Source organism: Vipera berus, assembly GCF_964194415.1.
Source record: "Vipera berus genome assembly, chromosome: 3".
Lineage (NCBI taxonomy): Eukaryota > Metazoa > Chordata > Lepidosauria > Squamata > Viperidae > Vipera > Vipera berus.
This window is the reverse complement of record NC_138204.1, coordinates 147,517,489-147,646,378: the sequence shown is the minus strand read 5'-3', so window position 1 is coordinate 147,646,378 and position 128,890 is coordinate 147,517,489. Positions and strand designations below refer to the sequence as shown.

The 128,890-nt window shown below is 42.0% G+C and overlaps 1 protein-coding gene across 6 annotated transcripts; it reads left to right on the top strand.

The window, feature by feature from the left end:
- Nucleotides 1-66,614: 66,614 nt before the first annotated feature.
- TFAP2A (transcription factor AP-2 alpha) lies at nucleotides 66,615-93,615 on the top strand. 6 transcript variants are annotated; one of them, XM_081324214.1, is made up of 8 exons: nucleotides 71,618-71,683; nucleotides 75,879-75,905; nucleotides 77,237-77,671; nucleotides 80,990-81,041; nucleotides 83,557-83,788; nucleotides 85,524-85,642; nucleotides 89,282-89,423; nucleotides 91,518-93,615. In XM_081324214.1, the coding sequence occupies exons 1-8, from the start codon at nucleotides 71,633-71,635 to the stop codon at nucleotides 91,804-91,806; spliced, it is 1,347 nt and encodes a 448-aa protein (XP_081180340.1). In that variant the 5' UTR covers nucleotides 71,618-71,632; the 3' UTR covers nucleotides 91,807-93,615. The 6 variants fall into 6 exon arrangements, 5 of the variants coding, with proteins under 5 accessions (XP_081180339.1, XP_081180338.1, XP_081180340.1 ...); XR_014025982.1 differs by lacking the exon at nucleotides 71,618-71,683 and adding an exon at nucleotides 74,216-74,606 and having other exon boundaries at nucleotides 89,282-89,568; nucleotides 91,518-91,751; XM_081324210.1 differs by lacking the exon at nucleotides 71,618-71,683 and adding an exon at nucleotides 74,216-74,606 and having other exon boundaries at nucleotides 91,518-93,613.
- Nucleotides 93,616-128,890: the final 35,275 nt, after the last annotated feature.

Sequence of the window (128,890 nt, the reverse complement as noted above, 5' to 3'; positions counted from 1 at the left end):
GAAGGTGTGAGGGGCGCCGCTCCCCAGTAAGGAAGAAGATGCAATGGAGGTGGGTGGGTGGGTGGGGAGGAAAGTAAGTAAGTAAGTAAAAAATAAATAATTAAATAAATAAACAAACAAACAAACAAACAAACAAACAAACAAACAAACAAACAAACAAATAAATGGCTCTGCCCACGGGCGGAGATGCACACCTGAGATGGACTTAATTCGGCGACTAATAAAAAAAACTTGAAAAAAAGAACTGAAGCCGGAATGGGATTAAACATGCTTTGGGTATAAGCAGGGCTTTTTTTCTCATAGAACGCTCAGAACGGACTTCCGGCACCTTTTTGGGATGGAACCTTGTAGGGTAGGCAAGGTAGGTTCTATGACCTGTGTGTGTGAGTTCCGGCACCTTTTTCTTTTACAAAAAAAGCACTGCCTAGGGGTGTATTGGGACTACAACTGGGAGTTCTGGGGATTGCCCCAAAGCATCTAGAGGCCATTATGCACAGGATTATTGATGTAGTGGAGAAATTTATTGGGTGAATTTGCAAGGAAGGAATGATAGGAACAGGAGTAATTAATTAATAATTAATTAATAATGGAGCTGGACTTAATTGTACTCACATAGTTCACGTTGCTTTGTATTAGTTTATCCTGTTGTGTAAACACAATGGTATAAGTAAAAAGGCTTTGGCAGGCTGAGCAAATGAATAAAACCGGCTAAGAAAAGGTCACATCAAATAGACACAGCTCAGTTAGCCAGCAAAGCTTAAGGTAACTCTCTACAGGTTGTATGTAATAATATATAGGCTACAGATAATCATCTAGAGATAAGCAAGCCTTAAAAGAATATCTCTGAAATTGAGGCTGGGTTGGCAGATCCTGCGCATGGGATCGTAACAGGAGAAACAATTTAAGGATTAAAGTAGCATTGGAGGAAACTGACATAATCAGTTGGATTTCTTACCTTATTTCTAAGATTAAGGACCTGGCCGCTGATTTGAATGCAAAAAAGACATTGAATGGGATCACAGGTTAACACTCCTAGGGATTTGCTGAAGCCTAGATATATTTTGGCCCTGTTTGTGGGTTCAACAAAATTATAAGACAATCATGTGAGCTGGAGAAGATTAAATGGGCGGTGAGAGACAGTTTTCCCCAGATTTTGCATGGCTGTCCTGCAGTGAAAAAAATGAATTTAAGCCACTGGCAGAAAAGCCTATACAGGATGAGATTCTTTTACAATGATTTCCTTTCAAGAGAATTATTGTCATGTCAAAAGGGTGAAAACTTACTTCAACTTCAGTGTGTTCACGCTTAAACAAAGGGTGAAGGAAGGAATTTAATTTGTCCTTCAATTTGTGGAAAGGGTTTCTGAGCAAAGGAAGTTATATTGAGAGCATTAACTCTTTTTGAGTCTTTAGATTTAGAGGTAAGGAGGGAGTTGGATTAATGGGGGGGGGAGAACCAATAATAATCTAGGTTAAACTATAGCTAAGGCTCAGTGGGTTAGGACGCTGAGCTTGTCGATCAGAAGGTCGGCACTTTGGCGGGTCGAATCCCGAGTGCCGCATAACGGAGTGAGCGCCTGTTACTCGTCCCAGCTTCTGCCAACCTAGCAGTTCGAAAGCATGTAAAAATGCAAGTAGAAAAATAGGGACCACTACGGTGGGAAGGTAACAGCGTTCCATGTGCCTTTGGCGTCTAGTCATGCCGCCCACATGACCACGGAGATGTCCTCGGACAAGCGCTGGCTCTTCGGCTTTGAAACGGATATGAGCACCAGCCCCTAGAGTCGGAAACGACTAGCACGCATGTGTGGGAGAACCTTTACCTTTACCTTTAAGGAACTATAGAAATTAATATTGGGAGCTTACTGACTGAGAGAGTGAAAAGGAATCTCAGTAGGTCATTCCTTCCCTCACTTTAGATCATGAAGAGGACCCTGTATGATTTCTTTCACGTTGGTCTAAATGGGATTGGAGGGTAGGCAAGTTGGATATGAAGGTATGGCATAGGGAAGGGATGCAATAAGGAAGGCAGGTGATTTTCAAAGGGTAAAGGGAGAATGAATGCAGGAAAAAAAAATCACTAATGTTGTATAGGTTGTTCAACACATAAGGGGATATAAAGCTGGAGAAACTGTCTAGAATGTTTAAAGGGACCTCAAACATTGACTGAAAATGTGGACAACATGAAGAGACATTGTATCATGCTTGATGGCTGTGTCAAAAAGTAAAAAAATATATTGGATTCAGTTCCATACAGAGGATTTTAAAGATTAATATTCCACCTTTTTATTTTAGGGCGAATGGGTAAATAGTTAGAAAAAAGTAATTAACTAATCTCACCTTGGCGAGGGAGAGGCTTGCTTTGGATGGTGGAGGGTTGGGCAGTCATAACAGAAAAAAAAATGTTCAACCTTCCCCCAGCCTAAATTTGAAAGAAGGGATGGGCAAGAGGTAAGAGCTGGTCCTTCCCATTGATTCCCCAGCCTTAGGGTTCTCAAACCTGGAATCTGCAGCTGGACTGAGACTCTGATTCCTAGAATTCCACCCTGCTCATAAACACCACCCAAAAAGGGATGAGCTTCAGTTCTTCTAGGGGGGAACACTGAATTAGCAAAAGTGATGGGTACACCTACCAATGGATTCAGAGGACAGGGCTGGCTTCACCTCCCATTCAGAGTGCACGTAAACTGAAGGACTATTCCATTAGCCATCTACCCTCTTATTTGCTTCTCTCTCCAGAGACATGAAGAAATGGGAGGCAAGCAAGAGGCTGCCATATCTTTCACATGGGGGGGCGGGCGGGCAACCAACCAAACAAGGCTAACTAGAGAAAGAGACACAGCAGCCTATAGGCTTGCCTGGAGGCCAGGGAGTCTTCTGAATAAATGGTAGAGACACCACTAACTCTTAGTTGTCTGACATCTCTTCAAAAGAAAGCGGACATAACTTTCTCAAATATTACTTCACTTCAGTGCAAAATATGCCCAGTTGAAAAAATATGCCAAAAGAGGATTTGTTTGGAATAACAGAGGGTAGGAGTGGAGAACACAGCTGAGGAAATGATGCAATGACTATGAAATCTGGGTTTTCCTAGCATAGCACTGAGCAGTAATGCTAGGTATCTTATTCATTTGCCCCACCACTTCCTTATTCTTTTAGTAGTCACAGATTGAGCCATAGTCCTTGGCTTATGATCACTCATTCAGTGATCGGTCAGCAGTACACACAATGATCATAAAGCACTCTAGTGTAAACCATTGGGACTGTACATCAAAGAGACTTGTCACCTCTGAAAGATAAGCTATGGCATGTCACCCTCAAGTAGCAGATCTGTGTATAAACAATGCTGGTATAAACAGAAGTTCAGAAGTTCAGAATTAATAAACTATTATCAGTATTAATAGCCTTGAGCAAGGCTAATTTCCTTTGAACGCTAACTAAATTATCACAACTACTGGTAGCAAATTCCACAGTTTAATTATAAATTGTGTTAAAGAAGTTAAGAAAATATGCAGAGCTGAATTCTTTTCAACTCCTTGAATGGTAGTGAACATAAAAGAATAATCCAGCTGACAGTCCCTTAGGTGCTTTTGAAAAGGCAACTGGACTTTCTTGGGGGATTTTTTCTTGAAAACTTTTCAATTCTCATCCAAGAAGCTTTTTTAGTTCTGAAGAAACGTTTTCAAGAACCCCCCCCCCAAGAAAATCCAGTTGCCTTTTGAAAAACACCATTGGGACAACCAGGACCTGGGTGATTGAGAATCTCCATAGAGTCTAGACAAATCCAGATAATGGATAAATAGATGAATGGATGGCTGGATAAACAGAAGCCAGAGTCCCTTTGCATAATTTCTTTTCAATGATTCATCGGGTGGGAAAGAATAAAAAAAATCATTTCATAGAGTCACAAATCTGCTTGCATTTGATTTCGGTGGATGATTTCAAGTACTAATGCTATGAGAGGGGGAGAAAATTAACCATGTTATCTACCTTTTATTGCTTTATCCTTTTCTGTTCAAAGCTAAACCACCCTAATGGGTATAATCTGCTCTTACCTAAGGTTTTCCTGCTGTCTAATTATTTTGTTTGCTCTCATTTGCAGTTTTTCCTATATAATGGCTTTTGAAAAAATGCCCTGATTGGAACTGTATACAGTACTCTATATATGGTGTCACAACAGAATTATATGCTAGCAATTTTCTCTTCAATTTCCTTCCTAATGATATCAAGCATGACATTTGCCTATTTTTAATAGCAGCTGCACACTGACTTTTTCACTGAACTACAGTATGTCACCTGCTGTGCAGAGTTGTCTGCAATATCCAATGCTTCCATCAAAATGACAAAAGTAACCTTGCATAATCCCAATGCAAACTCTTGTCTCCCCTAATTGGTCTTCTCATGGGTAGCGATTCTCTTTAGCTACAGCTGACTTATCTCTGAAAGCTGTTATTCATTACCTGGCCATCTATGTATAGTTAAGGAATCCTATAGTTAAGGAAATGAATGTGAATTGATACAGGTAGTCCTCGACTTACAATAGTTACAATGGCACTGAAAAAAGTGATTTATGACCATTTTTCACACCATTCAGACATCTCCTTGGTCATATGATCAAAATTTCAGATGCTTGACAATTGACTCATATTTATGACGGCTGCAGTGTTCCAGAGGCGTGAGATCATCTTTTGTAACCTTCTGACAAGCAAAGTCAATGGAGAAGCCAGATTTGCTTTAAAACCACGTTATTAACTTAACAGTGCTTATGATTCACTTAATAATTGCAGCAAGAAAGGTTGTAAAATGGGACAAAACTCACTTAACAAATTGTAGTCATAAGTCAAGGATTACCTGTATTTATTACCATAGATACAGTACCAAAGATACAGATCTTTATCCACTTATCTTAAGTCTTGGCCTGACATTCATATTTAATATCTGTAATGTATCCAGAAGGGAATACTTATGAAGTCAATATGTACTCAGAAAGGGTTTAAGCATGGATGTAATTATTTTAGAATATAATAATTTTAATATGAATTCTATGCCTTAATCAAGCCAATTTTCTGCCCTTCCCAACTTGCAGCCTCAATACTCCCATCCTGCTATATCTGGATAATGAAGCAATTATTTCCTATATTTCGATTGGCTTGCTTGCTTGCTTGATCATGTGGCACTGAATTGGTGTTGACTGTTAGTGACAATATAGATCAATTTTCTCCATGGTGATCTTCTTCCTAATCTGGTTTTTCAGGTCTCCAAGAGTGCACCTGTCACTGTTGTGACTGAGTTCATCCATCTTGTTGCTGGTCATTGTCTTTTTCCTTTTACCTTTCCCAGCATTAGAGCTTTTTCCAGAGAGACCACATTCCACAAAATGCGTCTGAAAGAAGATAATTTGAGCCTGGTCATTTGTGCCTCAAAGTTGATGATCCATTGGTTTATTTTCTAGCTGTCTGCTTCTACATCAAATTTCAAAAGCGTCAATATTCTTTCTATTTTTACAACATTTTTAATTAATTTTTAATGTAATAAAATATACAAAACCAGCAGGAACTAAGAAGGAAAATAAGAGATATGCAAAGCAGAAATTAAAAAAGGAAAGAAAATATGATTGTGTCTTCTGCTCCTTTTTTTTTCTATCAAGCAATTTCATCTTAAACTTTTTCCCAATCCCCAAATACTCTTTTTATTTTATTTCTTCAAAATCTATCAGCTGTCTTTAAGAGAGACATATGAGCTATAATCCAACACTACAGAGACAGCAGGCTAGTGGTTCAATTAAAAAGTAAAAAAAATGTATCTGTCAAAAGATAAAACCACAAAAATAGATAATTCACAGAAATAAATTGAAATAGTTTTTCACCATATGTGGATCTGGGAGGGCCATACTGAATCTGTTAAGCAAAGAAAAACAAAATTCTTCAATGTTTATTAATAGGTTATTTTCTCTAAAAGGAGAATTGATCCTGTGACTTTAAGGCTCTTGAGCAGGGGTCTTCAAACTTGGCAACTTTCAGACTTGTGGACTTCAACTCCCAGAATTCCTCAGCCAGCCAGGGTTGGCTGAGGAATTCTGGGAATTGAAATCCATAAATCTTAAAGTTACCAAGTTTGAAGACCACTGCTCTTGAGTAAACTCTCCAGCCCAAATTCACTATTGGCCCCATATAAAGAAATAGAGAGGAAATTGAGACAACGCAGGTTAAATTTCTAAGGGCTACCCTTGCCATATTTAGATGGGTATTGGATGCAGTGGTTAGATTTGAGATTGAGAGGGCTAAAATACTATGTCCAGGGAGGACCTGGACATAGGGATCAGTTATTGGCTTAAGATCCAGTTCTTTTCATTCAGGTTTAATCTCATTTGCTTTGGCAAATACTCAAGAAAAAAGTTTCTTGAAAAAATGATAACAAGATTTAAAACAATACAAATATTAGTTCTGTCATCTTCACCAACTATTCCTCCGTGGTGGGTATTCCATTTTTTTTCAACCAACAATTTCATTTTATTCAAAAGTTTAAACTACAAAATCTAAATAGAGACAAAACAAAACAAAAACATTAAAAATATGAACTTTTTTTTTTAAAAATCAAAGGACAAAAAAACATATTATCCCTCCCCCTTGACAAGTCTGTTGATAGAATAAGAGCTTCCACCCTTGCAAAGCAGGTCCAGAATTTATAAGCTTGGACATCTATTTGCAACCCAACTGTCATACATTACGTTTATGAAAGGAAAAATAGTTAAACAAGTTAAACAACAGCAAAGTTAATGTTCAAAGTACTCTGTTAACAGTCCATTATTGTAATTCACTCATAGAAAATCTATAATGGTTTCTCATTTACTACAAATCACCCGGATCGTTATCCAGGGTCAAATACCTTCCTTAGGTTCTTAAAAGTGTAACCTTTCAATTGACAACCTCCCCAATAATTGCATTTCATAAGTCTCTTTTGTAAATGTCTGTCCAACAACCATTGTTGAATAATTCTCCTTGGCAACACAATGTTCCTCTTGCCAAGAAAGTCCAGTCCGTCCTGCGTCATATCCATTATCTCAGAATTTCCTACATTCCTATTCCTTTCCAACTTTTCTGGCAGATCTATACCTTTCAGATCAAGCACTTTCTTCCTCACTTGTGACAGCAACTAATCAGGTTCCAATTCCTCAAAGTGGAAACTGGATCCCTCTGTTGTTTCCTGCTATTGAACGTCATCTTGAGTTTGCAAAACTGTTAACTGACCTGTCAAATTCTTTTATTTATATTTGAAATAAAACCTGTAATTGGAGAGCATTCTTTTTTCAGTTGCCTCACCCCCCCCCCCAAAAAAAAATCCTATTTCCTTATAGAGGCATGAGAAACACTTTGCTGTCTATTCAAGGATAAGGGAGACAGATATGTCATAACAGCTTCTACAGTAAAAGTTTTCCCCCTCCTTCCTCCCCAGGTTAAAAAAAAAGGGGAATTCTCCTATCAAAAAAATTAAAGAGAAAATATAAAGACTCTTTTTTAAAAAAAAAAGAAAAAAGAAAAACCTAAAAAGAGCAAAAATTACAGTATAATTCTGTGTAAATGTAAGTCCCACTGCAACGTTCTTTATGGCTAAGTTTGCAGTTGGACAGTGGACAGTGAAAGAACAGGGGAAAAAATTGTAAAAGTCCAGCAAGGGTTTACCGTATTTTCCGGCGTATAAGATGACTTTTTAACCCATGAAAATCGTCTCAAAAGTTGGGGGTCGTCTTATACACCGGGTCGTCTTATACGCTGGAAAATACGGTAATAAAATAGATCAGAAGTCAACTAGTCATAAATCAAGAAATTGTAAAGCTTCATAAAGTGCAATTAAAACCCAGGATTGCTTTAGAAAAATGAGCAGCTGAAGGGAAAAGGGGGCATCCAGACCCCCTCATTTTTGTCAGTGCATGATCCTTTGAAGGTCACCTTGGGTCCTTCCTCCTATCCCCTTCAAAAAACAGGGAGCAAAGCCACCAAATAACCTTGACTTATGACCACCATAGGGATTTCCAAATTCTTCTTAAGGAGACCTTGGAGTCCTAGTGGACGATCACTTGACTATGAGCCAGCTGTGTGCAGCAGGAGTCAAAAAAGCTAATACAATCCTGGGTTGTATAAACAGAGGCATAGAATCAAGATCACGCGAAGTATTAGTACCGCTTTATAAAACCCTAGTAAGACCACACCTGGAATACCGCAACGAATTTTGGTCACCGTAATACAAAAAAGATGTTGAAACCTTGGAAAAAGTTCAGAGAAGAGCAACTAAGATGACCAAAGGCCTGGAGACTAAAACATATGAAGAATGGCTACAGGACTTGGGTTTGGCTAGTGTCTAAAGAAAAGAAGACATAGGGGTGACATGATAGCAGTAAGCCAGTCTTTGAGGGGCTGCCACAAAGAAGAGGGGGTCAAATTATTCTCCAAAGCACCAGAGGGCAGAACAAGGAACATTGGTTGGAAGCTGATCAAAGAGAGAAGCAACCTAGAATTAAGGAGAAACTTCCTGAGAGTGAGAACAATTAACCAGTGGAACAGCTTGCCTCCAGAAATTGTGGGCACTCCATCACTGGAGGTTTTAAAGAAGAGACTGGACAGTCGCTTGTCTGAGATGGTATAGGTCAGGGGTAGGCAACCTTGGCTCTTTTATGACTCGTGGATTTCAACTCCCAGAATTCCTGAGCTCAGGAATTCTGGGAGTTGAAGTCCACGAGTCATAAAAGAGCCAAGGTTGCCTACCCCTGGTATAGATTCTCCTGCTTGAGCGGGGGAGGAGGGGAAAACCACCAAGGTCCCTTCCAGCTCTATTCTATTCTCAAGTGTGTTTATTAAGTGAGGCGTTATGTGACTGCATCTGATTTTACAATCTGATTTTATGGCCATGAAATGAGATATCACCTGATTGCTATTTGCAACCTTTCGTACCTCTTTACTTTGTTTGTCAGAAGTGCCTGGCAAGGTGTGAAATGAAAATCACAGGACCTTGGGATGCTGCAATCATTGTAAATGCTTACCCATTGCTAAGTGCCAAAATCACACTTATATGACTTCATGGACACTCCAATGGTTGTAAGTGCAAGGATTGCCTATAAATCCTTTCACCATTGTGGTAATTTCAAACAGTAGCTAAGCAAATATTCATAAGTCAAAGACTATCAGTAGTCATGTTTCTTAACAAATATATCTAACAGCATGTACTCTGGTGTGGTAGTTGCTACTTCCTAAAGTAGCTGGTGTTTGGGTTCATTGTTTAACTTAGTTGCGCCTTCTGGCCCCATGCTAGCTTGGCGTAATGTAGCCTTGTTGTTTGGCTTGCCATAATGGAGGCATCTTAGCTGATCTGCTTATCATATTGATGTTAACCTGTACCAGTTTGTGATTATCATCATCTTAATAAGCCAAGTGTGGATAACCTTAATTAGTGTTTTTGTGATATAGCTAGTAGCATTGCTGTTGGTTTGGATATGCCTTACATCCAAATCTGTGATGGAAGAAGTTAAAAAGTACACTATTTGAGCATTTGGGACCCAGATATAAACCCACATAATTGACAATTGAGAAGTTGTCTTCCAGGATAAAGCTCAGAAAAAACTGGTTCTATCAGTCTGCAACTGCCAAGGACCCATGCCTTTGTGATAACCATTTCTCTGTATGCCTTTGTGAACTTTTGAAAACATATGCTTTGACACAAGAACAAATATTTTACTTCCGTGAAACTATTTCCCCACAATATCTCCTTTTTTCTGGGATTTGCTCCAGTGCTTTTGCAAGTAGCAGCATCTAGCTGATCTTGGCAGATCTTAAAAGCAAAATTGAACCACAGCCCTGGTTGGTACTTGAATAGGGGACTGCTTGGAAATTCTATAGGTAAAGAGGGAAGTGTGTGTGTGTGGGGGGGGGGGGCAAAAATCCCAACAGAATGCAAAGCTGGTAGATGAAGCTCAACATCCAAAAACAGCTGCAAAGAGAAGTTGTTTATAACAAAGGCATGGTCCTTGGCAGGCTGGCAGAACCAGTGTTCTCAGATGGCCTCTGGAATTTAGCTGGCTATACTTTGTGTTCCACGTTAACGTTTCCTCATCTGATGGTTTCACCTTGTGTCCCTTAGGCTCAGGCAACTTGCCCGTTGACAATATGGGTTGGGATGAGAGAGGTTGAGGAATGTGCATTTGAATTTTATATATGAAAAAGAAAAAAACACCCACCTTAATTTTGTGTCACCTAAGATAGGGTAGTTGAAACTCAAATTCTTTGGCCACCTAATGAGATGGAAGGACTCACTGGAGAAGTGCCTAATGCTGGGAAGGTTGAGGGCAAGAGAAGAAGGGGTCGACAGAGAATGAGGTAGCTGGTTGGAGTCACTGAAGCAGTAGGCGTGAGCCTAAATGGACTCCAGAAGATGGCAGAGGACAGGAAGGCCTGGAGGAACGTTGTCCATGGGGTCACGATGGTTTGGACACGATTTTGCAGCTAACAAAAAAAAAAGATAGTGTAGAGTGAACCTGACAGGCTTGCAAGTTTTTCTTATTTTAGAAACACTAAAGAGCATTCCTGAATCCATTTTGCCTACTTCCTGACTTTTCCTATTTTGAAGGGCTCACAGAAAGAGTTCATGCTATAATGGGCAATCACTAGGAAACCCAGGGTTGTCTAGAACAGAGGTCCCCAAACCTTTGGGCACCAGGGACTGGTTCCATGGAGAAAAGTTTTTCCGCAGACTGGAGAGTGCATGGGTTTGTGTGCTGCTGGCATCATACTGATGAGGCTTTGCTTGTTTGTGCGACCCAGTTCCTGGCATGCCGTGGTCCGGTACTGGTCCACAGACCGGGGGTTGGAGAACCCTGGTCTAGCAACCATCCAGAGTAAAGCAATCCCAGGTTCCTGGAAAAAAAATGACACGGATATGATGTCAGTAAAAGTTGAACTCATCCAAAAGAAAAGTCAGGATAGGAGGCACAACATAACGGAATGTAATAATGATGCCACTGTCAACCAAACGTTCAGCTTGAAATGTTCCTGTGGAAAAGTTCCTTCTTCACTGCCTTCTGAAGGATGCCCAGAGGAGATACCAATCATATCTTTGTGGGAACCCTGTTCCACAGGGTGGGGTCCACCATACAAAAACCTTGCTTTTGAGTCCCTGCCTCTCTCTCTCATCCCAGGAATGTGGGGGTGCTCTAAACCTCTATGGCAGACATGTCAAACGCGCGACGTCATATGACATCACGCGACGTATCAGAACCTTTTCCCATTGCCGGCAATGGGATGGGCGCGGTTTCTCTGTGACGCTCCGGCCTGCGGGCTGGCAGTTTGACACCCCTGCTCTATGGGATAAAACTTCACAACTAGTAGGTTCCATAATGAGGAAGCAACATTTAGACATCTAGAAGTAAAGCTATATATGGATTTCAAAGGTGAGTGAATGATTTCCTGGCTATGTCCTTTATTTCGAAATCTAGATGTACTGTACCGATAAGTCTAGGAGAACTGTCAAATGGAGACTCTCTTCTACAACCTCTTCTTTCTTTCTGGCAGAAATAAAAATCCAAATTATTTTTGAATAAACAGGACAAATACCATTCTCACTATGATTTGCCCTCAGCCTGTTATTTCTGTTCTCAGATACCAGGTCCAAACTCTGAGAGCGTAACCCAGGATGGAGGTTTTCAACTAGGCATCATCAGGGTATATTTGATACCTGATTCTGCACTGGTGTATAAGCTCTGTCCATCTAAACCTCAGAAGAGAGCTGAATTCTGTGGCACCTTCTCCCACTAACCAGCTGGAATTACCTGCTTAGGAAGGAACAGAACTAGTGCAGAACAATGTTCCTTACTCCCAACCCTTGAATATGGTCCAGAAGGTCCATGCTTTATTATACTAATTTCTCCTGGGAGGTTAACAAAGGCTGAATCTTGACTGGAAGGAGTCTAGACTCTAGATAATGGCTTTCCTTTGGAACATGCTATCATTGGAACCTTACCACTTTGTCAACAGTTTTCCCTAAGAAGGATGTTTTATTTATTTATTTATTGTCAAAAACAGTAGATCCAGTGAGGGCTTATTCAACGGAGGCCAAATCCTACTTCTTTCAAGGTTTCTGTGTGAACATCTATTCCAGAGGTCTTCAAACTTTGCCCTTTTATGACTCATGAACTTCAACTCCCAAAATTCCTCAGCCAGGCATGCTGGCTGAGGGATTTTGGGAGTTGAAGTCCACAAGTCATAAAAGGGCCACGTTTGAAGACCACTGATCTATCCCAAAGAGGCATTCACCATCTATAGTACTCCACCAGCCCAGCTACTGACTCACACTACTCCTGGAGACCCAGAAGCAAATCACAAATGAGGAAGCTCAAACCAGAGAGTACCGTATCTTACCTGCTTGATAGGAGCAACCTTATTCAGTGCTCAACTATAATGTCTGTTAGATGGTTTTGGTCCAGTCACACTGTCTCATCTACAGTGATCATTATGTATATTTGTACCCAGACAGTTTTGGCTTTTTTACAAGTCCACCGGGCATGATAAAATAACCCTTTATTTCCAACATAAGTTTGAAGTATCTTTATAGCTTTTAGACTTTTTTTTTCTCAAATCACATACCAATGGTACAGCATTTTATAAAAAATCCCTTTTAAGTTATAACATAATGTAAATTTAAACCCTTTAACAGCCTATTTGCTCACAGTTCCATCAGTATATTGTGTTTAAAGTTCTAGCCCATTTTATCATACAGTCTTTCACTCTTCTTTTGTTTCAAATTTCAGCAACAATCTATACATTTTATCAATTACTTCCTCATCCTTTGTACTGTGGGAAGTCAGCTCCCCAGAGAAGGAAATATTAAAAGGGCAGAATATATTTCCCTAAAGGATTTTAAAAGCAGAAACCAACCCTGCCCCCAAGCCTCTCTGTCCCAAGCACAAACCAAGTCTGCAGGAATGCAGATGTGATACTCTTGTCAGGAAACTGGGATTAGGAAGAAAGATCTCTAGAGTCAACATCGGTCACAGCCCCAGGGAAGCAGGGGACATAATAGGACATACCCACAACCATCAAGAATCCTAGAGGGGCACACCCAGGCTCAGGACAGAATACATGACAAAGGAAATACAAAGCTTGAAACAGGAAATAACTCCAAACAATAGAGTCCAGGGGGCATAAAAACTCAGTACCCACATGTGGTCACCCTCTTTTTTCTGTTGGATCCATCTTTCTGTCTGGCTTTCCTCTGCAATAAACTACAACCTTCTTCCCATAGCAGTTGCCATGTTTATTCCCCGCTTGGAGGAATCATGATGAAGACTTTTCTTCCAACAGTACATAGTTCAAATTCAAATTCAGTCTTTCTGCTCAGTTTCAAATGTCCTATTAACTACCTTAAATCTTACCCTAATTCACTGTGCATATGAAAACCATTGAAAACTAAATCTCTGTGCAGCCAGTCACTCTTTTAATTTGTTCTTTTTTTTTTTATTGAAAAGTTTTAAAAATACAGTTTTCCTTTAAAAAAACCCCTTCCCCCTCCCTCCTCCCCTCCCTACCTCCCCCCTTCCCCCCCCTCCCCCCCTCCCTCCTCCCCCCCCACCTCCCCCTAACCCCCCTCCCCCCCCCCGGACTTCCCAGAGCTAAATACAAGGTATATATATATAAAAAAGCAATCATAAACAACCATATACTAACAACTATAAATTCTAAAATCCCTCACTCTCTAACTTATATAGGATCAAACAAAACTTAGCATTATTAAATATATATAGAAGACAAAATAAAAAAGAAAAAAGAAAACGAAAGAAGACTTATTCAAATGCTAGATAAAACTTCTTGACCCTATACTTATTCTGGATAAACTCAATCCATTTTCTCCATTCCATAATATAATGTTCTTGCGAGTAATCTTTCAAATAGGCCGAAATCTTCGCCATCTCTGCCAAGTCGGAAACCTTTAAAATCCACTCTTGTATAGTCGGCAGTTCCTCTTTCTTCCAATATTGACCTATCAAAAGTCTTGCTGCCGTAACTAAATTCAACATCAACTTAGAGTCCACAACTGTAGCGTCAACAATTATTCCCAACAAAAAAAATTGCGGACAAAACTTTATCCTCCGTTTAAAAATCTTCTGCATATTCCACCAGACTTTTATCCAAAAAGCCTTGACCTTTTTACATGTCCACCATATGTGAAAATATGTTGCCTCTTCATCACCACACCTCCAACATTTAGGCTGATAATTCGGATACATACTTGCAAGCTTTTTAGGATCTAGATGCCATCTATAAAACATTTTGTAAAAGTTCTCTCTTAAACTTTGAGCTTGAGTGAATTTTACATTCCTCACCCAGATCTTTTCCCACGTGTCCATTGTAATAACTTCCTGAATGTTTTGGGCCCATTTTATCATACAATCCTTAACAAGCTCTGTTTCTGAATCGATCTCTATCAATGCAAGATATATCCGTTTAATATGTGCTGGTCCTTGATTTCTAATTTGCTTTATCAAATTTTCATCAGTCGTTGCAAATCCATTTTTTTGGTCTTCTTTCCACCTGGCCTGTAACTGAATATATTGAAACCAAGTCTGAACAACCTTCTCTTCTCGCAAGAAACTATATGATTTCAAGCACCAAATATTCCTTTCCAAACTTAAAATTTCCTTGTAAGTAGTCTCATCATGTTTGAAACCAGCATGTATATTTTCTATTGCGTGTTTTGGGATTGCCCACAATGGTATCTTGCTGCTTAACTTATGTCTATACTTCTTCCAAACTCTCAGCAATGCCTGTCTTAAAATATGCATCCTAAACACAGTATCTACCTTCTTATCATACACCAAATATGCATGCCAGCCAAACAACAGATCATGGCCCTCAAGATTTAATAACCTCGATTGTGTCAAATTAATCCAATCACTTATTCCTACTAGTGCAGCAGCTTCATAATATAATTTAAAATTAGGCATTTTAAGGCCACCTCTCTCACGAGTATCCTGCATAATCTTAAGTTTAACTCGTGGCTTTTTCCCTGCCCACACAAATTTATTGATACCACGCTGCCATTCCTCCAAGTTAGAGTCTTTCTTAAGAATCGGTATCATTTGAAATAAGAATAAAAATTTGGGCAGGACATTCATTTTCACTGCTGCAATCCGTCCCAACAAAGACAATTGCAATTTTTCCCAACTCTCCAGTTCTTTTTGAATTTTCCCCCATAACTTTTCATAATTATTTTTATATAGCTTTGTATTAGAGGGCGACAAAATCACCCCCAAATATTTAACCCTTTTAACAATCTCAAATCCAGTTAATCCTTCTAGGAGAGCCTTCTGCGAAACTGTCATATTTCTAGCCAAAATTTTAGTTTTCTGTATATTTACTTTAAATCCAGAAACCTTCCCATATTGTGTTATTATCTCCATCAGGTCCACAACAGAGTTCTCTGGCTGGGTCACTGTAACAACCAGATCATCTGCAAATGCTCTCAATCTGTAATCCTGATCTCCAACTTGTATCCCCTTAATTTTTTCCGAATTCCGAATCTTAACCAATAATATCTCTAATGTTAATATAAATAACAAGGGCGATAGCGGACAGCCTTGCCTTGTGCCCTTCTCAATATTACATACTGTTGTCAAACTATTGTTAACTATAATTCGGGCAGTTTGTTTTTGGTATAATGCCCTAATCGGTTGTAAAAATTTTTCCCCAAAATCCATTTTGTCTAAAACTTTCAACAAAAATTGCCAGTTCAATTGATCAAAAGCCTTTTCAGCATCTAAAAAGATTAGCGCAGCAGAGATCTGGTTGTGCCTTTCCAAAAACTCTAACACATCAACTATATGTCTCACATTAGTTTTCATTTGTCTTCCACTAATAAACCCCGTTTGGTCCCCATGAATCACCTGTTGCAGAACCCTCATCAGTCTATTAGCCAAAACCTTAGCAAATATCTTATAATCTGTATTTAAAAGCGATATCGGTCTGTAATTTTTAACTAAAGTAGCATCCTGGTCTTCCTTCGGAATCAAAGAGATAAAAGCTGTTCTCCAAGACGGGGGCACCTTTCCCCCCCTCTGGATTGTCTGGAACAGTTCCTTTAACGGTTTTATCATCTCTAATTGTAAGTTTTTATAATAGGCCGCAGTCAAGCCATCAGTGCCTGGTGCTTTATCCACCTTCAGTTCCTTAATAGCTGTAAAAATTTCTTCTTCTGTAATCAGTTGGTTAATCCCCTCTTTTTGTACTTGCGTAAGAACCGGGATGCTAGCCTTCTCCAAATACGTATCAATATCTTTTGCATTAATGTCCTCTTTAGTATATAATTTCGAATAAAAATCCACAAAGGCATCCTTAATAAGATTCTGTTGATACACAACCCTTCCTTTATGCTCAATCTTATCTATATTAGATGCCCTTTGTTTTTTCCTCAGTCTATAAGCCAACCATCTGCCTGGCTTATTAGCATTGCAAAAAGTATTATGCCTAGCAAACCGCAGATTGGTCGCCACTTGATCAGCCATTAATTTATCAAATTGTCCTCGTAACAGTCTAATAGCCTCCTTGATCTTCACCTCCTCTGGGTTCAAAATCAAAGCCTTTTCTTTTTCCTTTATTTCATTCTCCAGTTCTTTCCTTCTAGTTTCCACTGCACGTCTATGTCTATTATTCATATATATCAACACCCCTCTCATATAGGCCTTGCTAGCATCCCAAACCATATCCATAGAGGTACCCTTATTCATATTCATCTCAAAAAAATCCTTCATCCGCTGTTTGCATTCTTCCACATTTCTCTGATTTCTAAACAAATTCTCATTTACGCGCCATGAGCGTCTATCTCCTCTTTCCTTATCAATCTCCAACCACACTGGACTGTGATCAGAGATAATTCTTGCGCAGATTTTCACCTTTTTAGTTCTCAAAAGAAGATCATTAGTCAACAAAATAAAATCAATCCTCGAAAAAGATTGGTGTCTATCAGAATAAAATGTATAATCCTTCTCCCGCAAATGTCTCTCACGCCAAATATCTCGCAATTCCAGGTCATCCTTCATTTCAAAAAAAGATTTAGGCAGTCTAGCGTGACTTGGAATGCGTTTAAAGGCTCCAGCCTTATCCAACTGTACATCCATAACTCCATTCCAGTCCCCCATAAAAATAAAGGATTTATAATCCAACTGGGTAAGCTTTGTATGAAGTAAACTAAAAAAGTCAGCTTGTTGTTGATTTGGAGCATATAATCCAACTAAAAGCGTCTTTTTACCTTCAAACAACAGCTCGATCATAACATATCTTCCATGCTTATCTGCTTCAATTAGGTCCGCTGTTAAGGCACTTTTAACATAAACAACCACTCCATTTTTCTTATTCTCTGCAGAAGCAACAAATTGCGTACCCAGCCTCGAGTTCAATAAATACTTTTGATCCAAAACTCTAATATGCGTTTCTTGCAGGCATATAACATCTATCTTAAATTGTTTTAAATATTGAAAAACTTTCTTCCTCTTCTGCGGTGAGTTTAGTCCATTAACATTCCAGGTTAAAAATTTAGTTGCCATGTATATCCTCGAGAAGCTCTTGGACCACAGCTTTGATAGGACTGGTTACTTTAGGCCGTGCTCCTCCCACAGCTTGGCTATGAATGCGATGTGAAGAATCTGAAGACTTTTGCTGATCTTGTTCTTTTATTTTCTTTGCTCGTTTTAAAGCAGCACGCGTCACTCTTTGCTCTCTAGGATCATCCAAAGAGATTGTAGCTTGATCTCCTCCAGCACCATTTTCCTCTGTTTCCTCCTCTTGTTGTTCTTCTTCTCCAGATCCCTTTCCAGCTTCCAGGAGCGTTAATGGGGTTGCTTTTAAGACATTATTGTAGAAATCACGTGCTTGTTTCACAGTAATCAGCCTATACCTTTTACCTTCATACATCACCATCAGCCCCTCTGGAATCTCCCATCTGAACCTTATATCTCTTTGCTTGAGCTCTTGCACAAGAAATGTATAGTCCTTTCTTCCCCTTAAAATCCTTGGAGGAATTTCTTTTAAAACCAAGACTTCTTGTTCAGCAATCACAACCTTAGCATCATAGGCAGCTTGTATAACTTGATCTCTAATTTCTCTTTTTGCAAAATAAACCACCACATCTCTAGGCAACTTTCTCTGTCTGGCAATCCATGAATTCACCCGAAACACTTTATCCATAGCTGCTCTTATTTCAGATGCTGGCTGGTTCAATACCCCTTCGAGAGCCTCAGAGATCAGCTGCTTTAAATCTTCTTTAACATTCTCTTTTAAGCCTCTAATTCTGACAGCAAACTGCATCTGGTAATATTGGGCATGGCTTAACTCCCTTTCCAACTTGCCTCTTTCAATTTCATTCTCCCGTGCTTTTACTTCTAGTATAGCATTCCTTTGAGCCAAATCATCCACTTTTTCATCTAAATCTTCCACACATTCCGCCACTTTATGCACTGAAGTCAAAATGTCTACCTTCATCACGCTGTACTTCTGTTCCATCCTCTCTTCCATTCTTTCCTCAAATTTCTCCAATTTCTCCTCCATCTGTGCAAATTTATCAGCAATTGATTGATTAATTGATTCCAAAAGTACCTGGGCATGTTTATCCAAGGCATCTCGCAAATCCTTCGATGTCAGCACTTCAGGAGGGTGCAATGCCTGTAGTGATGATTGTTGCACCGGCGAGGATCCTCCACTCCGAAGAGTTTTAGAGGGAGGTTTAGCCGCCATCTTTTAATCCTCAATTATGACGCACTTTCAATTAAAGTTTAAAAAGTCCAACAAGTTAGAGAGTACAGTAAAATAGTCCTCTTCACCTTTTCCTCTTGTACCGCTCTGCCTGCTCCTTTAAATCATAGTCCTTTCTTCAGGCAGGGATGGTTCGCAGACGCCTGGCTCTGCTCCAGGAAGCTCGGAGCAGAGACGACGGCCAGCTGGGAGCAACCCAGGCTTCGGGGGAGTTCGATCCTTCAGCCGCCCAAGCTCGAAGCTCAGGCGGCCTCGGAGAACTCTACCCCTACCTGGGGCCTCACCCCCTCCTCTTCTCCCGAGGAGGGGGCTTCAATTTCGCCCGAACAGCTGATCGGCGCTGTTTCGGGCGAAAAAACAAACAGCTGAGCCGCGGGCAGCCAGGGGAGGCTGTCTTCAGCGCCGCGCCGCCAGCGGAAGTCCCTTTTAATTTGTTCTTATATTCTCTATTTTCCTGTTCTAACAACTCTTTATAAGTTAATCATTTTTCTTTACTTACTGTTTCTTTCTTGTAAAATGCTTTTTGTGCTGAGACCCGTTTTCAGGTACAGTCTGGGTTTATATCTGTTCCATAATCTTAATATGGCGCTTCTAATATAATTATTCTTCAAATCTACATTAGCCTTAACTTTATCATACCTTAGCTATCCAAACCTCAGCTCATGCTCTTTTAATTCTAACATTCTCTTTATTTCTCAACTAAGACACCCTTTTACCCAGACTAAGCAGCAGGCTGCAGAATATAGTTTCAAATCAGGCAGTCTCAATCCTCCTCGTCCCTTTGCATCTTCAAGTATTTTATATTTAACTCTTGTTTTTCCCCCTCTGCCATAAAAACATGAACGTTTCTTTCTGCCAATGTTTGAATGGTGTATTGGTTAACATTCATGTTTATTACAGAGGTTTTCACAGCAATGACGATTGCAATTTCTTAACATGTCCTTCTTGAATTCATTCTGCGTCTTAACATTTTATTCTGATATAACATATAGTTCAGGTTAATCTCGTCTCATCTATTAGCCATATTTTTTTTTGCCTAATAGAGGTAGTCCTTGACTTATGAGCATAACTGAGCCCAAAATTTATGTTGCTAAGCAAGACAGTTGTTAAGTGAGTTTGGGTCCATTTTATGACCATTCTTGCCAAGTATGAGTCAAGCTGAATTTTTTTTTAATTGAAAAGTTTTACAGTACATTTTTAAATACAAAACCCCTCCCAACCCCCTCCCCTCTCCCCTCTCCCCAAACCTCCCAACTCTCCCCTCTCCTCCCCCCCCTCCCCGACTTCCCAGAGCTAAATACAGGGTATAAAAATACAAACAAACATAATCTACAATATGCAAACAACAATAAAATATTAAATTCTATCGCACTTTAACTCTTAATAAAATAACTACAAGCTATTTATATATCATATAAATCCACTACTTATTCAAATGCTAAGTGAAACTTTTTAGTCCCATATTTACTCTGGATATAATCAATCCATCTTCTCCACTCCACAGTATATCTCTGTTGCGATTGGTCTTTCAAGTACGCTGAAATCTTTGCCATTTCCGCCAAATTGGAAACTTTTAAAGTCCATTCTTCTATAGTCGGCAGTTGAGTCAAGCTGAATTTTGATCACATGACCACAGGGATGCTACAAGGGTTGTAAGTGTGAAAAATTGTCACAAGTCTCTTTTTTCAGTGCCTTTGTAACTTTGAATGGACACTAAACAAGCAGTAATAAGTCAAGGATTGCCTGAAGGGATGAAAGTAAGGTGTAATTTCCAGGACCATCTCATTAGCGCCATCATAACTGAGAAAGATGTAAATTAAGGCTGCATATTGGTGCCATTACTTTTCAGTTTTTATATTTCATCTCTTCAACACAGACTTTCAACGCCCAAAACTAGCTGGAAGATACATCTCTATTTTTACACTATACAGACAATGCAGCAATACTCTCAAAGCCCCTATTGGTCTTAAAGAAGCACTGAGAGCATGAGCAAAGTATTGTAAAGAATACTGTACAAGCTAGAGGTCAACTGTAAAGAAAAGCAAAACCATGGCATTTGCCATAAGGCCTCAAAATCACTCCTGGAGGATAGCTGGCCATAAGATTGAGCAGCTCCCCTGTTTCAGATATCTGGGGGTAGTCCTACATTCTTCTAACAGCAGGAGCCCCCATGGTGACTACCTTGTTAAAAATGCTCAGAGAAGCTCATCTGCCATCCTCAAATTCCTCAAGATAAGAGGTAGTTACTACATTCCTGCAGCACTCAAATTATTTGAAGCCAAGTCAATAGCCCAATTCTTTTATGGTGCCCACCAGGCCCACTTCACTAACTCTGCATTACTGGAACTTGCTCAGTCCAAATTCCCAAGATTGGCCCGTCAAATCCCAACATATGTCTTAAATGCCACCTTGAGTTTAGAAATAGGCCTCATACAATTAGATGCTAGACTGTGGGGAACCATATTTAATTACCGGCTAAGACCAGTGCTTTTTTTGTAAAAGAAAAAGGTGCCGGAATTCACACGTCATACCTTGCCTACCCTACAAGGTTCCATCCAAAAAAGGTGCCGGAACTCCGTTCTGAGCGTTCTATGAGAAAAAAAGCCCTGTCTAAGACTATTCTATTTCCCTCTTGGCCTTGTCCCACAAACTATGAGGGATGATTTTGACTGCGACAACTAAAATCTCATCCTTGGGATTCTCTCCAGGTTTTCTATTTAATGTGGGATATGATCAGGCCAAAGCTCATTAAATAACATGTAAAAAACACAGAAAGCCAATTGGACCTAGCCAAACTTTGATTGACAATGAAGTAAGTAATCATTAAAGGGCTTTTACTTTGGCACATGGTCATGCCTTCTTCTTAGCTGTGCTTGAAAACCAGTTCAGGAAGATCCTTAGCCAGAGAGGCAATGCCCCTGAGACCTGGAGATGTAGAAGCAACGGAACATGTGTTTCCCCAGTGCCCATGTAAATAAATAAGGATGAATGTATGTGTCCCAAAGATTCACTGAACTTCAGCATTCACTGAACTTCATTGAACATTGAACAGCTTCCTTGAACCTGACCGAACACACATATTCCCTCCCCTTTCCCAGATAACATGATTGCTGATCATGCTGATAAAGAGATTATGAGAGATCTTTGGTACTCAACCTTTAGTATATTGTTCTTAACTGGAAATGTTTCTTCTTAAATAAATAACGGTTCTTTCTCGTTCTTTCTCCCCGTGCCGTTACCTTGTTGTAGCACAGCTCAGCATTCGATTGCTCTCTAACATTGAAAAGAAACAAGTAGAGGAATTTGGAGTTTGCTGTTTTTATAGTTCATGGAGCACCTCGCCCACCCATTTATTCTATTTCTATGTATTTATTTAAAAGACTTGTATGGCCACATGTCTTAAAAACCTTTGGGTGACCTGCATGAGCTTTAAACCCAATAACTATAAAACATAATAATAAAACAATAAAAATAATCTGGTATATTAATAGTCATGTGGGATGCACCCCAGCCAGATCCAAACATTCCATTCTACCTATTCTATTCTATTCTATCCCAGCATCTGGGGGGAAAAACCAGGTCTTGCTGATCATGCTGATAAAGAGATTATGAGAGACCTTTAGTACTCAACCTTTAGTATATTGTTCTTAACTGGAAATGTTTCTTCTTAAATAAATAACGGTTCTTTCTCGTTCTTTCTCCCTGTGCCGTTACCTTGTAGTCTTGATGGTCTTCTGAAAAGGTAGGCCCTGCCTGTTGTCTTGATGGTCTTCTGAAAAGATAGGCCCTGCCAAACTGCTGGGAGGTGGGGAGGGTATTCCATAAGGTCAACATTGAGTCTCATGGAACAATACTGAGGCCTTATCTAATCTGGTTGGCTGGGCAGGTATTCTTAGGGAAAGGTGGTCCCACAAATAACCAGGTCCCATGCCAGGTAGGGCTTCAAAGCATCCAGGGGAAAACTGGGAGCCACTGCAGCTCAAGCAACAGAGATGCAATGTGGTGAACCTAAGAATACTCAATACTCTGCATACTGCTGCATTCTGGACCAATCGTAGCTTCTGAGTGGACTTCAAGGACAGCCTCATGTAAAGCATAGTGCAGTAATCCAAACAGAAAGTGACTAAGGCATAAGTGATCATTAGCAATGCCTCCTGGTCCCCCCCAAAAAAGTGCAATAGGTGCACAAGATGGATCTGTGCAAAGGCCTTCCTAGCCATGAAAGCCATCTGCTAATCAAGCAGGAGCTATGAGTCCAGGACTGAAGAAGCTTCTTGGAGAAGCAAAATGTCTTCAAGGAAAAAACAACAACCCAAGAAAGTCCAATTGCCTTTTGAAAAAGCACCTTTGGTACAATTATGATCTTGAGAATCTCCATAGACATGAGTCCTAAATTGCACACCAGCTCAGTCTGGGGAAATGTGTCACTGTCTAGAGTCAAAGATGACCAATCACCAGACCCTGGTGGAGGGGATGGGGCAAAACCACAGAGCCACTTCATCTTGCTATGGTTGAGGTAAATTTGGTTCCTCTCTTTCGAGACCTGCACAGCCTTCAGACGTGGTCAGCATCAGGGGTCTTCAAACTTGGCAACTTTGAGACTTGTGGACTTCAACTCCCAGAATCCCTCAGCCAGCCAGGGATGGCTGAGGGATTCTGGGAGTTGAAGTCCATAAGTCTTACTGTTGCCAAGTTTGAAGACCACTGCTATAGCATCACCTGCTCTGGTAGGGGTGGAGATATATATCTGGGTATCATTACCATACTGATGATACCGCACCTTGCATCATCAGATGACCTCACCCAGCAGTTTCATGTAGATCAGGGGTGTCAAACTCGCAACGTCACATGACATGTCACGACGTATCGTGACTTTCCCCCCATTGCCGGCAATAGGGTGGGCGCAGTTTCGGCGTGATGCATCCAGCCCGCGGGCCGGCAGTTTGACACCCCTGATGTAGATGTTAAGAAGCATAGGTATAACTCCTTTGCCACCTTTCCTGCCCTTTCAAGAAGGCAGCCCAAAAACTCTTGTCAGGTTTGAGTTCCGGAGCCCAGAACAATAATACTAGAAAATAATAATTTAAAAAATCCTTATAAACTAAACTAAGGATGCTTGTTTGACTGACCCATCCAAAAAGACCTTCAAGAGAAAAGACACATTAAATCTTTCAAGCAAAGGATAAAGTTTTGTCCGCAACTTTTTTTGTTGGGTATAATTACAGATGTTACGGTTGTGGACACTAAGCTGATGTTGAATTTAATTACGGCAGCAAGACTCTTAATAGGCCAATATTGGAAGAAAGAGGAACTGCCGACTATAGAAGAATGGACTTTAAAGGTTTCTGACCTGGCAGAGATGGCAAAGATCTCGGCTTATTTGAAAGATCACTCGCAAGAACGTTATATTATGGAGTGGAGAAAATGGATTGAGTATATCCAGAACAAATATGGGACTAAAAAGTTTCATGTAGCATTTGAATAAGTCTTCCTTTCTTTTTTTTTATATTTAATATTAATAGTGTTTGTAGTTATCCTATACGAGCTAGAGAGTGATAGATTTTAGAGTTTATGGTTGTTAGCATATGGATGTTCATGATTGCTTTTTTGTTTTTATATCTTGTACTTAGCTCTGGGAAGTCGGGGGGGGGAGGGGGGAGGGGTAGGGAGGGATGGGTAGGGGAGGGGGAGGGGGGATTGTTAAAGATAAAATGTATGTTAAAACTTTTCAATAAAAAAAAAAATCTTGTGGGCGATTGGTATTTGGACTTCCTTTACCCAAAACCAAACACTGGCAAGATTGAGAAAGATTAATTAATCAATTAACTGTAATGTAAGGGCCGTTTTGCACTGTTCTCTTCCCGTAAGCTTATACACAGGAGGAAAAACTGCTTTGAGCTGGATTATTTGTGCAATCAGACAATAACCGTTTTGTGTGATTCTGGCTGCTGATCAAGGAAGAGCTAAGAAAACATCAGTCTAGTCTTTTTCATCAGATGCGATACAGGCAGTCCTGGACTTACCACATTTCATTTAATGGCTGTACAAAGTCACCACGGCACTGAAAAAAGTGACTGAACACCATTTTTCACACTTATAACTATTGCAGCATCCCCCATGGTCACGTGATCAAAATTCAGATGCTTGGCAACTGGTTCCTACTTACGACCGTTGCCGTGCCCCAAGGTCATGCCATCCCCTTTTGCGACCTTCTGACAAGCAAAGTCAACGGGGAGGCCAGATTCGCTTAACAACCGGGGTTGCTAACTTATCAGCTGCAGTGATTCACTGAACGACTGTGGCAAGAAAGGTTGTGAAATGGGACAAAGCTCACTTAACAAATGTCTCACCTAACAAGAGAAATTTGGGGCTCAGTTGTGGCCATTAAAAAAAAAATGTGGCCGCTAGTGGGGAACAAGAAGGCTGTTCGTGGGAGAGCAAAGTTACAGAATGATTCAATTGGATTCAAATTTCTACCTGGCAGTCCTGACTCTCCTCAATCTGACCAATGAACTCTTGTAATTCAAAACCCTTGGCATCTTGCAATGTAGGGTGGGGAACTTATTTTCTTTGTGCACTTCCTCTCTAGGCCTACTATATTATCTATGTGATGAAAGATTCAAAGTGACTTTCCTCGAAGCTAAAAGCACCTTTTGTTATGTACTGAGCTCTTGTGAAACACCTACAAGTCTACAAGTCTTTTGTGCTGCAATCCGTTATCTCCAGGCTGCAATGGCTGATTCAACCCTATTGGCTGCCACCTAGGGGCTAGACTATATATTGCGGCTAGTTGCAGACAATTCCCCAGTACAGTTCCAGCACGAAATAAACAGTGAGTTATCCTGTACTCTGTTCCGCGTCTTCATTCCTGCACCAAAGAACCCACTATTTAACACCTTTTATTGCTGCAATTTAATTCACAGTTATCTCAAGCTTCTGAAAGGTCAGATAAGGAAATGAAAAATCAGAGTTTTGCTGTTGCAACAGGGCTCCACTTGACATACAGCTGGTGGCAAGGGCTTACAATTGCTTTTCCCAGCCTAGATTTCTTAGGTTTCATCTCCTATAATCTTCTGCTAGCCTGGAATCAGCTGGAAGGCTGCAGATTCAGCCTTCCCATTGCTGCTTCCTCTCCTTCTAAAATCCCTCATCTTAGCCCAAAACACAAGTCTTTATTTTTGAAAAAGAGGAGGAACCTTCACAACAGCAGAGATGGTCCATAGCTTCTCCTCCTTCTTAGCGTGTTTATGATTGGAAGTCAGTATGGGAGCCTGTTAGGGTGTTAACAGGCTAAGGAAAATTGATTCAAGTCCATACATGGCCAAATCCTTTTGTTGAATGGCTTCAGCCCAGTCACTGGCTCTTAGCCAGCACAGCTACTATTAGTATTGTACTGTTGATACTACAATAGGGATGCGGTGGCTCAGTGGGTTAGGACGCTGAGCTTGTCGATCAGAAGGTCAGCAGTTTGGCGGGTCGAATCCCGAGTGCCGCGTAACAGAGTGAACGCCTGTTACTCGTCCCAGCTTCTGACAACCTAGCAGTTCGAAAGCAGGTAAAAATGCAAGTGGGAAAATAGGGACCACTACGGTGGGAAGGTAACAGCGTTCCGTGCGCCTTTGGTGTCTAGTCATGCCGGCCACATCACCACGGAGACGTCCTCGGACAAGCGCTGGCTCTTTGGCTTTGAAACGGAGATGAGCACCGGCCCCTAGAGTCGGAAACAACTAGCACACATGTGCGGGGGAACCTTTACCTTTACCTTTTATTGATACTGCAATTACACAAAAACTGCTTGCATATGAAAAAAGAAAAGTGCACACAGAGATTTAACAGATGAGGGCTTTCCATTTCTAACAGCCATCACAGGGTTTATAGGCTTTTGAATTAAATATGAATGGACTTTGATTTTAAAAATGACAGGCAATTTTAGAAGCCCTGTTTGCTTCTATGCTTCTATTCCTATGAACTATGGTGCTGGAGACGACTCCTGCGAGTCCCTTGGACTGCAAGGCGATCAAACCGGTCAGTCCTAGAGGAGATCAATCCTGACTGCTCTTTGTAAGGCCAGATCCTGAAGTTGAAACTCAAATACTTTGGCCACCTAATGAGAAGGAAGGACTCACTGGAGAAGAGCCTAATGCTGGGAAAGATTGAGGGCAATAGAAGAAGGGGACGACAGAGAATGAGGTGGCTGGATGGAGTCACTGAAGCAGTAGGCCTGAGCTTAAATGGACTCCAGAACATGGTAGAGGACAGGAAGGCCTGGAGGAATGTTGTCTATGGGGTCATGATGGGTTGGACACGACTTTGCAGCTAACAACAATAAATCTATTCATATCAATACCAAACTGGATAGGGAGGAAGGATAAATCTGAAGGCAAGCATCAAAAGGGAAAACGTATCGACAAATGATCTTGCTGCCTTAAGCACGATTACACGGAAGTGAGCTCCCCTGAGCTTGTGCCTAAAAGCTGACTGCATGACCTCTGTGACAGGGATGGGCAATGTTGAGGGGTTTGCAACTAATCTCCCTATATATTCTGTGGAAAGCTGCAGTGTAATGATGTCACTGTAAAAGGTGGAGTTTTAAATGGCTTTATTTTTCACGAATGAAGGTGAATCCACATGTCCCAGGATAATGTTGCAAGATCCAATTTGGATCAGTCAGCCACCAGGATTAGAGATTTACTCTTCCAAGCTTTTGGACTTGTGCTGGAGCTCATCTTCAGGGAACCTCTCTCTAGCGGAGTGTGTGCTTTGGGCTATTTTGTGTGTGTTATTTGTATGATGCCTGGTTGTGTGTGGCTTTTTAGATGTTGCTGTGTTGATGGCCAGCTATTAAGTTGTTGCCTATTGTTTCCATGTGCTGTCATCAAGCCCTCGCTTCCTAAGTATCTGATAAGCTGGTGGTAAAGTGTTGGTGTCCTTGCTATAATTTGCGGTTTTTAGGCTTTCATCTTGTCTGTTGACACACACATCTAACAGTGGTAGTTGTCTGTCTGTTTCTTCCTCCGTGGTATGAAAGTCTTTCAGTGCATTTCTTCTGATGACTGCCAACATTGTCATCCATGTTGCAGCATCAAACTGTAGGTGTGTATTAAGTGTGGTTTTATTTCTATTGGTGTTTAGTTAGAATGGAAATGGGAGGCCATCAATATTTGCATGGGGAAAACACCACAGACATCCACAGACAAGCATGACCTTGTCCATCAATGAGGAAATTTGGGGCAGGTGTTGATGATATTTCAAAATTATCTGTTAGCAATCCAACCCAAGTAGATCGGATTAAAGAAGCATTGTGGAAAGGAACAGAAAATATGTTAATCCATTTGTCTATAAGCAATATAATGAAAGATTAACTGTGCTGTTTTCTTTTTTTTCCTTTTCTTTTTTCGCTGCACTTTAAGACATACATACACACACACACACACACACACACATTGTTTAAACCTAGTGCTAAACATCAGGAGGTCAGAAAGATGAGGATGGCTCTGCTGTTTATCACATTATTGCATCTGTTTCAAAACTGTGTTCTCCAATATAAAAAATGTTCCCACAAGCAAAGCATACCTTTAGTGCACGGGTGTCAAACCCGTGACATCATGTGACGTGTCACGACGTATCTCGACTTTTTTCCCACTGCCAGCAACGGTGTGGGCATGGTTTTGGTGTGACGTATCTGGCCTGCGGGCCGGCAGTTTGACACCCCTGCTTTAGTGAATGCTGGCTTCTGATCATTCATTTACGGCCAATTCATAGACAAATAAATCCTAACAATAAATCTTTAATTACAGGAACTATCATAGAGCCCTGCTGACTTAGTGGTTAGAATGCAGTACTGCAGGCTAACTCACTGCTCACTTCAGGAGTTCGATTCTGACCGGCTCAAGGTTGACTCAACCTTCCATCTTTCCGAGGTTGGCAAAATAAAGACCCAGATTGTTGGGGGAAATAGGATGACTATGTAAACTGCTTGGAGAGGGCTGTAAAGCACTACGAAGCGGTATATAAGTCTAAATGCTATTGCTATCAAAATGGTAGATTGAATTACATACATAAGGAGCTTGCACTTACAGCTTGCTCCCTCATACTAAGTTTCTTCTACTAGTAAAAATGGCTAAAAGCTAATCCAGAGGATGTTATTTAACATTTGATAGTTAGTAGCTGTGGATCAGGAACTTTCACTCATTTGTCTTTTAGAAAGCCCAAGTCAATAGCTAACATTAAACTGTGGCTTATGAGCAGACAAGGAATAAACAGGAAGTTGTATGGTCTTCTGGAACATTGAGGGACATGTCCAAGGTTACTGGTAAGTGTGATCAAGAGAAATTTGGCATGCCCAGAAAAAAGCAACATGTACCTTAAATCCCATCTACTGTTACGTTAAGTTTTAAGACCTTTTCTAGTCTTAAAAGACACAATGTTTGCTTAACTTACTGAAGATAATAGCAGCTGGAGATAGCGCCATTGGAACAGAGGCATGTGGGATATCTACCTTAGAGGTTGTGTACCCCACAACAAGCAATGCACAAAGGGAACTAAAGGTAGTCCTCAACTTACGACAATAGGAATTGGAAAATTCATCTTAAGTAATGCGTTCATTAAGTGAGGCATCACATGACTGCATCTGATGTTATGATCTTTTAGGCCATGGCCGTTAAGCAAAATCCATGTGGGTTGTTAAGTGAGATATCATGCGATTGCTATTTGCAACCTTCCCCACTGACTTTGCTTATCAGACGTCGGCTGGGAAAATATGAAATGGCAGTCACATGATCTTGGGATGCTGTAACCATTGTAAACAGTTGCCAAATGACCAAATCACAATCATGTGACTGCATGGATGCTGCAATGGTCATAACTGTGAGAACTGGTGGTAAATCACTTTTTCCCCGCACCATGGTGACTTGTAACAGTTGCTAAGCAAATGGTTGTAAGTCAAAGACTACTTGTAGTTATGTTTGCTAACATATATATCAAACAGCATTTACTAGCGCTTAGCTTTATCCTAAAAAAAGTGCAAATTTTACAAATATGGTTTTCTGAGGATGGAAATATGGGTATATGCTACAGCCAAGATAGCTGGTATTTGAGCTATGATAGCTTGGCATAATTTGGCTTTGTAGTTTGGCTTGCTATATTGGAGATATCTTGGCTGACTTGTTTATCATACTGATGTCAACCTGTACCAGTATGTGATTAAGTATTGTCATCTCAATACGTCAAGTGTGTTTAACCTTAATCAGTGTTTTTATGGTATAGTTAGCAATGCTGTTGCTTTGGCTATGCCTTACATGCAAAAAAACCTGTGTTTGGAAGAAGCTTAAAAAGTTCACTGTTTGAGCATTCGGGACCCAGATATAAACCCAGTTTGACAGATGAGAAGCTGACTTCCAGGATAAAGCTCAGAAAAAACTGGTTCTGTCAATTTTCACAGGCCTTTGGGATAAACGCTTCTCCTTGTACCTTTGTGACCTTTTCAAAACATATGCTTTGACATAAAAAACCAAATATTTTACTTTCTGTGAAAGTATTTTCCCACTATATCTCCTTTTTCTGGGATTTGCTCCAGTGCCAAGCCTTTGTTTTTTCAAGTAGCGACACCTAGCTGATCTTGGCAGATCTTAAAAGTGAAGTTGAACCACAGCCCTGCTTCGCACTTGAATAGGGAACTGCTTGGAAATTCTAGGATTATAGGTAAAGAGGAAAGTGTATGTGTGTGTGTGTGTGTGTGGGGAATCCCAACAGAATGCAAAACTGGGGTTTGTGTGTGAGATAAAGCTTAACAGCCAAAGTATCTGGATAGTCCTGGATGGCCTCACAGACATGAGCTGTTCCTATTTTGTGTTCCACATTAACCTTTCCTCATTTGATAGTTTCAAGTGGTGTCCCTTATGCTCAGACAACCTGTCCACTAATAAAGGAGAATATTTGTAGCCTAGGATTGAAACGAGGGGTCAGTGCCGCACTGGTAATGTTACCTAGTTTGGGTGATGAAACGTCTGCAAGAAAACACCCAAACTCAGAGAGTGCCAAGGACCCCTGAACTTGACCATTGATAATATGGGCTGGGATGAGAGGAATTGGATGTTTAGGTGTGAAAAAGAAATAGCCCCACCTTAATTTTGTTTGGGACAAGATGAAGTAGGAAGAAACTCTGACAGGCTTTTAAGATTCTTTCATGTTTTGCCTCTTCTCCTCACTTTTCTTTTGGATGAGTTAAAGGCAATGAACTCTGCCATCTGCCGCTTCCAAAGCCATGGGCCGAACTGGGCCAGCCCATGGACTGGATGTGGCCCTTGAACTGTAAAATGCCCAGGTCTCTCCTTTTTCCTTCCGACTTTCACAACATCGCCCATCTTCTCTAAAGACCTAGGTCTTCCCATAATGTGTTCAAAGTATGATAATTTGGCCCTGGCCATTTGTGCCTTGAACTGGATGATCCATTTGTTTATTTTCTTTCTGTCCATAGAGTCTTCTCCAACACCAAATTTCAAACAGACCGATACTTTTTCTATCTTGCTTCCTCCCTCTACTTAAAAAGGGGATCAGTCCAGTTTTTACATAACCTTCAAACCGCACATTTTATAGAACCTAACTTGCTTTCTCACAAATGAAGAAGCGTAAGCTCGGAAGAGTAAATCTCTGGTCCCAAATTCAAACTTTCACTGTTTATATTGTGGCTCGTCCGAAAGTTTTGGGCAAAGCCTAGCCATATATAATTGTTGCAGCAAACAAAACAAAACAAAAGGAAGCCAAGCAAATCACCTCTTAAAATCAGACTTATTTATTTTGGCATATGAGCCAAGCAAGCAACAAAACTGCAAAATACAGTTGGGCCATATGCTTCCTTAGCACCTGATACTTGGCACTGTTTTATGCCTAGCCTGTACATTAGCAGTCTCTACCTAGTGGTGACATAAGGGAAAATATAACTCTGTTAATGGATATATTTAGCCATTTCTGTTTTTAATGCATTCTTAGCCAGCGCTGCCATCTAGAGAAGAGTTTAGCTACCACTTCTGAGCTGCACCATATGACCTCTGGATGGCAGCAAAGAGCTATGTCTTCTGCATTTCTTTGATGCTATCTGCCAGTGTAGACATGGTGGATACCAGTACATCAAAGAAATATAGAAGACATGAGCTCTTTGCTGCCATCCAGCATAGACATGATTGACAGCATCAAAAAAAAGACCCAGCAAGAGCTCCTCCATAACAGACAAAGAAAAGAACAACAAATGAAGCCACACTGTCATTCCATACATTGCAGGAATATCTGAAATTCTCAGGAGGATTTTCAACCAACACAACACGCTTACACTCTGTAAACCCAAAAAATACACTCACACTGAAGTTTCTCCACCCCAAAGATAAAACACCCAGACACAAACTGAGCAATGTGATATATGCAGTACAACTGCAGTGAGACATGTGCAGATCTGCACATTGGAGAAACAAAACAACCACTTCACAAACACATGGCACAACATAGAAGAACAAACCCATCAAGACAAGATTCAGCAGTCCATCTGCATTTGAAAGACAAAGGTCATTCTTTTGAAGATAGCAAAGTCCACATGCTGGACAGAGAGGGGCATTGGTTTGAAAGAGGGGTCAAAGAGGCTATCTACATTAAAATTCAACAGCCCTCTCTCAACAGAGGGGGAGGGATATAACACCACCTATCTCACCAAAGCATCTTTTCAGCAGTTTCAAGAAGTTTCCATACCCATTTGCACTATTCAGGTAACCCTGAGAGCACAGACCTCCAAATGGCCTTAAGGACTCTCAGAGAGAGTACTAACAATCAATGGAAGGAATATAAATCCTTCCATTGTCTACCATTCAGTCAGAACTGAAGAAGCTTCTTGGATGAGAAGCGAAACATCTTCATTGATATCTGTATTGATTTAAGCAGTGGAGTAATGTCAGATGTGCACACCAAACATTCAAGGAAGGTATAGGATTTGGCATATTTGTGTTAGGTGTGCATGAAAAGGTAGATATGCATGTACCACTGTGTCTAAGCTATAATCTCTACTTGTATATATTGAAGGACTGGGGAGAAGTGCCCAGGAGTTGGGATAGCTGCTGCTGGGAATGGATTTCTCCTTTTCCAATTTTGAAGTCATCAAACTCAAGTTAAAGGACAAAATGAGGACCCAGATTGTTGGGGGCAATAAGCTGACTTTGTAATAATGCCGCTTTGGGGGGGGGGGCTGAAAGCCCTAATAAGCAGGCATATACATAGAATGAAGGCTATTGCTAAGCACTTTGATTTGTGCTTTAGATTGTAAGCCGCCCTGAGTCTTCGGAGAAGGGCGGGATATAAATGGGATTAAAATAAAAATAAAATCAATGCAGTTACAGAAAGCAAAATAGTTTCCTTTGCAAAATAAAATAAATATTTTAAAAAACCATCTCTCGGCAAAAGGATGTAATGAGAATAAAGCAAACGAAATGAGCAAGTGAAGTATACTATTAAAAGTTTTAGAAATATGTTTTAGCCAAAGAGGGCCGAACTGGAGAAATAAACATTGGTAAAATTAATATTAAAACTAACAATGTAAATGCTTTAAAAAAGCAACACTAGCGGGACTCTGCTTGAGGAAAAAAGGGAGAAAAGATTTACTGGAAGACAATCATGCAGAAAAACTGAAAACATTTCTTCATCTCTACTGTTTCCATTTCCCAGTTCTTCCAAAGATAAGAGGTTATTTTTTTCTATAAAGTTTTTTTAAAAGACAAGCTTGATTACATTTGCAATTTCAAATACATGATATCTCAAAAGAAATAATTTCAGCTCTCAAGTTGAGCCAGCACTGTGGGATCAGAGAGGTCTGGAATTAGTTTTGAACTGGCACAGTTTTTGTTTTCCCTGGCGCCTTTGTGTTATTCTGCATACAGGTAGATGTCAATTTACCACCAGTCTAACACAACTTCCCCAATGTTACTTACCACCTGGATTTGAAGTTTTGACAGCTTCCCACCTCCACAATCATGGGATTGCATTTAGAAACTGGTCCATATTTACAACTATCTTCCACATCCCACATTCACATAACTGCAATTTGCAATGTTTTTTTTAATTGGAAACTGGTGTTTATTTCCATTTTTCAGCAACCCTCCCAAACATTGTGGACAAAGAATTTTCGGCTGCTTGAAAAAAGGTAGTAAAATCAGCCGTGGTGACTTGCTTAATGACCAATGTGACTTGCAACTGTAGTTTCAGCCTAACTATGGTCACAAGTCAAGGACTACCTGTATTTCATTCCTTTTAATCTATTCTCTCAAGTCTTGCGTTGATTGCCATGTTCATATTAGATATTGTGACATACTTCACAGCCACTTAAACCAAAAAAATCCTGTGATGTTAGCTAAGCCTGGTTGCAGCTTTATCCAAAGAGATCTCAAAGGTCCTGGGATGTTTCTCTCTCTTTCTCTCTCTGTCTCTCTGTCTCTCTCCCTCCCCCCCCCTCTCTCTGTTATTGTGTGTGTGTGTGTGTATGTGTTGCTGAGAAAGTAAGTTGGATGAATGTGTTCATCAGAACCATGCTTCTTTTCAGGAGAGAGCATCTAATGAGCAAAATCACAGAAAGGCTGTTGTAATCTGGGCCTAAATTATACATTTAAAACAAAATCTCAAGACCCAACATTCTTACTGAATTTAAGGGAAATGGTTGCTATTCTGACAAGGACACTTCTCCTCCGACTTAACACACTGGTCTACATAAGCTTGCCAGCCTATGGAGGCAGCAGATATCTCCATCACAGTTCCCCATCCATGCAGTTCCCCTATGCATTGCACATGTTGGTGAGCTGAAGTTACCAGTAGGCTGAAAAATCATCATCAGTGATGGATGCAACAGCATGCAGAGGGCCATTGGTCGCCCACTACTGTAATAGATACGGAGCGCGGACTACGTTCAAAAGCTAAGAACCTCCTGAATATGAAATGGGGATATATGGAGAATGCTGCTATATTCTGGCCTATTTGTGGGCTTCCCAGAAGCCCCAAGCTGCTAAGTGAGAAAAGATATGCTGGCCTTGATGGCCCCTTTGGTTTGCTCCACCAGGGCCTTCTTACGTTCCTATGCTTTGAAGGAAATACCAGATCTATTTCAAATATTACACATAGCCATACATTCTTTTATTTTACCTGCCTTTCAACAGTTGCTTCATTTTTTTTATGCCTTCTAGTCAATTGAATCCCGGTGACTGCCTGGATATAAAGGTAAAGGTAAAGTTTCCCCCGCACATGCGTGCTAGTCGTTTCCGACTCTAGTGGCCGGTGCTCATCTCCGTTTCAAAGCCGAAGAGCCAGCGCTTGTCCGAGGACGTCTCCGTGGTCATGTGGCCGGCATGACTAGACGCCAAAGGCGCACGGAACGCTGTTACCTTCCCACCGTAGTGGTCCCTATTTTTCTACTTGCATTTTTACGTGCTTTCGAACTGCTAGGTTGGCAGAAGCTGGGACGAGTAACAGGCGCTCACTCTGTTACGCGGCACTCGGGATTCGACCCGCCAAACTGCCGACCTTCCTATCGACAAGCTCAGCGTCCTAACCCACTGAGCCACCGCGTCCCTGCCTGGATATAGTCCCTGCCATTTTCTTGGCAACATTTTTCAGGAAGTGATTTGCCATTGCCTCCTTCCTAGGGCTGAGAGCTTGTGACTAGGCCAAGATCACCCAGCTGGCTTTGTGGCTAAGGTGGGACTAGAACACGCAGTCTCCCACTTTTTAGCCTGGCACTCTGACCATTATACAAGAGTGTTGGTACACCCCGTGGTTATTTAACCAGGGTATTAGTTGTAGGTTGTAGTTTTCCTCCGGTTAAATGTGCATTTGCCTCTTGAATTGGTTTTTAGAATACAACTGCTGCTATGTCTGCCTAAGTAGAGGTGTAATTCAAAGTTCTTCCTAAATCACAGAAAACTGCTTCAAAGCAGTCGTAACATAACCAGATTGTTCCATTTGATACGACGTATATTGCAAATGAAAGAAGGATGTGGAAAAACTGTGATATTATAGCTACCAACAGATGGTGGTATCGGCTCACCATTCAGAAAGAACCAAGCCAGTAGGATTAGACGTTGCTTAGGAACAACTGGAAAACACAGCAACTGTGCAGGAGAAAGGCCAGCTACATTTTGAAGGAAAAAAAAAATCATGATTTGCCATTCTGGTAATTGGGTGGAGGGTATTAAAATATTGAACCAAAAACTGAGAGGATGCAGATTTAAATCACTCCTCAGGTGTAATGTCTGTTAGATTATTTTGGTCCAGCCGTGTTCTCTCATTTAAACTATTTTTACAATAGTGTTATGTTTCACGGCTATGGAATGTAGAAGCAGGAAGAAGTAGATCTTTCATGGGAGTGTTCTTGGCCCCAGGAGCCATATAACATGCTTCCATAGTTGGATGTAACATGTACTCTGATTTATTTATTTATTTATTTATTTTAATTTAATTTAATTTTTATACCGCCCTTCTCCCGAAGGACTCAGGGCGGTGTACAGGGCAATACAATAAAATACAATATATAAAAATTAAAAAAATATTAAATACAACGGCCCAATTCAATAAATTAATACAATAGCGTTAAAATACCCCTAAACCCATCAGACCAGACCGGCTTGTTCAAATAAATATGTTTTTAGGTCACGTCGGAAGGAGCGAAGGTCGGGAGCTAACCGGAGTTCCACCGGTAAATGGTTCCAAAGGTCTGGCGCGCCCACAGAGAACGCCCTCCCCCTGGGGGCCGCCAGTCGACACTCTTTGACCGACGGCACCCTAAGGTGGCCCTCTCTGTGGGAGCGCACTGGACGAAGGGAAGTTGATGCCGGCAGCAGGTGCTCCCGTAAGTAACCTGGACCCATGCCATTTAGGGCTTTATAGGTCATAACCAACACCTTGAATCTTACCCGGAGGGCAACCAGAAGCCAATGCAGCTCACGGAGTAGAGGTGTTACATGGGAGTATCGGGAAGCCCCCACCACCACTCGCGCGGCTGCATTCTGCACCAGCTGGAGCCTCCGAGTAGTCCTCAAGGGCAGCCCCATGTAGAGAGCATTGCAGTAGTCCAAACAGGAGGTCACGAGTGCATGAGTGACTGTGCGCAAGGCATCCCGGTCTAGATAGGGCCGCAACTGACGCACTCGGCGAACCTGGGCGAAGGCCCCCCTAGTCACAGCTCCTATATGATCATCCAAGGAGAGCTGTGAATCTAGGAGGACACCCAAGTTGCGAGCCCTATCTACGGGGGGTAATATCTCACCCCCCATAATTAACGATGGAATATTCTGAATTTCTCGAGACGCCGGCACACACAGCCACTCAGTCTTGTCAGGGTTGAGCCGAAGCCTGTTCCTCCCCATCCAGACCCGGACCGCCTCCAGGCAACGGGACATCACGGAGAGGGCATCACTGGGGTGGTCCGTCTCCCACCAGGGTATATAGGAACATCCCACAAATATTACTAAAGATGCCTATGGATCATTTGTTCCCATTTATGTTGCATCACAGTGCAGGATTTGGTCTGTCCCAGGGGTAGGCAAACTTGGCTCTTTTATGACTCATGGACTTCAATCCCCAGAATTCCTGAGCTAGCATGGCTCAGCTTGGAAACCTCTCCTTTTCTTCTCAGCATGGCTGGCTCAGGAATTCTGGGAGTTGAAGTCCACGAGTCATAAAAGAGCCAAGGTTGCCTACCCCTGGGACTCTATCCTGACCTATATGGGACTGGAACTTTCATTGCTAAGTGAGATAGTTGCTAAGTGGGTCACACCCAATTTTACCCACTTTCCTTTTTTCTTTTTGCCATTGTTGTTAAGCAAATCACTATGGTTGTTCAGGGAATCCGGTGGTTATTAAAAATCAAATCTGGCTTCCCCGATTGGCTATGATGGTTGGAAGCTGGCTGGGAAGTTTGCAGATGGCAATCAGGTGACCCTGAGACGCTGCAACCATTTAAGTACCTGCCGGTTGCCAAATGTCCAAATTCTGATCACCTGACTTAGGAGTGGTGGTGGTGGGGAGACTATGACTGTCTTGAGGGTGAAAATTGGTCGTACTTTACTTTTCCAGCACTGTTGTAACATCCAACGGTCATCCAATGAATAACTGTAAGTTGAGGACTAGCTGTAAATGAAATACTTTGGAAATGAGGAATACTGAACCTGAATAATAACCTTAGAAGTTTTGATCTACTTCAGAGCTTATTCTACAGTTTTTCTCACCTGACTTCCCATATTGATGGGCAGAGGTAGGTTTTGAGGGCTGTTACCTTGGATCAGTAACTCAAACTTGCATCGCTAAATCCTAATCTATCTTCTGCTTGTCCCTGCTGGAAATGGAAACACAAAACCACAGAAATCTTTGGCAACAGTGTTATTTTAATGGGGCACATTCACAGTGTAAAAGAATGGCTAATAAGATTACTTTCTAGTTATTAGTTATGATATATGATAAAGAGATGCCAAAGATTGTAAATCCAGATGGCGGATGCTAGACAAGCACGAATTCTGCTTTATAAATTACACATGGCAATCCCTTCTGGTTTGTGATGATAGGAAGAAAATCGCCATTAAAAACAGTTTTTCTGACCCTTTTGTAGCCTTAAGCAGGACTAGCCACATGAGGGCACCAAAGGCTTGGAAAAAGAAGCCTCTGTTCTTTTTTTTTCAGGAAGTTCATCAATGTTAATTTCTTCCCTACTAGACATAGAAATACATTACAAATCTAAGCAGGTAGCCTTAGAAGAGATCACTGCTAATTAAGTTGTTACCACAAATAACGAAACTTATCTTCATGTAATGGCAACTGGACTTATATTTTTCTTGGTTTGAGACATTTTTCTGCCCATCTAAGCAGTTTTTTCAGTCTAAACAAGTTGGTTAGGGGAATCTCAGTAGGCAGAGTGTCATTGAAAGGTGCCAATTCCCAAACATTCGTAGCGGTATTCCCCAAAGTTTGTGGCAATATATCAAGGAATTGCTGCTGGCTGGCAAACAATTATTCCCTGTTTCAGAGTCAAATGACCGTGTCCTGCTTCATGATACTCCATTCCAACTAGTCTCACGTGTGGATCTCCAGACTGAAAAGAACAATTATTCATCATTCTTTGGTCATTGTTTTGAGCATTTTTCCAGTTTTTTTTTACTTTTCCTAGGGCAGGGGATGCAGCTAAACCAGACCTTGGAGCTAAAGATGATGTTGAAAAGTCTTAGATGACATCCCTAAACTTCATACAGAAATTATATGCAATTTTTAAAAGGGGAAATTCTTAAATACTTGGTGGGAATTTGTATAGTAAATTGAATATAAATCAGCTGAATTTATGTGTAAATTCAAAGTTAGTTTTGTCTTTGCAGTGTTCCTCTTTTTTGGGGGGGGGTTGAGTACAACTTTAGGGGTTCCAACCAAGGCATGCCATTCAGAGAACATATTTTGTCCTAAATATGAGAAAAGTTTTTTTGTTGAAAACATTTATATTTGGTTTCCCTTTTTTTAAAAAAAAATGGCACGACATGGATATGAGAAGTGTCCAAAAACTATTTCTAAGCATACATTTGATCCAAATTCTTATTTGAGCTGAATCTGTTCCAGTGATCAATTTGGGAAAAGGCATGTTCTGAATTCTGAATTAAGAAAAAAGAAATCAAGATGCACACCAAATTATCTAATCAATTTGGATACACTGGATTCAGCTCAAAGATTTGGTGATTAATTTGAAACAGTGATTTGCCTTCAAGTTGAACATTTGAATAGAATCTCCTTATTGTAGATCTTCTTACCTCAGGGTATTTTTCCCCCTTCCTTTTAGTATTTAGTCAATATCTGCAAATATAGCGATTCACTTGTGTATAGAGGATACTCACTTCCTAGCAGAAGTAAAGATACTTAGCTCTAAACAATGGGAAAAAAAGGAAAAATACATTAGTGGTTTGCTTCTCAGTGAAGAATACACTCGGCTTCTGATGCAAAAATAGCACAATATTTACAGTGACCATATTTTCCTGAAAAAAAACCTAAAAAGAGGGCAGTTCAGAAAGAGGATTTTTTAAAAAAGGATGAAAAAAATTATTAAAATTTACAGGTTGTCCTCGAGTTATGACCACAGTTGGGAGCAAAATTTATGTGGCTAAGTGAGATATTTTAAGTAAGTTTTGCCCCATTTTACAACCTTTTTTTCATAGTTGTTAAGTGAATCATTGCAGTTGTTAAGTTTGTAACACGGTTGTTAAGTGAATCTGGCTTCCTCATTGACTTTGTTTGTCAGAAGGTCGCAAAAAGGACCCCAGGATACTGCAACCGTTATAAATAAATGTCAGTTGCCAAGTGTCCGAATTTTGATCATGGGAATACTGTAATGGTCATAAGTGTGAAAAATGGTCCTACGTCATTTTTTTCAGTGACATTGTAACTTTGAAGAGTCAGTGAATGAACTGTTGTAAGTTGAGGACTACCTGTATTACTTTCTTTTAGAAAGGATAACTCAAGAGAAAAACCAAGAAAAAGTTTACAAAAGTTTAAAAAATACATATTTTAATAAAAAAACATCTAAAATCAAACAGCATATGCAAATTTGTTTAAAGGGGAGAATTTCGTATTTTCACAGGAATGTGAGTGGCATCGTTATCAGTAAATGAGGATGACAGGTGGTATAGAAACATGAAATCAATCAATAAATCAATAAATTCAATGAACAAAATAAAGGACCATAGTGAAGTTTTGAAAAATAAATAAATCTAAAGAGCTGCTCTTTATAATAAAGGAAGTATGGTCACTGTAAGTATACCAGGCAAAGATTTTCTTTTAGTAAGAATATGTAAATCCCCAGCCTCATATTCATTTTTAACATTAGCTTTTCTTGCTCCTTCTGGATGAGCAAGTATTTCCCAAAGGTGGATTGATATAAATAATTGTCTATGTCTCTATTTATTTGAGATTTTAGAGACACATGTTGCAAATAGGATAAGACTGAAGATATGAACAATATATTCTAATAACAACAAATATTTGAATATAATGTAATTTCAAAATTTAAATCAGATCCTAAATAAACCAATTATGGCTGATGCATTGATTTTCCTTTCCATTTGTTTCCGAATTAATTTTCTTCTGAATAAGGAAGCTTTGTTATTCTGTACAACTGACATGTGAGCGTAATATAAATTGGAAAGTTGCAAATCTGAAATGAGATTTAACTTTTTAAAAATTCTTTCGCTGTGCCTTTCCAAACTTTGTACTGTGAGCTTTCTCTGCCCACCAATGCAATTCACTTTCCGCAAGGACGCAAACAAATTTAAAAGAGGATGGGGGTAAGGAAAAAAACAAAAACCCAAAACCCTTAGACATTTAAACTGGAGCATTTTTAAACCCAGTACTTTTTAATTTGCACATGATCCTTTTGGATGATTACCCCAGAAATTTTGTTTATCAGTATGACCATATTTAAAAAACAAACAAGCATCATATTACATATATAAACATTTAGACAAAATAATTTCTGCTTTCTCTGGGTATATCAATCACCCTTTCCTGTCCTTTCCTTAGGTTTCTAGCTCAGGTTTCTGACTTTCTAAGCCTTCCTCCTCCCATATGTTCCCAACCTATTTCCATCACCCACAGATTTTACCTTCTTCATTCCCACCTCCTTCCTACAGTGCCCTCCTTGCCTGTTTTTTCCCCTGCTCTTTGTGGCTGATAGATCTACTATCAGTGGTCCTTCTGTTCCAACTAGATCAAAGCCCTGCTACCACCAGTCACAGTAAAAACGGGTGTGTGCAGCCACGTCTTACCAGGAAAATCAAACAGGTGATAGAATTGTAGAATTGCCGCTGGATTTGGACATGAATAAAGGTAAAGGTAAAGGTTCCCCTGCACATGCGTGCTAGTCGTTTCCAACTCTAGGGGCCGGTGCTCATCTCCGTTTCAAAGCCAAAGAGGATGTCCGAGGATGTCTCCGTGGTGATGTGGCCGGCATGACTATACGCCAAAGGCGCACGGAACGCTGTTACCTTCCCACCGTAGTGGTCCCTATTTTTCCACTTGCACTTTTACCTGCTTTCGAACTGCTAGGTTGGCAGAAGCTGGGACGAGTAACAGGCGCTCACTCTGTTACGCAGCACTTGGGATTCAACCCGCCAAACTGCCAACCTTCTGATCGACAAGCTCAGCGTCCTAACCCACTGAGCTACCGCGTCCCCTGGACATGAATAAGATCAACCTATTCTCCAAAGCATCTGAAGGCAGAACAAGAAGCAATGGATGGAAACTCATCAAGGAGAAAACCAACCTAGAACTAAAGAGGAATTTCCTGACAGAATAATTAATCAGTGGAACAGCTTGGCTCCAGAAGTTGTGGGTGCTCCAACACTGGAGGTTTTTAAGAAGAGATTGGACCACCTTTTGTGTGAAATGGTATAGAGTTTGTTGCTTGAGCAGGGGGATGGACTAGAAGACCTCCAAAGTCCCTGTTATTTTGTGATGGTTATGGATGTAGACCCATATTGAGTCTCTAACGGACTGTGTGTCTCTTTAAGTACTCAGCTGCTGCCAAGACATTTGACTTTTTGGTTTATTTTCAGATATATACATGTATCAAGAAAAATCTTTAAAAACTGATCTTGAAAACAGAATTAACTGCAGCTGTTGCCATATGGAATATATTACAGAACAGTGCCATGCAAGTTGCCTGTATCTTTCAAGACTTTTCTTAATGGAGAACAGTATTATTGTAATCTTCAGTTGTCAGCTTCTAATAATGTTAACTAAAGGAAGGAAGGAACCATGGTTCGGTATTAAAACTGTGTTCATGATATTCTGTCTAGATAACCAAGAAGCTAGTTTTACATACTGTATATGTTTAAATCTATTAATATATTAGGAATTTCTCCTGCACAAGCATTCATAAGAACAAGGCCCCTGCAAAATGCTTGTGCATCTTCATTTCTTTCCACAACGCCTCTGCAGGAAGAATCTGAGTGACTCACACCCCCAGTCAATGCAGCTCAGAATCTACAACACATTTTAACAAGGCAAAAAGATCCATGGATGGTAACAGAAGAGATGTGAAGATCCCTGATCCCAGGGAGTGATCCCTCTGAGATCAGAGCTGCCTGTATCTCTCTACCATTCCAATTTCCTTCTTTCTTTTTCTCCCTGTTTCCGTTGCAGACAGAACTTCTGTTTTGTTGTGTTGCCATGGCAAAATAGGGGCATATTTTTCAGCCAGCTCAGTAACTGGAATTTCTTCAGGAATACTTACTAGACAGCAGGATAAGTTAAGGGTTTGCATGGCCGTGTAGCAGAAACGATTCCATTTCCAATCTCTTGGCACCAAATCCTTATCCCTTGCACATTTCATTCTGTCTTTTCATTTGTAGAGTTGTTGTTGTTGTTGTTAGTTGTGAAGTCGTGTCCGACCCATCGCGACCCTATGGACAATGTTCCTCCAGGCCTTCCTGTCCTCTACCATCTTCTGGAGTCCATCTAGGCTCACGCCTACTGCTTCAGTGACTCCATCCAGCCACCTCATTCTCTGTCGTCCCCTTCTTCTCTTGCCCTCAATCTTTCCCAGCATTAGGCTCTTCTCCAGTGAGTCCTTCCTTCTCATTAGGTGGCCAAAGTATTTGAGTTTTAGCTTCAGGATCTGGCCTTCTAAAGAGCAGTCAGGGTTGATCTCCTCTAGGACTAACCGGTTTGATCGCCTTGCAGTCCAAGGAACTCGCAGGAGTCTTCTCCAGCACCAGAGTTCAAAGGCTTCAATTCTTTGGCGCTCAGCCTTTCTTATGGTCCAGCTTTCACTGCCATACATTGCAACTGGGAAGACCATAGCCTTGACTATACGCACTTTTGTTGACAGGATGATGTCTCTGCTTTTTAGTGTGCTGTCTAGATTTGCCATGGCTTTCCTCCCAAGGAGCAAGCGTCTTTTAATTTCTTGGCTACAGTCCCCATCTGCAGTGATCTTGGAGCCCAGGAAAATAAAATCTGTCACTACCTCCATTTCTTCCCCATCGATTTGCCAGGAATTGAGAGGGCCAGATGCCATGATCTTGGTTTTCTTAATGTTTAGTTTCAACCCAAGTTTTGCACTCTCCTTCTTCACCCGCAACAAGAGGCTCTTTAGTTCTTCTTCACTTTCTGCCATTAGAGTGGTATCATCTGCATATCTTAGGTTGTTGATGTTTCTTCCGGCAATCTTAATTCCAACTTTTGATTCATCTAGCCCTGCCTTTCTCATGATGTGCTCTGCATATAAGTTAAATAGGCAAGGCGACAGTATACAGAGTGTAGAGTGCTTCACCATAAACCTTCCTGTGCAATTTAATGGCACTCCGAGCGGCTGTTCTGTACCAGCCTGCTACCGGCCCTGCAGAAAAGGCAGGGACAACCCCTTTTACAAGAAGGCAAGAGGCTGGAACTAAGCCTGCCAAATTTATTGACACAAAAGCAAACAGAACAAGACACGAACCATGAAACAGGAGCTATTCAAGTGGTTGCCTTCAGCAAACCAGCCCTCCCACGCATTCCCCTTTTATACAGTTCAGGGCGTGGCTCCTCTCTGCCTCCTTCTGAGGTGCCCCATTGCCTTCCTCTGTTTACTCCTGATTGACTGCCTCCTGCGTCGGGCGTCCTTGAACAGGGCCAGCTGTGGGTCATCTTCATCCATGCTGTCAGGCTCACACAGCTGGGTCTGCGTTGTGACCAGGTGGGAGGGGTCTGGCTGAGGGCTCTGTGGAGCCTCAATATTATTCTCAGCAAGCTCTTCAACACCCCCTCCTCCTCCTCTGAGTCGTCCGACCCAACTGCCGAACCCACAGGCTGACCCTGTATCACAACAGCGGCAGACTAAGGGGTCCAGATTTGGGGCCCTCTGGTCTAAGGAGATTGGTCATTTCCACTGCTCTGCTTATGATGCATTGCCCAACCAGCAGTGTACCACTCTGAAGAAAATTATCAGAACACTTAGTCTGATCCAATGCCACCCCTACAGGGATGGGTTTTAGTGCTCACGAGCAGTTGTCAGTCAAGCGTGGAATCTGAAATCTGCTGAAGTCACCAGGAATAGAGGCACAAACCACTGGAAAAACTGTGTTCCGTGGTCTTCTCCATCTCTTCCTCCTGTCCGGTGTATTTTTAAATTATGAAATCAATGAAATAGAAAGCTGTCTTCTGGACCAGTTGTTATCAACTCAGATTGTGCAGGAGACCACAGGTTTGAAAACTTGCAAATGTGCTTACATTCTTAAATATATATATTTTTAAACAATCCTACTGGGAAATGTCAGCTATTGATTTATCAGCATTCCATGAATTCACTCTAAACCCTGTTTGGGTTTTATTCCTGAGCTAAAAGCGGGAATAGGGCTGCAGGATTAACTCACTGTTAACTGGAAGGAAAATTAATTTAGCTCAGTGGGACCGATAATACAGTCAGTTCATTCTGGACTGACTTTAACTGATATCTCTTTGTTTGTGCACATTAATTGGGAACATGCACTATTTCCTTGGAGAAAGTAATAATAGGCATTCTATTTAAAGTAACAAGAAAGTTTGGGAAAGTTTGCAGATCCTGGCTTCTGGAATTGTTTGCAAGCCCTCTACACGGGGTCATATGTGTGGGAGGAGGCTTACAATGTCCAATTGCCTCTTTTATATGGGTGCTTTGGGGAAATCCTTTTATCTGCAGCCCTGTCCAGTAGCTCTGTCCAGTTTTCAGATATTTATTGTGCACTGATGAAGAGAGTCCAGAGCCCCTTTACATCCCACCCCACAACATTCAGTTGGGTTGGGGGGGGGGAAATAACCAGTCAGGAAAGCTTTTACCAGTACTACCTGTAGGAGAGACCAGTATTTCCATTTATATAACAAAGTAAGATGTTGTACCTGTGCATTTCTGCTTTCACCTCAGTTGCATCTATATGTGTGTTTGTATGTGTGCATACAAGCAATATATGTTCCACTGTGGGTTACATGATGGTGTGGGATAAGGAAGGGGGCTTAGAATGGAGCAGTCACCAACATTCTAAGGGACTACCCAACTATACCTCCCATTGGAGGAAGTTTAATGAATGGTTTTTCTCTACAATCCCATGCTGATTCTGATCTTTGGTCTGGCAACTCTTTCTTTTGCCAGCCTCTTCCATCATATGAAATGTGATCCTGCTTAAGTTTTGGAGAGTTATCCTGTGGTTTATATTTCAATTTTAAAAAAAGAAAGCAAAAATAAATAAATAAATTAAAAAAATCTGTTAATACAGAGCTTTAAAAACAATGCAAAAAGTCAGTTAAGCTGTATAATGTACAGTGCAACTACCATTACTGGGTGAGTACTGAGAATTCCTACCTGGTCAATATTTTGGTTGAGACAGAGAAATTTTACATTGTAACTAAAATTTTAGATAGCTATATGCAAATTTTATATTCCAGCTTTCCATCAAAGAGTGTTTCAGCCAGCTGACAAAAATCGCACAAGTATAGGTAGCAAGGAAAACTCTCATTTGAGAAGCTGATAAAGAACCACTTTGCAAAATAGGAAGAAAACCCACCCCTTAAAAAACTTTTAACAGTGGAAGGATTAATGTAACGGTTTTGAATGCATTTGACTGTAGCTGTGAAATGCCTGCCTGGATCTAAGTTCTATTTTGCTGTTTCACCCCTTAATACCAGCATAGTACTTTGAGTCCACTTGGAAGAAGCTATTTGAATTATTGTAATCTTCTACTTGATTTCTTCATCTCTAAAGCATTACTGAAGTTTACATCACAACAGTGATAGACTCCATTAACTTGCTTTTCAGGTATATTTCATTATGGCTACCAGATTAAGATAGCTAAATGCTGAGTGGCCATCTGCAGCCAAGAGAGGCAGACCAAATTATCTAACTCTCTGCCACCATTCTGGTGAATTTTTAAATCTTCATATGATGGCCTGTCACAATAATCTTCTTAATCTGTTGGCTTCCAAATGTGTGCTGAAGTACAATTCTTATAATCCTAGACTTAGTTAAAAATGCCAGACAATATCCAGTGGTGTATCAACTCACAAGAGCCAATTGTTAAATTTTCTAGAATTTTGCAAGTTTCTTCCCAACAGAGTTGCACCACAACACCTAGTATGCCGATCAGCTGCTCTATTAGTGCACCTGTAAAGTCGCGTGCTTCACATAGAGACGGACACAGAGCTGGGGTAGAGATGAGTTTATTCTGAACAGAACGAACTGGGGAAACAGGGAAGCCTGGTGTCTATTTGTACCTGCCCAGGTGGATGGCATCCAATCAGTTCAAACCTGGGCTTCCTGCCAGTGCAGGTGACAATGGGTGTAGATCCTGGCTTCCCACCAGGCTGACCATGCCTGGAGCTGTCAACAGCTTAAGTCATTAGGCTTATCCTGAGTGAGCTGTCCAGCCCCTCTGCTGATCTGCACCATCAGCCTCCTGCTGTGCTGTCCTTTGTGTATGCTGGGAGGCATACACTGCAGCAACCATGATGGAGCCTGCACAACTGGCTCTTACACGTTATCCAGGAAACCATTGGCTGTACTTATATATTTGGAATTGGTTGGGACTTTTTCAGGCATGCATTAAAAGAATTAACAATGGAAAGAGAAATCTATAAGGGATTTTGGAATAGCTGGTTGTTGATATGCATTGTTTTTCAACATCTATTTTAATTCTTTGTTTTGTTTTACAGAAAGTCTAGGAAGAAGACTTGGCTAAGCGATTTGGCAACAAGGTTTTTAGTTCTATTTATAACAATGTCTTTTAGTTTTTTCCCCTCTTATAATTATTACTTTTATTTCTAATATTGTTGCATGTTCGCATACTCTTTCTTTTCTTAATTATTTGATATGTATAATCCATAGCTTCCATTACAGCCCCATCTGGTGGTGTTCAGAAAATCAATACTGTACTGGCAATTTGTGGCATGGTTTTACAGAAGTTTGGGTGGGAAATACAAAAAAACTAAGTCTACCACATCTGAGCTGCAAAAATCTAAACAACTACTAGAGAAAAAGTTATGGTAGGCTATATGTAAGGATATATGTCTGTGTGTTTGTGTGTGTGTCTTTCTGTGTGTACTGTATATACAAACTCCCATAGATTTTAATACATAGGAATACAATAATTGTGGCTTCTCTTTCATTTCACTTCATTTCATTATTTCATTTTCATTTCTTATTTGGGATGGTGTCTCAAGGTTCTGGATCAGCCTTTGGAAGCCCCATCCTTATCTCTGCCATTTGCTTGGGATCAGGTTGGGCAAGGAAAGAAGATGGTTGCCAGGAAGAAAATGTTTGTCTCTTGTCTCCAAGACTTGACAAGATGGTTGGGCAGAGAAGCAATGCAAAGCAGGAATAATCCCAGATTCTGGGGGTCATTCTTAAGAAGCCAGGACAGAAAATATTGAGTTTTCTTTCAGATCTCTTTAAAAGGAGCTGCAGCAGGGGCAGGCAATCTCTTTGTAGGCTGAATTTTAGTTGCAAGGGTGTTTTTTTTTAAAAAAAATTGTTTGCCTTGCATGTCTGGTGATGCAATGGTGCTGGCTCTTATTTTGGAATTTAATAATGGGGAAAGAGCTGTGATTTACATTGCAAAGTCATGGCATATCCAGTATTTTTTCACTACTGAAAAAATTCCCATGACAATAGAATGTTTTTAAAGCAGCCTGCAGGGGCCACAGCCTGAGGCTTAAGGCCTGTAGCTGCTCATACCTAGGCTGCGGATTTAAGATAACAGAAAACTTTTGTTTTGTTTTTTTGTTTTTTTTGGTGAATTAAGTATTTTATTCATCTTAATTTGCCTACCTAAATTTAAGCTTTAAGATAAAAAGGCGAAATGATTGATGATAAGACATAAAAGGAATAGTATGAAAATTCAGGGGAAGGGGGGGGAATTCCCTTGGGAGAATGGTAAGAATTGTTAAGCCTCTGGATTTCAATAGTTTAAGTATGATTAAATGAGTACCAAGACCACCGAAAGTTTAAATATGCACTTTTGCCTTGTTATATGGATTTTATTATTTATTTTATTTAATGTTGCTTTAATGGCTTTAATTGAAGAAGCCTTTTGAATTTTACTTCTGCATTAACATGAACTAAAACATCTATTTTCCATACAAATCCTAAGCACTACTGTATATGCAAGGCACAAGTATAAATACAAACACATATTTAATTATTTGCATACGCAAACCTTTAGTTATTACTGCCCACCCTACATGGTTAACACTATATTTTAGGACAAAGTGATGCTTATCTAAATGCTTGATTGCAAAGCTATCCTTCCACTCAGATTACTTTATTTTTTAAAAAGTGGTTATTGCTTCTTAATTTGTTAACATGAGATTTTGTTTAGAACATTGAATTTGTATGTTACCTTGTGGACATTACTGCAGCTGAGAACAGACTCATGTAAAAAGACAAACAAAATCTCTAAACCCAAGATAGATACTGCTCTTGACCCCACTTCTTGCCTTTGGATGCACAGATATTCAAACAGACCATTTTGAGAGAACACATATATTACATGAGACAGTTTAAGGAAAGTTAAAAGCTATGAAATGGGAGTTTCCTGAGGTGTTGACTTTTGCCATTTCAAGTTTTAGTTGTAGAGTAGAGAAGAATTCAGAGAACAAGATGCAAAACATAGTTCAGCAGTCCAGTTTTTATTACATCAATTGTTAGGTATGGACAGTATACTTCTGTTCTGCTTTTCTATTATTTCTCTATGTATTCTTATATCCAATATATCAGATTGTCTAGATACTGTGCATTATCAGAACACAAAGAAGTATTTCCAAGATGCTACCTAGAAAACACACACAGATAAGTAATTGGATAAGATTGTCCCAGAGTTCAATAGCCAGGCAACATTGTATGATGCCGCAAGAGTTTCACACTTACAACTTACAACTGTTTGCATAGTGACTGTTTGAAGTTACAATGGAAATGGCAAAAATGACTTAGGACTGGTTTCCATGCTTAATGACCAGTGCAGCATCCCCATGGTCATGTGATCAAAATTCGAGCATTTGGCAACTGGCATGGATTTATGACAGTTGCGCCTTCCCAGTGTCATGAGATCACCATTTGTAAACATCCCAGCCAGTTTCTGACAAGCAAAGTCAATGGGGAAAGCCGGATTTGTTTAACAACTGCAAGATTTGCTTAGCAACTGCAGTGATTTGCTTAACACTTAGGGCAACAAACGGTAGTAAAATGGGGCAAATCTCACTTAACAATTGCCTTGCTTAGCAGTGGGGATTTTAGCTCAGTTTTGATCATAAACAGAAAACCTGAACAGAAAAAAAGGAGATGTATATGCATCACAAGGTCTATGTGCAAAGCTATGCCACTGTTCTTTTTTTCCTAAAAAAAATGTTTTCCACATAGCATCAGCCAGCCTTTTTGCTAAACCAAGTAGCTGTCATGACTAAAGTTGTGTTAAAATCACTGCCTGAGGCTTCTTGTCAATAATCTCTTTATAACCTTTAAAAAGGTAAAGGTAAAGGTTCCGCCACACATGCGTGCTAGTCGTTTCCAACTCTAGGGGCCGGTGCTCATCTCTATTTCAAAGCTGAAGAGCCAGCGCTTGTCCGAGGATGTCTCCGTGGTCATGTGGCTGGCATGACTAGATGCCAAAGGTGCACGGAACGCTGTTACCTTCCCACCGCAGTGGTCCCTATTTTTATACTTGCATTTTTACGTGCTTTCGAACTGCTAGGTTGGCAGAAGCTGGGACAAGTAACAGGCACTCACGCTGTTACGTGGCACTCGGGATTCGACCTGCCAAACTGCCAACCTTCTGATTAACAGGCTCAGCGTCCTAACCCACTCAGCCACCGCGTCCCTTTAGGGTAGTGCAATTGGTAAAACGGGTTTACTCGTGTGCGATTGAATCAAGCAGTCTCTCTAGAGCCCACCCAAAGAATTCCAATGATGTTTACAAAATTATGTAGACATAAGTAGAATGAACCCAAGATAGGGAATGGTAAAATCGCATTTGCATCCATCCACTCACAATCATTTCAGAACAGTTTGCTTCTCCTTGGCTCTATGACCTTCCACCTCTGTAAGATTACACATGTTGCAATCTGAAATTGCTAATCAGTGGGCCACTCAGACATGTCTGGCCAATGTGTCAATGTGTCCTCTGAAGACAAATCTACTGACAACTCATCTTTTTTGGCAGGCTTCTATAGGATATGACAATATGCAAATTTACAGACCTTCAGACCCAGGATCTGAGTCCTTCTTTTCTTGTGGATCAACTGAGAACACCTGTCATCCATAGTAGTGCTGGATCAACTATGGCAATGCCATCAATTTTGTATGCTCAGCCTCTTCAAGCAAATCAACAAGAACAACACTGATTTTAATCTGAATGTGATTTGAAGGCCTGTAAAGCTGGCTCCAGAACCCCAATTTTCTCACGGAGAAGCTTGGACAGAGGAAAACTTCCTCATCCCCAACCCGCCGTGTAAAAGGAATCTTTAACTGAAGTTAAAGGCTACAGCAGACTGGGCTATAATATAGTTTATTCGGTTTTAGTTCAGTATATTTGGTACATCCAGCTGATGATGAAGAATTTAACACAATCCAGGGCTTGGAATTCTGCATGGAACATTTTTAGAAAAAATGATGGTAATCAGATTTGGGCTTGGCAGCCTGCACTTTCAAAAAGAAGGAAAAAAAGAGGCATGTTGGATGATACAAATGCAGACAATCATCCCTTCTATGCCATGTTAATTGTCCAGTACAGGCTCTTCAAACCTGGCAACTTTAAGATTTGTGGACTTCAACTCCCAGAATTCCTCTAGTCTAGCATATTTGGAGAACTCCCTAGTTGAGTTTATTTCTGTGAAAAGAGGCTGCCCCTTTGACAGAAAAGGGAGATTCTGAAAGGAAATGGAGATTTTGGTGCTTGGATTCATCATAATGCTTCACAGCTAAGCAGGAATATAAACATAGCTTCCTTCCATGGAAACGTGAATAAGGCAGCCTAAATCCACTGCCAGCTGTGCCTGCTGGCCACCAGAATGTTACTTGATTTTGGTTTCTGACTGGAAGGGCAAAACAAGCAAGGTTACTGGGCTTGTTCAGCTGCCTTCCAGCCACACACTGAACTTGCATAGTGTGTGTGTGTGTGTGTGTGTGTGTGTGTGTGTGTGTCCAACCACATGGCCAGAATATCAGACCTGCGTTTCCACTGGCAGCACAAGCTGCAGAGGCCTATCTGTTGTGTGCTATCTTCTAAAGCAGGGGTCTTCAAACTTGGCCCTTTTATGACTTGTGGACTTCAACTCCCAGAATTCCTCAGCCAGGCACGCTGGCTAAGGAATTCTGGGAGTTGAAGTCCACAAATCATAAAAGGGCCAAGTTTAAAGACCCCTGTTTTAAAGTTCTCCAGGTTAGGAATTCTGCCATTAGAAACTGATCCTGTGAATGAAGCTCTCTTAAGTGGTGCAACAAATAGCAAAGTCTGAACTGAGACACTTTAAGTTAAGGCTCTCTTTGGTCTGTGGTCAAAAAAGTCAAGACGACTGGCTATATAATCCTGCCTGTCTTGTATGTGCACTGAGCCTTTGGAGGCAACTATGTACAACTCTCCAAGCGAAGGAATTTAAACAGCTCCACCCGGAAAAGCAGGTCCTGATCAAAGGGGACAAAGGCGAAGAAGGTGCTTTGGTGTTGCCAGCAGCAGCTGCACTTTGCAGAATGGAAAAGGCAGCAGGGTTGGCGGCATCCAGCCTGCAAACAAGCCCTAAATGCTGAGTTTAAGGGTAAAGGTGCACCACAGGCAGAACAGAGGCCTCAAAGGAAGCCCCGCCCTCAGTCACATTGCCCTGAGACTCTGCTGCCTGAAAGCTACACTTGTTTGTGGGAAATATAGTTTTAAACGTAGGGCCTTTGCCGGCAAAGAATCTGAGGAGTGGCTGACAGAATTACAGCCCAAACAAAATAAGAGGCTTCTTCCCTTCCAGCATCTTTCTCTTCTTCCTCTCCTCTCCTGCCTTGTCTCTATGGCGGTTGCTAACCTTTAGGTTAGTTTGGCACTTGCCATTTACAATAGCTGATTCGTGCTTGGAACAACACTAGACTAGGAGAAAAAGACACAAAGGGGCCCCGATTCACAGAAGTTGAACATTTGTCAAATGCTTTGGTAATATCCCTTCTTGACACAGATGCCTGGAATCCATTCAGAGGATTTATTCATGCTTTAGAGCAGCGGCTCCCAACCTTTTCTATACCCAGCACCCCTCGAACGCTTCTGACATATTCTCGCACCCCTTACAAAAGTCTGAGATAACCGCAACAAATTATGCATATACACTATTATTTTGAAAACCCAAGTTTTCACACACCCCTGGAATATCGTCTCTCAGGGAACCCCTGCTTTAGAGCATCTTCTTCTCAAGTACCCTTCCCCAGTTTGGTCCCTCCCACACTGCATTGTTGAGAGCGATAAGAGCTTAATCCAGTGCATTTAGAAAATAACAAGTTGGAGAAGTGTGCTTTTGAACTCTTATGCCCTAGACAGGAAGATAAAATATTCTTTTCTTTCTTTGGAATGAAATGGAATGGAATGGAACGGAATAGAATGGAACGGAACGGAACAGAACACTTTATTGTCCGCATGATTAGACACACAAGGAATTTTTCTCTGGTGCAGAAGCTCTCAGTGAACATAAAAAGCAACAGAACAATCATCATCATCATGATACCAATAAGAGAGGGTAATAAAGAAGATGGGAAAGATACTACAGCCATACAACATGGGTAGATATACTTTGACAAGACAACACTGTGAGAATTAGATGTTCAGCAGAGGGATGGCATGAGGGGAAAAAAATTGTCCCTGTGTCTAGTTGTTTTGGCACGCAATGTCCTATAGTGGTGTCCTGAGGGGAGGAATTCAAACAGTTTATCTCCAGGATGCGAGAGAGATCCGTAGATATTTTCTCAACCTTTCTGAGCTGTGCGACACACAGGTCTTCTATGGAAGACAGATTGGTTGCAACTGTTCATTGGAATCTGTCTCTCTCCTGTTTTGGCTGCTGTGCCAAACCAGGCATTTATAGAAATACAAATGACAGGCTCAATAATTCCTCTGTCGAATTCCTGGGGCAGTCTGAATTTCCTGAGTTGACGCAAGAAGAACATTCTTTGCTGTGTCTTTTTAATGATGGTTCTAATGTTAGATGACCGTTTCAAATCCTGGGAGATTATAGAACTCCCCAAACGTGAAGAATTCTATAGCTGATACTGTGGCGACCACTTCATACCGGCAAGAAAAGTATCGCTTGTTTTATTATTTTTCCACCGGCCATGAGGTATCAGGTGGGAATCCTTCTATGTGACATCGGGGTTTTGGGCCCCAAGAAGAATTAAATTATATAAAAATACATGTGACAGTCTTCTACTTGCAGCAAAATGTTGTGCTTTTGAAACAAATTTTATTTTGTTCTACACTCAGTATGGGCACCTTGCATGTCTGGAAGTCTTTTTTTTAGGCCCATTGTTGATTACTGAGCTCTGACAGTACTACCATGTTGAATGGGAAATGACAGGATAGGCTTATCAGCTGGGAAAAAAAAAACCTGTATGTTGCTGAAGGCACAGTCACAATGTATACCCTTATTACCAACCACTTTTGTGGATTGCTACATCCAGAAGATGCTGGGAGTTATTTTTCAAATATAGCTCTGCGTTTCTTAAGCCGGAGAAACTGTTCCCATTAAATATTTCTTCCCAGTATCTTCTGATCTGTTATTGCTCATTTCCAGAATGCATATTGGGATTTCAAAGCACGATTGCAGCAACTCCATTTTGCACACACACATATGTGCTTTCAGCTAACTATTCCCTACCTATGGTCACAACTCTGCCACTGGATCCTATGCAGCACTGGGGACACAGCCCCAAATACACCTATAAGAGAGAAAACTGATTGAAACATTGGGCTGCTTTTAAGTAAATATTAAATTGCTCTGTGAAAGGCTGATTGCAAGATACAGGCACATGGCCTTAATTTCTTTACAGTATAAGCCCCAGAGGGGATAAACAAATACATTAATCTAAGCACAGAATGGGGCTCCACCTGTGTTTAAGTGGGACACTCTTGAAAATATCTGAATTTTATTTCAGAACAAACATATTTCTTAAGAAGGGGACAGATCCAGCCTAATAATCCAAAGGCATTTTGACTGCTGCTTTTAAAGGGCTGATCTGTTTTTATTCCTGGAAAAAGAATAAGAGATGAGAGGTGCTGCAGGTGATTTTGATTTTGGTGCTATTGCCACTGAAGTTATTGGGGCTCCTCTGGAATAAAAATCACCTTGAAATTGGCAGGGCTTCAGTCACATCTGTGAACCTCTACTGGCAGGTAATCTCTCCCAGCTATGCAAAGATCAGATCATTTCCAACCCAAAGTAGTCCATTGCAACAAAAGGGAAGAACCGGTTCTTAATCTTATGTTTTGCAAGGAGAAGATCTATCCCCTCTTTTTATTTATGTAAGTCAGTGGTGCTGTGTTACTAGGATTGGAAAAGGGACCCTGGAAAAGTTTTCAACAGGAAGGCCAAAGGGGGGGGGGGTTTGCATAGAAGGATCCTACACAGTTTGTTCCTGCACCAACCCCCTGGGGCTGTGAATATATTCTTGCATCAGACTCTAATGGTGCCCTTTAACTCCAGCTAGGTAGTAAGCAGCTTGCAGCAGTCATTGCTGTGCCAAGAACAGAGCCTTGGTGGAGCAGTGGGCTAATGCCTCCTTAAGTAACACCAGCTGCCTGCAATTAGTGCAGGTTCACATTCCACCAGGCTCAAGGTTGACTCAGCCTTCCATCCTTCCGAGGTAGGTAAAATGAGGACCCAGATTGTTGGGGGCAATAAGCTGACTTTGTAATAATGCCGCTTGGGGTGTGTGTGAAAGCCCTAACAAGCAGGCATATGCATAGAATGAAGGCTACTGCTAAACTTGTAAGCCGCCCTGAGTCTTCGGAGAAGGGCGGGATATAAATGTAATAAAAAAAGGCTTAATTTGAGTCTTGGAGTCTGTTTTCTATCTTCAGAAAATACAGAGTGGAAGGGATTCCCAAAAAACTGACCTCTTTTGTGCCAGGTCCTTCTTGCTCAGCCATTCCCAAGCTAATGTCTCCAAATGGGTTGGACCATAGCTCTGGTCAGTCCCAGGGTCTATGACAACTTGCCACAGCCAACTCTCCCGGGGACAAACATGTCATGGGACAACTCTGCCACAGGACAAGAGTTACACTAATATCAAAGAAATAGAGGAATAGAATCATTAAAGAAAAGATGCCAAAGGAGGGACAAAATGAAACGGGAATGACAAAAATTAAAATATTTTTTAAAACTGTTTTAAATGGTTAAATTGAATGGTTGAATTGTCCCGTAGCAAGTTGTCCTGTGGGACTAGTTGGTCGTGGCAAGTTGGCCGATGGTGAATTGTCCCATTTGGTCAGCCCCAACCTGGACTGTCCCGCAACTTGGTCCTGATTCCAGAGTAGTCCAATCCATATGGAATACGTCTCCATATGGAGAAGGCTATTCTAATCATACACCAGGGAGAGGATGTCGGCTTTCAATCCCATCATCCCCAGCTGCACCAGCAATAAGAAAAAGGAACTGTAAGACTTGCTATTCAAAAGTTTCTTCTGTGCATCCTGATGTACCAGTGGTGGGATTCAGATAGGTGAACAACCAGTTCTCTATGTGGATGCCGCTTCCAGAAGTCCATTCTGGGCCCTGGGCAACAAAAAACTAGCTACCGGTTCTGCCAAAGTGGTGCGAACCGGCTGAATCCCACCACTGTGATGTACTTAAAACCATCAAGATGTCTCTTTTAATCTTTTACAAAAACACACACACAAACATTTGTAAATCGGGGCTAATACAGACTCAAGATATGCTAAATAGTATTCTACTTTTGGAGATTACGGTCATGCTTAGTAGCAACGTGTGTCAGTAGCCCTTTGTGTGTTCTGAAAGAGTCTGTAGCTTTTATTGTCTTTTAGATCGGGGAAAGACACAATGCAAGGGCTTTTGCTGCCTGCCAGAAGCCATCAAATAAAAGTTCTGCACGGTAGGCTCATATACATAAGAAAGGCAATCCTGCCTTAAAACTCCGGTGTATTCCCCGGGCCCATCAATCAGAGAGAGAGAGAGAGAGAGAGAGAGAGAGAGAGAGAGAGAGAGAGAGAGAGAGAGAGAGAGGGAGAGGGAGAGGGAGAGGGAGAGAGAGAGAGAGAGAGAGAGAGAGAGAGAGAGAGAGAGAGAGAGAGAGAGAGAGAGAGACTGCTTGCTAGAAAAGAAATCCCAGAGAACTCAGTGATACTTTAAAAATAAATAAATAAACCTTTAAAATCAATTGACACTGATGGTCCGATTGGATTTAAATCCGAACAGCTTTGCCCTCTCGCTAAATAAAACGCGGCCCACCACCTCCCAGATTACGCGCCCGTCCTATTAAAGTTCATTAGCCTTTTAAGCGGAGGCAAATTCAGCTTCTTTCTCCGGATCGACGAAGCAGCTGCTCAGGTTTACCCTCGCCCGCCCTCCGGCCTGCAGCTCAAATGGTCGGCGATGGGTCTTGAGGGAGCCAACGTTCAATAACGACCAGCCCGAGGGTGCCTACATTGTATTTTTTTCCCCCTCAAGTCCCACAGCGTTCAGAGAGAATGTGGGAGTTATTACAAAAGGCTTTTTGGAACACCCTTGAAATCAAAAGGGAAAGTTGCAGTAAACTCTCTCTCTCTCACCCTGTTTAGGGTGACTCGCTCCCTCCTCAACCAGGAGGTGAGGGAGGATCCCTTGCAGGGACGAGCCGAGGAGTTTAGTCATCATCTGACGGACAAAATCGCTCGGATCCGGACCGGCTTGGACTCTGACTGGGCAGAGTCTGATGTGGAGGAATCAGGCGGTCTTGAGCACGTTATCTGGACTGAGTTCGACCCTGTTTCCCCTGATGATGTGGACAGGATCATGGGGAGACTGAGCTCCACCACCTGTTTGTTGGATCCGTGCCCCTCCTGGCTAGCTTATGCGGCTCGGGAGGGAACACGAGGCTGGTTCCATGCAGTAATAACTGCTTCTTTGAAGGAGGGTGTCTTCCCTGCCGCCTTGAAGGAGGCGGTGGTGAGACCCCTCCTCAAGAAGCCTGCTTTGGACCCGGCTGTTTTAAACAACTATCGTCCAGTCTCCAACCTTCGCTTCCTGGCGAAGGTTGTTGAGAGTGTGGTGGCGCATCAGCTCCCTCTGTTCCTGGAGGAAACTGATTATCTGGACCCGTACCAATCGGGCTTCAGGCCCGGACACAGCACGGAGACGGCATTGGTCGCGCTGGTGAATGATCTCTGGAGGGCTAGGGACAGGGGTTGCTCCTCTGTCCTGGTCCTATTAGATCTCTCAGCGGCCTTCGATACCATCGACCATGGTATCCTGCTGCGGCGTCTCAGGGGGTTGGGAGTGGGAGGCACCGTCCTACGGTGGTTCTCCTCCTACCTCCAGGGCCGCTCGCAGTCGGTGTTGACAGGAGGGCAGAGATCCGCCCCGAGGTCTCTCATTTGTGGAGTCCCTCAGGGGTCGGTTCTCTCGCCCCTCCTGTTCAACATCTACATGAAGCCGCTGGGCGAGATCATTCGTGGTTTTGGGGTGGGGTATCACCAGTACGCTGATGATACCCAACTTTTTCTTTCCACCCCGAACCAACCCAGTGATGCCCTCTCCGTGATGTCCCGGTGCCTGGAGGCGGTTCAGGTCTGGATGGGGAGAAACAGGCTTCGTCTCAATCCCGCCAAGACTGAGTGGCTGTGCATATCGGCGTCTCGGGTTAACCAAGTTATTCCACCTTTAACGATGGGGGGTGAGGTGTTACCCCCCGTTGATAGGGCTCGCAACTTGGGCGTCCTCCTGGATTCATGTTGATAGGGCTCGCAACTTGGGCGTCCTCCTGGATTCATGGCTCAATTTTGAAGATCACATAGGAGCCGTGACCAGGGGGGCTTTTGCACAGGTTCGCCTGGTGCGCCAGTTGCGTCCCTATCTGGACCGAGACGCCCTACGCACAGTCACTCATGCGCTTGTGACCTCCCGTTTGGACTACTGTAACGCTCTCTACATGGGGCTGCCCTTGAAGACCACTCGGAGGCTTCAACTGGTGCAGAATGCGGCCGCGCGAGTTGTAATGGGGGTTTCCCGATACTCCCATGTAACACCTCTACTCCGCGAGCTGCATTGGCTTCCGGTTGCCCTCCGGGTGAAATTCAAGGTGCTGGTTATCACCTATAAAGCCCTACATGGCCTGGGTCCGGGTTATTTGAGGGAACACCTGCTGCCGGCATCAAACGCCCTTCGCCCAGTGCGCTCTCACAGGGAGGGTCTGCTCAGGGTTCCGCCGGTGAGAGATTGCCGGCGGGTGACACCCAGGGATAGGGCCTTCTCAGTGGGAGCGCCTGCCCTCTGGAACCAGCTGCCGGTAGAGTTGAGGACTGCTCCCGACCTCCGATCATTCCGCCGGGGCCTGAAGACCTGGCTCTTTGAGCTCTCGGGCCCAGGCTGAGGAGAAAATTTTAACTGGGGTTTTAATGTACAGGGTGAATTTAATGCTTTTTAATTGGTTTTAACTTTTGTATGTTTTGATTTTTAATTCCCTGTAAACTGCCCTGAGTCCTCAGGGAAAGGGCGGTATACAAATGCAAATATTAAATTAAATTAAATTAAATTAAATCTTCTCGGGGTCTCCTCCCTTAACCGTGTAAAAAGGGTACGACTTCTTCCCTTGAACGTTAAGCCGTTGGAATAATAGCCCAATCTCCCGAAGAGAGACAGTTCAGTTCTTCCCCCGCCAAGTCCCAGCTTCACCCCCCCCCCACCCCGCAGAAAAACCGCCTGCCCGGTTTGGTTCCTGGGAGCGGAGGGGGGGGGAAAGGACGAGGCAGAAGGGGAGGCGGCATTGTCGAAGGCAGCTTCTGCTTCCGTCTCTTGCCTTCCCGCCCGTCGTCCACATATTCAGAAAGTTTTCCTCCGGGGCGGAATAAAATAAAATAAAATAAAATAAAAAACTTGGCAGGCTGGATAAACGGCGAATTTCGCCTGCTCGGATGGCGGGGTTGCTCTTGTCAACAGAAGGACCATCTTGGGACGATCGTGGTCACGCATCAGCACCGCCGTCGCTTGTGCCCGGCAGGAAACCCCGCGATGGGAATTGCACCCCCCTGCCCCCCCCCGAGAAGCTTCCGTCCAGGAAAGGCATTGTCTTTGGAAAGGAGGGGGGGGGAACCCACAATCATCCCCCCCCCCACACACACCTCTGGCTCCCTTCTCTAGCAAAACAGCTGCGTCCTCCAATCTCCGGCAGCAGAAGCAACTTTTACGAAGTTCAGAAACCAACGCGCCACGACTCTCTCGTGATTTTCCCACGAACTTCTTGGAGCGTGATACAAGACGCGTTTTAGGATCTCTGAACCTCTCGTGTAATGGTTAGAAAGTAGCTGGACCGCTCTTTCATTATAGGGCACGCCCCTCCGCTCCCCACTATTAGCCGGGATTTGAGCTTAATTGAATTAGATCAGATCTCAAGATTCTTGCCTTGGGAGCCGCTCCCGACTCCGTTAAGTAGAAGTAACCTCTAGCAAGCCCTCTGTGTGCGTGCGTGCGTGTGTGTGTGAGAGAAGTGTGTGTGTGTGGGGGGGGGGAGGAGAAAAACTTAAGTTCGCTGTTCTTTGGAGCCGTTTGCAATCGATCACCATGAGGACGTTTGGTGTCTGCCTCTCGATCTACTCCACCTCCTGGCTCCAGAGGATTTCTCTCCCGATATCCAGACAAAATGCATCCCAGAGTTCTAGCTCTAATTTACAGGCAGAACTTTTGGAAAGGCTGTGATTGGACGACGCGCTCCGGAACGTTTGTCTGTCTGGGACGCTGAGACAGACATCAAAAGTCTTGAGGTTAAACAATCGGCTTGACTACCTCAAACAGAAGCAGTAGCTTTAAAGCGCCAAGTCGCGCGCGCGCGTGTGTGTGTGTGTCTACTTTCAAATCGGAAAAGGAGCGCCTTACAAAGCCCGTCGACGTGACTTATTCTTCAGCAGGAAGGTGCGTTTAAGAAGAAGGGCAACCTGGAAGAAAAACAGGATCTGGTTACTGGTGACAGAATTTAGAATCAAGGGATTCGGAAAGAAAATCGGCCAATGAATGGAACGCATCCAGGGCTATCGTACCTGGATTGCAAACATCTAGTTGGCCACTAGGCAGCAGCAAAGAGTTGCGATTCCGTCTCTAAATTGCCGTTTAGTCATTTTCCCAGTCCAGGTTATCTAGCGAGAAGGCCAAATATTGAGAAGCCAGTTATATTTTATATATTATTCAGATTTCTGAATGTATATGTTTCCAGAACTGGATCCAGGCTTTGAATTGTCTCATTGAAAGAAACCTATAATTGATATGACAAACATACCTTCCACTGACTTCAATGTGTCACTTTAAGTTGAAGCAACTATAGCTAAACCCCATTTGGTATGAAGAGAGATCCTTAAAATCTTAATATCCTGCACCTTCAAATGACTCTCAGGAGGAGCAGTTTAATCATCATGATAACCCTAACTCTTACCTTGGTTTTCATCCAATTGTTTTGTTCCTCTCCAAAACTAACAATTTCTGAATGCTGATCTTTGATTCAGAGCCGCGGCCCCTTCCCCCTCTTTCTTTTCAACCAGGGACCTACAGCTTGATGAATATTTTCAAGGGAATCCTTGCCTGAACTTCCCATCCTCCTTTTGGCCTCAAATTCAGCCTGCTTTTTAAGAGGAAGGGTGGAAAGTAATTAATTACTTGGTGGAGCAGTGGGCTAATGCCTCCTTAAGTAACACCAGCTGCCTGCAATTAGTGCAGGTTTGAGTCCCACCAGGCTCAAGGTTGACTCAGCCTTCCATCCTTCCGAGGTAGGTAAAATGAGGACCCAGATTGTTGGGGGCAATTAAGCTGACTTTGTAATAATGCCGCTTGGGGGTGTGTGTGAAAGCCCTAATGAGCAGGCATATACATAGAATGAAGGCTACTGCTAAGCTTGTAAGCCGCCCTGAGTCTTCGGAGAAGGGCGGGATATAAATGGAATTAAAATAAATAAAATAAATAAATAAATTAAGGCTTCTTTGCAAACGTGCTACAATCTGATGACTTGAACCATAGTTAATCTTGCCTTCATCTCTTTCTTAATTCTTCCACAGGAAAATAAAGCAAGGCCTGGGCTGAAGCTGGAAGGCTGGAAAGATGAAAGTGGCCCTTGGAATAAAGTAGATGCATAGACCCCTTGCCCAGCCTGACGGTGCCTTGTTGTATTGGACTACAATTACTCTCATTCCCGGCCAGCAGAGTTATTAGTTCTGTCCTCTAAATACGATGGGAGTTTAATCAAAAAATTAGGAAATGGGGAGTGTGATTTTGGGCTGGCCCAAATCTTTTCCCCATAATCCCAGCCTTGTTTCAAAAAATTATGTTCTCTTGCTGCCTTCCCTAGTTTGGCACACTGTCCAATGCATTGAGATACAACTATTGCATCTGTAGTGGCTGTTTTATCTTTTTTTTAAAGTGGCACTGACCCATTTAAAGTTAACAATGATTAATAATGTAGTCCTATACTTGTCTTTCCAGAAGGAAACTCCATTTGTTCCATGAGATTTACTTGCAATTCAAAGTAGTTTCAGTTGGTCTGCCCCACATATAGCCATGGCTTTTGGGGGAGGTTAACCCCAAAATGTGATTGTGGCTGGGGGGCTATAAAACTTTGGGTCTGATGCTCCCAGCCTTCACGTGCTGCTTCTTGCCTTTTCAGTGCCTTCCACAGGGCCAAACAGGTTTACCTGTTAGTGAGCTAAGCAGTTAATTTCCCATTTGTGTGCCATCTAAACATGTTGGGCTAGTTCTCTAGAGCCTAGCAAAGCTCCAGCTGGTTGGGAAATATGGGGATCTCATCTGGTTGCGATGATTTTATTACCCCAATGAGATAAAATAAACTCATTTCTTTTTCACTTTGGTTTAACCCTTACAGCACCTTGCATAAAATAGACTGTGTAATATCAATAAATACATTCCACTATTGTGCTTTACTGAGCAAGGTGCCAGAATTTGTTTAACCAGAAGTTCATCAGGTAAAGCACAGATGGGCAACTTCACACATCACACTAAGCCAGCGATGGCGAACCTTTTAAAGAGACCGAGTGCCCAAACTGCAACCCAAAACCCACTTATTTATCGCTGGGTGCCAGGTGGGCGTGGCCTACTGGGTGGGCGTGGCTGTGGTGGTCATGGAAGATTGGGTGGGTGTGGCCAAGGTGGGTGTGGTCACCTCAATGTCGCTCGTGGGGAGAGACACCTTTGGGGGGCGGTTGGTTGAAGAGGGACAGTTGCCGCCTCCGAGGCATGGCGCGGGTGCCCATAGGGAGGGCTCTGAGTGCCGCCTCTGGCACCCGTGCCACCACTGCACTTTTCAAGCCAGAGTCTCTGGTTCATATAATGAGCTTATCAGACATTAAACCACCTGATGGCTTAGTGACGGGTGAATCCAGCCAGAGCTTAAATGAATCCCATTGCGATCGCCTTCCCTGGCCCCTTGAGTTTCAAAGAGACTGTCCAGTCACCATCCCCCCCCCCCCCCCCGTGTGATCAAGAAGCCGCCAGGACTCCAAGTCAACTATGTTTAATGCCTGCTTAAGGTGGAAAATCGAGTAGAAAGGGCAACTGAAGCCAGGAGGTAAATCTCAGCGATAACCCCCACCCCCTGCCCTGCCCGCCTGTGGCGGTGGCGACTTTTACTTGAAAGGGAAAGTAAGAAGGACCCGGCGACTGAGATTAAAAGCCCTTTCAGACTCTGGAGAGCTTCCTTTTTTTGAAAGCAGGAAGCAGCCGACCCTTCTCTGGCGCTGCCCGGTTAATTCGAACCCGGTCAGGTTCGCTTCGCCAGCATATTCAAAGCGCCATCAGTTCGATCCTGGGGACCATTGGTTACTTGCAGAGACCTGGTTATTCCACCCTCCTTCCCCCCCCTCCGCAAGGACAAGGAAAGCGAACTCGCGTTCCTGTGCTTCTGCTCCCCTGTGCCTTTGCACTGCTCCATTATAAAACTCTCTCCCCCCCCCCGCTCCTTGCCCTTCCTCCCCCCCTCCACTTTTCGAAACTTGCTACCTTTCGGGAGGAGGAGGAGGAGGAGACCGAGTCGGTTCTGCATTCCCCCAAGAGGCCCTAGGCAGCCCTCTCTTTTTCAAACCGGACAACCCTACCGTAATCATGTAGTTTTGGAGAGGAAGCCAAAGGGAGGTCCCCATTCGGACTAAACCCGAAACAGCGGGGCCGATTAAAAACTCCACCAGTTTCGGTCAGAATATCTGGCTCCTGTTCTCCGCAGTAGGAGTCACTGTAGAGCCATTCTAACACGCGGCGTACCTTTGACGGGCCCAGAATCCTCTCTCGCTAAATCCAATTCACGACTGGATTTCTTCCTTTTCTCCTCACCTGCCTTCTTCCTAAGCTTAAACTCGCCCTGCCTAGAGAAATAGACTTCGGATCAAAGGGAGGCCGGCTCGGTCTGACACCCCCTCCCCCCCGTCCCCCTCCCCCCAAAAAAGTCTGGAAACCAATTCTTACCGTTGCGCCCTGTAGTCAAATGGAGACGAAACGAAGGGCTTGCAAAACTCCCAACAGTTCCCGGACACTGTTCAGCCCTTCTGCCGGGGAACCGACCACGCAGGTAAGGCTCACCGGGTCGCATATGCAGTACAGAAAGAGGCATTTAGCCTGCCAACTGCTGCTTTGTCTTTCTTTCTCGCCCTTTCTTTCTCCCTCTCTTTTCCTGAAGTTTTGCACTCCCCCCTCCCCTCCCCTCCCCTCCCCTCCGTTTGCATCTTCTCGGAGAAATGCAAAGGAGAAACAACGGAAGGACACACTCTCTCTCTCCCCCCCCCCCCAAAGGATGGCGCCCAGACTGGTCGAGCGCAACCCGTCGGAGCCGGTAATCAACCAGGGAGCCGAATCATTCCGGGCAGAAGCATTCAGAAATGCTTTATGCACATTCCCAGCCACACTTGTCTAAGCCTTGCTCCCCCCCCCCTCTCTCTCTCTCTCTTAAAGGGCCCACCTTTGATAACGTGGCATCCACGTCCTTGGAAACCAAACGCCAGACTCAGGTAGTCCGCTTTAAAAAAAAAAGCATCTTTCTCTCCCTACCCCAATCTTTTGAAAAGTCACCCACATTGCAGCCGACAGTGATACGGCTGACACAAGTAATATTGACAAGAGTGCTGTAATGTCACCTAGTCGTGGCTGCGGTGGTATCAGGTCGCTCTCTTCATTACTGCTAAATCCTTACAAGCAATTGTTGGATGAACTCTAAAAGCGCTTGATTGCGAGTCTCTCGAAATGGCTTGAGTGAGTCATCTCACAACCTGTTGGATTACAATTCCTATCTCCGTCTAGCATAGCCAAGAGCAGTTGTAATCTAACGCACCTGAACGGCACCAGTGCAAGCAGCAACATCAAAGACTACTTCTTAAGCAAAGCCTCGCTTCCATCCCATTGCTTTTTTTAGCTCTCTGTTATACTTCCCCCCCACACCTTCCCGTCCAGTCTTTCCTAGTGGAAAACTCGAGTAAGCCCATCACCTCGCCCTGCGAAGTGATCCACAAGTCAGTGAAGCTGGAATGCTAGAATTTAACCCTGCGGCCCAGTTCCAATTCTGCTTAGCTCAAGAAGAGCCAGACCGAGCCGGGTCTCAACTTTCGCTGTAGAAAAGTGCGGATTCACAACTTCCAGCCGAGTGTCCCCCACCCTCCCGTCCGGGTCTTAGTTTCAAATAATAATAAGAATAACCCCAAAACCCAAAACACTCTGTTGCGTCCGAGCTGCGCTTCCGCCGCTGAAAACGACCCCCTCTTTATTTGAACCCAAAGCCATCTTGCCGCTCGATCCTCGAAGCGGTTCAGTCGGCCCCTTCGTTGCCAAGCGTCCCCATGGAAGTCAATGGAGGTCCGCGGCGACTCGAGAGGCCAGGGGACCCACCTGGCTGAGTTCGGACAAAAGATCAGGCGAGGTCCCGTTCCAACCGTCGCTACTTTGGCCAGGAGAGACACCCACTCTGGTGATCGGAGGTCTGTGTTGCCTCCAAAGCCGAGGAAGAGGAGGAGGAGGCGGCGGCTCTCTGGTAAACCAAAGGACTTGGAGGCGCCGCGGCTTTCTGGGACGCTTTCCGTGCCACAGCACCCCAGTTCGCCAGAAGTTCAGCAGGCTTGGTGCTGTTTTGCGAGCGGCAGAAGAGCGAAGCCCAGTTTATGTAGCTTCTCCTGTTGGTTTGGTCGTCGCTTCTGTGCCTCGCTCGCTTGTTCTGTAAGTCACCCCCCCCCCAAAAAAAAAAATCGCTTGGCGATGCACAGGAGCGGCAGGCCCAGGCGGGCAGTGCCCGGCCCCGTGCGCTCTTTTGGCTTCCCTGGAGTCGCGCGCCTTGCGCTTACCGAGCCTTCCTCCCTCAACCCTACCACAAAGCTAGACAATAGAAGAAGGGGACCGAGGACGAGGAATCATCCTGGCAGCTGCTGTGGCTCACTTGTCCTCTGATCCCCGCTGGGAAAGCCGGGCCGACTCCCCAGAGAACCGGGCCCTGGGAGGAGACAGGCGAGAGACTCGCAGCTCCGGAGCTGCTCGTGGCGGTGTAAATCCATCATCCGCAGAGACAGTTTGTGAGCCTGGCCGAGTGCATTCCTGAGTCAATGCGCAGGCGCGGACAGGTAGCGCCCTGCACTTTATGACCAGGTGAGCAGTTCCTCTGGCAGGTAAAAGAAGTCTTTGCCTAAAGAGATCGCAGAAGAGGCAAGCGGGCGGATCACTCATTCCATGACCAGCGGGGACCTGGTGATAGGCAGCCCGGAGCCAATATGTCACTCCTTGCAAAAATGGGGGACTGGCAGGTAACACAATTCCTCTGTTCCCTTCGCTTTCCTCTTCTTTCCTTCTTTTCTCGGTGGAGGGGTTGGTTTTTTTTGTTTTTGGTTTTGGCTTGTAATTTAAAGAAGGAAAGGGAAGCATGGATCCAGGTCAGTAGGCTGAGTAACCAACCCACTAGTCTTAAGGGCAATGTCCCCAAGGGAAAAGACAATCTGATTAAGACACTGCATGGTTATGCAAAGAGACTTTCTGACCTTTTAACAGGTGGGGAGAGTTGTGTGTGTGTGTGTGTGTGTGTGTGTGTGTGTGTGTGTGTGAGAGAGAGAGAGAGAGAGAGAGAGAGAGAGAGAGAGAGAGAGAGAGAGAGAGAGAGAGAGAGAGAGAGAGAGAGAGAGAGAGGAGAGAGAGAGAGAGAGAGAGAGAGAGAGAGAGAGAGATTTTTTTAAAAAGGAAGCAACATAGCTTTGTCTTTACAGTAATAAGCCATCCACAAAAGAGCCTTCTTGTTTGGGATAGTTTGAACTTTTGAGATGGTTGGTTTGCTGGTTCTTTTTACCACGGTTTTCTGGAATCCATTGCAAATACCAAAAGCAATTTTAAAAAGAGTTTGTTTTTTTTAAAAAATATCCTAGGTCAGTGTGAGTGTGGAACTGTGTGTGTGTGTGTGTGTGTGCATTTGTGAGAGAGCAAGAGCTGGAGAGTAATGCACAAAGACGTTTCCCCAAAAGAAGCATATACTGTACCTTGTGTAAGCACCTGGTTAGCTTCCCTGGCACGGAGGAGGAAGAGGTCGGAGAAACTTAGAAGGTGCCAGAAAGTGAAAGCCATTCTGCCTTGGTCTAGGCCTAGTAAAACTGTTGCATGGATCAGAGGTACCATTTATCCACCATCCTTCAGAGGGAGAAAGCTAAACACCACTCTAGATCCACTGTCCTGGAACAACAAGAAGAAAAACAACAAGAAGAAAAAGAAAAGGAAAGAAAAAGGAAAGAAAAAGTTAACTGCAGGCTCTGGACTGCTTTATGAACTCAATGAACGAGGAGATCACTATCCGAAGGCACACACCCCCCCCCAAAAAAGGCTGAACCCCACCACTCACCTTTATCACTGTTCCAGCTCTCAGCGGATTTCCAAAACCAACCAGTGGCTCCTAGTGTGGGTTGCTTTAAATTTCCCTGCCTTTCCTTTGCGGTTCTAATTTCCGGAGCTGTTTCTGTAGAAGGGAGAAAAAGTTAACTTTACACAGGTCTGGAAGCTTGGTGGCCTTTTTTTTTCCTTTCCACCTCCAGACCAAGAAATAAAGAAAAGTCCAGGCTCTTTTAAGCTCTTTTGATTTCCGAAAAGTTTGAAGGGTCTCCAGTTCTAGATATTCTGTTGAAAGCGTGTGTGCGCGCCTGTGTAAAAACATTCATGAAGGCTTAGGCAACCTTAAAAGTAGTCCTTGTTCTGGGTCCCTGGCTTTCCTTCTATGGGAAGTCAGCAGGTGACTTTGTTCAACAATTTTTGCTGCACATATTTCCAATTATTCATGTTTAGGATTGAACTGTAACTGCCTCTGGGTCGGAGGGCAATTTTCAGGGAAAGCTCTTTCCGCACTGCAGGGAACGGAGCTTCAGATGTGCAAAACGCCAAGCTACCACAGCTTTTAGTGCTTGAATGAGTGTGGGCAAAGGTCGTAGTGGCTTGGAGGCGACTTGGGGCCTAGGGGCTGACCCTCCACTGGTCTAAAATGGGCAGCTCAACTAAAGGCCTTCCTTGCCTTTCAGAAGCCCCGCAGGTTTCCTGATGAGGAGGCCTAAGCTGCTCCTTTGCAGGCTGGGACACTAGAGACGGCAACCCCACTGGCACAATTAAGCAGGCACAGCTGGGAGAGTGGTGCTCCTTGGGTAGGCCAGAATGTTAGGAGGACCTCATGAGGTCCCTTTTGGTTCACCTGAAAGCCTGCCTGAAGCTCTTCCGTCCCCGTATTCTTTTTCCACTGCTACCCCACCCCCACCCCCTTCCGCCTTGGTTTTACCGGGTTTGGGAACCTGATCCCGAAGGCCTTGCCAGCCATCTACCATGCAGGGGGCAAGGGTTGCCCACTATAAAGGCCGAGTTGCAGATCTCGAGAAGCCTTTTCCCCCTCACCGCCTGCTGAGGTGGCTCTGGGGGGTGGGTGGGGGTGGGTGGAGAGAAATCATCCACTCCCGTTAGTGCCTGGGAGCCGAGTGGCGCCACACGCTCGCCGCTGGAAGGCACGGCGTGCCAAGGGAGAGGAGCGGAGAGGTGTGTCTGTGTGAGTGTCTCTCTCTCTCTGTATGTGTGTGTGTAGGAGGGAAGCAAAGCGCCACTTCTCCTCAGGGGGTCGGGAGGAAAAAGAAGAGCGAGAGGAAAAAGACTCAAGAGAGATTGGGCAGGTGCTCCAGAACCCGGGAAGCTGCCACAGAAACTGGTTGTACGGCCTCTTGGTTTGATACTAACTTCCGGATGGCTTGCTGGCTTTCCATCAGCCTGTTCTGTTGTCTGCTTAACGTTGGGGCGAAATCTCCGAATGGGTCCCCCCACGAATCTGAGCCCGTTTGCTTCCCAGTTAATTGGCTAATCTTTTCAGGCCCTGGTGGAGGAAGGCTGGCTACAGCTAGGGGTTCCCCCCCTCCCCCCCTCCCCCCTCCGAGAAGAGCGTCTCTGCTTCCTTGGAGCTGTAGGTTTTGCTGCGCTCCAGGCTGTCCCCTTGGGAAATGCGGCTCCCCTCGGCGGGAAGTTTCTGGGCTGCGGCGTCGGGTGTCCGAATAAGGGAAGAGGCTGGGTTTTTAAAAGATAAGGCCAGCTCAGACCCTGCCCCAGCTTTTGTTGCGCTCAAACGTCCCGCCTGCCTGATCAGAAGTCAGCTTGGATTAGCATAAACAGATGAACAATGAGATAGTCGCGGTAAACGGAGAAGGAAGGAAGGAAGGAGGGAAGGAAGGAAGGAAGGAAGGAAGGAAGGAAGGAAGGAAGGAAGGAATTTAGATTAACAGCTTTGAACAAGCCACGGAATGAAATAAGGGAGCAAATGAAGATTCGAAGCAGAGACGTCGCCAAGGTCCACGCTGTTTTAGTAGAAGTTAGGCTCTTTCCCATCTCCCCGTCAATCAATCTGGCTGAAAGTCGATTCCAGATATCGGGCCGCTTGACGCACTCTGCCTGCACTCAAAATGTGCCTTTTCTTCGTGGTTGTATTTTGTCCCCCAGCCTCGAACAGAAAAGAAAAGCTGAATAGGCAACTTCATATCTCTGCCTTTGACTTACTGCTTGAGCCTATATCCCCCTGACTCATATGGCTCTGTTCAACTCTCTTTGTCCCTTGTGAATCGGAGGGCTATTGTGTGTAAAACAAACCAACAAACCAACATGGTGCCCTTAAGTCAAATTTACTTCAGCCTAAATGCTATTTGCCTGATTTCCCCCAGAAACCACCTGTTGTTCAAGTGTTTCCAATATCCAGTTCATTTTAGGAACTGATTGGAATTGAGTCCGATTAATTCCACTCAAGAACACAATCTTGGAGATTTGGGGAACGCCCTCACTGTTCCCGATTAGCTGAAAAAGCACCGGGGCCCCCCCAATTAATGTCCTTCAAACATGTGAGCAGGCAACCAATGTCTTCAGGTACTGAATGGGGGGGGGAAAGTTTCATTATTGTAAGAAGTCTAGAAAGTCGGTTGTGTAGTTTTTCTCCTAGACCTAGCTGCTGAAAAGTAGGGATTCACAAATGTTGTGTATATACACGCATGTTGGGTTTGGAGAAAAAGTGTGTGTGTGTGGGGGGGGGGAGAGCCTCGATCTTGTTAAACAAAAATAAATGACTTCAGAGAACGAGGAGAAAGGTGTTTTTAAAGTCCAGACCGGCCCATTTAACCAATTCTGAGCATTTTAACTGGGGGGGGAGAAAGGGTTTTCGGTCCAGGGCGACTTTTTCTGAGTAAATAGGGGTCAGGCCCGACTCAGCTCGTGAACGGTTCTTCTGGCTGGAAACAGATCTCTCGGGAACCCTAGATCCCAAGTGTCCAGAATGGGATGACAGGTTGCCGTGGGTTCAAGTCGAGAGGAGCTACCCGGGCACTTGGTCGAGCAGAAAAGGGGATTTTCCCCCCCACACACACACACCGCTTCCCCCGGGGACGGTAGGGGCGGCTGCAGGGAGGTGCAGACGGGAAGCGAAGTTCACGGTCTCCCGCGGGGTCAGTCTTGGGAACGTTGCAGAGCGGAAAAGATGCCCGGAAGGCTTGTGCTTTTTAAAAAAATAAATAAAATAAATAATAAAATAATAAAATAAAATAAAATAAAATAAATAAAATAAAATAAAATAAAATAAAATAAAATAAAATAAAATAAAATAAAATAAAATAAAATAAAATTAAAGCGGGGACACCCCAAGGAGGAGCGCCCGCGTCCTTCTCGCCCTGCCGGGGCCCTGGGCTTGACAAAGGGGTTTTCCAAGGGAGGCAGAGCGCGAGTGAGTGAGCGGCGTCCCGACGACCCTGCTCCCTTCGCGGGCCAGTGGCTGCGCTGCTGAGCAATTGGCCGAGGGTTGCTATGCTAATGAGGCGGCGACTGGGCGGTTGGTGAAAGACGAGCGGGAGACGGGAAAAGTTTCGACCATTAGAGGGAGATCTCCGAGCGGGCACGGGAGATCGCCTCCGCCTCCTCCGCCTTCTCCGCCTCCTCCTGCTCCAGCACTCCAGCCGGCGCGCTCTGCATGCCAGAGGAGAGCGCAAGGGAGGCAGGCAGGCAGGGCAAACAGCCTCGTCCTCTCTCTCTCTCTCTCTCTCTCTCTTCCTCCCTCTCTCTTCCTCCTTTTCTTTCTTTCCTTCTTTCTCCTCCCCTCCCCCCTCTCTCTCGCCCTCTCGCCTCTCGCGACGCCAATCCATGAAAATGCTTTGGAAACTGACGGATAATATCAAGTATGAGGAATGTGAGGTAAGCGCTTTCCGGCGACTGGGGCTACCAGAAAAGAGGATCCCTTCCTCCCGCCCCCCCGTCTCTCTCTTCCCCCCCAAGAGAGAGAGAGAGAGAGAGAGAGAGAGAGAGAGAGAGAGAGAGAGAGAGAGAGAGAAAGAAAGAAAGAAAGAGAAAGAAAGAAAGAAAGAAAGAAAGAAAGAAAGAAAGAAAGAAAGAAAGAAAGAAAGAAAGAAAGAAAGAAAGAAAGAAAGAAAGAAAGAAAGAAAGAGAAAGATTGCCAGCTGCGATTGGAAAACACCTTGCAGCACCCAACGAACTTCACTTGCCGACTTGGCAAATGGGGAGACGAGGGCGGGTGGAATCGAAAAGGGGCAGGCGGAGGATGCACGCCTGTGCGGTGGGTGGTTTAGAAAAAAAAAAGATCTTTGCCGAAGCACACCGGGAGGGGAGAAACAAAATACACCCACAGGGATCTCCCTGCAAAGGCTCCGCATCCCAACAGCTACAGGGAAAGGGTCGAGAAGATGGAATGGATGAGCAAAATGAATGAGGAAGAGCAAAGGCACCACAAGGCAAAATTAAACTGTGTTTCAGTCAGTACCGAGATTCCCAGGATCTCCTAAGGAGATCCATCTCATCGCTCTCAAAAGAATTGTCTTGGATCCACAGGTCTGGTGTTGCAGACTTGAGAGAGACACTTATCTGATATGGATAGTTGTTATTTCTGTAGCAAACCTCTGCTGCTGCAGTTTACCTGTTCTTCTCAGCCCTTTGATTAGAATAAGAGGAGGAGGAGGAGGAGGAGGAGGAGGATGATGGTGTTGAGGAAGGCAGTGTGGCTTTAAGCTCGCTTTTTTAAAGTCGAAAGCGGAGCCTCGTAGGCATTGCTGGTGGGAGATGCTCTGAGTAATTCAGATTGGTGTGGAGAGTAGAAAGAGATGGAGAAGTAGTAAGGTGCCAGAAACAATCTGTTGGTAAATTTGTGCCCATGGGGTGCCTTGGTGATAGGTCTTGCACAGATGTATTATATTACAGGGCAGAGCATGTTATGAAATGATAAATATTTGGATACATGGAAAGTGTTTATGAAAAGCAGAACATGGATCACTTCAGTAAAAGTAGTTTGCTGATTGAATAATCGCGCATCTTCCATGGGATCGTAGAAAGGTAGGGGCGTTTAAATGGTAGTGTGTTCTCCTTGTGAATTGCAAGAACGATCTTTAATTGGGTTTGACTCTTCCAAATTCCTCGGGGTCTTTGTTCCCATTCCAATCCTACCTTTAGGTGTGCAGTAGAAACATGAGCGTGTACATATAGTTTTGCCTTCGTTAATTCTATACACCACAAGCTAGAATCCGGCGAGTGCCAGTTTGGAAGATTAAGAAAACCAGCGTCGGGCTGGTACGGAGATTTATAGCTGCTTTGGAGGGGTGAGAATCTGGCTACAAATGTAGAGAGAGCAAGGACAGGCGCTCTCTTTCATTGAACGTGTGAATTGAGAAAGTTACGCGGTTCTTTCTTCCCCGGTCATTTTCGAGTGAAACCGTTCCCTTCTTCGCAGCCTTACCAAAGCCGTGTGTGGGATTCCCACGTTTGTGGCTTCGGGCTCAGGTGATAAACCAAGAGGTTGAGAGGTGAGACTTCCAAGGCCGGCTAGAGTGGTGTTTGGGGCAGGGTGCGTGGCTGATACTTGCCTAGCACAACGGGGTTCGCGGAATGCCTGCCTCGGAGAGACAGCGGCTAAAACTAGTTTTTAGCAGGGCTTAAAATGGACCCGGGCTACTGGAAACGTCCTTCTTCCCCCCCCCCCCCCGTTTACTTGGGAATCCCTGCCTTGCGGCTTGTATTTCTAGGTTGAGCGTGCCTTGAAGCCGCGACGAGAAAGAGCGGAAGATAAAGCGAAATATAATCACTCGGATTACATTTGATTGTCTTTATTTATTTATTTATTTATTTTAAGTTGGGCCGCAGGGCAGCTTTGGAAAACTCGCCAGTGTTTTGATTGGCTTCCACCTTTTGCTTAAACGCGGTTGACATTGGACTGCCGTCTTCACGTGCCTCCACTTTTCCTTTTTCTGTCAGTTGCCGGATTTATTTATTTTTTTTAAAAGTCTTCATTTGGCTGCCGGTTCTTTCGGCTGCTGCGCAGCGTCCCTTTTTTCCCCCCCTTTTTCCTTTTTGCTGAGGGAACCTCGAGAGCAGCGTGGGAAGGCGGTGGAGGGCAAGCAGCTTCCGACGAGGAAGGCTTCCCCCCCCCTATGCCTCGGGTGAGGCGTGTGCCCCAGGAGTTGTGCCGAGGCCTGCTTGCTCGGCGGCAAAAATGCCTGTTGTTATGATAAGTTGGCAGGCAAAGTGGAGCAGGCCTGTCATTTCTCCGGATTCGCTGGCTGGGAGCTGCCCAGCCAGTTGGACGGGTTGGGCCCAGCCTGGGAGCCCGAGCTTGTCAGGGCCAGTAAAGCGGCAGTCGCCTCCCTTTTTTTCCCCTTCCCTCCCTCCCTCCCCCCCTCTCTTCGCCACCCTCTTCCCCGGTCTTCAGTCCCAAAGGGGGAAGGCGCCTCTGGGCTCCCAGGAGGCGGAGAGGAGCTCCAGAGCCCCGATTCCCTGGGGACTCGAGCGCCTGGGGAGACGGGATCCCACGCGCCCAGGAGGGAGGGAACAGCCCTACTCCTCTGCTCGGAGATCCGGCCAAGGCCCCGCAGCGCCAGCGCCGCCTCCTCCTCCTCCTCCTCCTCCTCCTCCGGGCCCTCCAGTCATGGACCTGACGCAGCAGGACGCCGCCGGAGCGGAACTGCCGGGCCCGCCTGAACTCCGGCAGCTGAAAGCCGGGGACACCAAGCCGGAGCCAGACAGCAGCACCTCTGGGGCCAAGAGGGGGGTCGGAGCCCGGCACTTGCTAGCCCTGTCCTTTGAGGCGCCCGACTTCACCCAGCCGCCGCCCGAGGTGCGCCTCCCTTGCCTTGCGCTTGGTTCCTAGCGTGGCTTCCCCGCTGCTGTGCTGCCCCCTTTGGCGGGGAAACCCTCCTCTGCCCTCCCCCAACCGCCCTTCTTTCCTTCCTCTCTCCTTCTCCAGTTTTTCAGCGGGCCCTCTTTTCCAGTTTCCTTCTCCTCGTTCTGCCTTCCTTCCTTCCTTCCTTCCTTCCTTCCTTCCTTCCTTCCTTCCTTCCTTCCTTCCGTGCCTTTTCCCACCCCTCCTCTTTCCCCTGGTCTCTCCAGATCCTTTTGCCACCCATTCTCTCTGCACCTTCTCCCTTTACTGTGCCTGCCTTGGCTTGCCTGGATCCCACCCGTTTGCTACTCCCTGGCTCTTTCTCTTTCACTTCTGCCTGCCCTGCAACCTTTTTAAAATGTTGCCCCTTTCCTGTGATTCGTCAGACGCAGCAACGGCATGACTCTCCCCCCCCCCGTCCCCTTTTTGTCTCTCTCTCTCTCTCTCTCTCTCTTCCCCCCACCCCACCTCTGATTAGATACACTGATTCTTCATTCAATGGACGTCATTTAGAACAGGCTCTGCCTTGAGTTGCTTCCTCGCTTCACGCTCGATTTCCAGCCATTCTTCCCTTATTAAGTATTCGTGTAGTATTAATAGTCATGAATATCTGCTATTAGGAATCTTAAGGAGAGCAGGCTGCAGATTCCTCTCCCTCCCTCCCTCCCTCCCGCCTTCCCTCTCTCTCTCTCTCATTTAGGAACTCACGTGCAGCAGTAAAAGGAGGGAGGGAGGGAGGGAGAGCGCGAGCGAGGTGGGGGACTAAACGCGCACACACGCACACCACCCGCAAACGGATTAAGGAATACACACGCGCGCCCGCGCGCCCGCCCGCGCGCGCACCCCCGACTCAACTTTGAATCGTGAACTCTCACGCCAAGGATCCGGCTCTCGCCTTCGCTGCTGCAGAACGGCGGGCCATTCTGTGGTGGACTGATGGATTATAGGCGCGCTTGCCCAGTGCTGGCGGACAACTCTGGACGTTGGGGACTCGGGGTGGTCTAGACCCCGGCTCCTTCCATTGTGCGTGTGTGTTTGTGTGTTTGTGTGTGTGTGAGAGAGAGCGAGAGCGAGCGAGCGAGCGCTGGTGTGCAAGAGGGAGAAAGAAAGCGAGAGGGACAGAGCAAAGAGTAGGAAGCGGGCGAACGAGCGAGACCTTAAAGAGCCCACTTTTCTCTGCCTTTTTTTTTCTCCTTGCCCTGACTTGGTCCCCTCGAATCCGCGCAGATGTTAGTTCACAGTTTCTCAGCGATGGTGAGTGGCTTCTGACTTCTCTATCTGGGATGGGTGGTTGGGAACCTTGTCACCATCATGCTTTCCCTCATCTTCTGGGGGGTGGGGTGGTGGTGGTGGCCGGCTGGCCGGGTGTCACCTCCTGCCGAAACCTCTCCCCTCTCTGTGCCTTTCCCTTGCTCCGTTTGCAAAAGCTTCTTGGGTCATTACTTTGGCTGCTTCAAGTAAACTACAAAAGGCTAGCCATGCTTCCACACCCGTCCATTGTGTTTTGTTTTGCTTTGCGTTTCCCCTCCCCTTCCGATTGGGTTTCCACCTCTTCTTTCCGCTCTTGTCCTTTCCCGGGTTAATAACGCTCGGCAAGAGACTAAAGTCCAAGGCATTTAACAGCACCTTTTTTAAAAAAAAAATTTTCCCCGCTACCTCTCCCTTCCTCCTCCCCCCCTCCCCGACTTCTATTTGGATGGCTGTTAATTTCCTTGAGACGTACCTGCGGGCTATAATTTCATAATTTACCAAGTCCCGGTTGAACAGAAGCAAAAAAAAAACCTCTTGCATTTTTCTCCTCTTCAGTTTCATCTTTGTGTTTCTCTTAATTTTGCTGCCTTGTTATTTACGTAAAATATGATTTGCATGTACACGTATATGGATGTGTGTATGTCTGTGTGCATTTACACGCGCCCCCACCCACATACGAGGCTGGGTGTCCTCTATATTATATTACGATTTGATTTCAGTCAATGAAATAGCACATTGTTTATCCACTTTGGTCCCGTGCTAGATTTGTAAATGCTGGCTTATGGCATACTTATATTTAAGTATTTTCCCCAAATGCTGTTCTTTTTCACGGCATTTTTGGTGTTGTTTTTCCTGGGGGAAAGGGAAGACTAATGCAGCAATGATTCATTTTCACTTTTTAGAGCAAGGAAAAGAGTATTTGTGTGCTCTCTTTCACTTCTTTTTGACAACGATGCCCGTAGGCTTTTAAAAAACAAAGGTTACTTACACACACATACACGAGCACACACGGAGAATACACACCATTCCTCTTGAAAGTGAAAAAAAATCTTCTGGATCTGCTCTTAGGAGAATTTTGTTTGGTTTTTTTTCCACTGGAGTCTCCCCCCCCACCCCGCCCCCGTTGTTAACTGGAATTCAAGCAGCTCCATTTAGATGAGCCAGACGGGAATATCTCGAAGGCTGCTTTTGACTCTAGTCTGAACGGAAATATAGTTTTTTTTAAATAGGGTGATAAACATTTGGCCTAATCCATAGTTTGATTTTGACCTTCTCTTCTCTTTCTCTCTCTCTCTCTGGTCTCTGTGTCCCTTTCTCGTGTTCTTACTCATCAGGACCGCCACGATGCTACCAGCAACGGGACAGCCCGGCTACCCCAGCTGGGGACGGTGGGCCAGTCCCCCTACACCAGCGCACCTCCGCTCTCGCATACACCGAACGCTGACTTCCAGCCCCCCTATTTCCCACCTCCGTATCAGCCCATTTACCCACAGTCTCAAGACCCGTATTCCCACGTTAACGATCCGTATAGCTTGAACCCTCTTCACGCCCAGCCTCAGCCCCAGCACCCGGGCTGGCCGGGACAGAGGCAAAACCAGGACACGGGGCTTTTGCATACGCACCGCGGACTTCCCCACCAGCTCTCCGGCTTGGATCCCCGAAGGGATTACCGGCGGCATGAAGATCTCTTGCACGGACCTCACGGCTTGAGCTCAGGACTAGGAGACATTCCCATTCACTCGATACCTCACTCGCTGGAGGACGTGCCGGTAAGGACACCCGCGAGGCGGCTTTCCAGCCGGCTCCTGTTTTTTTCCCCTCTCGCCCTGCCACGCTTTTTCTCCTTCCTCCCCTCCCCCGCTCCCCACCAGTGGGTGGGAAGTACAGGGTGCATTTCGAGCCTCCAACACACCATCCATGAAGGCAAGCAGCAATTGTGTCTCGTGGTTGGCGACCAGAGTTGAATTGTCTCCTGCCACTATCTTCGTTGCTAATGCCCGCTGTAGAAAAACATTCTCTGCTTTTGTGGATGGAGGAGTGGAGGGGCTGAGAGAGAAAGAAAAGGAAGGAAGGAAGGAAGGAAGGAAGGAAGGGGGAAGAGACATTAAAACCAGAATATCCCTGACTGGTGTCATTGGCCATGCTGCCTTGTTGATGCTCCGTGACAAAGCGGGGGTAACTCTTGAAAAGGTGGTGTCATCTTAGAAAGCCTGGCCTTTTTTCGCTGGCTTGAAAAAAGAAAGCAAAACTTGACCCAAATCGTTCTTCCCATTTCGGAGCTGCTTGTTGGGAAGGTGGGGAGGAGGAGGAGGAGGAGAAAGAAGAAAAGAGAGAATCTCTATGAATCGCAGTTCTTCGGATTGCAAACATGGCGTAGGAAATGGTCTAGGCCCGTCACCCCCACACAAGAGAAAAAGAACAATGTGCTGCTGTTGCTATTGTTGTCATTATTTTAACTCAGATTTTGGAGTGCCTTAAATGTTTTTTTTATTTGAGTCGGGATCTGGTTTCTCTTATCTGCAAATATAATCTGTAAAGAAAACTGGTGTCTCTCCTCCCATCTGTAACGTCCTAGAGCCCCTTATAGCCAGGGGCAAGCACCATCTGAGTCCGGCTGCAAAAGAGGCTGGCTTCTCAGAAAACTCTCCTACTGAATGGAGGATTTAAACAAACCAGCATTTTTACTCCTGCTTCTTGTGCTGCTTACATTGGATAGAAAACATTTGTGGGCAAGAGGGAAGGAAGTTTCTCATATTAGCCTAGGATTTGTTTTGGTTCCCCTTACTAAAATGTCACTGCAGATTACTGGATCAAATATTATCGTAGTATGGTTCACTGACAGTTTAACGATTTCCAATTTCATTTTGCAAGGACAATTTTGCGACGGGTTCCTTTTAAGAAAGCGATTTCCCACATCTCCCTTTTATGCCTTTCCCTTTTATTAATCCATATTTGAAGAATACAGGACTCCATTACAGCCCAATTCTCTTATTCCTCCCAAGAAAATTGTGCTTAGGTTTTGTTTTGCAAAAAAAGCAACGCTTCACTTAAAGTGTCCATGTCTCTGTGGGAATTGGGCGCTTTGGGGGGGGGGGGAAGCCACACCATTCCAAAGAAAACAACTGAAAGGAAACCTGGTTTGGAACTAGGATTTCTTAGGGGGAAAAAAACCCAGTTTGAATCAGCCCTTATAAGTAAAAACAGTTGCGCTGAAATCAGGGGAAACTTCCACTGGTGTTTTGTTTTAGGTATCAAGTTGCAAACGATTTGATGTTGCTGAGATTTCAGTTGCGACGAGAATTGTATGTGCAATTTTTTTTAAATAATAAATGTAGGTTATTTTATTATCCCAGCAGTTAAGAGATCTCTGGCCCATTTTAAGAAAGGCCTTCACCAAGTAGTTTAAGATTAAAAAAAAACTTAACAGGGAACACCTCTCTCTTTATTCGGGGTCTACTGTTCCCAAAGCTGGTAAATCTGATCTGTTTAAAAGGGAGGCATTGATCTTAGAGGGAGGCGAGCGGCGTCACGTTAGGATGCGGGCTTTGACAATGGAATAGAGAGCGGCCTTGCAAAGGCAACTCCGTGGCCACGGAGCTAATGAAGTTCGTTGAAAATAATTTTCACGATAGGAAAGGCTACGTTCAATTTTTCTCCTGCTGCCGCACTTAGCCGCTGATATAAGGACGGCTGCTCAATACGGAATACTTGCTAAGCTGAGGGCGAGAATTATTTAAACATAAGTATCTCGGCGGGATTTTAAAACCTAACAGTCGGTGGCTTTCGTAAACTCTGTCTAGGTGGGGAAAAAAATCAGACAAATAAAAACGTTACGCTCCACTAGATTTTCTTTATAGGTTTAGGACTGTTTTCTTGAAGGGATATTTCCCCATATAAGTAAAAGAAAAAAAAATCCAAGAAAACGGCAGCCCTAGTCATTTCTGAACATTTCTCAATTTAATTATGCTCAAATCCAGAAGCACTTTAGGCAAGTTACAAATGAGAGCATTGAGTACAATAAAACCTGTAATAAAGCAACTTCGTACCATCCACCCGGAATCATTGAGATCAGGCACAATTAACAGGAGCATAAATCCAAGACAGAATGGAAAAATGTTAGACTCGGTATTATTGTTGGACGGAGACTTAGTGAAGGAGAGGAAGGGGGTTTTGGGGGAGGGGGGGTCTCCATAGGAGCCTGTGCGCGCGCACCTGCCCTAAATAGCAGCGCTGAAGTTCGGCGGCGCGAGGGGAAATTCTCGAGCTCAGCGGCGTTAGTGCTAATTTGTAAACACAGACAGACACATTAGATTGACTGTCAGTTTGGGAATTAGAAAACCCGATTTTCATTTTACTTTCTAATCACGTCCGAAACTCAAGCGCGCGCCGCACTCGCGTGCACGGAGCTTCGAGCCTTCGGAGCAGAATTTAAAAGCAGCGGCAAATACTGCGTGCCTGGGACAAGAAGGGAGGCAGAATTGCTATGGGCTTCGGGAGCTTGCAGGGTTAACCTCCCCTCCTCTGTTTCTCTCCCCCACCCCATTTTTCTGCATATTGCCCCCGTCTTCTGCACGCAGAGGTAGCACAAAAACATTCTTCTAGAATCTTATTACAGTGTTAAACCTCCATTTAAAAACAACGCAGAGCCCGGAAAGCTTTCCCTTAAAATGCGTATTTCAGAGTGAGAGGCACTGATAAAAAATTCAGTTTAAGCCAATGTGCGTTAAAAAGCACGGTAAGATGGATAATTCAGGCACATGTACTTGGGAGGCCTGAATTAGAAGTAAGTTCAGGCATTCAGGTAATTGCTATTGAAATCAGTGGGACCTACTTCTGAGCAGATGCCACTCAAGGAAGGGCTGTCCCTAAACGTGGCCATTTCTGCTTTCCAAAGGTTCTGTGTAATTGGAACCCAGTATTTGCTTTTTAAATTCAAAAAACGTCAATGTGTGGAAATGAATATATTACTCTATTTTTTTTTTAAAAAAAACACCAAAGTAGTTAAGATGTAGGGAAATAAAGAGCTTCGCGGGTTTCTCTTGGTGTGTTTAGAAATTCATATCCCTTTTGTATTGCTTTTGTTGCAGCACGTAGAGGACCCCGGTATTAACATCCCAGATCAAACTGTAATTAAGAAAGGTAAGGCACTTCTTTAGCATTCCAAGCATGTCCCCACAAGCTTGATACCGAAGCTGAGAGAACTTACTAAAGCGATTGTTTCTCCCCCTGCCCCCTCCCTGTAATTTACAACAGAGCTGAAAATGGAAAACGAAATTGACAATCTCGGTTGATAACTCTTTTACTTAATCGCACCCTCTGTATATGTATGATTATATTATCGAGCTAAACAGATCCATGTTTTAGCTGTTCCTAATGACATTGTGGTTCAGAACTGACTTCTAATTTCTTTAGTTGCCTTGAAAGTATGTTTCATTAGCTAAGAAAGCGCCAATCCCGTTCAGTTTCTCTCCCTCCCCCCCTTCAGGTTGAGGAGATTGTTCTGGATTGTTTACATCAGAGGGCTTTGTTGTAACAAGCGAGCAGGATGGCGGAAGGGTACTCGCTTGCTTAGCCTGCTCTCTGCAACGGGGGCTGTGGTTTGCTTGTCCTGATTTCAGCTGCTTCCTCCTAATATCTTGTTGCACTTGTTTTTTGTCTGGAAGATAGCGTCCTCTCATCTCCCAAACCTTGTCTGGCTTCGGAATTTCGTTGTGTTTTTTTTAAAGTATTCGTGGTGTTGGCAGCAGAGCAGAATGGTTGGCTTTAATTCTAAACCCTGTTCAGGGAAATGCCGGATTCTGATCATTTGGTATGAAAGGTTTGGGAAAGGATCAGTACGGCTTTCTTATATATTAGCAGGGTCTTGTGCTTTATAAAACAGTACTTCCTTGAAAATCTCAGCACTATACAATGGAAGCTAAAAATTTTACCCCTCCTCCTAGTCTGGAGTGTCTTTGTCACGTCAAATTAGATGTGCAAGGAATAAATCTTAAAGTGATGCTCTTTCCAAGTCGACATGATAATTGGCTCTTTTATTAGTAATCTCAAGAGTTCGTTTAACTCCTATTGTCTCTATTAGCCTCCCCAGAGCTATTAATGTCACAAGTGATCTATCCGAAACCTAGATATCCCTCCTCCACGCTCCACCCTTCAACATTTGGCTTAGACCTATTAAAGTGAAAATGCAAAGTATATGGGTGTAGGATGAAAGACAAGAGGAATAATCAGATGCTAAGAGTAAATATTTATAGTGTAACCTGGTTGGAACATAATGACATGTCCATTTGCCTTCAAACAAGACTGCCTTTCTTTTTCAGTATGCAAAAAGATTTGGGGGAATTTTACCCCTTTTCTTGCATATTATTTTAATAATGCTCTGGAACTTTCATTAGGGAAAAAGTGAAAGTTGTGTCAAGGAAGTTTCTTTTCTTTTTGGGAAACAGATGGTAGTAAGGAGGTAGACCAAAAAATGTATCTATTTTTCTTTATTTTGTTTCGGGATAATTGTTAAAGAAAATTGTACTATTACTTTTAAAAACAGTAAATGAAAATACCTCTTTGGCGCCTCTTTCCAATGAAAAAAAGTTGCAATTGCAGAAAAATGTGACATCTAACCCAATTACTTTGAAACTATTCAATTGGAAGTACTAGGGGCTACTCTAATACAAATAAGCCCACAATCGTGTAGCTTGTAGCATTTCATTCTCCAAAACAAGCGAAGGTATATTATGTGATTGTCTTTTATAATTATTACTTAACAGGGAATACGTCTTCTTCCCTTAATCCTTTCGGTATTCTTAACGCTTTAAGACCGTGCATTCTTAAGTTTTACCAGCGATCTGTTGTTCCTAGAATAATTTAAGACAGAGGCGGCATTGAATGGGGGCTGGGAACTAGCCAATCCAGACGCTGAAACTTGTTTTGTGTGCTTCTGCCTGAAAAGATTCGCTTTTTACTATATACCCAAAGTACACCGAGCTAGACTTTTAAGAAAGGGCTTGGAGCCCCCCTTGAGCTTTCCTTTCCTTCTCCCTCGCGTTTCTCCTCAAACGCTGGAAATTTAAAATTTGAGGTTCTCTCCAAAGGTCATCTGTGGCTAGGTCAAGTCATGTATAGTCCCGGCCAAATTGCCGCGCAAGGGATTTATATTCCACCCTACCCACCCCCCCCACGTTTGTAAGCGGGGTTCCCCCCTCCCCCATTTTTCTTTTTTTTTCCTTGTCCGAAGTCGATGCTGCCGTGTGTGGACGAGGCGTATTGTACTCGCGAGAGGGAGGTCTGGGGTGAATTGTGCTGGCCAGGCTAAGCCGCTCTCGGTTGTTGGTCTTCAAAGCAAAAAGGCGGACGAAGAGAGGAGGAGGAGGAGGAGGAGAAGAAGGGGCCGCCAGCCTCCCCCCCCTCCTCCGCGCCGCCATTCTCGTTGTTGCCCATCTGCCATCATCTCTCAGCCACCTTTCCTGGCTTGTTTTCATCCCCTTCCCCCACTCCTGTCATCGCCCACGTTTCCCATGCCTGCCGCCCCACCATCGCCTTAGGCTCCTAGCAGCTGCTAATCCCTTCAGCATTTGTGCACTAACGCGGCTCTGCCTTCCCTCGGCCTCCCTTCTCCCCTCTTCTCTCTCTCTCTCTCTCCCCCCCCTCCTCCCTTCTGCAGGCCCCGTGTCCCTCTCCAAGTCTAACGCCAACGCCGTCTCCTCCATCCCCATCAACAAGGACGCGCTCTTCGGCGGCGTGGTGAATCCCAACGAGGTCTTCTGTTCGGTGCCCGGCCGCCTGTCTCTGCTCAGCTCCACCTCCAAATATAAAGTCACCGTGGCGGAAGTGCAGAGGCGCCTGTCCCCGCCGGAGTGCCTCAACGCGTCTCTGCTGGGCGGAGTGCTACGGAGGTGAGGCGGCCCCAACCAAGCTGGGCTTCTCGGTGGCGCGCGAGAGAACTGAGGAGGGAAAAGGCCAGGGCCGTCTTTTAGCCCTGGATTCGGTGCGAGAGGCAGTGTGGCGGGAAGGGAGCCCATTGGCAGAGAGGAGGTGCACGTGGTTGCGGTGTTCAGCCTCAGCCAATCATCTCTTTCCCCAAAGGCTCCAGCTCCCACCTCTTTCTCCCCGCCTATTGTTTAATTTCTCACAGTGGATGTAACCACCTCAGACTTTGCCCCCCCCCCCCCGCGCACATCTTCACTCTCTCTCCAAAGCTGCTTTTCTCCCCCCCACTTTTTTTTGCAGGACAAAATAAAGCTTTTCTTCCCAATATCCAAATGCCACTTCGTCTATTATCTGCTGCAACATTCTTGGCTCCCTCAGATATTGGTGATTTTAACTTCTGCTCCACATTTTTTTTAAACCCCATTTGTTTTGTTTTGCACTTCATTGTGCGTTTCCTGGCTCATTCTTCATATTTAGTTTTCACTGTGAGGGTTAATAACAGATTTTTTAAAAAAGGACTGCTGATAGTGCTCCTGTGTTAAGTGTTTTCTCATAATAATGCCCTCAGTAACCATTTCCCCTTGTTTAAAACTTTGGTGGAATTAATGGGAATATATCTCAAAGCTCCATGTTTTGAGATCAGAGCCACAATCCTTCCACATTTTCCTTTAAAAATAACTCTAGCATCTTTGGTTTTGCTATTCCCTTTAAGTCTCCAAATCTTGCATTTGAGCTTCAGGTCTTATTTTAGAATACACAATATGACAAAAGTTACCTATATCTCAATATTAAATCTGCACCGGAAATAAAATGACAGCATTAACAAGCCATTTCAAAGGACTGTGATTAAAAAAATAGTATGAACTGCAATATATTTATTAAAAATGCAATGGCAATTAGAATAATTAGGATTAAGAGTTTTCATAGCTGTCATTATCTGTAGCCTGGACCATAACACAGCACAGCGTCATGTATCTGTGGAAATTAGGACGCATTCAGTTAAAAGCAGGCAGCATGTCCTGTTAATGAGACCAACTCATACAGCCAACATCAGCAATCATAGGAAGGACCCTTTAGTGTAGCAAGGTCACTCATCCTAGCACAGCTTGTTGAAAGCTCATATACACCAGCTGAGGGCACTGCCAGCATTACTTTCCTGAGGAAGGCCAGTGCAAGAGGGGAATTTGGCTAGAAACACATTTATGAGAAAGTCATTAAAAATCTCTCATACTAGTGTGCAAGATAAGAGATATCTTTCCTGTTTAATCTGTTTACCAGATTGAATGTAGTATCTATAATGAAGGGCAAATGATGACTGTAAATCTTACATATAATGCAAGGAAATCTGGCTAAAATACATCTCCCATTGGTTCGCAACTATGCAAAAACCTCTCAGTGGCTATATGCTTGATCACAATATATTAAGCCTGTGAGTGTAATTAGTGTCCACATATGATTTGCAGCTGATATTGTAAGAATATAAGATTTAACTATCTGTTTAACATGTGTAATTTTAGTGAATATATTTCAATGAATCTAGTATAGAACATTAGCACTGATATTTAATTTTTTCCAGTTAAACCTACTAAATAATTTTAATAAACATGTGTAGATTTATAGCAAAGTATCTGAAAATGTTGCAGTATGAACCTGAAGGTACCCGTGTCTTAAGTGCTGTTGTCTTTTTAATATGTGGAACAGGGCAAAATCAAAAAATGGAGGGAGATCTTTGAGAGAAAAACTGGACAAAATAGGATTAAATTTGCCAGCCGGGAGACGTAAAGCTGCTAATGTTACCCTGCTGACATCACTAGTGGAGGGTAAGTGATGACTTTTTGGCAGTAGGAAAGGCATTATTTGCAAAATGTTTCTTTTTGTTAGCTGAGGAAAACAAACCTTGTGGAGTTGACCCTGAAATGTTTATGCATATTGTTTACTTTAAATCATTATTGGTCAATGTGACCTTTTCCTCTTGTATTTTTTTTAAAGTGGACTCCAAGCCAAAATCCATTGATGTCATAACATTGGATGTGGCTTTATTGTTGTTTATTTGGATTGAAACCCCTGCAATGCATTTCAGACTTGGATGTTAAATCTCAGTGAAATGAATGTAACCAAATTGGCATGCAGTGTAATGCTTCACTTTAACTGGGTTGCTAGTTGATTGATCACTTGGATTAAAAAGTAGGACTGAAAACATTAATAGAGTAAACATAACTAATGGCTTAATTTATTAATCACTGATTGACATGGTGGATTTTAATTGGATTTTAATCAGTGTAATCCCAAGTGAAAGGGGCAAAACAGTGACATATACAATTATTATATATATATCTTGATTCACATAACAAGCATGTGGGTTATGATGGTTTTCTATACAATGCATGATTGACTGAACTACTTTCTCAAAAGAAACTGCTGCTCTTCAACAGCATCTCAACATTTAATAGATTAATTATAATGCTAAGGCATATAACTGGGCTATAATTTATAAACTAGTGGAGTTAGAAAACATAGTCATTCTGAAGATTATTTAGTCCATTTACCACGTAAGATAGTTGCTCCTTGTATGCATGTTATTGTAAATATGTTTAGGAAATGAACAGATTTTAATATTTACAAATATATTAAAGGCAAACAGTTCATCTATATTATATAGTTAACAGAAGATCCAATTATAAGTCCTATAAAATTAATTCAGACTGAAAATAGATTGAATATGAACAATGTTAGTCACTTCAAATTCTACAGCCACCCCTTTGAAGTCCATAGATTTATTACATTATTTCTGCTCAAACGAACATAGCTTAAGTAACTCAAGATGACTCCTTAGTATAATACCAATCCAGAGAAACATTAAGAATATAAGGATGAATTCTGAGAGCAAGTCCCTGTTCACTATTATACAAAGAAAGGTTTTAAAACACCATATTTGAGTGAAAATGTTAATTGTTTCATTAATTGTTGGCTATAGTGAATCCCAAATAAACTGTGTTTTGTTTAACTTTGGTTTTATTTTTATCCTGTTTAGCTCTGTCTTTATTTTCTAGTTTCTTCAGAGTTGAATAGAATATATGTATCCACATATATAGTGGCCTACCAATCAAATATGGAAACATTATTCAGATAAAAAACTTATAAAAAACTCTATATCTATTCTTGATTCTTTGTCTTTATGCTTGATAATGGGACAACAGACACAGAATGACTGGCAGCATTACCAACCACTAAGGAGTTACCATCTTTGCTAGTTGCTTCAGAAACTAACTATATGAGCAATTTTAGACCAACAGATGGGAAGGAAAAAAAAATCTGCTTAGAAATGAGATCAGGAATATTTTTTTTTATTTTGGCACATAAAAAGCATGCTGCATTAATGTGCTGTAACACGTAGGCTGGAAGATCATTTATTGGATCCAACAACACTTAAGATCTGTTTCCAGTGCTCAGGTTCTCATTGTTTGCACATTAATAAGCATTAAAAAGTTAGATCCTACAGCTACCTTAAGATACAACTCTGTTATTTTAAGTTACATGCCAGTAGCTTATTTATACTGAAATCATTTTAACATCTGCATTTAAAAATATAGAACCTTAACTTCTTGAATTAATTTGGGAATCCTTGACTTAAACCTTGACTTAATAGTGTCCTAATCTTACTGCAAGCTTCTGATCTCCTCTTTGCTTGGTATAATTAAGGAATATAGACATGCTTTATTTTCCTTCTGTTTTAATTATGAAAAGAGAATGGGTGAATGTACTGTTTGAACATTAAAAAGTCAAAAGGGATGGACATGTATCTGCTGTTATGTTAAAATAGTTATAAAGTTTATAATAAGAACAAGAAATGCAAGGGGCGTGCTAAATTGAGAATTACTTTGTAGTAGCTATTGACCCAAGGAACTTGATGTAAGCTGTCCTATACATGCAGTCTTCACAGGTTTTTAATTTTGAGGTTTTTAACCTTGATTTTGGTTATATATGGTGAATTTTCAGTCATTCTCCATGCCAAGCTTTAGTTTTGCTTACTATCAGCTTATAGTCATTTTTTTTGCTAGCTTTCCTTTTTTAAAAAAATTCAAAGTGAAGCTACAGCATTATAAAAATGCCAGCTTCCACTGATAGTCCATCAAGGAGTCCTGCCATTAATAAATAGTGTATTTACATGCCACCAGCAACTAATGGTTAATCAAGGAAAGCAAAAGAAAGTTTACCAGTAGCTGGAAAAAAAATAGAGAAGGAAAAGGGGGGGGGAGGGGAAAAGGAGAAAAATGCTAACATTATTGTGATGTTAGGGAATATTTTAAACATTTAATAAAACCTGTAATTTCAAAGAAGCGTTCAGTTGTTGTTGTTTTTTAAAAAAAGCCACGGTTTGATCACCATATTACGATGAAGAGAAATACAGGAATAAGGCTAATGCATAGATAAACTAATAATAGTGGCTAATTTTTCCCCTCTCAAGAGATAATAGACGATTGTTTGGGTTGTGGTCCTTACGCGATGAGGCCGCTTCCAAAGTCCTGTTATTGTTTATGATCCGCTCCATTTTATGGAAACAAGCTCCGTGGACTGAGCCTTTGAAGCTCTAATTGGCGCATGCGTTCTTCCGGACCTCGAGCTAATGGCAGGAAGCCCTGCGGTGAAAACCAACTGGTTCAGGAAATTAAAACCAAAGATTTGAAAATCAACAAAACAGACAGTCTCAATGGAATGACCCTAAAATTCTTATGGTTAATCGTTTGAAAAGGGGGGGGGGAGGAAGGGAAGGAAGGATAATTATATGCAATCAAGTTAAATTTTAAGCACTTAACTATTTAATGCAGAGTCTATGGGGTGGGGATTGAAATAATGATCAATGATCAATATTAATCTCTAGGAACAGAATAATTATATGTTTCGTATGTTTCTCTTTTCTGTGTACATAATGTATTCCTGTAATGAAATATAAACTAAAAGCACAAATAGAAACGTAAGTTAAACTTTTAGAAAACAGAGATAAAATACTTGGAACACTTTTGTTTGTTAAACAAAATGCTATAAATATATTGCAATATAATTTACGACTAAAAACTGACTACACCTACCACTTTATGAATTGGCTAATCAGCATCCCAACACCCCCAAAGGGTTCTTTAGGATCAGTATTAACACGCTGATAGTTTGATTTAAAACAATGCATTTGGCTGCCCCCCCGCCCCCCCGTAGCAATTTACTACCTTCAGGAAATGTCTTTAGCGCACTGATCTATTAGCCTTTTCTAAAGCAGCGCTTTACTAGTAGATTGCAAAATGCCAGTTAATCTTGATTGACTGAATATCACGTGAAGAACCCAAAGATACACCTAGCAAAGCCTAATAACATATCCCATAGATTTGTTGGCGCGAGTTCCTCCGTTCCTGTCATCAGCTTATGCTTTTGGGTATTAATTATGTATTTCCTCCCAATCTGAATTTCAGGAGAAGCCGTGCATCTCGCGAGAGATTTTGGTTACGTCTGTGAAACAGAATTTCCTGCCAAAGCAGTAGCTGAATTTCTCAACCGGCAACATTCCGATCCAAACGAGCAAGTCACAAGAAAAAACATGCTTCTAGCGACGAAGTAAGACTTTTACCTCTGCGGAATATTCCTAAGGAAGGATTTTGTTTGTTATGTTTGGTTGTGCGCTGAGCTCTTCCTCTGGTGCATTTACATTTGTTTGCCGCGGATATATTATTCTCCGTACCTGCGTGATTGCCTTGACGAGGTAACTAAAAAGTATACATTCCTCATCGAGGGGAAACGATATTATTGCCAATGACGCTATTGCTGAAATCAAGCAGACATATGAGAATGATCCCCACCCCTCCCTCCCTCCCTCCCTGGAATGATGTTACTAGGAGGCATTCAAATGGGAAGAAAATAGCACAGTTTTAATGGCAAGGATCTGTAGATTTATCAGAGAGTAAGCCCCGTTAAGTATAGTGGGATTTATTTTGAGGATTGTAGACAAGATTGCATAGTTATTTGGAAGTAAGTAAAATTGATCTCAGTGGAACTTACATGCTAAATAAAAATGCTGAAGATTGATTAACTGTGAATTCAGGTATTAAAAGTATTTCACTTCTAGGCAACTAAAATGCCAGTGGGGTTTATTTTAAGATAAAGACTCTAGGGATAACTTAATAGAAAAGATATTCAATATTCAGGTTAGGTGGTGGGGGAAGAGGAGAGGGAACTCTCAATTATTGTAAATGATGTGTTTGCTGGAAATTAAAATGCTTTCCCCCTCATAATAGTTAATTACAGATGGTGATTCACCAAAGAACAGTGGGCCAGAGGGCACCCAGTTATTGGGAGAGATATACAACTGAAATATGTCTCAATACTGGCCTTCAGAAACTCAACTGCTGCCATATATATGCTATTAGTTTTTCTTCTTTGCTGGCAGCTTATTTAGATAATGATATGAATCTAATTTCTTAGTGGATCCCTTTATTCCAGTGCTTTGTGACCTACATAAACACTACTGCATCTTTCTAATGCCATCAAATCTTATATGAAATGAGAGTCCTGGGATTGATAAGCTAAAGAAATAGCTTTGAGAACTGTTCACCTCCTAAATTGGAGCTTTGTTTTTTCCATAAGATTTACTCTCACACTTTATGGCTAATTTGCTGGTTGAGAATAATAGAAGTTTTCATAAATGGATGGGTCGTAAGTGAAAAAGAAAAGGGAAAAAAAGTAGCGGGGTGTGTTATTGAGATCAATGCAACTTACTTTCAAGGAAAATTATAAGCTTATGGTGATACTTAGATATAAAAAATAACTGTTGACTTAAAGCCAGAAGACTAGACATGAATGTTAATTACAGAATTTGTAATTAACAAGTTTGATGGGGTAAACAGTGGATATTATTCTGGAGAAAGGAAGTGGGAGATGTGTTTTGTATCAAGGAAAAATGTCCATGCTTGTGTGATTTTCACAGAATTTTTTGACATTTTTCATGTGATTATGAAGATGTGCATGTATATGAGAGAAAAAAAGTTAAAACAGAGAGATGTATTGAGTACGACAGAGAAACTTCATATATCTGCATCAGTAAATAAATGAGGGCATATTGGGATGAAGAAAACATTTGATGCAAACTGCTGTTCCAATAATTATAGATACAGTAGTAGCTTTGTATTATATTTTCATATTTTCCATACCGTCAGTAATCTATAAATGTTATCCTTGGGATGATATAAAGACATGGTCTTCATTTTCTGACGCAAAGTTTAAGCAATTAGTAGCACCCTATAGGTAGGTAATGCACGGCATGTAGTGCACGCGCGCGCACACACACAGATAAATGTGGGAAGAAGATTCTAGATGCCACAAGATAAGAGGGTGACCTAGTGTAAAAATGCATCTGTCTGTTGAAAGGCAAAAAATAAAATAAAAATATTGTTCCTGGAAGAAGTGGATGTAAATCAGTACAGAGGAGAAGCCAGGGAGATGAGAGAAAGTGAAAGGCTGTCACTGATGTCAATATTTCTGTATAGGGCATCAGTGGTGCAGAAAGTGAGAGAGCGGGCAAAGGAGAAGAGATTCTTCCTGTGTGTGTTTGTATGGCTTTGCTGTGGAGGCGCTGACTTCTTGGCTTGCCTTGCTTGCTGACAAGACTGGCTTATTTTCCTCCCTCCCTTTCTCTCTGCTCCATTTATGCTGCAGACAGATCTGTAAGGAGTTCACCGACCTGCTGGCTCAGGATCGATCTCCACTGGGGAACTCTCGGCCCACCCCCATTCTGGAGCCGGGCATCCAGAGCTGCCTGACCCACTTCAACCTCATCTCTCACGGCTTTGGCAGCCCTGCTGTGTGCGCAGCAGTCACTGCCCTGCAGAACTATCTCACCGAGGCGCTCAAGGCCATGGACAAAATGTACCTCAGCAACAATCCTAATAGTCACACAGATAACAGCACCAAAAGCGGCGACAAAGAGGAGAAGCACAGAAAATGAGGATTTTCTTCTTGCAGCCCCAACCCGACCAACCGGCAGCCAGCCTGGCCCTCCCTTCCCTTCCTCCTCACCCTGAGGCTACAGCAAGAGAAGCTCAGAAATCTGTCCCAGCCTATTCACTCAGGAGGACCAGGAAATTCACATCTCTCTCTCCCCCACTCCCACCATTTCCCTTTTTCTTCTCTCCTCTCCTTCCCTACTTCCACCACTTCCCAGTTCATTTCCAGTTGCTACCCAGTTTGGAGCCTGAGAAAACAAAGGTGGCGATTGGGCCATCCTAAGAGGAAAAGAAAAAAAAAATTTTTTGTCGTCTGTGTGAACTTTAATTATTTTTAACAAAAATAATAAACAGTGATAAAAATAAAACAACTTTTTTTTCTAAAAAAGAGAAAGAACTAAGTTTAAAGGTTAATAATTAATGAAATGTGGGAAAAAAAATCAAACAAGCTTCATCGGACTGGATCACCACCTTCTCTTATACAAACTTCCGTTTAAGATTGTAGCCATATTTAAACAAAACAGGAAAGAAAGGATGATAATGATGATGATGACATTTTATCAGTATTGTGAATAAACTTGAACACAAACCACATGCAGTTCCATGTCATGTCTTCAGTTTTAGAACCTCTCCTGCCAAGGTAAAGCGACTAATTTGAACTTTCTTATGGTGACACCGATTCATAGTGCTTCTATAAGGGAATCAGTGTTCATGTATGTATATATTTATTTATGTGTAATTTAATGGGAACTGTAAATATGGTGAGTCTGAAGCTTTTTTATTATTTATCTGGTGATCTCGTTTACCTCTTGTTTAGTGGGTTTTTAAGTCTTTCCCATCTTAGTTCCATCACTGTGGTTCATAGTTACTTATTTAGAAAATGGGAGGGGAGTTTTTTTAGGGGGAGGTGGGGTATTTTCTGGGATACATCACTTCAGCCCTGTTGTAGCATGTTATAAAAAGGCGACAATAAAGCAGCTAAGCGATTGAAGCAACTTGGATTTTTACAAATATATTATTAATATGATACCTAGTTTCCACATGGATAAAGGAAAATAAATCAGCCGTCCAACCCAGACCGACCACCATTTCCACTGAAATAATTTAGGTTCCCCTTCCAAAAAACATTTTTTCCACATGTTGATAATTTTTAAGAACTCTTTGTATACTGTGGCTTTAAAAAAAGTTTATATCCAGGGTCTTTCTATTGAAAGCATAATCAGAGCAATAAGTTGATATTGTCTATTCAGATAAAGAACTGGGGATCTTCGCTTCCCTCTCCCCTTTTTCATTTTGAGTTGCCTTTTGGTTCAAAGAACTTCCATACATTGGGGACCACCTGGTATCCTCTATTTCCACCGGCCATATTGGAAGCAGTTACAGTTGTATTGTATTGAGTTGTGCTGGCAGTAGTTTCCATGCCTGTCAATGTATCATAGTCCTTTGTTGCCCAGATAAATAAATATTTGATACGCTTTATGTCGATTTTTTTTTATTCAGTGGCTGTCTTTACCCAGGCGTATTTTTGTTCTTGGCAGTATGTTTTATTCAGTATGGTTACAGTAATTGAGTTTAACTCTCCCTTGACAATTGCTCTTTGCAATAAGCAGCTGAACCCATTGTTTCCCTCAAGTATAATAAAAACTTACTTTCAAGTTGGAGTTCAGAGCAGGGTATCATTTAGATATTCCACTGAGTCTGTATTCAGACAAATTACACAATAAAACAAAATGTATTCTTTTGGATTAAAAAAAAATGTACTGTTGAAGAAATGGCATTTTTTAGTTTCCTTTAACTGAAAGGTGATTTTATTTTTTAAAAATAAAGTTTTATTTTATTTATTTGATCTTTAGGTTTTGTTCTTGCTTCATAATTATATATCAGGGTTACCCATTTTAAATGTTTGACATAATATGAATTGATTTTTAATTTTCAATGCCATTTAAAGGATGGGAAGAGAGTTATATCTGACTGAGAATTATGGGCAACTTAGTATATTCACATACAAATGTTCATACAGAACACTTTTTCTTTTTTTAAAAAAAAGTGTGTCCATGCATTGGATAAGTTCTCATACTAGGGAAAATAAGTAAGCATACTCATCTTGGTTGATTGACATATTACTTCAGATTTATTTTAGGTTTGATTTTATGAATGTGTGCAGGTCACATTACTGTAAATATTTAATCATGATAATAGTTTTTCCAATATTTGGATGAGGAAGTTCTTATTTTGAAATGATACATGTTTGAATTATAAGCAATACAACTTAAATTTTAGATAAGTGTGAAATATTTTATTTTCATATTGGCCAGATTTTAGTTCCAAAGAATGAGGATATTCATTTGGAAGAGATGCTAGCGTGCTTTGTACATTAGAAATTGGCTCAAAGTACATTCTTATGAAAATTGCAGTTACACTCATTATTTCATTTTCTTTGGGTCCATATGGTACAAAGTTGGCTTTATGCAAATGTGGTTTGATAGAAATAGAAGCAGAGAGTAAAATATTGATATTAAAGTGTTATTTTTGTGGAAATACATACTTAAAATGCTGATTTGGAGTATTGAAACTGAAGTGTTTGAGCAAACATTGTGAAACCTATTTCCAGTATGATGATCAATGCCAATTCAGATCAGTTTTGTCTAAGCCTGTAATAAATATCTCAAAAAGTTAAAAGTGTGATGGCATACCTGAGAAGACAGTGCAGGGACTTTGCTTAAACGCCAAAAGCAGAACAGAAAATTCTTAACTAGATGGTACCTTTTCTCAGAAAAGAGAAATTAGATCTGGTATGTCTATTTGATTGTTGATAGAGGAAATCAATCCAGTAGATAACGGAAGTTCTGTTTCTTCCTGACTGCTGCTTTACTTAAGGAAGAAAACAGAAAACCAAGATAGTTGGTTTGCCGCTTTTAAAATGCAGTTTAACAGTGAAATATTCTTCCTCTGATGGCATATGAATATGCTGTTATCTCTGTGAGATAGACTTTGAAAGTGAATCTTCTGCATATCTTTTTGAAAATGCTTATTCATCCCCTTGCCCCAGATACATTGGTTAACTGTAAAGTGGATGTAACAAAATAATAAGGTGAATGAACCCTAACTGTACATGCAGCCTTGACATAAATGAAATGCACAGCATTGTAGCAGGTGAAGTGAAGCATTGTCTATCTGGGCTGTTTTTCTTGGCTGCAACTCAGATTGTGTGGGGGATCCTAACCTCAGGCACAATGGCATTCATAAACAGCAGTGCACACACTGCTGCTCTTTCTCCAGCAATGCATAAATACTCGTTTTTAAATGAAAAACAATCTTATTAAATACCATTCATTCATATCTGGATTTACAGATGCTTGTTACTTTTTTTTAAAAAAAATCTGCCTAATAGTTTTTAGCTGTAACTGGGGAATGTGTAAAGCATATTTAATCTTACAACATTCCTAATAATTCAAAAGATATGAATAATGTATCCGGTAGTAAAATACAATTTCAGAAATGAAATTTAATAAATATTGCATAGTTACTTATTGCAAACAATTAAGAATTAGAATGGTAAAAATAACATTAAACCTTAAATGATGTTTATGCATTGCTTGATTCATGTTAAAATATTGATCATTGGTTTATTTAAAAATATGTTTATTATTAACACTCCATTTTTTAAACTTTTTTTGTAAACTGAAACTTACTTTTAGTTAACGATAAGTCTGATGATTATTGAACTTATTTGTTTATTCTGCTTTAGAAACCTGCAGTAAACATTGAGAATATATCTCAATATTTCATTTTGACCTCTTTTTTTAAAAAAATCAGTGCTTATTGCAGGAGATAATAATGGGTTCATTACAGTTTGGGGCTCATCTGCTGTGACAAAAGTGCAGTTACCAAATCATGGTAATTACTTTCACAGTATTTTTCAGGGAGGGGGGGGATGTATTTTAAGTGTTGTAATCAATCACTGTTGCAGCCTTTCAAATTCTAGGCAATGCTTTTAGCTGCTAACCTTAACACACACACCGTAATAGAAATTAGTATAAATGGTTAAATGTTAATGAGTTATAGTGCGGTCCCTTCATGCTATGCTAATTTATGCATTTTTAAAAAATTTACCACAATGTGTCTTCAAGCTGAATGGTTACCACCCTCCTCTGTAATAAATCATAATCTACCCCTCCTTCCCAAACTCCAAAATCGAATATTAATATAATTTGAGATTTAACTGGTGGAACAGCCATCAGGACAGCAATGCCCTGCAGCTGAAATAATATTTAAAATAGAAGAGATTTGACATTTGATAAGTCAGTGGCTTGAAATACCCAGTTGTACTTAGCTAATTCAGTCCTTAACCTCTGGTTTCAAATAAATCAATTACAGTCGATTCCACTTCAGTTCAGAAGTGCATGAGGTTTTAATTGAATACATTTTATTTGCTAGGAATATTCATTTATCCAAACCTTTAAATATAAAGGAGGAGTTTTCTTTGATTGTCCGTGTTAAATTTAACTGCATAATCCAATCAAGACATGCTTGTTTGCTTGGATTCTCTCTAAATTCTATAATGGGTAGCTTGCTTTCTTTACAATGCATACCTCAGCAAATTGCAATTTTGCTGAATTTTGTTTAAAACAACTGTGGTCTTAGATCACTTAAGGTGAATTTAAATTCTCTAAAACTTGTGAAAGTTACTTCTGAGGTTACTATTTAGGATATTTGTTTTAGAATAAGACTGGAATTCTGAAATACTTCTAGAATGAAGTAGTTTAGTTTAGTTATATCTGATTTGTTGACAAGACTGTTGATTTAAACTCCTGTCAAAACCGGGTTTAGGATATGTTATTTACAAATAGCCCCCCAAAAAACAAAGCATATCATCTTAATGTACTCTCCTCTAAAGTATTGTTTTGAATATAGCCCTTCCTAACCTGGTACTACAAGATGTGTTGAATTACATCTCCCAAAAATCTCAGCCTGTATAGCCACGGTGGCAGGAACTTTGGGAAATGTAATTCAATACATCTGGAGTGCACAGAACATCACCCAACCATCTCTGAAGGGATAGAAAACCTGCCCTCATTGCTGTTTTTTTGGCACAATGATGGTTGAATGACTGTAGACAATACTATAAATTGATAGTGGGAAAATAACTTAATGCTTGAGAATTTGTCATTAATGATGGAGACATTCCTTTGGTTCCTGCTCCAAAGTAAACACCACTGATGTTAGAGCTTTATTCCTTAGCAATAAATTGTAGGTATATAATTAGCACGTGAGAATACAATCTTATATAGATTTATCAGAAGTTAAGTGCTGGTGTACATGGAAATTTACTTCCAGTTCAGCCTGCAGAGTTTTGAGTCATAGACCAAAAACAAGACACATTGATTATTGTGGTGCAAGACAGCAGTCTAAATAAGTAAATGAATATGCTTATTTTTTTAAAAAAAAGATTTGGAGCAGAAATAAAGTGGGCAGTTAGTAGTCTAACAAAGTTAAGCATGCAATAAGTTACAATTGCTTTTTACAATTTGTTTTGCCATTGAACCCCTTGGTATTCATCATTCAACAAGACTCTGTGCTTGCTATCTCTATTACCTGATCAATTATAGCCCAAACATGGATAAAATGAAAATGTTGTCATTAACTTAGTGGATGCGAATTGCATAGATCTCCATGCAATTTCATCCTTAGTGTTCTTATATGATGCTTGGTGTCACTAATGCCAATATCACTAATACTGCTAATATAACTTTATAATAATTGGTACTTCTAATTAAAGTTTCACTACCTTATGGCAGTGATGCATGAAACAAATTTGCAAGGTAGGTCAATAAAGATCACCTTAAAGGGATAAAGTTTTGGAATAACAGTTAATTGCAAACTCAGTGAATTTAAAACTCAGTGATTCCAAAGGAGTTCCTGGTTCATCTCTTATCTCTACTCTATGGATAATTGTAAATAGAATATTGATGAAGGAATACCTCAGTCAAGTCCTGAGTCATAATTGTTTGTAGGGCATCAATTGCAGGCTGTCCATTCAACAGTGAATAAGAAGTCTTCCCTATTTCCGATAAAAATGGCCAGACACCCACATCTTTCCTCTAAAAGCAAAACCGGCCCCATCTAACTTCCCTATAACTAGAAGCGCTGGACTACCATTCCTATCCTTTCGCGGAGGTCAGGGAACAAAGCGAGTTAAGGAGAGACTTCGATATGCTGCTTTTCCCTGGACCTTCGCGGTCTTGGACTAGTTTATAATTGCGTATTGCTTCTTTGCTGGGGAGGGTTTCCTGGTCTTGTGTCTCCACGGACCGGAGTTTGCCCTTTTGGGAACAGAGAAGAACCGATTAGCGTCCGTCTTGCCTCTCTCGGACCTGACGGCACGCCGAACGCGCCCGGAGGATAATCAGGTTAGACAACTGCTGGGAATCAACATCTGCTCCTCTTCCCACTTCTATTTCAGCTCCTCTTCCCTTGCCCGCCCCGTTGCTGAAAAGCAGGCCAGGCTTGGCCGGGGGTCAGGACCATCCATAGCACCGGGGAGGAGCGTCCGATCCAGGCTGGAGGGGAAAATGCGTGGGAGATCAACAGCAGATTTTTCTTGGTTGGCCTCCCCTCTGTACCAGCGAGGGACCAAGAGGTCCGGAGAGATGCTTTCTTGACTCTCCCACGTTGCGGCTCCGGGGATACTTCTGGCCTGAAGCTGCTTTGGGAAACGCAGCGGGAGGGCCTGTGAAGCTCCCCACCCACGAATTCGCTCTTCAAACCCACGCGGTTACTACACCTGGTTACTTTGAGCGAGCGAGCAAGCAAGCAAGGATCAGGAAACTTGTTGCTCTTGCCTGCATTCCCGGTTAAAACAACCCTCCTGTCAGGAAAAAGAATAAGGAACAACTGAACAAGGAAAGTTCCGCTGAGCCGCGGGTGTATTTCCAGTTCGCAAACAGGCCTTGTCAAGCTGGTGCTCTCTAGAATAGTTGGAGCACAACGTGCATAGTTTTCTAGCAGGTTATTGTAACACTTCTGCCGCAAGGAAATTGGGGGTGAGCAGGTTGGGGCTATGGGGCAATCGTCATTCTAAATGGTGTTGGTGTTTCGGATGCAGAGTTCTAGATAAAAGCAATTTGTAGGTAGGCAGAGCATATGGAGAAAAAGTTTTCTTGAGGGTGTGTATAGGGTTTGACTTACCTAGTAGTGAGAAGATAGGCAAATTTATGCAGATAGCATGATTTCCTTTTCTGAGCCAGGAAACCTAGCTGAAAATAGATGTTTCATTGGTTTTTTGAAATGTACTCAATGTATCCTGCTCATTTTCGTCACTGCATTCCCTCCACACCACTAGTTATGGCTATAGATATGTATTAAATAAAAAATCATAGTAGTCTGTCTCCCACCTGAACCATACTGTAACCCAATTTGAGTAACCCTGAGGCTGTAGTCCACAGCACACCTGCTAAATTCACTCAATGGCACCTAATTGAAAATAAACATGTTCAGAATACCAGATTAAATGCCAGCATTTTGTTGAGCTGGGGTGGAGATTCCTTACAACTGGTGATCTTCAGATGTTTGCATTTCAGCCTCCATCAGCTCCATCATGTGCTTGCATTTCAGCCTTCGTCTGCTCCATCAGCAGAGCCAATGCTGTTACCTTCTAAAAAAACGTAGGGCCATCAATTTGGGGGCAGTTGCTACTGGCTTCCACAGCCACCATGACCAGCAGTTATAGGTTAGGATATTTGCATTCCTGAACATAAGAATTCCAATTTGCTGAAACTGGAAAAAAAAATAGTCCGCTCCAACTATCCAAGCAAGGATATATGTGGCAATGTAGAATTGTTTGAAAGGTTGATGGAACAAAATGATTTCTGTTGCATTGTAGGAAGCCAGATTGCTTCAGGGATTTTGATAGTAGGAAGGGATTCCTGATTCCTAGATTGCTTTTGCTGTAGATAACTTGTTGGATTCTATTTCAGAATATCTTACCCTAACCAAAATCCATGTCAGGGTGAGAGCCAGAGGCTGCTGCTTTGCTTTGTGGGCAATTTCAACACAAAACATGCAAATTCCAGGTGATGGGAAATGTCCCCAGCCTAAGCACTGAGAATGGCCAGCCACTCAAGAGTGGGCAATCCTAGCAAAACCATTGGGTTTGGCATTAAAGGACTTGGGGCTCCAGTTGCCCCTTTGATTCAGTGAACTCCATGAGTAGTTGTGGTTCCAGCAACTACAAGAGAGTGGCTCATTAACCAGAGACCCAACATCTCTGCAGAGAAGAGACTTTTAGGCAAAATGACAAGTACATTCAAAATGTATCAGTTGTTTGATGTGACAGTATTGGCAATTTGCTTTTGGTTAAGTAGAGGTCATTCTTTAAGCATAAGTTCCAAAGAAGAAAAAAAAGATTGAAGCTACTTGGGATGAATATACTGTTTATAGGTATAATAAAAATGTATAGGAAAAAAAGTTATGAGTTTGTCCTTTGCTTAGATTGTCAATATCTTGAAGAAATTCTTCATATCAGTTAGTACTTTTTGTTCTATGTCAAGATCATATACTAATGTCTATTACTAACACATGGTTCTTAATTATATTAAGGCAGAATTGATTCAATTTTTGGATGACAGAGCGTAAAACAGTTCTAGGTTTACACAAACCTCTTAATCTTATGTGGATTTACTCAGAAGTAAGTCTTGATAAGTTCTACAGGTTATTATATCCTAACTGTGGTTGCATCATGCCTTTTGCTCTGGGTCCTTCCTGAGTTAAAAGTCTTATATTCATTGGGCCTCTTTTGTATTCCAATCTAGAAGGTGAACAATGCTTTGATTAAATAATGTTTGTATAGGTGTGTGTACCCTAGGTGTTTAAACCAATTCTCTTTTTAAAAGAGAGAACGTATTCCTTTGTTTTGGAAACTCCAATTCTAACATTTTCTCCCTTTTCCCTATATTACATATATCAAAAGTCTCTAGCTGGTTATGCAATTGGAAGAGAAAGGCAGGTGCTGAATTGTTTTACAACAGATTTTTCTCTCCTGTTTTGTATGTCCAAGAGATTACAGCACTATTACAATGACTCCACTTTGCAAATGTTATTTGGAACTAATTTCAATGAACAAGATTCCTGTAGATTAGAGTTTGGTTCAACCATGGTTTGAAATACATCTGCAAAAGTCTTAGATTCTTTTTAGTAGTAAAGTTGAGGCACTTTTTTAAAATGATGGTGGCCATCTTACTGCTTAGAGTTAAAGTAATTAGGTCTACAAACTCCATTCAGTGCCATTTCACTGAATATACATACAGTTTCTTTGGCCATAGGTTTCAGTTGGTGGAACTCTGGGTTCTAAATGTGCAGTGAAGATGGGGTTGATGCTGCTAATGGTAAGAATGATAGTTGTGCAAATTGTGTAGCCTGTTTATCCCTGAGAGTAAAAGTAACTTCCATAGGGTATTCTAAGGGGTTTTCTACTTTTATTAGAAATATGTCTCCCTAAATGTAAAGCCTTATTTACATTACTTATTCTGGCATTTGCTCAGTTCATTTTACTAAGATCTTCTCCAAGCCTTTGCCTGTCACTAATTTGTATGATTTTAGGTTTGGCCTTATTTAAAGTAATTTAAACCAATGGGATTTTAGTTGGACACAACTGGCCAGTTGCCCTCGTTTGAATGAGTTTATTCTAAAGTATGATTCACAAATTAAACTATAGTTGGTTTAACTCAAGTTTAAAAACCATTGTGTTTACACAACAGGATAAACTAATACAAAGCAACGTGAACTATGTGAGTACAATTAAGTCCAGCTCCATTATTAATTAATTATTAATTAATTACTCCTGTTCCTATCATTCCTTCCTTGCAAGTTCACCCAATAAATTTCTCCACTACATCAATAATCCTGTGCATGATGGCCTCTAGATGCTTTGGAACTCCCAGTTGTAGTCCCAATACACCCTAGGAGAAGACCTTTGGAAAAGAATGTTGGGTTAATGTTTTCCATTCTGCCTGAGAAAATAACCAGCAATTTCAGTAGCAGATTAAGCTCAATTATTAAGTTTTTGGTTTCAGTACTAGATGACGACGAGGAGGATGCACTTATATAGGCTTCAAAAGAAGGAAGGGGGGATTCAATTAATTCCTCTTTTTTATTGATGCATTAAGCATTTTACATGCTTGCCCTACATTTTTCACCCTTACTGTAAATTTATCATGTTATCCCTATAGTGTGAATTGCTGTCATTACCTATCTTCTTAATTTCAAGGCATCACATCAGTAGATGTGATTTAAAAAAAATGAGGAAAGAAAGGGTGACACCACCGTGTGTCATCAAACATGACCATGCTTCATTCCAGAGCATCCTTTGTGTAGCATCAGATCCTACACTATTCCTTGGTGGTTTGCTTGGAGTCATGATCAGATGTACTTACCCAGAAATCAGTCTGATTACATCTGATAAAGTTTATCCTAAAGCCCAGTGCATAGTATTATATCCAAGACAGGAAAAAGCATGCCCACATTTCTTAAGTTCCTTCCTGGAAGGAAAAGTTGGGACAGTTGGGGTGGGGCAGAAAGAAAAGTACTCCTGGAGTCTCCATTGTGGTTTTTAAATGAAGATGTGAACCTTTCCTTCTGAAACTGCTAAGGCCAGGACAGCTTAAAAGCCAATCCTGCCCAATTACCTCTCTCTTTTTTTTTTAAATCTTTGCTGGCAAGGAAATTCATGCTGTTCAAGTGAGATAGAGACAAGATCTTTACAAAGAACAACAGAAGGGCTCAGGGTATGCCAAAAGCTGAATTTAACTTCATGCACGGAGCCGCCCTTCCTCCACCATGGAAAAGCAATCAAAGTGCCCCCCCCCCAAACTAAGCATTATCACTCTTCTGTTTTTGAAAAGGCAAGATTGGCTTTTGATTGCTGCAGGGGTGACCCAGAGCTAGGCAGAAGCGTGGTAAGGTTCCTTGATTCCATGACTCAGATTCAGCTTCTGCGGGAACTGACTGGTTCCCATCAGTGTCAGGGGGTGAGATTGAATCCTGGCCTCTCTTTCTCTCCCCTCCCCTCCCCTCCCCTCCCCGCCTGGCCTTCTCCTGATATTCCAGGTTCAGCCTCTTTTCCTGGCTCTCATTCTCCTCAGCCAGTCAGCGGAGAGTTGCCCCAGGCCAAACATATGCTGCTTTCCTCCATAGCACTAATCCACCTTCAGCGTGGAGGAATAATTGCTCCGGTGGCCATGGATTTGGGGCGCTTTTGTCCCTCACTGGCTTCCATCCGCTTGGCATACGCCGCCCGTTTCAATCAAAGGCTTTCTCTCACACTGTCTGATTTTATCAAAAAACCCCCTCCCAGACTCAGCAAACGAGGGAGGGGCACAGAAAAAGAAGAGAGAAAACCAGACAGTGAGGTTCAGCTTCACTGTGTCACGGGTGAAGGGGGCAATTTATGACAGTTTGGGGCATGAGCAATATGTGGATCATTTTCCTTCTGCTGCCTCAGTATCTAAATATATTCTGCCAGAAAATGATCTTTTCTCATTGATACAAGCCTGACAGATTCTCCAAAGGATGCTTGACTTGTTCTCCATATCGGTTGCAGCGTTCAGTTTAGCAGAATTTCTCAAATCTGGATCTACTGTGGTGGGAGTGGAAGAGGAGACAAAAAAAAGAGAGAGAGACTAAATAAATCCAGTGGTTTAGATCTTCCCGTGAACACCACATCAAACTCAAGCTTCTTGAGGCAGAAGAAACTGTCAGCAAACTGCTTCCATGTTGGAAATCTACATGGATTTGTTCCTTTGCCTTTGTATCTTAGAGAAGAATGTCAATCACAGAAAGCCTTCTCCTTATAATGCTTAACTTGTGTTTGTGGTATTGGAATAGTCATTATAAAATTATAAAAAGTAATGAATGCTCTGAACTTGCTTATTGTTGCTTTGAAAATAAATTTTGAATTAGATCAAGACTGTTTTCCTCTTGGGCTGGTACCCTACTATTATGATATCTTTGTACCCTGCCTATTGAAAAATGTACTTTTGTAATTTTCAATTTCAGCATACTTCTTTCAGTTCTGGTTCTGAATTTAACTTGGGTGGTAAAACAAACTGCATTGCATTACCATAACATTTAAACTTCTTTTCTATATACTGTATATTAGCCAAATTTAGACAAATTCCATGAATAAATGTTTGGGTTTATTTATTCCATAAAATAGCCGGATATGTAAACATATTTGTCCTCCCATTTTATCATTGGCGTAAGCCTTTGAGATTAGATTAGGGTGAAAAGTAAATTATTGGGTCAAGTTTACTCAGTGGAGATTTCAATGTGGTTCTATTTAGTCCTACTTTAGCATTATAATCACTACATTGCTTCAATTTATGGAGCTATGCAGTTACATAAAACATATCTATATAATATCCCCAGGGATTTGGGATATAGTTAGGTCAGCTTTAAAAATACTGTTTAATGTTAGGATATGCCTCAAACCCGATCAATTTTTCTATAAAATACATATCACATAGCAGAATGCATTTCCCCCTCTCCCATGCCTGCAGTCTGAAAACACAACTTGCACACATCACACATATATTCCTTCCTTTTCTCTTTGTGAGGTAGCCTTCCTTGTGAATAGTGTCCATGCATGCACGAATGGTTTATTAAAAACAACTAAATCCCTCAGATACCAGACATGAGAACAATTTTTAGCAAAGTTTCTTGGGCCCACATATTAACCAGCTACTGGAAGGCAAGGAAACGGAGTATAGTCCTCGTTTCTCAGTGGTTTGCATTGGTAGGTTACAGTATTATGAGAGGAAGCCTTGGTTTCCTCCTTTGATCTTCGAAGATAAAGGGGAATGAGTTGGGACTTTAAAACTGACCAGTAAAGACAGGAGCTGGTTTTAGGAAATGAATTAGAAAATCCATAATGAAAAGACCAAGTTTTGGTTTTGAAACTTCTGGAAGTAAAGTGAAGTGAAACTGCATAGCAAAATAGTAGGGTAACGCACCCTACTAAATGCATTCACATCCCTTTACTACAGTACCATTTATCTAGGCTGGTGTTTCTCCCTCCTCCTCCTCCTCCTCGCTAGGAAAAGCTTAATATCTTACTTCATGAAGTAATTTTTGAATCTATTAATTTATCATTAATCCTCCCTGCAAGCTTTGGAAGGGGAGGACAGTTTAAAAAGAAAATATATTCGCAAGTCAGCTTCACCACTCCTCCCGGTCTCCAGCTTCACCTTTACCCTGACACCCTCTCTGTGCTTTTACAGTATGGTTTTCCATCATCGTATATTCTGTGTACTTTAGAAAAGTTACACCTTGTTTCTTGGGTGATAAGATTCCCAGGGCAGCTTTCATAAAACCAATACAAGTCATCAAAACTCTTAAGTGATTAGTACAAAAGGAAATAGTTACCAATAATAACAGCACTAAAGCACTCTCCAACGAATCTAGCACAATATATTTAGAGTAGTAAGAAGCATGGACTTTTGTTTTTTGAAAAGTCTTTACTTTGTTATAGAAAGAAAGCAGAGATAGAATTGGGTGAATCCCATTGGGAGAATAACATAAATGAGGCACTAGAGGCAGATGGCCTGGCTTTTTGGCATCTTCTACCTTAGTTCAAAAGGGACGCGGTGGCTCAGTGGGTTAGGACGCTAAACTTGTCGATCAGAAGGTCGGCAGTTTGGCGGGTCGAATCCCGAGTGCCGCATAACAGAGTGAGCGCCTGTTACTCGTCCCAGCTTCTGCCAACCTAGCAGTTCGAAAGCACGTAAAAATGCAAGTAGAAAAATAGGGACCACTACGGTGGGAAGGTAACAGCATTCCATGCGCCTTTGGCATCTAGTCATGCCAGCCACATGACCACGGAGACATCCTCGGACTTCGGCTTTGAAATGGAGCAATACTAAACAGGGCTTCTGAGACTGATTTGAAGGGCCAGGCAGTTCATGACACATGGAAGAAAATAGTACTTTGGGCAAATTCTCTAAGTACAGTATACATAGTTGGTTTTCCCAGCTTCATGTCTCTGGATTCATATTGGACTACACTTCCATCATTCTAGACCAGACATGTCCAACTCGCGATGTCACATGATGTTGCACAACGTATCGGAGCTTTTTCTCCATTGCTGGCATTGGGGTGGGAGTGGTTTCCTGATGACGTGTCCGGCCCTGGAGGCCGGCAGTTTGACACCCCTGTTCTAGACCATTGGCCTTTCTAATTGATGATGTGATCATATGACTTGATGATGACAGGTTGGTAAAGGCTGCTGTATAGTAAAAGTCATTTCTGTTTGGAAATGTAATGGTATATACTGTTGTTGCTTCAAAACTGGGATATTATATACAAGATGCCTCTCTGTGATTAACATATCACCTCCTGATTTCTTTCTTGGCTGTTTCAAAGGCATTGATTATAATGATTTTGTGCCATTAGCTTGGTGTCAACTCTTTGCCACCATATAGATGGACCTTCTACATTACAAGATGATATGTCTTTAACATGGCCCTTCAGCTCTTCCAATAGGGCATCTACAGTTCCTGTAATTTTCAGAGGTATAGTCCCTGGCATTTGGAAGTCAAAGAAGGTTAAGTTGCATCTTCACTATCAAATCTCTATGTGAATTTAATCCCTTTCAGCCCATCACCTACAATATGCATGGAGCGGGAAGTGGCTGAAATAATGCAACTTACCAACAATGATGTGATAATTGGAAGCATAATCGAGCTGTGAAATGCTTTGTGCACTTAGAAAATATGAAAAGGAATATTAATATGTAAAAATCTGTTTTTAAAACCTTGCTATTACTTTTTGAACCAAAGATGTGATCTAAAGCTGCCTTTTATGGGGGCAACAATTCTTGAACCAGTATTAAAGCTTGTGATAAAGTAACAAGTACTGTATACAGAACAAATAATGAGTAATGCTTCAAATCTTGGGTTTTTTCTAGAACTGAATTCACATATTGCTGATGCCTCTGATTATCATCCTTAAATACTCATTCAGCACTTATGAAATCTTCCTATATTGCCTTTTACAGAATGGTTAAGACAGCACAGAAACTTTGGTACACAGGAAATGGACTTAATACAAGTTAGACCATTCTTTCTCCTAACTGATTTTTGTCAGATGAGAATGGAATAGGAATCTCAATCTTTTCCATCATCTGCAATCAGAACTGTTTTGGCAGGAGATTTCAGGTACTGAATTCAAGATCTTCACAACAGGCTGAATCACTAGGTAAGACCCCATCCAGGATTCTGGAATATCAATAAGTTAAAGAGTGAAGAACTCAATAAAGATAAGATCACATTGGCCCACATGTTTCCTGTCGACGCCTGTCATGGTTTTATGTTGCAAAATATTGTGGAACAGCCGGATGATGGAAAATGGAAAACATTTTTGTGTAGAGAATAGAAAAAAACACATAAGAATCCAGAAAGCAGCCATCTATGAACTTGTAGACAGAAGGAGTGGTATGCCTAGTATCTACTCCTGCTCTCCAAAGATCTCTCATTATGGCATGATTTGATCCAACAGATTGAACAATACAGCATCCTTTGAGTTTGTTTTAAACTCTCCAAATACTTTGATTGTTCATTTGAGTTCCAGTAAGCTATTTACACCTGACAATTCTATGCATATCCTATGCATAAGTTCTCCCTAAATATTCTGCGGAACCGCAGTTCAAATCAGACATGTTTATTAAGACTGATAAAAATAAAAATGGGATATTACTGAAATGCAGCTGGTGATGTACTAGGTCTAAAGCTCTACAGTGGGCCCAGCATTGTATTGAATTCCACTGATCCCGACCTTCTATTTGATTGAGCATCCCTGTATGTATTTCTTTAGAAAGCTCTCCTTCCCTAAAATATCTGTAACCCTTTTTGTATCTGTTTACAATAGCTTTTGATGTTTTCAGGAAACTTTTATGGAATAGCCACAGCTTTCACACCTGCTCTGACCTCTATGGTACAAATCTCACTCTCCCTGACCTCTTGACCCTGCCAGGTTAGCTGAAATGACCCTGTAAGTACCATTATGCAGGCTTTGTCAGTCCTTGCCTGCACTAATAATCTGATAATAATATTGTTGGCACTACTGCTGCTCTGGAATATATATTTCTGTGAAAAAAGTAGCTTTCATTTGGCTGATGCATTTCCCACTCCCTTTCATTTCTGCCAGCACAAATAACAGACACAGTGGTTGGGACTGATGGGCATTGTAATCCCACACATCGGAGGGTCAGCAATAGTTTGAGGGAAAAGGAGTACAATCATTCCATGTATCTATTCAACATTAGAAATCAATGTTAATTCCTTATAGGGATACATTAATCTCTGTTATAAAAATTCCTACTACAAGGAAACACTTCCCAAGGAGGATTCTGACTACAACCAATCGTTTATTTTTCTTGGCCATTTGGAAAAGTGTTCACAGCTAAACTGACCAATTGTAAAGACATAGTGGTGTCACTGTGAGGGAATTGGTTAAATGTTGAATCTTGCCTGCTGATATAGTTTAACTAGGGATTTCAATCTGGTGGAATTTTGCAAGATATCCACCTACCCAGCCACTTTATAGTAATTGGAGGGAGGAATTAGGAGAATTAGCACCAGTTTGTTATAGCCCAGGGACACAATCCCCAAATGAATGAACTTTGAATCCTCAATTGCATCCAGCCTCCCTGGAGAATATCTTGTTTTGGGGCCTATACCAAACAAGACTACCACCAGCAATACATTTATGTTTACCGTAGTGGGAGAGTTGCGACTGTTTTGCCCAGTAAATGAAAATTGACAGTAGGCAAACTGTCTAGAGCAGAGTGTGCCCTAACATCTGGCATATGATGCAGCTGTTTTAAGTAGATACTGGGAAGGAATAATCAGTTTCCATTCAATAAAGGTAAAGGTAAAGGTTCCCCCGCACATGCGTGCTAGTCGTTTCCGACTCTAGGGGCCGGTGCTCATCTCCGTTTCAAAGCCAAAGAGCCAGCGCTTGTCCAAGGACGTCTCCGTGGTCATGTGGCCGGCATGACTAGACGCCAAAGGTGCACAGAACGCTGTTACCTTCCCACCGTAGTGGTCCCTATTTTTCTACTTGCATTTTTTACGTGCTTTCGAACTGCTAGGTTGGCAGAAGCTGGGACGAGTAACAGGCGCTCACTCTGTTACGCGGCACTCGGGATTCGACCCGCCATACTGCCGACCTTCTGATCGACAAGCTCAGCATCCTAACCCACTGAGCTACCGCTCAGTACATTCTGCTTAATCCCTTTCCTAGCTGTTTTTCCTCTGTTGTGGAGGCAGAGTTTGGCATTCCTTGTGGTTTACTCAGATCCTCTCAGCTCAAGTAAAGTGGAGGATGTAGTTCTATTTTTTTAGTCCAGACAGCTTCTGTATAAGGGAGGAGGAAGAGGAGGTGCGAATTTTTCCTTTTTCTCAAGTGGTCAAATATTTTTGGCTAGTTCTGCTGAAGTGTTTTTTTTTTAAAGTTTATTGATGGACAGGTACCCTTATTGCCAAAATAAGTGGAAAAAATCATCTGTATGCCCGTGCAAAGGAAATCACGCCATTGTGGTGACCAGCAATGTTAATTTTCAAGATGTGCTAGAAATTATTTTGATTGCTCTTACTGTCTATGTGTCAATGTGTGAATTATGCCATGAAATGACATCTCCATAGGAGCTGAGCAAACCTTCAGGTTTGGAATTCTGCCTTCAGTATCAGAACAAGGTGTGGTATATTTATTTGGCCAAAGGGACTGTATTTGTCTTGGCTGGTCACAAGCGGTAGAGACTTTCTTCAAACACCCCCCCCCCAGTTTTTATGCTATTAACAATCACAAAATATAACAGCAAATAATTTCCTTTAGTCCACACATTGCCTATATTGTTCCTGATAATCATGGTCACTGTATATTTATGTACAAAGTTAACATTATTATTTTAATGCCAGAGCCACAAGGAGCACGGGGCAGGCTTTAGTTTGTGGGTTTCTGATTTCTTTCCCCCCTTGATTAAAATTTAGGTTAAATCTTAGCCTGACATCTTTTTCACTAAAAACGGAGAAAGAATCATGAGCAGATTTTGGTAATTTGGAGATATATTCTTAGAGATTTGGGGAGACACCTGTGAGTTATCTGTTCATAGGTTAAATAATGAAGACTATCACCCCTCCAATTCCTGTAGCACCTAGAGAGAGGAACATAAGCAGGAAGACAATTGGTTGTATTGTTTACATTTTTCAATTTTGTCATGGGCCATTTTCACTAAAACAAGATCATTTCCTATGGCTGTTAAAAAAAGCTACTTTTTATAAAATCCTGCAGGTTTTGATGTAACCACTACTCCCACACAAGCTGCCTTATGAAAACCAGACTTTTTCTATGAAGAGTTTTCTGGCAGCAATTAGTCTGGCTTTTCTTAACAGAAATCTTTGTAATGTCATTCAGAATAGACGGGGGTGGATGAAATCTCCAGGATAATTCTGATTACCCAGTGTTTGGTTTATGTGTGTGTGACTGCTAGAAAAACAAAATAAAATGTTAACATGTTATTTTTGAGCTGCAAAATACTGTATTTTTCCCCCCACTGACTGGGAACCAACCTGCTGAAGTATCTCCATGAACAGATTGTTTCAGTGAGAGTAAGCTTGTTCATTTAATATGGGGGAATCATGTTTAAAGGCATTAGCGTATATACACAGTCCAAAAAGTATTTCATGTGGTTTACCAAAGCCATTTAACCTAACCCTAGCTATATTGAATAAATGGAAGGAGGCATAATTATAGAATATCTGAGCTGAAAAGGCTTCTAGTGGCAAATGCATTTGAACACTGTAGTTTTCTTCCACCAAACAGCTGTTATGTTACTTCCTTTTGTTGTGAGGTACAAGATGACAAGCAGAGGGAGATGGATTGGAAGAGATTACAGCTTCTTTTTTTCTCTTTCCTTAAAAAAAAATACAAAGCTTGTAACTTCCCATAAATGAAGTCACCAAGAAACTCACCCCCCAAAACAAACAAACAAAAAACATTCAACACAAATGAACTCCAGTGAAGTCTTGATTATACATGAAAAGCGGGCTTGCCAACTGTCCAAGTGGTGCCCTAGTTGGGCCTTAACCACAAACATGTACTTCAGGAATTAAGAGATAAAGCTACTCCCAGCAGGTTTTAATATTTTCCCTTCTTAATTACTGAGAATCAAGTTGCTGCTACAGGCAGAGTTTTAGGGAATCAGTTAAAAACCTAGCTTCTAACTCTAGTGTTTTAAAATGGAGATAGAGATTCCCAACCACTTAAAAAGACCTAGTTCAGTGGCAACCTTCTCTCTATCAGGTGGAAATAAGCACGTACATCCACATCTGCTTTTCATAGTTATATCTTAAGTGTAAGGTTCTATTGAATGCATAATTATTCACATTAACACAATCTGGTTATTTAGAGGTGGGTCCATTGTGAAGGTTAGCCTAATTTCAAAAGCTGGACCAGTAAATAATATTTGTAGCTCAGAGCTGAAATGAGGGGTCCTTGGTGCTCTCTGAGCTTGGTGGTTTTCTTGCAGACATTTCCTTACCCAAACTAGGTAATATCAACAGTAGATGATGAAACATCTGCAAGAAAACCACCAAGCACCCCTCACTTCAAAACCTGTCAAATGTTTGACAAGAGTCAACTGTTTTTACTCTCCCCCCCCTTCAACAACAGACAGTGAGGAGGAAAGAATGAAATATCAGAGGAAAAAAGAAAGTAGATGACCATTGACTTGACATGTTAGTGGTCTGGGACCTGGCATTCCCAATATGTGGTCCCTGATATGGGATCCTGGGGGAACAAGGTCCTTACAGGAAAGATTCAGTCCTGGCTTAATCTTTCTCAAAAGGATAACCAACTCGTCATTTTACTAATTAAATCTCTCCAGATGTATCAAGACTATCAACCTTACTCTCAATACTTTGCCTGTCATCTTCATTGAGGGGGGGGCGGGGGAAGCAAATGTCATTCTCACTCACTTTGCCAGCCCAGGGCTAACCTGAGCAAGCCAGCAGGACCAATTGAGTGCAGCACAAATCAGCAAGTTACTGAAAACTCCAAAGGGTTCTTGATCACTGGCATACAGCAACTAATTTATGGGGGGGGACAGAAATTGAAGGATCTTGAACTGCTTCCTTTGAAGATGGCCAGGCAGTCTGGATCCCAGCGCTTCTAGTGGACTAGGGGGTCTGTGGACTTCAACTCCCAGAATTCCTCAGCCAGCATGCCTGGCTGAGGAATTCTGGGAATTGAAGTCCACAAGTCATAAAAGGGCCAAGTTTGAAGACCCTCGCAGTGAGAGGAACAGTGATTGTGATTTGCAAGCAATAAAGGCAAGCTGTTCCTGATGCATTTCGATGGGAAAAAACTTTGGTGCTGTACTCCCATGTACGCGCCTCATGGAGGGGCGTTATTTATTTGTAGTCATTACACACACACACACACACACACACACACACATTCTAGGCCAGGGGTAGGCAACCTCGGCTCTTTTATGACTCATGGACTTCAACTCCCAGAATACCTGAGTCAGCTATGTTGACTGAGGAATTCTGGGAGTTGAAGTCCATGAGTCATAAAAGAGCCGAGGTTGCCTACCCCAGTTTTAGGCAAATAATGTTCTTACAGGATTGAGCCACGACCTCCCGCTTGTTCTTGGAAGTAGCCCTCGAGAGAAGCAGGGGTCGCTTTCCTTGGCGCCAATTCCGCTGTCCCTAGCAGAAAGCACCGCCCACATCCATGTTGCAAGTATAAAAGTAGGAGGACGCTTTTCACCAAAAAAAATAAATAAAAATAAAATTAGTCTTAGCCTGCAGAGAATTTAGAGACTTCTCTTTAGGTCCCAGTCTTATGCGTTCCACCCTCCGGAAACTAAGTCCAGAGAATTCAGCGGTTTTTTTTTTCCTTTCCAAAGAAATAATCAGGAAGTTTAAACTGCTCGCTCTCCAAACTGCTTCCCGTGTTATCTGCTTTACAGCAAGAACGTCGGTCACTCGGCTCTTCTAAAATCGGTTTTAAAGATTCCTAGTAGCGCTCTCGCTTTTTATCAGAACAAACGTCCTATATTTTTCTGTGCTCGAGGAGAGGGTTATGCAACAGCATCAGCGCTGGGAGTTTCGTCATATGCCACTGCATTTCGGGATACTTCAGAGAGCAAGGCAACTTTCCTTCAAACTTGTTCTTCTTGGAATTAAGTCCAGCAGGTGGGAATCATGTTTAAATCGACTGGCTTAGCCTCGGAGTACGGTTCTGAAGAGGCTCCTTTGAAGTCAGTGGGCAGAACGAAATAAATAATTGGAAAAGTTCAGATTTTGAGTCTGTTCTATTTCCTCTAGTCTAGGGTAATCCATACTAGCACAGACCAAGGCTTCTCAACCATGCTGAGGAATTCTCCCAGTTGAAGCCCACCCATCTTAAAACTGTGGAGGTTGAGAAACACTACCATGTAGGCTATTCTTTGGATTGGCAACTTAACTGGCAAATATTTGGGAGTGAGGATATTTGTGAATAGGACTATCTGCTGATAATCTGCATCAGTTGGTCTGGATGACAATTGTTTGGTCCGTGGATAGCCTGATTAAATACGAGTTTTTGCCTGGATCCGTAGTTTTGAACCCAGTAGGTAAATTAACCAGTTTTAAATGTTTGAATAAAATAGGAAAGTATTTATGTAATTTAGGTATTTTGGAGGGGGGGGGGTACTTTCATTTCACACTTGACTTCTGACCGCTGCCTGGACTAGTCTTTGACAATTCTTGGTGAGATTTTTCAATAGTGGGTTCTCACTGTCTCCTTCCTAGGGCTGAGAGAAAGTAAGTTGCCTTCAATTTACAAAGGTTTTTAGCCTGATGCCTTAAATACTACATCAAACTGTCTAATGGTAGCTAACTATCCTTTAAAACAAATCTTCAAAGTGCACAACATAATTCATAATTTTTATAATTTAAACAAATTGAGTCAGTTCCTTGCTTATTGTTTAAACACAATGAAAAAGTTGGCTATCCTTCAGATCCTCTGCCTTGGAGACATGAATAAAGCATCTTCAGCATAAGGCAATGAGGACCATTCAATTCGTGACAGATCCACTTCTTAGGTAGGCTTAAATGAAAATGACACCACAAACTACAGGTGAGTTAACTATTTACTCTAGTGTGTTTAATGTATGCAGCTCGTGAGGCTATGGCATGGTTCAGTTGTGGTAACTGTGATGACCAAGTTACTTGACTAAATCATGATTCAATTAAGCAGATATTACAGTGCTGTGTGAATACAGCCTCTACGAGCAGAGTGTATGTGGTGGCGATGTGACAATTCCAACTTTGTAAGCAAAAAAGAACTGGTTTCTGCAAATTGTTTTTCCTTTTGTAGCCAGTTGAATCCCTGGAGAAATAAGGCAGGTAAATTCAAACGTTAATACGCCTAAAAAAAAGCGGAAATCCTGCGTTTCTAGGGTATTCAGATTATGTCTTGATAAACCAATTTTGCCACGAAACAATCGACAGCAGTCAGGAGTGAACCTAAACTTTCTTTTCCCACGTAACCTGAAAACTTGGGACAGAATTTGGCAGCGCACCTTGTCACCCAGGGCCAGCAAATTCGGTCGGGGACGGCCCTCGGAAAAATCCCGGAGCCTCCACCCTCTTTCCCAGCTGTTCGCTGCCCTTTGAAAGGCCAAGGCCGATTTTATGAGCTGGGAGGGACGCGTGTGCGTGCGCGGAGGTTTCTTTAAAGTTTTACGGCTCAAGAAAGAAGGGGAGGGGCAGGCGAGCGGGGAGAGTTAATAATGTCTCGCTCAATTAATAAACATGGCAATTTCACACCCCAAAGAGAAGGCCATTATCCCCTCCCAAGCGCTTAGCGGCTCCAACACAAAAGGGGTCACGACGCAGCTGCAGCAGCCCGGGTGCTATTAAGGAGGGAGGCTGCTGAGCGCAGCTCGCTCGCCATCCCCAGCTCCTACCTCCAGGCGAAGTTTGGCTGCAGGCGCAGCCGGTGACACCCCGTGATAAAGGGCTTACTCGGCACGGCATGAAGGGGCGGAGCTTCCTCGGAGAAAGCAATCGCCGGGTTTTGCACGCGCGGGGGGCTTCCCGCCTCCACACAACACACACACACACACAAATACACACACACACACACACACACACACACCCCTTACCCCCCGCGCCTCGCCTCGCCTCGCTGCTAATTCGTCGCTTGCCTTCTTTTGCTCCCTTCTTGGTCGTTAGGCTCTGAGAGAACGGGCAAGAGAAAGGGGCCTCCAAATAAAAGAGGCCGGCATAATCTCTTAAGCACATTACGCTGGGAGGAAGTTTGCCCTCCTCGCCTCCGCGATCGATTGCAAGCCCAGCGGCCTCCAGACAAAGGACCCTCTCGAGCCGCCCGCTTCCCTCCGGATGCTCCCTGAAAGTGTTGTAGGACGGCTCTCCAAATTCTCAGCCAGGGCGCGTTGGGACACGGTTAGGAAGAGCTAGGCTGGGGCAGGAGCATGTGTGATAGGAAGGATGGTAAGAGGAAGGAAGGAGGTAGGAAAGGAGGGGTGTGAGCTGAAGCACCTCAGTTGAGAAGGAGATGATCCCCAATGTCAAAGCAGCTAACCTTCTTCCAGGGTGCAGGAAAGTGTGAATTTAGGAAATGAAGGTCTGTCTGTCTGTCTGTCTGTCTGTCTGTCTGTCTGTCTATCTATCTATCTATCTATCTATCTATCTATCTATCTATCTATCTATCTATCTATCTATCTATCTATCTATCTATCTATCTATCTATCTATCTATCTATCTATCTATCTATCTATCTATCTATCTATCTATCTATCTATCTATCTATCTATCAGTAAATCTGGACTATGCTCAGCAGGACTTGGGTCTGAGTAGACTAATCACTTGTGTTGATTCCAGAGAAACTGAAAGAGGGCTTTGCTGGTTAATCTCACTCTCTAATACAGACATGTCAAACACAAGGCCCGGGGGGGGGGGCCAAATCCGGCCTGCGAAGCCATCCTGGAAACAGTGAGGGAACGGCCCCCACTGCCTTGGCCCTGGCCCAGAGACCCTCCTTCTGCCAGAGACCCTCAGATCTGTCCCACTCCTGCCCAGGCCCCCACAGGTACCCTTGATGCGAACGATGTAGAGCTGGCCACGCCCACCCAGTAGGCCATACACACTCTAGCCACGCCCACCCAGTAGGCCATGCCCACCCAGGCCATACCCACTCGGCCCCCTGAGGGCAACCGCAATGCTGATGTGGCCCTCAATGAAATTGAGTTTGACACCCCTGCTCTAATACTTAGCCTGACAATGAAAAGAAATCCTTTTTGTTTTACTGTGATGAAATCTATTTGAATGTATCTTTGGGCGTATACAATGTGGACTTAGTTACTTGTTCAATATCCATAGTAAGCTTGTCTTTTTATTTTTTATTTTATTTATTTTAATCCCATTTATATCCCGCCCTTCTCCGAAGACTCAGGGCGGCTTACAATCTAAGCCCAAACCAATTGCTTAGCAATAGCCTTCATTCTATGTATATGCCTGCTTATTAGGGCTTTTGGGGCCCCCCAAGCGGCATTATTACAAAGTCAGCTTATTGCCCCCAACAATCTGGGTCCTCATTTTACCTACCTCGGAAGGATTTTTAAAGCTGGATGATCAAGGAAATCTGCCTAGGACCTTATGTTTTGTGTTTTTTTTTTAAATCAGAGATAGACAACCTGTGGTGCTTAAGATGGGAGACTCCGAGCTCCATGAGGCCCATCAGTGTTGGTCAGTGTTGAAAACTGAGAGAAATTCTCCCTTAAATCTACAGGATAGCTGTATGTTCATATATCCCCAGTATTTATTATGGGATTCACTCTTATGAACAAATGTCATGGACTAAGTTATTATAACTTATTTTCAAGATGACATAAAGAGTATTATCCTGTAGATATCTCATTAGTTTTAATGGGTCCTTCAAGTATGTCCCCGACCTTCGCTCTTTTCGCTGGGACTTAAAAACCTGGTTGTTCGAATTGTCTGGCCTGGACTGAGGGATTTTAAATTTTAAAGTATTTAATTAAATTATATTAAATTAATTTTAAAATTTTAATTTTATTGTTATTAGGAATTGTGGGCCTGTACTAATTTAATTCCATTTTATTCTTTTTTGTACTGTTTTAATTGCCCTGTGAACCGCCCTGAGTCCTTCGGGAATAGGGCGGTATATAAATTCAACTAATAAATAAATAAATAAATAAATAAATGTCAGAATCAAATGGCAACTGAATTACTATTTTTTTCTCTCTACAAAGGTGTTGTCTTTGGCTTCTGCTGGATGCCCTGGCTTCTCATGATGCATAACTAAGTTCCTTTAATGAACAGTGTCCTAAAATTTTTGCAACCACACCTCCCTTTGGTATAAGCTGAATGTATACACCAGCAGTACCCCCAATGTTTTGGGCTCCAGGGACCAGTTCCACAGAATTTTTTTCCCCATGGACCAGGGTGATGGTGGTGGTGGTGGTTTTGTGTGCTACCTAGATCCTGCACATGAGCAAGTTGTGTGGCCATGTTCCCAATAAGTCTGTGGCCCTGGGGTTGCGTACCCCTTGTATACACCTTCCATAAAAATCCAAAGACCAAACTGAGCACAAATGAATAAAGTAAACAATACAGTGAAACTTTGGCAAAGGTGGACTTGTAGCAATGTAACTAAAAGATTCTTCATATCCCACCTAACCTCTGTCTATAAACACACCCCTCCCCCTGCAAGAGAGATACATCTCACAGTTTGGGAATTGTGCTTTAACGGAGGGAGCTTTATGCTGCACTGATAGAATTCAGTTATGTGTAAGCCCTATTAGTGGTGATCAGCAGCCGCGCAGCTTTGAAGCATAGAGACTATAGATAGTCCTTGCTTACCGACCACATGGTCATTCAAAGTCACAGTGGCACTGAAAGAGGTGATTTATGATCAGTTGCAGCTCTCATGGTGTCCCTGTAATCACATTATCATGACTTGGGCACTTGGCAACAAGTGCACATTTATGACAATCATACCATCCCATGGTCTCTGTGTCCAAGAGGATCTGGATTCCAGAAACAGTTGCTTGATCTTCTACAATGTACACATTGCAGGTAAGTTACAACGGGATTGAAAAATGTGGCATGACAATTTTTCACACAACCCGCAGATATCCCCATGGCCACATGATCAAAATTCAGATACTTGGCAACTGGTTCATATTTATGAGAGTTGCAGTATCCCCAGATCATGTGATCACCTTTTGCAACCTTCCGATAAGCAAAGTCAATGGGGAAACCAGATGCATTTAGTAATTGTGTTACTAACTTAACAACTGTAGCGATTTACTTGACAGCCATGGCAAGAAAGGTTGTGAAATGGGTCAAAAATTCTGTTAACAATCTTGTTTAGCAACAGAAATTTTGGGCTCAGTTGTGGTGGTCCCTTGAGGACTAACTGTATAATAGTAAGTCCACACGTATAGTCTAGTAACCCCCCTATAAGGAGCTCCCACTTTCTTTGGGGGAAATAAAAGACTGGTTGCATAAATGACCTTCCACCAAGAAATTATCTGGTGGACCTGTATTTTTGAGCCCAGCACTGTTGAGATATGAATGCCAAGCTGGTAGGGCTTGAAATGCTGCTTCATTTTGTTTCCTTGCTGTCACAAGATGATCTGAGGCTAGATTTGCCGCAAGCCTATAAAGCCTTAAGAACAGATAAAGTCCTTCGTTGAAAGTTGCTTTTTGGCGCTGCATTGATAATATTAGACAATATTTTCTGGGACAGAAAATGGTTCAATTTGACATTAAAAACTCCTAAACCTCATCCTCTCATTTCCTACTTCTCCCACTGTATTTGGGGCTCAAAAGAAACAGAGACCATGGTGTGTGTGTGTGTGTGTGTGTGTGCAGAAGGGAGGAAAGAAGTGTAATTACATTTGAAGAAAGCAACCACCAGTTAGGCATTTTGATGGCCTAACAATAAAGACAGCCAACAGTCAAGAGTTGGAAATGAAGTTCCAGTAGGTGGGGCCTGATTCTCTCTCCCTCCCCACCTGTTTCTTCCCCCCCCCTGACTTGGCATCTTCCCAAAATCATTTTGCCAAAATTATTCCACCACCACCCCCACGCCCCAGGTCAGTTTTGTAGAATCAGTTGAAGTCACCTTGTGTTAACTGGCTTTTCAGTCAACATGGATATTTCTGAGTGTAGCATCATTAGAAGTTTGAACTGGGGTGGCCCCGGATTAGAAGAGAAATAAGTTGGCCAAGCGTTTGCCCTGGCTTCCTATTGAGATGCAAAAGAGGGAGGTTCCAGAAAAGAGAAAGGAAGTTTGCTCCGTGCCTTTCCTCCTGCACCCGGGTTGGTTCAGCAGCCAGACAGAGGAAGGATTTGCCCCTTGCCTGTTCATGCTTTCAGCACCTGTCACCTGGAGAAGTTGTGACTCCACATGCCCCTGAGCGGCAGCTTCACAGTGACCCACATTCTTCCTGCCACTCATGAGCGTGTTGATTTCCTCACTTCTTTCCAAACTCTCTTTCCTTTGAAGCAACCCGGACTGCCGCACCCATTTGAAATAAACCCCATTGTGAGGACTCGCCCTCACGGGTTTTTGAGCTGGTGGAAGAATGCAAATGTTTATTTCAGTTTAATGTATATACAAGTTTAAAAGAAAAAACAACAACACCACACACATTTCTGGAAGAAAGGGTTTCAATTGTGCTGTGGCTTAATCTTAACAATACCTGCCTGATGTAATATAAGTGCCTCAAGCTGATTTTGGTAGAACCTCTTTGAACTTTGGACGAAGTCGATCCAAAAGACACTTTCAAATTTTTGGCTAAGTAATAGACTTTATTTACTTCTGAGCGGATGGGGAGCTGAGGCATGTATTATATGTTCCATACTTATAAAGAATGCAGCTGGGAAAAAAACCCAAGCAAAACAGAGACAAATTCTGTTTGTTCTCATAATATCCCCTAAATATTAAATTAATTAATTAAATATAAATATATAGCCCTTTACAGCATCATGGTCTGCTATTTGCTGTGAGATAACTGGTATCCTTTAAATACAGGCATGTTAGGTAACCTATGTATGGAAACAACATATTGTAAAGTATATCAAAATACCAGAACCCTTCTGTTTTATATAAACGCTATGTGCTGCTAAAATATGCATGGGCTTACCATTTTTCTTCTGGCAACTTTGTAACAGTTGCCTATTATGCACAATTGAAACTTGTGAAACTTCCCTGCCTCCCAGGCCTGAATTTCCATGTTAGGGAAAACTGCTTGTCAGCAATGAGAAAGAGAGGGAGGGAGGGTGGGAGGGAGAGAGGAGTGAAGAAGAGAGAGGAATGAAGGAGAGGGGGGAGGGAGGGAGGGAAGGAAGGAGTGAAGGAGAGGGAGGAAGGAGAGAAAGGAGTGAAGGAGAGGGAGGAAGGGAGAGAGGAGAGAAGGAGAGAGGAATGAAGGAGAGGGGGGAGGGAGAGAGGGAGTGAAGGAAGGAGTGAAGGAGAGGAGTGAAGGAGGGAGGGAGAGAAGGAGTGAAGGAGAGAGGGAGGGAGAGAAGGAGAGAGAAGGAGTAAAGGAGAGAGGGAGGGAGGGAGAGAGGAGTGAAGGAGAGAGAGGGAGAAGGAGAGAAGGAATGAAGGAGAGAGGGATGGAGGGAGAAAGGAGGAATGAAGGAGAGGAGGGAGGGAGGGAGTGGAAGGAGTGAAGGAGAGGGAGGGAGAGAGAAAGAAGGAGTGAAGGAGAGGGAGGGAGGGAGAGAGGAGTGAAGGAGAGGAGTGAAGGAGAGAGGGAGGGAGAGAAGGAGAGAGAAGGAATGAAGGAGAGAGGGAGGGAGGGAGAAAGGAGGAATGAAGGAGAGGAGGGAGGGAGTGGAAGGAGTGAAGGAGAGGGAGGGAGAGAGAAAGAAGGAGTGAAGGAGAGGGAGGAAGGGAGAGAGGAGTGAAGGAGAGGAGTGAAGGAGAGAGGGAGGGAGAGAAGGAGAGAGAAGGAGTGAAGGAGAGGGAGAGAGGGAGAGAGGAGTGAAGGAGAGGAGTGAAGGAGAGAGAGAAGGAGGGAGGGAGAGGAGGGAGGGAGGGAGGGAGGGAGGGAGAGAAAGAAAGAGAGAGAGAGAGAGAGAGAGAGAGAGAGAGAGAGAGAGAGAGAGAGAGAGAGAGAGAGAGAGAGAGAGAGAGATAACTTATGTCAGAGTTAAGTCGCCCACAGACTTTAGGTAGCCTTGAACTTCTTTTTATAATCCTGGAAGCCCCTTTGATCATGCTGACAAAAGTAGGGACAAACCATTCGGTTTGGAAGGTATTTAAAGGATTATTTTCATGTCTAAACTTTTGCATAGGCTTCAAACATTGAAATAACTTTAAAAAATTCTTCCTAAAGTCAGAGGAAAGTCACTCAAATTATTCTACTATTTAATTCTGAAATTGCCATTGTCTTCCATGGCCCTCAGGAGGGGAACAATTTCCCCCTTCCTCACAAAAAGAGTGGCCCCTGATCTTGGGAAGAGGACCAACTACAGGTAGTCCTCAACTTGCAACACTTTATTTAGTGACCATTCAGACTTACAACGGTGCCGAAAAAAAGTGACTGATGACTGTTTTTCATATGATGGTTACAGCATCCCCACGGTCATGTGATCAAAATCCAGACGTGTGGCAACCGACTCATGTTTTATGACGGTTGCAATGTCCCAGGGTCAGGTGATCACCTTTTGTGACCTGACAAGCAAAGTCAATGGGGATGTCGGATTCACTTAACGACTATATTGCTAACTTAAGTGCAGTGATTTACTTAACAACTGTAGCAAGAAAGGTTGTAACACAGAGGCAAAATTCACTTAACAACTGTCTCACTTAGCAATAGAAATTTTGGGCTCGGTTGTGGTCACAAGTCAAAGACTCCCTCCACCTCCTAAATGCTTCATATGCTTTAATCCAGGGGTGTCAAACTGCCGGCCCACGGGCTGGATGCGTCATGGCGAAACTGCACCCAGTTGTGATACGTCACAATACGTTGTGACACATCATGTGTGACGTTGCAAGCTTGACACCCCTGCTTTAATCCATTCTTCACCTGAATGATTAAAAATGTCACTATAGGGCCAATCTTTCAAACAGACCGGTAGTCAGTCAATCCTGTGATGATCTATTTCTTTTTATTCCAGGGTAAGAAAGAACGAATGCTCTGACAAAATCACTTGGGCTGACTTGGTACAAGCTCTCCACTGCTATGTAGATCAGCTATCCTGTGTGAGGGGCAGATTCAGTGGTGGGATTCAAATATGTGAACAACCGGTTCTCTGTGTGAATGCCGCTTCCGGAAGTCCATTCTGGGCCTGGGCAACAAAAAATTAGCTACCGGTTCTGCCGAACTGGTGCGAACTGGCTAAATCCCACCATTGGGCAGATTCTTCATACAATTGTGTCTAACTTTGCATTCTCCAGATCCGTTGCATACAATTTCCCTAATTTGAGGACATCACAAGCAACTCCTCCAATTCTCCTGATGCATTGAATTGTATAGCTGCAATTCAGAATTTCTGGGGAAGGGGCATTAGATCGGGGAACATTGCACTAACCAACTTTTCAAGCTTGAACTTCAATAGTCTTTCTTCTACAGAAGAGTAGATGAAACTCGGGGCAAGACCACACCTGTCAGCTATAAAGTACAGTCAGGATGACTGTAGTTGTGCCTTAAGCCTTCCTGAAATGGTATTTGCATATTTCATAAGGAGTTTATGCTGGGTAAACATTTTAATTAGAGCTATTTGACAAAATATATATTTTTTCTGTTCAGTTATAGTTCAGGCTCCATTTGCATATATGCGAAATTAGGACATTGTCCTAATTTTCCTGTGTTTATTCTGGAACTATATTTGCCATATTATTGTTCATTTCTCCCATCTGGAGAATACATACTTTCTGTTATTTTTAATGCTTTTGTTTAGGAGTTAGCAATGCTAGGGAGCACCTTAGATTTCAATAAGCTTCATAGTCATCAGCTAAACAAATGATTGGTCTGACTGCTGAAATTACCTGATTAAATTTTATTTTGCACGGGTATAGCCAAGTTCCCATTAAAAGCAAAAGTTGCACAGGCTTGTAAAATGGCTGATTTGTCAAAAAAATTACACGAATCTTCCAAGCAAGAGAGTTTCAACTTCAGATAGTTCATTTTTAAAAAAATATGCGTACTGATTTTTTTTTAGAGGAATAAAAGATGAACATAATATAAAGAAAAGTTAAGAGGAAGAGAAAAGATAAAAAGTGTAGAAAACAAGAAAAAGAGAAGAGAAAATTAAAGAAGCAACCTCTGATCTCCTTAAAGCAGTTACAAGCTTTAAGATTATACAATATACTTCCCTTCTATCCCATATTCAACCCATTTTAATCAGCAAATCTAGAAATAGTAATTTCATTTTTTTCCATTTTCAGCAAAAAGTCTATAAAGGCTTTCTAGACTTTTTATAAAAGTGCTTATTATTCTATCCCTGACTAAACAAGGCAGTTCTGCCATTTCTACAAATTCTACTATCTTCACAATCCAAAACTCATTGTGAGATTCCAATGTTTCTCTTTAGTTGTGCATGTAATAATCTTGCTGGAGTAAACAAATAACTTCTAATTGGTTATCCTTAAGTACCTTAAAAAAGTTGGTTTCATCTTTAGAATTTTTTTGTATCAACAAATATATTTTGTCCATTTCCCCCCCACAAGTCTACCATTCATGGTAAATGTCCCTACATGGTTTTTCACATTTCCAACATTGATTAGACGTACCTTTATATGTCCTTGATAATTTCTTTGGTGACATATACCAATGGTACATTAATTCATTATCTCTTAAATTATAAAGCAACAGATTTTCAGTCCTTTTAATCACATTCTCTCCCATTGATTCAAGTGTACATTATAATCAAAATTCTTTATTATGTAGTCTTTAATTTGTTCCTTTTCTGTTTGAAATCTCAACAAAAATTCATACATGTTAGTAATCACATTCTCATCATTTGTACATTCCATCTTACGTTGTTCAATCCTATTACTTTTTATTGTGAATTAAATCACTCTTAATTGTGCATATGAAAACCAGTGAAAACTATCCCTCTGCAATCAATTGTTCTCTTGGCCTGTATTAACAGATCTTGATATTTTAACCATTTCTTTTTATCCACAGTATCCTTTCTAAAAAATGCTTCTTGTGCCGAGACCAATAAATATATTTTCAGGCACAATCTGGTTTATATCCATTCCATATCCTTAGTATGGTTCTTTCTACGTACATAATTATTTTAAAAATCTATAATTTTAACTTAGTTGTATCATTAAAAAAACATGCCATCCAAACCTCACTTTATGTTCTTCTAATTCTAACATTCTTTATTTCTCAGCTACTCTTTCATTTATATTTTCTGTTTTTTTACCTTGCCATATAAATCTGGATATAGAATAGAACAGAATAGAATAGAATAATACAGTTGGAAGGATCCTTGGAGGTCACCTAGTCCAACCCCCTGCTCAGACAGGAAACCCTATACCATTTCAGACAAATGGCTGTCCAGTCTCTTCTTAAAAACTTCCAGTGTTGGAGCATTCACTGCTTCTGGAGGCAGGTTGTTCCACTGGTTAATTGTTCTAACTGTCAGGAAGTTTCTCCTTAGTTCTAGCTTGCTTCTCTCCTTGATTAGTTTCCATCCATTGTTTCTTGTCCTGCCTTCAGGTACTTTGGAGAATAGCTTGACTCCCTCTTCTTTGTGGCAACCCTGAGATATTGGAACACTGCTATCATATCACCCCTCGTCCTTCTCTTCACTAAATTAGACATACCCAATTCCAGCAATCATTCTTTTTTACATTGTGATGACCAAAACTGGATGCAGTATTCCAAGTGTGGCCTTACCAAGGCAGTATAAAGTAGTAGTAACACCTTACATGATCTTGATTCTATCACTCTGTTAATGTAGCCTTTTGGCATTGCTTAAAAATATATCCTTTTGGCATTGCTTAAAAATACATTATTTTTCAAAACAGGTATTGTTTTAAATAAAAACATCATTCTAAATAATACATTCATATTTACTACATAAATTCTTCCAAAAATGATAGTTTTCCCATTTTAATACATCTTTCTTAATTTCATTCCCTACCTTGACATAATTTATAGTTCATATTTGCCATAGTAATGGCAAGGTAGCTTTTACTTTTTTCTCAATTTTAAAACCAATTTGAAAATCAATTCTTTTTGTTCTTCTATCCTATTCTTTTATTAAAATCTTCATTTTCTGATTACTAATTTTAATTTTAACAAAAATACCAAATTATTTTTATTTATTTATACATACCTATATTTCTAAACCACCCATCTCCCACTAATTTCAATATAATAATGTAATGTAATGTAATGTAATGTAATGTAATGTAATGTAATATAATTTCTATTTTTATTGTATTAATTACCACTCATTTCTCCACTAATATGTCTATTCCCTCCATAGATTTTTCTAGAATTAAAGCCAAGTCATACACTAATGTCCTTAGTTTGTATACTTTAGTTTTAAGCTTCACTCTGGCTGTTTTCACATCTTGTCTTTTAATTCTATTCAGAACTTCAAAAGCCAGAATGAATAACAGCAGCTATAGTGGACATCTTCACCTCGTTCCTTTCTGCATTTCACAGGGTTTTAAAAAAATTATAATTAATTATAATTTGTGCTGTTTGTGTGTTATATTGATTTCATCCATGTAATAAAATTTTCTCCAAATTCCATTTTGTTCAAAATTTTAAAGGGAAAAGTCAAGTTCAAATTATCAAATACTTTCTCTGTGTCAAGAAATATTAACATGGCTTGTTTTTCATTATATTTCATATATTCTAATATATTAACATATTTCTAATGTTTCTTAATTGTCTTTTAGATGAAAAGCCACATTGATCTTCATCTATAAAGTTTTGCCAGATACTTTTCATTCTTTCAGTTAAAATTATGATAAATATTTTATAATCTTTATTCAATAAAGATATTGGTCAATATTTTGGGGGGTAAAGTTGGGACTTGACCTTCTTTTGGAATTAATGCTATATTTGCAGCTGTCCAACTTTCTGATATCCTTCTAATATTTAAAAGGAAATTCATATTTTTTTGAAGATGTAACAATTTGTCTTCAAAATATTTTTAATAGGATAGTTCATTTTCCATTACCTATAGTTAGATGGTATACAACTCTGTTGAAACAAATCAAAGCTATTAAAGCTTTAATTAAGCCAAGATCTACAAAATAGTTGCAAGTTTTGGAGTTCAGAAAAAAACCCGTTTCCATCTGATAAGATAGTTAAAAATCCTGAAAACGTAAAATATATGATGGAAAGAGATGAAAGAAAAAAAATGGCTGGTGTCTGAAGTACATCTCTTTTAATACTTTTTAAGTTGAAGACAAGACCATGGATACAAGTGCAAAATTCTTAGCAAGTCATGGCAATTTTGCTTAGGTAAGAAATGCAACATATTACTCAGGTTAATGGAATGCTTGCTGCCCTTTATAATAGAAAAATCTTTCGCTACCTACCCTTAAACGTTTTCGTATGAATTATTGGCATTGTGCTTTATGAGAGGAAGGGCAGAATCTTCACCAACTGCTAGGTTTGAAAACAAGCATGATTGATTTGGAGCAGGAAACTCCAGACTGAAGTAGCACAGAAAGCTTTTAGCATTTGGGAATTCCTTTCTGCTGTCAAGAGAAGAGTGCCAGGGGCTTTGGAGATTTTATTCTGATTGGTCGTCAAGATGGACAACCCAAAGGGGAACCCAACCTGCCCGATGAAGTATTTCTTAAGCATCAAAGGGAAGACGAGAGAGAGCTAATCCGAAAATGACCACTTTTAAAAGCTCCCCAAATGGTTGCAAACCCATGGCTACAGCAGCAGATTTTAGCTAGCTTTTTTTTTAACCCCTCCACCACAACAAAATCATCTACTTAATGTCATAATAACACTTACGAAGGCAGGGCAAGCCAGCAGAGGCTCTTACACTGGTTTTTCTGCATTCTTAAGTCTAATTAACAATGCAGAGAGGGCAATATGGTTTGGGTCAAAATGGTATTGGAGTCATCTTGTGTCAGGTTGAGGGGCTATAATTACCAGATTAGAATCCTGATTCTGTAGCTGTTACCTCTTGGCTGAAGAAAGCAGCAATCACCCTGGAATGACAAGGCAGTTGTGCTCCAGACACTTTTCCAACACAAGATCACGAGGGGCACAATCGCAAGCCACTGGATTGCTTCCCCCCCTGCCCCCGCTAAAAAAGTTGGGTAAAGTGCATTCCACTATCAAGTCTGGAGAGAAATCAGCTTCACTCTTTTGAACATGTAGTAGAACAAATTCTACGCTACAATACTAGCATTGCTTTATTTCAAGAAATGCTGCCACTTCTTTTTAAATTCAGCCTCCACCTGTGTCTTCTGGGAGTGGGGGGGGGAAGATGGGGGGAGGCAATCATTCATTGCCCAGCAAGAAAGCTGTACTTGCTGCCAGTTCATATATAAAAGGAAAGTGAAGCCACTCTGAGTTAAATCATCATCACGGTTCAGATAAATTCCTACTATGTCTTAACCTAGACAACAACCTGTTCCAAAACTGCAGCTTTTATTTTTGCTAGGCTAGGAAAAAGTTGCACAGCCAGAGACATATTCACATACCCAGAGTGCTATTTCCAATGCTTATTATATTACTTGTAAAAATACTTTGGTGAAATAGAATTTTGGATTCCCTTGTTTGTAATTAATTAAACATATCACAGATAGGTAGAATAGATAAAAACTGGAAATTGGTTGTTTGTGTCCAATGGTGTGATATAACAAAGACTACCGGTATATTGAAAATTTCAAAGCTATATCAAAATTTAGATGTTCATATCTGGCAATTTCATTCTGCTTCACTGCTATTATGTATTATATTGGTCTGAACAAAAAAATAATATTTGTAAGAAATTGTTATTATTTGCTAAGTTTTAATTCTTTACTACCTTGATCTGATGAAAGTTTGACCTTTATATGAGAACACTGTCAAATTTGTTTTAACAGTACTTCAGGTTTGTAGAATCTACAGTGTTTTATTGGTGAATGTCAGGAGCCTGATGCAAAGTTCAACTTTTGATATTAAATAATTCTCAAACCAGAAATTCATTTGATTACCCTAACTGAATGGTATCTTTTTTTGTTGTTATTTTAGCAGTTAATTGAGAGGGAATCGCTTCACTGCAACAGAAATCCTACAATTGTTGCAAGTCAAACTGGCACCTGTCAATAATTCCAGATTTTCTTTCAGCCCATCTTTGCATCTATTGAAGCATTTCCCACCTTAATTCCATTTTCATATGGTGCATTTCGGTTGTTATAATTCCTGGCAATATTGCTTCTGGTAAACACCAAATATACTAGGTACCTGGGAAAATCAGAAGCAATGTACAAGAGGTCTACAGTGCTTTTAGACTTCTTTATGAACACAGCACAAAATTAGGCCAAGGCTAGTGGATTAAAATCCAGGCAAATTGCAGTCAGGATCGGGTCATAGGAAAGCTTCATCTTAATGTACAGCTAGCTTTACAACAAACTATTAGAAATCAGGATGGAAACACTTACCTGAAAATGAATTAGATCTTGAAGTGGCTCTGGCCATAGAATTCTCTTCAATAGGTTAGATTGGAAAAAGCTTTCTTCGAGGCAGTCCTTCTCAATCTCAGCAGGTTTAAGATTTGTGGACTTCAATTCCAGAATTCCCCAGCCAGCAAAGTCCACACATGTTAAACTTGCTGAAGTTGAGAAATACTGCTTTGGGGGATGAAAGCTTTCCAAAGCAAGAAGTTTACTATGTCCTGTGATCCCTGATCTTGTTTCTCAGCTTTGGATGCCAAGTGTTCAAGTTGGTCTTTCTGTTCAATTATTGATTTCTGAAAGAAAAAGTAAGGCACGTCTGGAACCTTATGTGCTCAGAAAAAGGTTTTGGATGTTGTTGTTGTTGTTAGCTGTGAAGTC

Excerpts from the sequence above, each read along its gene's own strand:
- TFAP2A (XM_081324210.1), top strand. The coding sequence starts at position 74,418 with ATGGACCTGACGCAGCAGGACGCCGCCGGAGCGGAACTGCCGGGCCCG. Across the intron at positions 81,042-83,556 it reads TCAAACTGTAATTAAGAAAG|GCCCCGTGTCCCTCTCCAAG; the intron begins GTAAGGCACTTC and ends TCCCTTCTGCAG. Across the intron at positions 83,789-85,523 it reads CTGGGCGGAGTGCTACGGAG|GGCAAAATCAAAAAATGGAG; the intron begins GTGAGGCGGCCC and ends TATGTGGAACAG.